Source organism: Zingiber officinale, chromosome 2A (assembly GCF_018446385.1).
Source record: "Zingiber officinale cultivar Zhangliang chromosome 2A, Zo_v1.1, whole genome shotgun sequence".
Taxonomy (NCBI): Eukaryota; Viridiplantae; Streptophyta; class Magnoliopsida; order Zingiberales; family Zingiberaceae; genus Zingiber; species Zingiber officinale.
This window is the reverse complement of record NC_055988.1, coordinates 42,876,564-43,020,742: the sequence shown is the minus strand read 5'-3', so window position 1 is coordinate 43,020,742 and position 144,179 is coordinate 42,876,564. Positions and strand designations below refer to the sequence as shown.

Sequence of the window (144,179 nt, the reverse complement as noted above, 5' to 3'; positions counted from 1 at the left end):
CGCAATGCTAGTTGATGTACTATGAATTGTTCATCTCCTACCCTCTATGTTTATGCTCTTTTAGGGATTCTAACTAAATACTGGTATAACCTCGTGTCTGTTACACCAGAGTGTTTATCCCGTTCGATTTTAATGTTATTAAGTAGAAGCGGTAATGTAGAAAATCTAATTAAAGGGATACTTGTGCCACATAAGGGTCCCCAATTATATAGTCTAAATTATACAAGTCACTTCTTAATATGAAATTGGGATAAACTTATTAAGTTCTAATTAGATAATCCCTTGTAGAGAATTATCTTCCATTTAAAGGTGATACTCTAGAAGATCTGATTAAAGGGATACCCCTTTGTGACTAAGGGATCCCCCATAATACAATCTAAAGTATCTCCCTTATGTAGTGACCAATACTTTATATCCATTAATTAAACACACAATCTATCAATCATACTTCGCACACACATTTAATCAAATAAGAATAAGACATACACATGTCATTGAAATAGAAAATTAGCAAATCCATAGTGTATACATTAACATCACATTAAAATTACTCTCTACATCTTAGAATTTGGAGGACTATCCATAGCAAAAGAAATAGAACTTAAAGACATAAAATAAAATAATCTACAACTTAAATCTAAGATAAAAAAGAAGAGAAAGCTTAGTCGGATGAATTAGAGTTTTTGAGAAGGGAATCCTAGCTAGGATCATGGGCTGATCACTAAAATTGGCCTCGGATCATCAATGAATCACCGAAATCTGCAGTGGATTTGGACCTCATGGGTTTCCTTAGAGGGGAAAACTATTTTGCTTCAAAAGGGGATATAACACCCTTTTTATACCAGGGGCACACGACCCTTGCTTCAACGCCACATGGTTGTGCCAAGGGGCATAGTCGTGACATAATTTCTACTAGAAACCTGGCAAGGACATGCCAAAAAGGCATGGTCATGGATTGATTGCTTTAGTCATAGAATGGCACGGCTGTGCCTATAGTCGTGGTATAATAGCCTTTGGTGGGGAGGATGGTCATGCTTTTAGGCACAACCTAGGCATAACCATCTTTGGAATGGTGACACGGTCATGCCCAATAAGCATAGCCCAGGCATAAAGGCTGCTGCTTCGAGGATAAAAGGCACAACCATGACTCTTGGGCACGGTCGTGGCATGAAGTTTGCTGCAAGGTCCTGTTGGTTGGTCCTAGGAAGATAGTACCGGTTCCACTATACAAAAATTTTGTACATGTGTCGAACCTTTTCTAAATAATCTATTGTGTTCTTTAGAAGTTAAATTAGGAATCACAAACGGAACTTAACATTATTGATTCCAAATTTAACTTATCTGTTCTTAATGGTTTAGATTTGGATTGCAATCAAAATTTAACACTATTGATCCAAATCAACCTATGTTATAAATTTAATTAAATATTAATTTCTAAAATTGGCTTCCAGGATTGCATGGCGAGGCACATGACCTTCTTGGGTATGGGAGCATCCACCACCGCCTAGACAAAGCCTTTTAAGGAAAGCTAATATTTAATTTCCTTATATAATTCTAGGTTTAACCAAAAGGAACAATCGAATCACAAATTCGAAAAATAAAAAAACACAAACTCGAATAACAAATTCAAAAAACTAGAATCTAATGCCTCTTGTGTTTGGAATTCATACAAAGAAAAATAACTAGCATAATACGGAAAACAATTACTAATTATACCTTTTCTTTGTATACTAATTACCTCGAGATCTTCTGTCGTATTTCTCGCCTCGCCTTGGATGTCGTGTGGGCGACGATCCTCCAAGATGAACACCACCCAAAGCCTTCTTCCTCCTTCTCTAAAATCCGGCCACCACCACCATAAAGGAACCAAAGAGAGCAAGGGGAAAGGAAAGGGAGAGAGGATCGACCACAATAGAGAGCTCCAACAAGACAATAAGAATTGATAATCCATGAGGTCTCCCCTCCCCTTCTTTTATATTACTTGCCCAAGGCAAATAAGGAAAGCCTTTTTACAAAAATTAAAATCTTCCTCTTGTTTTTATTTTTCCCCTTTTATTTTTCCTTTTCTTTCCTCTTGATTGATTCAATCATCAATCTTTGATTGGTTAATTGATTGGTCGGCCCCTGGCTTAGGCACCAAGCAAGGGTGGCCGACCACTTAAAGAGGAATAAAAACTTTGTAAAAATTTTTACAAGCTCTCTTTTAAAAGCAAAGAAGGAGAGCTCTTATAAAATTTTACAAGCTCTCTTTTAATTTCTTAATGTGGATGTTTAAAAAGGAAAGTTTTAAAAATTAAAACCAAGTTTTAAAATTTAAAACTCCTCTTCTAAAATTTCCTTTTTTAACATGGTTACAAAAATAGAAAGTTTCAAATTTAAAACTCCCTTCCTTTTTTCCAACAACCATGAGGATGGTTAAAAAGGGAAAGTTTTAAAACTTTTAAACTTTCTTTTAAACCATGTGGCCTAATTCAAATAAGAAAAGTTTTGTAAATTTAAAATCCTTCTTTTAAACTTGTAGTTATCTACAAAGAGAAGATTTTAAAAATTCAAAACACCCCTCCTAATTTGAAATATAGTGGTCGACCCCTCCTTTGCTTGGGCACCAAGTATAGGGCCGACCCTCTTGAGGAGATGGTGTTCGGCCCTTGGCTTGATCACCAAGCCTTGGGCCGGCCCCCTTCTTGGACACTAAGATGGGGTTTTATTTGGATGGACTTGAGGCTTTAATGAGGCTACGATAGGGACCTAGAGGAGAAATTGGTTTTGGCCTTCCGACGAGCTTGAGTATCCCGTGTTCGCCCCGAACACACAACTCACGTTCATCAATAATAACTCATTCCACTAGAGAGTTATTATTGCACTACCACACTAATCTCAAATTACATTATGGGCTCCTTCTTATCATGAGTGTGTTAGTCTTCCTGTGTTTAAGATATCGAATGTCCATTAATTAATTGAGTTACTGACAACTCATTTTAATTATTGTCTTAGTCCAAGAGTAGTATCACTCAACTTTATTGTCATGTCGAATTGAGTCCACCTGCAGGGTTTTACAGGACAATCCTTATGAGCTCCTCTTGGGGGCATTCTCAACCTAGATAACTAGGACACAATTTCCTTCTATAATCAACAACACACACTATAAGTAATATCATTTCCCAACTTATCGGACCTATTGATTTATCGAGCTAAATCTCACCCTTTGATAAGTCAAAGAAATAAATACTAAATATATGTGCTTGTTATTATATTAGGATTAAGAGCACACACTTCCATAATAACTAAGGTCTTGTTCTTTTATTAAGTCAGTATAAAAAGAACTTACCTTAAATGGTCCTACTCAATACACTTAGAGTGTATTAGTGTAATTTATTAGTCAAGATAAACTAATACCTAATTACACTACGATTATTCCAATGGTTTGTTCCTTTCCATCTTAGTCGTAAGCAACTGTTTATAATTTATAAAGAACTGATAACACGATCTTCTGTGTTTGACACCACATACCATGTTATCTACAATATAAATTAATTGAACGACTACACTTAACAAATAAATGTAGATATTTGACCAATATGATTCTTTTATTTAAAAAATAAATATTTACAAAAGCTAGGCTTTTAATATACACTCTAACATGTCCAGACTAAAAAATACACGGCCATGTACTTATGAGGCATGGCTATGTGTGCTGCTGAAGTCCACTTAAACATCTAATTTACTCTGTTTTTGCTCCAAAAAGTGTCTTGTTAATCAAAATATAGCGACAATAAATCTTTGAACCAGAAGAGTGGAAGTATGACATAATAATAAAATAAGAGATAATAAATATAGATTATGTTCATGAAATGCAAATAAATGTACAATAAATAATACCTAAAAATATACATAATCTATGCACATCACACCCTTATACTTAATCTTTTTCTTATCCTCAAGTAAAAACCTGCAATCTAGACTCATGTAGTGAAATAGTGTATCATAATCCCTAGTGAGCCAATATAATCCTATCATATGATTTTATTAGTGAGCAAGATATAAAAATTATTTTGAGTATGACCTAAGAAATAGTTCTCCGTGCTTGGTGCTATGAGTGGCCTACAATTTTTAGGTATCAATCTCCAAGTCTAGTCAAGTTATCATCTAACTGTATTTCTTATACCCCCAATGATAGGGATTTATTTACCACATGCATGTTCGTCCTTCTCACACTCCACAAATACTCAGAATTAAGAGAAACATAACAGTTATTTTCTTATTAATCTAACTTGGTCTCAAAGGAGTAACTTGTTAATTTCCACTCATGATAATTATTTTTTTATCCCTTATTTTGAATATACCTTTTTTGTTCTTGCAAGATGTAGCACTATAATAAATATAGGGATACTGATTTTTTTCAAATGAGTTAAATGCTCTGAATTTATCTAGTTATCAAAATGTAATTGAGATGTCACCTTAGAAGCACTAGTACTAATCCAGTTCTATGAATCATATCTATTTTTAGAGTTATCTACCATCAAAATTAGGTAAAATTTAAAGAGATCCTAAAACAAGGTCAATACTTAAACTTTTCTAATAAAAATAATACTCACTTCATGCTAACACAAATAGGAAATAATATATCACTAAACATACTAACACCATAAGTCATAACAATCATATGAAATCTAGAACCAACATGTTAGTATTTTTTACATTAAGGGAAAACAACAAAAATGTGATGACTGATGTAAATGACATGTCATAGGTGAATCAAGATGAAATCAAAATAAACTGCAAGAAAACACTAAATTAAATGAAAGTGGACTACAGTCAAGATTGAAACAAATGAAACTCACACTAAAAAAAAAATATGTACACATATACAACTCTCCAGACTTTGATATTTCATTGTCTTCAAAGAAATTAAGATCAAGAAGGCGGAAACAGACGACCAGGAGATGGAGAAGGACGATGAGAACTAGGAGGAAATATAGGTAGATGAGGCAAGGTACCAAGATACTCATGATACTAAAAACGAGTATAAACCTGCTACCTCATCATGTCCATAGAGCATCTAAACTCCTCTCTCACCCACTCCCAGTACTGATTACCTATAAAATCAGTAACTTGACCTTGAAACTCCTCCACCCTCTCAAAATGATCTCGAATTTCTTAGAATTGTTCTTGAATAAAGGAATCATGCCCCTCCAATAGGTGTTGGTGGGTGGCATGCTCCTCATGAAGAGTTCCCATAGAAGTGTGAAAATTCAAGAAATTAAATCTAGAGTGACCCATATCGCCATAAAAAAATGAATATCTAGCCATCTTGGAGCATCTAGCCAGTTCAGGGTATCTAGAGGAGGTTTCAAGGTGCTCCTTGGGGGTAGAGGCATGTTCGGGTGCTAAGTCCCTAACAACCCAATTGGTAGGGTTTCAAACTAGGTACAATCGGGGTTAGGTAGGAGAAATGGAAATCGATTTCTCCTAATAAAATCATATCCATTCTCTTCCCAAAAAATCATTTTCATTGCTAGACAAGTATCAAGATCAATCTTAGAGTTGTTGTGTAAAGTATCTAAACCAAAAAAGTTCACACTCTAAGTGTTTAACAATTTGTGTAATTAATTTTCCAAAAATAATTGTACTTGTAAAGCCTTGTTGGGTCTCGCTAGGTTTTAAAAGAAGTGGAACCCCGAATCAAATTCAAATTTATTCAATATAGCCTAAAAATAGTAAAGCTCAACTTTTCTAACCATCCCGTCACTCTCACCTCGATCAAAAATGGTCTTACTCATCATATGTTAGAGGTAGCAAAAAATTTGGTTTTGAAGAGATGAAGCTTTGGAATGAGATGGGTTATAGGGTTCATTAAGATCTATAATTTCATTCCAAAATGAATTGCTATTGAAGGAATAATCAAACCTACAAGATCCCTCAGTGGGCAGACCAAAGCAATTATTGAAATTGTAAAGAGATCATTGGTAATCACGATTCATCATGTGAAAACTAATGTTGCCATCATGATCATCATCCGAAGTAAAATACGTCTCTAAGGAGCTTAGGAATTTAAAGGCATTGCGGGGATAGATCGGATGATTAAGGTGTTGGGTTGCAATGGTTGTAAACAAAGTTTTACATTGAAAACACATGAAAATGATCATAGACTTATAAGGAAAAATATTTCCATTGGTATGAGGCTTTTTAGATAGAGTCCAAAAATAAAAACCATGAGGGTTTAGGCCCAAAGTGGATAATATCATACCATTATGGAGATATCTAAATTCTTTTGGTCTTAACATAAGGTATATCAAGTCATTTCAATCTAAGTTGCTAATCAACCAATAAACGTCATCCCTAATCTCCAAGACATCCATAGTGTGAGGGTCAAGATATCTTGTACAAACTAATTTTCTATTCATCATTTCTAAAAATAATTCTATAATAATTTTCATTACCCTTGTCATGTGATTGATGTTTACCTTTGTCGGATGTTTTCCCTTTTCCTTTGTTGGGAGCCTTCCCCTTCCCTTTGTCGGGAGCCTTCCCTTCCCCTTCCCCTTCCCCTTCCCTTTGTCAAAGTCATCACCTCAGCTAGATCCACCCAATTTCCACAATTTCTCCAATATATTGCAAGAATTCAAGTAAGGAGGGATGAGAAGATAATGAAGAAATTTTTTGCTTGAGAGAATGAAGAAAGGTGGGGGATCTTGGAACCAAAGACTTGAGAAGAGAAATTGAGGTTTGGAGAAGAAATAGTACTTTTGGTGGAAGAGGGATCTTGGATCCAAATTGGATCTAGATCAATAAAGGGAGTTCTTCTTAAAGAGAATTGAGAAGAAGAAAGGGATCTTGAGTTAAAGAAGAAGAAATTGAAGCTTTGGAGAGGAGATCTACAGAGATCGAAATGTTGAAGGAAGAAGAAACTTTGGTGGAGAGAAAGGGAGAGGGGAAGTCACACGACCATGTTTAGGGCTTTAATTGCCCTCACCATGATGCTACATGGTTGTGTCTTTTGACATGACCTAGGCATAATCTTCACTATGGCCGTGTCTAAAGACATGACCAACAAAATATTTTTTATCGTGGTCGTGTCACACAAACACGACCAATTTTTCCTTTTAATTTTTTTAGGCTGAAGAGGGGCACGACCATGTCTAAAGACTATAGGATCGAAAAGTGTTAGAGGAGGGGTGGGGGGGGGGGGGTGGAGGGAGGGTGAATAACACTCGTGGCTATTTTGTTTATTTCGTAAAACTTTAAGTAAGTACGCAACGGAAAAGTAAAGACACGGAAGCAATGCTAACACATTTGGTTACTTGGTTCGGAGACTATGTCGAGTCCTACTCCAAGGCCCATGATCGTTGATCACTTTCGGTGGGCAATCACTATAAGCTCCATAAAATTACAACTTTGAATTACAATATTAGTGCACTAATTAAAATTATGCCGACAATAAGGAAGAAGAAATGAAGGCTTTCAATTGTCGGAGTCGAGTTACGACTTTGTCGGATCGTCCTTTGAGCAGCACACGGAAGAAGGATTGCAAGTTTGTGTTGTACCTTGGCATCTACTCGGACCAGCCTTATATAGGTTGTTGAAGGCACCTTTAGCCTCCATAGAAGGCGCCTCCACCCTGCCGAATCTGCAGCGTCGATAAGCTCCTGCATCTTCGCTACTTATCCGCCCGAAGGCGCCTTCAAATTCCATGGAAGGCACCATCCAGTGTCCAAGGCGCTTTTCATCTCCTTGGAAGGCACCTTCCATCTCCTTGGAAGGCGCCTTCGCACCTTGCTGCGCGTGGCTTCGACTAACGCACTCGAGGCGCCTTCAAGCTCCATGGAGGGCGCCTCAGGTACTGTTCATCCGAGGCTTCTCTTGTGCAACTCCCTTCCTGCAAGGTATATTAGTCCACAAACAAAGTATACCCTACAAAACAAAGTTATCACAATAAAATGAGATAAATATAAATACTCGACAGTCATTAGACTATCCGGTTCTGACTTCGAACTTTCCTGAAACCCTAGGTCGAAGTGGCGCCTACTGTTCCCTCATCGGGGAACGCATCATCACCTACTCCTCTCAGGAGAGTTTACCTGTTGTCAGATCTGTCCTCCAGATCAACTGGACTTTTTGCCTAGGGTTACCACCCCTTAGGATTTTGCTCAGCCTAGGGTTACCACCCCCTAGGACCTAAGGTTATTACCCCTAGGGTTTTCCACCTGCCTAGCCTCAGCTAGGACTTCTCACAACCTAAAGTTACCGCCCCCAAGGACTTACGGTTACCATCCCCTAGGGTTTTCCACCTGCCTAGAATCCACTAGGATTTTTCCCTAAGACAACTTAGGACTTTCTTGCAAGCTCAATAAACCTTATTAGATAACAAGACAACTTAACTTTAGACCGTTTGACATAATCAAAACACAGGTTCAATCGTTGGATGCTTCCCGCACCAACAAAGACATGACCCTTGTTGGTGCAATATCCTTTAGGTCAAGGTTGACCTGGTTGACCAAGCTTGAGTCTTGGTCTGGGTTTCGATGTTTGACAATATATTAGGGTTTAGATGATATGGGCAATGCAGGTGCAGTTGTTCATGTGGGGAGATTGTTGATACAATTTCTGCTTGGTCGAGGTTGACTAGTTGAGATGTGAAGGAAAGTTAAGTAGGTCAAGGTTGACCAGATACCTGACTAGAAAGTCCTAGTGAGTGAAGCCAGGCAGAAGAAAGTCCTAGTGAGTGAAGCTAGGCAGGAGGAAAGTCCCGGTGAGTGAAGCCAGGCAGAAGAAAGTTCTGGTGAGTGAAGCTAGGCATGAGGAAAGTCTTGGTGAGTGAAGCTAGGCATGAGGAAAGTCTTGGTGAGTGAAGCCAGGCAGAAGAAAGTCCTGGTGAGTGAAGCCAGGCAAAAGAAAGTCCTAGTGAGTGAAGCTAGGCAGAAGGAAGTCCTGGTGAGTGAAGCCAGGCAAAAGGAAATCCTGGTGAGTGAAGTCAGGCAGTTGGAAAGTCCTAGTGAGTGAATGATAACCATGATTTTGGCTATATTATTTTGAATCATAATGCATGTTTTTATTGGTTTATTCATAGTTTAATCTCACATTAGCATCATATCTCAATATTGCATTTGATTTTGAACCTAATTGCAAATTAGCTAATTTTCATGGTATTTGGTGCTAATATTTGATTCTTATTTTGTAGGCATCAAAAGGGTCATGGACCCAATCAAATCAGACCACATTTGGGCTCGATTCTAGGGCTAAACGAGGTGATCAAAATATGGATCGATTTGGACCATCCGTTGAAGATCGGAGAGATCTGGGCCATCCATTGAAGATCTGGTCCACCCGACCTAAGGAAGAGTAGATATGGACCGTAGATGAAGATCAATACCCTTGGATCGGATTTTAGGCAATCTTTCACTGTTGATTTATCTCAGAAGCATCTCAGTCGTCTGATCAAAACTGAGGAGGTTTAAAAACCCGCGTGAGAAGCTACAGTAGCTCGGGCTCGGTCGCGATTTCTTCTACAGTGTCTTCGTCTTCTACATCGTGTCCCCGTAGCTCCCGTTTCTTCCATTCGAGATCCATGAGCTAGCGATCTTCACCGGCAGCAATCCCTGAGTTTCGACGTTCACCGTCCAAGGTTGCAGTGAGCGGCAAAGGGTTTCCCAATCCGCAAAGTTTGGTTCCTGGCCACTTCGCAATCCGGATGCAGGGGCGTTCTCTGATCCGCGATTTCCATCATCACCGGAGCTGGATGGGCGTTCTCTGAGGCTCCGATCACACTCACGTTCTCCATTCCATCCGCAACGCTAGAATCGATCTGATCAATCGATTGGCGTGGGCAAATTCCAGATTCCAACTCTGTCTCTTCGTGCGATGTGGATTCCAATCGGATGTGAGTTGTATGGGCGTTCTCTAAGGCTATGAACGATCGGTTGGATTAGTTGGAAGCTCGAGATCTGCGGCCGATTGCTATATGGGCGTTCTCTGAGGCAATTCTGTTGACAGCAGGGAGAAGAAAGCTTGCGTGAAGGATTTTTGTGTGTGAAACGTTTGTTTTCTTTGCTTTTCTATAAGTTAGGTTAAAATGTTCATCACTTTGCCCAAATCTATGATCTGATTCACTTCTTTGCAATTTCCATTTGATTTCTTAGCTTGCTATCAATTTTCCTTCAGATTTCTGTAATCCAAATTCAGTTTAGCATACTTCCTGTTTTTGTAATTTGATTTTGATTCCTTAGCATTTGCATTTTGAATGTGTTCAACTTTTGGCAATCCGAATCTTGTTTAGCTATGTGATTAGTTTGTAATCTAGTTTTTGTCTTGAATTCCATGTGTCGGTTTATACTAACTAGTATTTAATTTTAATCCTTGAATGTGTGATCAATCTCTTGATTTAGATATCAAATTTTAATGACTGTGATTGAGTTTGAATGTTGAATGAATCACTTAATTTCCTCATTGTTTACCTCTATTTAATATTGTTGATTGTGGGAATGAATTGAAGATTTGGTGATCAAATTAATTATTGAATTACTTGTGATTGAGAATTGGATGCTATTTCAGTTTCTAGAAGTGTATGTGGCTGAAGAGAAATGCCCAATAGACCTTGTAATAATGGAATTCAATTTGAATCAATACTAGAATTTGCACACATTTATTAGTTACCCTTTGGAAAAAATACGACTCGGGACTCGTTACTACAACATTTGTTTTAACTTTAATGAGTTCCAATCTTTATTAATTTGATGTGCCATGTGACATGAAATGACCGACACCAAATTTTGGCGCCGTTGTCGGGGAAGAACACTAGCAATGTGTGTTTATTTTAGATTGATCATTGAGTGATTTTATTTTGTTGGCATCTTGATTGATTTGATTGCTTATTTCTTTTTGTATTTTCATGTGGGCTTGTTCTTGAATTTTTAAGGGCCTTTACTGTTCATGTTTTTATGTGATTAAAACTTTATGCTCTTGAGTCTTCTAACATTTTGTTTTAGTGTTGTAGTGAAGAACAGGAGATTTCTTTAGCATGGATCCATATTTTCAGAATTTTGGAGGTGGAATGGAGAATTCTCGGTGTTTTCAACCTGAGTATCAGTTTTACCCAAGCATGGATCAACAAAATAGGTATGAATTATTTCATAATGGTTTTAATGCTAATTGGGTCGATAATTCATGTTTCAGGTATGAAATTGCACAAGGACAATTTGTTGAGCCATATCCAGCTTACCAAAATTCATATGGGGTCCAAAAAGTTTCAACATTTTCTATACCCCATTCTTTTCGACAAAACGAACCTCAGATGGATGAGTCAACATGGAAACTCAGGGAGATCATGCAACAAACGAATGAGCATCAAGAGCAGCAATTATCAAGGATACAGAACATACAAAATCAGTTAGATCAGATTGCATCATCCATCAATCAACTGCAAGCACGAAATTCCAGTGGAGAGATGGAAAGTAGCGATTCTGTCAGGCCTGACCCTACTCCCATTACTTCACATGATTTTTCTAGTAATTTTTGTGATGATTATGTGATTATGCAAATTTCTGATCCTACTGATATTGTTGTTGAAGATGTTGTTAGTGATTCAGGTTCTGAACATGTTTTTGAAGATGATTTAAGTGTAGGAGAATGCTTACTGGAAGCAGCACCTCAAGAATCACCAAGAGATGAGGATGTAAGTGTAGGGACTTGTGCTATGGAGCCAAGCACCCAAGAATCACTACATAAGGATGAACATTCACCAGAACCATAGTTTGATCCATATCTTGATGAAGAGGAGGTAACAATTACCACTCTAGGTACCTTTCTAGATGACAAAGTGAGTATTTCTTGTGATTTTTCAGAAAATTTCATTGAGGTACCAATTGTTGATTTTATTAGATGTGATTCATTCATTGATAAATTTTCTACCCACACTAATATTCTTCTATTTTCTTTTTACCTCACATGCGTGTGGGAGACGTTTTCTTTGATTGATGTTGTAGGAGAACATAAGCTTCCGGAGTGGATGCTTACACTGAAATGCCTCAGACCTCCAGAGAGAATTTACAATGGAAAAATGGTCAATAAAAAGAAGTTAATCGCAAACAAAGATACTCCACTTCCGGCATGGATTATTCTTCTCAATCTTCTTCGACCACCGGAATGAAAGGGGAGTTGGTTCCAATTTCACTTGCTTTTGTAATTTTTAATTCATGTTTTGTTAATAAATTCTTTTTGTGCAACTTTCTTTAGTTTCATACTTTGCATTTGCATTTTACTTCCACACTTTGCTTTCATATTTTACATTTTGTTTAGTATATAGCATTTAATTTGAATAAAAGTCTTCATGGAAATTTTCTAAGTAATGCTTTTAAGATGGTAAAAGCTTCTTAAATTTGATCATCAATTTAGGTCATTTAACATGATTGGATGCTTTTCTTGCATGATATTGGTTAATTTAGTGGTGAATTTCAATTTGATCAATTGAGTTTGTTTGCATGAAAATGCCTAGAGAGGACCACTTCAAGCCTAATCTCTATTATGTTTTTGTGTGACATGTACTCATAGCAATTGAAACTCTAGAACTTGCTTAATTTCTTTTTTAAGTCACAATAGCATTTGTGTGCATGGAGATAAAGGATATTTATCATTCTTGTTCCATTATTATTTTCCATTTCTTCCTTTCTCCATAATTTTCTAAGAACATTTTCATCTAGCATTCTAATTCTTAATTCTCTTTGCTTGTTATATTTATTTTATTTCATTGAGAGTTTTGGATTAATTGCTTGATGAATTAACTTGACCAAGATGTGGATGAAGATTAAGTGTGGGGGAGATGTTCATTCTTTGAGTGAGTTCTTGTGTGCTTGAATTCTGTAGAAAAGAGAAAGCAGTGGAAGTTGTTGGCTGTGTGTGTGTTTTAGCTCCAATTATTGATACATTTAAATTGGGAATAGAAGCGTTGTGAGCAGCTATGGAAATTTGCAGAACTGAAGTGTATAGAGATTTTTATAGAGCTGGAAATTGAAGTGCAAGCTGCAAAAAGTAGTGCATTTTTGTATATGATGTGTATCAAGAATTGGAATGCATTATTCAAATGAGGGAGACTTAATTGAATTTTAAAAATGTGCTGGAAACAAAAGGTATGATTACTTTTCGTAGAATATGCAGGATAAGAAAAGAAAGTTTCAAAAACTCTACCTGGATTCTGAACAAATGCTGGAAACAGGATTTAGAAACAATTGAAAACAAGAGTGTGCAACTTTTTCTTTATCAGCCCTTGAAAACTTTGGGAATGAATTGAAACTCTTGAAATTCCAGTGGTAATTGTTGTATAAATCCTGATAGCATTCTTTACAAACCTGCTGGAAGAATTCTAGTAGCTTCAAATTGCTGAAGTTATGAATTGCAGTAACTTTCTAAGTGATGTGATAAGTTGAAACTAGATGGAATCAAGTTATAAGTTGATTTATTGATTTAAAAAAAATCTATGGGGATAAATTGTTCAAGCTTAAAGTGAAAATGAGCAGAAAGTTCAGAATTCTGTGTGAATGCAGATAAGTTTTGTGTCATAGGTAATATGCTGATTTGTGCCAAACTTTCTGGTTATTCAAATTTGAAATGAGGGGAATTTAAGTCATCTTGATTCATCATTAAATGAGCTATCTTCAAAGGCTTATTAGCTAGGAAAACTTGGATGGAATGTATTGGAATAGAATCAGCAAATTAAAGGACAGAATTCCGTTTGCTGAAACAGAAATTGCTGAAAACAGAAATTTAGAGTCAAATGAAGCTCTGTTGGGTGCAGAAACAACTGGTAGACAAGTCTTTCCATGATTTATTCGAACTTTATACTTTAATAGTAAAGGATTTGAATTGTGGAAATAAGGAATAAGTGAAGAGAAGATGCAGAAACTGTGAAGTTGTGGATTGCCAGAGCTGCTGAAATGGAAAACTGTAAGCTGTTGAAACATGGATCTGTTGCTGAAAACCTGATCAAGGAGCAAGATTTGAACTTTGATTAGTGATTGTTTCTGTGATGTTTTTGAGTAATTTGATTCATCTTCTATTGGATGGGAACTCATTGGAGAGTACAATATGAAGGAGTACTGGTGTCATTTTCTATTGCATTCGCTAGCCATCAAAAGTTTGAATAAGATGTCTAATTATTTTAGTGCTAAATGAGAGGCATTGACAAGCTCAACTATTCAATCTTCAAGTAAGATTACTTCAAATTCCAAAGTTTGATACTTAATCTAGAAATTAGAATTCAGATCAGTGACATAAAGATCAAACTTAGAAGTTATGGTTGAATCAAATTGTGGTTCTTCATTGTAATACAAAAGCAAACCAGACAAGGTGAGTTCAAAGAAGGGTTAGCTGGATGTTAGCAGATTACAGAATCAGAAATTGTTTGATACTGATGTGTGCCAAGTTCTTCTTGCAAATTTCTTATCAGTGAAAAGTTTAATAGAAATTCCTATCCTCTGATGGTTACTTGTTTTTCACTGCTCTTCCATCACCTGATGATTCAAAACATGAAGTCTCATTGAATTGAAATTCTGAAACTGCGTACCTTAATCACAGTGTAGAATGAGTGCTACATTGTGTGAGCTTTGCCATTGAACGGAAATGAGATCAAGTGGAAAAGAGAATGTAAATTAAAAGGGAAAATTGAAGAGAAGAGATTGCAGTTACAAAGGGGACTCGAATTGAGATCTTTGACAGTGGAATATAAAAGAACAATAGAACACATAATTCACAAGTTACAGATTTCTGCAATATATTATCTGCTCAGCTAGTTTTGAATATGTGACTTCAAGAATTGTTGAAAGCAATATGCTGCTGAACTTGAATCCTTAGGTCTTTAAATTTGTTTGCTGCAATTTTAGAAGTAGTTCCTGGAGTTCAATTCAAGGATTTGAAATATGTTGCTGCTGAAAAAGTTTAATTACTGATTCTCAGCAGTGCCTAATTCGTGCGCCAATTGAAATAATGCTAGAGAAGGATTCAGAGCCTGGAAGTATGCAAACTTTAAATGCTGCTGAGCTAAATTCTTCAATTCCAACTCTGAAACTTAAAGCTTTAATTCTGGGAGTTCTGATTTCTGGTCTTAAATTTCATATTGTGAGACAAAGAAGAAATATGGAATATAATCAGAAACAGATATTGATATGAATTCTGAATAATTTCATGTTGTTTCTTATCAGAATATGAACTTTGATTGAGATATGAGTTCATAAGTTTCAGAGCTAGAATTTAAATTCAATAGGAGCTTCAAAAGCCAGATTTCTGAAGTTGGAAACTAAACTTCAATTCCAAAATGCTACTGGAGTTTAATTAGTGTTCTATCAATGCAATAGAAATGCAATTATCAATTGAATTGAAATAGTGTCAGCTGTTTAAGACATCAGTTCAGAAAAATATAAAGTTTCAGAAACAAGATGCTGAAATCTGCTGGAAACTGATATAATTCTGCAGTCTGGAAATTTGTAACTAAAATTACATTTATGGAAAGTCTAAATCCAAGCTAAATTCTTGTGCTATTGCAGGGAAAGTGGTTAAATATTGCTGCAAACTAAGAGTAAGAGGATATAGAAATTTTAAGAGGAAAGTATGTAGCTACAAATAGATATTGAAATCTGAATTCTATAGAATTTGCATAAATCTGAATTCTAGAATTAATGTATCAATAACTACATATTTGGTGTTTAAATCTTATGCTGATTCAGATTTGCATTGTTTTGAGTTCCAAAATGTTTCAGTGCTAAAGATAAATGTCTCTAAGCTTAGAAAGAAAACAACTTGGAAGCTTAGAGTCTGAATCTTGAAGATCAGATTTTGCTACTATAGCTGTGGGGAGCAAGGTGAATGCATCTACTGGTAATCTGATCTAATGGATGAAAATTCAGAATTTGACTGATAAGAACCTTTACACTCATGAAGTACTTGAAGATAGAATCATTTAATCTATTTTTTCTTGCTGCGTAATTGCTGAAGAACAGTTTGAGTTTCTTTAAGTAGATGTGTCAATTCTTACTTAAGCTATTTTTCAACAGCAACCTCAATTGCTCAGCATTTAATATAAATTTTGAATCTGCTGGAACTGAGGTTTGGAATCAAATGGTTTGGTTACTCGAGTTCCAAAAACCTGCAGCAGGAAGAAATACACAGAAAAAAAAATAGAATAAAAAATTCTGCAAGTTTCAAGTATTGGAAACCTATGATGAGATTCCCTTGTCCGAGACGGCCAAGATTTTAAGTGTGGGGGAGGGACATCTTCTTCATGATGTGAGTTTGTTTCAGCTTCAAGATTCTGAAATTGAAGTGTGAAAAAAAAATAGAAAAGAGAAAAATGGCAAATCAAGAGTGTATCAAGTGTAGAGATAGAGTATCAAGATTCTATGTTAGCCATCAAATTGAAGGGGAGATTAGCTTAATACTTTGAATTGGTAATGACAAATGGTATTCATCTCTTTTCACATCAAAATGGTCAACTCATCAAGTATATTCCTTCAACACTCTAATTCTCTCATTTTCTTCATTAAATACTTTTCTTTTGCCATTTTCATTCACTTTCATTGTTCTTTTTGCTTCCATTTTAATTCTTAATGATAAATCCTTTTGATTCATGTATGCTATGTTTATGGTGGTGGAGAATTAGACACTAAGCAAGCTTATGGTAGTGAAATGTTGTGAGTTGCATTGAGTGAGCTCCACTAATACATATTTTGAGTGTGAGGGCTAGAATAGGTACATACCTTGTGAGATTGCAACTTGTTTAATTTTTCAATTGGATTGAAACTACCATACCTACTGATTATTGTTTGGATTGTATTCATGAATGTTTGTGATCTTTAAAATTATCGTAATTAAATTCTTTTTACCATCTTCTAGGTATTGCTAGGGAATTTGTTTGGAGATGATTTTTAGTTTTCTTGACTTGAACGGGACGTCCAAGGCTAAGTGTGGGGGATTTGATAACCATGATTTTGGCTATATTATTTTGAATCATAATGCATGTTTTCATTGGTTTATTCATAGTTTAATCTCACATTAGCATCATATCTCAATATTGCATTTGATTTTGGACCTAATTGCAAATTAGCTAATTTTCATGGTATTTGGTGCTAATATTTGATTCTTATTTTGTAGGCATCAAAAGGGTCATGGACCCGATCAAATCAGACCACATTTGGGCTCGATTCTAGGGCTAAACGAGGTGATCAAGCTATGGATCGATTTGGACCATCCGTTGAAGATCGGAGAGATCTGGGTCATCCATTGAAGATCTGGTCCATCCAACCTAAGGGAGAGTAGATCTGGATCGTAGATGAAGATCAATACCCTTGGATTGGATTTTAGGCAATCTTTCACTGTTGATTTATCTCAGAAGCATCTCAGTCGTCTGATCAAAACTGAGGAGGTTTAAAAACCCGCGTGAGAAGCTACAATAGCTCGGGCTCGGTCGCGATTTCTTCTACAGTGTCTTCGTCTTCTACATCGCGTCGCCGCAGCTCCCATTTCTTCACCGGAAGCAAGGTCGCTCTTCACCGGAATCAGAGCAAGGTCGCTCTTCATCGGAATCATCGCCGGAGGGGCAAACGTAATAAGAAGAGCTAGAGGGTGAAGAAGTTGGAGCAAAATTATCAAAGTCAAAGAAATCAAGAAGCTCAACTTCAAGATGCAATTCCAAGATGGACTTGGATTTGACACAAGGATGGCTCAACCGTACACATCTACAAGCTTCGATCTTTGGAAATCAAGGATCGAAAACCTCTTAATGGTGGAGATAGAGCAATGGTTTGTTCTTATGGAAGGCTTCGAAGCTCCAACAAATTCAAAGGGCAAAGTGCTCAAGAGGAGCAAATGGAGCTCGGAGCAAGTCCAAAGGTATGAAGCAAATGACAAGGTAACCAAATTATTGGTTAATTTATTGCCTAGCACAATTCTATGCAAAGTCGGAGAATTAAAGGATGCCAAGGAGCTTTGGAACAAATTGGCAACAATTCATGAGATCCCCTCCACTGTACCAATCCAAGAAAAATCCAAAGAGGGTGACTCATTGGAGCAAGACTAAGAGGAGGAGAATTCCGAAGTTGAGAGATGCTCAACTTCCGAAGAAGAAGTCCAAGAAGCCTCATCTTCAAAGGAATGCAATGAAGAAGGCAAGGAGGGAGCATACTCCTTGTTCCATATACAAGATGAAGATGAAGAAGCCTCCACCTCTAGGATTGAGGGGGAGCAATCTTTGGTGACGCCGGATCAAGAAGAAGGAGAAGCTTCTACATCCGGGTCAAGAGAAGAAGTAGAGGAAGAAGCTTCCACCTCCACAAGTCAAGACAAATCTGTTGGAGGAGTATCAAGTTCGGATCAAGAGGAAGCTTTTACCTCCGGATCAAAAGGAGAAAATGCCACCCCTACTAGCAAAGGTATAATAATTTCAATAGAAAATAACAAAAATCATATCATTTGCTTTGAGTGTAGGAAAAAGGGCATTACAAAAGTAAATGCCCTAAATTGGCCAAGAAGAAGGCCAAGTGGCACAAAAGGGCAAGGAGGAGCCCAAGGAGACCGTTCCCGGAACCAAGAAGAGCAAGGAGCACATTGTGTGCTTCTCTTGCAACCAAAAGGGACATTATCGGAGTCAATGTCCCAAGGGGAAGAAGGCGGTCAAGGCTCAAGGAGGAAGCTCAACTCAAGGGGGAGCCTCCAAGGTAAAAAGAAAGGTAACATTTATTGAGCCTACCCCTTTGAATTATGGTAAAAAGCATGCTAGTTCAAGTTTATATCATTTTAATGCTATTTACCATAAGAATAGAAAGCATGATAAAGTTAAGGAAAATCATGTAGCTTATCATGCTAAATCCTCTCAACCTAGGTTTAAAAGGGTAGATAGGAATTTAGGCAAGAACCCTAAGGATTCTAGGTATTTACCTAAGAAGAAGAAAAATCAAGGTTTTAGTGAAAAATCTAAGGTTGAGGAATTATGAAAGGAAAATCAAGTCTTGAGGTCAAGACTTGATAAATTAGAGAAGACCCTTAGAAAAATCACAAATGGAACACAAGGGTCTAAGGGTAAAAACCTAGGTTTAGAACAACAAAAGTCATCCAATGGCCATAGAGGTTTGGGATACAAACCTAAGGTTAAGAAGGATGAAACTTCTTACCATAGGGTTCCATATAGTTATGGGACCAACCCTAGGTCTAAGGGTCAAGTCAAAAGTACAAGGGAAGTTATCCCTAGGAGTATTTTTGCAACTAAAGTGACTAAGACTTCTAAGAAGTCTAACAAAGTCACTAAAAAGGTCACAAGGGAAGAAATCCCTAGGTTTGACCTAGAAAATGTGACCAAGGCTTCTAAGAAGCCAAACAAGGTCACTAGGAAGGTATCTAGGGGAGTTATCCCTAGTGAATACCTAGAGCATCCAAAGAGCACCAATAGGTTTTGGGTTCCTAGGAGCATCTTCTCTACCCCATAAATGGGTTAGAGAGTGTCAACTCTAAGAAGGAGGGTAGTTAACCCAACTTTGAAGAAATTGACACTCAAGGAGCATTTTCAAGGTTATTATTAATCTTTGAAAATGAAATGGATTTATGATTTACTCTTTGAAAGAGTAAAATGTGCCAAAATTTGAGAAGTATTGATTTTATTTTTAAATGACACAATTTGAGAAAATCATAAGAACTGCCAAGTTGGGATTTTGGTATGTTCTTAAGAAGTTAAAGGCAAATTTAAGCTTTAACTCAAAATTGATTACTTTTTGAAAGAGTAAATTGTGCCAAAATTTGAAGAATATGTTTAATTTAAATTGGCACAAATTAGGAAAAACAAAAGAAATGTCAAATTTGGTTTTTGACATTTTCTTGGGAAAATTGGGCAATCTAGGGTTTAAATTTTTAAGTTAGCTACGTGCTTAAGGATACTTAGGTAGGTAATCTAGGTATTTTATCTATGCTAACTTGCCATATTTTGCTTGCCCATCAAATGCCATGACATCATATTTATTTATTTGTGTTTGTACTCATGCCTTATTATGAAAAACACAAAAATACCATGTCATATCATCCATACATCATATAGTTATAGGAAATTTTCTTTTGAAAATTATTTCTTTTCGATGTATGTCATAACATCATCATGCATCATTTTAATTCCTTGTTGATTAAGGACTAATGGCATTAATTAACAAGTAACATCCTTGGTAGATGTCTAGTATTCGAAAAATGCCCAGATAGATATGCATGATCCCCATATTAGGGCAAAACCAAACTTTACATATCACAAAGACCCATAAGGTGACTTGTATGTGTTTTAGTGCACATTAGATACAAGTGAGATGTTAGGATGATGAACAAAATTCAAGATGCTGATTTAGTGCAGTCTTTTGAGTTTTAAATGTTGGAACCCCAAGGTTATTTTGGTGTGAACAACAAGTTAAGTTAGGTCCTGTGTGTATTTAACCTTGTGTCTAAGTGTGCAGGAGCTTAGGAGCACAGGTACTCGAGCGGAAGATGCAGCTAGCGAGAAGGACGGCACGCGGTGCGTCCGAGGGATGAGGTGCTGCGGAAGAGTACACCGGCGGACGAGAAGGAAGCGCGCACGGTGGTTCCGAGGGACGAATGCCGGAGCGGAAGATTGCTCGGGGAGTAAGAGACGCAGCTAGCGCGAAGGTCGGCACGGGGTGCGACTGAGGGACGAAGACTGCGGTGAGTACGTTGGTGGACGAGAAGGAACACGCGACAATTCCGAGGGACGAGAAGCCGGAGGGAAGCACGCTCGAGAAGGCCGGAACATGGGTTCGGGTGAGCCCTATTCCGGAAGGCCGAGATCACCCAAGCAAACGGAGCCGGAGCGAACAGACCCGGACCAAGATGAGCTGGATCGAGACGAGCTGAACCGGAGTCGAAAAGTCAACTTATGTTGACCTTAGGGCTCGGGGCGCCCGGAACCATTCCGGGCGCCCGGAACCGACCGGGGCGCCCGGAACCCTTCCGAGCGCCCGGAATCGACTTTTCAACAGGATCGAGTTTTGACTCAATCCGACCGTTAGGGGATAAAATTTATCCCCCCGAGGGCGCCCGGAATCCTTCCAGGCGCCCGGACCAAGACTATAAATATAGCCTTGGTCCAGAAGCTTACACAGAACTCACTGATTGTAAATCCAGTGCTTGCACACTCTCTTTTAGTCTAAGCTTCTGTTTTCTGCACTTCAACGCTGTACGAGGCTTCTCCGCCCGAAGGAGTTTTATTGAGCTTAATCTTCCTTGGATTAACAACCACATCGGTTGTAACCAAGTAAATCTTTTGTGCCTCGCTTTTCTTTATGCTTTTAATTTATCTGCTTAACTTAATTATGCAAGTATTAGCCTAAAGAGTTCGAGGAGGGTTTGTTTTCTTTTTTTTGTGTTAGCAGGATATCCAACAACCCCCTCCTAGCCGGCCCAACGGTCCTATATTAAATTCATCAAAACACATAGTTATGTATTTTCCCATCATTGGGAAAGCTAATGTACAAGTCATGTGCATTATGCCCAAGGAACATAGTGGGATATTGGTTTTGAAAATCATTTTAAAATGCTTTTGGAAAACCTTGATGAAGACTATTTTTTGATAGTGATCATCATTGAATAGTTGAGCACAGACTAGACGAAAACACTAAAGTTTTTGCAAGTTCTCTAGTTTGTGCCAATCTTGGAAAATATGAAGTATTTTCTTATAAAATTATTTTTCCCAGATAGTATATGCCCTAAATAATGTCTACACAAATTTTCATGGTTTTTAGAATTTTGTAGAATTTTCTAAGGGTTTCTGAAGTTGACTGAAATGAAATTTCAGCAACTATCAGACCTCAATCGATCACCCGATCGATTGAAGGGTCTCAATCGATCGGGCCATCGATTGAGAGCAAGCTTCTCGTGAACAGAAGCTTCCTGGATCGATCCACCGATCGATCCAGCCCTCCTGAATCGATCAGTGGATCGATTCAGCATGGTCCGATCAATTGGGACCCAACTCCAATCGATCGAAGCTGCTGATTTTGGCTGGGAAAGCCTGATTTCAGCTTTTTGAACCATGGTTAGTCTAGGTAACCATTTCAAACCCCTAAAAATACATTTGTATACATAAAAAGGGTGTTTTCATGTTGAAAACAAGGATGGATTGGTTAAGGGAGACTAAGTAGAAGTTTAGGCTGAGGTTTGGTTTCAAATTTTGAACATTTGAACCTCTAAACTCCTAAATTTGGGTTTCCTAAAGGTTTAGAGATTCCAAGTCATTGTTGGTGCAATGACAGAAGGTACGACCATGTCTTTAGGGGGAGTTTCTCTTTAAGGACATGAAAATTTATTTTCCATACACCTTGGAAGGTGGTTAACCTTCTTTTAGAGAAAATGCTCAAGGCTGGGCATTGAAATTAATGAGGAGTGGATATCCTCATTGGTTAAGTGGAGTTTGCTCATGGATGAGCATTTGATAAAAATGAAGGGTATGGGACCTTCATTTGGGTTATTCGAGTGGTTAATGCTCAAGGGTGAGCATTGATGATAATGAAGGGTATGAGATCTTCATTATCGTGTTGATCACAACGAGTGAGGTTGTGAACAAAGATAAGCAACTCTTCAGGGGGAGAGGTTGTGGTTGATATGTGTCCAAAGATGGGGGCATGTTTATGATGTGTGCCAATACAGGGAGAATGCATGGTTAAGTTAGGCCTTCAGTACCTAAAGGGGGAGTTTGCCCTCTAGAAAAGGAGAAGAATGAAGGGAACCATCATTCAGATATTGACATGAAGGGAGTTGAGGCTATGGGATTAGCCTAATTTCCTAACTTAACATGTGATATTGTCAAACATCAAAAAGGGAGAGATTGTTGGTGCAATATCCTTTAGGTCAAGGTTGACCTGGTTGACCAAGTTTGAGTCTTGGTTTGGGTTTCGATGTTTGACAATATATTAGGGTTTAGATGATATGGACAATGCAGGTGCAGTTGTTCATGTGGGGAGATTGTTGATATAATTCTCGCTTGGTCGAGGTTGACCAGTTGAGATGTGAAGGAAAGTTAAGTAGGTCAAGGTTAACCGGATACCTTGCTAGAAAGTCCTGGTGAGTGAAGCCAGGCAGAAGAAAGTCATAGTGAGTGAAGCTAGGCAGGAGGAAAGTCCCGGTGAGTGAAGCCAGAGGCAGGAGGAAAGTCCTGGTGAGTGAAGCCAGACAGAAGAAAGTCCTAGTGAGTGAAGCCAGGCAGAAGAAAGTCCTAGTGAGTGAAGCTAGGCAGAAGGAAGTCATGGTGAGTGAAGTCAGGCAAAAGGAAATCCTGGTGAGTGAAGCCAGGCAGTTGGAAAGTCCTAGTGAGTGAAGCTAGGTGAAAGTCCTGGGGAATGAAGCCAGACAAGGGAAATCCAGATGGGACAAGGTTGACCAGACATCTGGCGAAAGTCCAAGTAGGTCAAAGAGATTGACCGGACATTTGGCAAGAGGAGAAAAGTCCAAGTGGGTCAAAGGGATTGACCAGACACTTGGTGAGAGAATCCTAGCTAGTCAAGGGTGACCAGATGCTAGGTTTTATATACCAACAAGTCATGATTGACTGGATGTTGGTTTAGGGGGCTTTGGATTTGGTTTGGGCGAAAACCAAGCTCTGGATCGATCAGCCGATCAATTGGATCATGCCCAATCGATCGACCGATCGATCGGGTGAGTCCCCATGACAAAGCTCCTCCCAATCGATCAGTGGATCGATTGGGGAGAAACATCGTGCGAACAAAACACCTATGGATCGATCAGCCGATCGATCCAGAGCTCCCAATCGATCAGTGGATCGATTGGGAGGCACGACTTCGCGCGATAAGCCCTGGATCGATCAACCGATCGATCCAGGCATTTTTCCAGAGCACAGAGGCGCTCTGGATCGATCAGCCGATCGATCCAAAGCCTCCCCGATCGATTGGGAGCAATCCAATCGAGCGGGATTCGACCGTTGGCGTCGTTTATAGCTGCAGGTGTTCGATTCCTTCGGTAGCGCTTCACCGATTCATATGAGATCCTCGACAACAACTCCATAGCTCTCTCTAAGCTCCAGATCGCCAGTTCTTGAAGGTTCTTGGAGGTTCTTCCAAGTCAAGAGGCGGATCAAAAGCAAGAAGAAAAAAGCTAGGGTTAGGGTTTCTTGTATTCATTGTAAGCCTTGCTTATACTTTTGTTCCCTTTCCTTTCTTTCTGTATTGAGAGTCTTGTAGGCTTCTCCGCCTTCGGTAGTTACCGAAAAGAAGTGTTCATTAGTGGAGGTGTGTGTGTGTGTATGTGGATCCTTGGACTAATCACCTCTTGTGAGGTGGATACCAAGTAAAATCCATTTGTTAACGTTGTATACATTTGTTTCTTTGTATTTCCGCTGCACATCCTTGAAGAAACAAGCAACGCCGACCACGAAGATCGCACCGAGCTATTCCCCCCCCCCCCCCCTCTAGCTACATTTTGGTCCCAACAACCCTAACATGAAGCATTCAGGATAGAGACACGATCATGTCTTTTGACATGGCCTTGGCATAATATGCTCAAAAATTTATGGAGAAGCTTCAAATTGGCATGGTCGTGCTAGCAAGGCACGACTTGTGCATAATTTCTTCTATGAGTCTAGAACGGTTGTATCAAAAGACATGGCCCTACCATAATATACTCTACCTTTGTCACTGTGATTGACACGACTGTGTCTTTTAAATATGACCCTGTCATAAAGCTTTTTGGCCCCTTCTTTAAAAATCAATCCTCCATGCCAGTGGTAATGACCATGGCCAGCTCGTGAAGGTTGGCAACCCTGAAAATTACAAAAATAAAACTTAATAAGAAATAAAAAATAAGAGAATAAAAATAATAGCTAAAAGAAACAATAAACTCTTAGGTTTCCTCCCAAGAAGCACTCATTTAAGGTCATGAGATTAACCCCTAATCTAGCTCAACTTAGAGCCCTTTGACTTGAAGGGGTGGTGTTCCCCTCCAACGTGGCAAGTTGCCTCTAGCCCTTCCCTCATCCAGGCTCATGCTGGGATGATATACTTGTCATTTTTTTTTCCCTTGGGTCTCCTCTCCTTACTTGTCAAATTAGGTGCTACATCCGACCATCTTTTGTTAGGATGAGGTTTTGCTTTCTTCTTGTTGGACTTCCTCCAAATTGAAACGTAGTTAAAAAGGAATTAGTGACCTTAGATAAATCAAATTTTAATTGTTTCTCACCAATTACTAATGAAATTTTATGGGTTTTAACATCAATCATAGCTCCCACTTTGACGAGGAAGGACCTTCCTAAAATGATGAGTATCTTTGGGTCTTCTTCCATCTCCAAGATTACAAAGTCTATAGGGACAATAAAGCTCCCTACTTCTATTGATACATCTTCAATGATACCCATTGAGTATCTACAAGAGTGATCCATTAATTGTAATGTCATGGTAGTTAACTTTAGGTCATTCAAACCTAGTTTCTTACAGACAAAAAATGGAATTAGACTTACACCTGCTCCTAGATTGTAAAATGACTTACCAATTGTGGTTGTGCCAATTTTACAAGGGATAGAGAAGCTCCCTGGATTTTAGAGCTTAGGAGGTAGTGTATTCAGCAACAAGGCACTATACTCCTCGGTTAGAACCACGGTCTCATATCCATCTCTTGTATGTCTGTTGGAGATATGTTCTTTCATAAACTTAGTAAATTTTGGTATTTGTTGTAGAGCATCCATAAGGGGAATCTTAATGCATAATTATTTGACTTTCTCTAAAAACTTGTCAAATTCTTTATCTTTCTTTGCATTGAAAATCCTTTGAGGGAAAGAAATTGGTGGAACATATTTTCTTGATGGAGGCTCTTCAATTGATACGACATTCTCCACCTCCTATTGAACATGACCATTGTTAGAAGAGGAAGGAGAAGGCTCTCCATTTCGTTCAATTCCTTTGTATTTAGTGGTCCCTTGAGATTCACCAAAGGTCCATCCACTTCTCAGCTTAATCATATTGTAGTGTTCAATAGGATTAGATTCTGGCTTCCTTGGAAAAGACCCTGGAGTTCTTAAAAAAGAACCAGCTACTTGCGCTATTTGATTGTCAAGCACTTTCAAGTGTTTCTCAGCGTTTTCCATCCTCACATTAAGTTGCTTGATATCATTTTTCATTTCCAACCAGGTGGCTTGTATTTCTTCAAGGATCTTTCCTATTCTCAAGGGTTGGTGGCTTTGTTGATAGTTGGATAACTATCCCACTTCGTCTTGATTATTACAATATGAAAATTTTGGATGATTCCATCATCTAGGATTATAAGTGCCTGAGTATGGGTTATTGGGCCTTGAATTAAAGTTATCGATTGCATCCACTTATTCAATCTGAGCCAAATATGTAGTTATGGATCCTAGTTGGTATCTTTTGTATGCTTTGAATTCCCGTATATTTCATAAGCTGTAATAATCGTAATTCACCGGATTTGTGTTCATCAAGTCAAATCTTTTTGTTAGGGCATCCATCCTTGCAGAAATTAGATTCAAAGCATCCACATCAAACTTCCCAAGGATCTTGATAGGGTTGCTACATTCTAAAACCCATTGGTGATGGTTTAGTACCAGACTTTTAATAATTTATTGTGCTTCATCTAGTCCTTTGTTCATGAGAGGTTCGCCTACTACGGAGTCCAAGGACACTCTCGTTTGATAATTCATTCCATTATTGAAAGTATGGATAACAAGTCATTTCTCTAATCCATGGTGGGGGCACAGTCTTAGCATTCATTTAAATATGTCCCCAGCTTCATACAAAATTCACAATCATTCTGTTGGAAGCTGAAAATTAGATTCCTCATATGAGTGGTCTTGCTTAGAGGATAGAATTTATCCAAGAATCTTTATTCACATTGCTCTCATGTGGTGATGTTATTTACTGATAATGAATTGAGCCAAGTTTTAGCTTTGTCCTTCAAGTAAAAACTAAATAAAAGTAATCTTATCACTTCGGCTGGAACGCCATTCATCTTCATTGTACTATAGATTTCGTAAAATATCTCTAAATATTGGTTAGAGTCTTCGGTAGGTCCTCCTGATAATTTTGATCAACAAGTAATAGAGTTCTTGCAGTGTTCTGTAAATATCTTATGATAGTTTTGATGTGATCAACCAAATCAAAGTTAGGTCCTATTGTCTTTTGATATCTTGTGTCTAAGTATGCAAGAACTTAGGAGTACAGGAAGTCAAGCAAAAGACGCAGCTAATGAGAATGATGGAACGGGAGAGAGTCGATGAGCTCGGTGTGTCCGAGGCACGAGACGTTGCGGAAGAGTATGCTAGCAAATGAGGAGGCACGTGATGTTTCTAAGGGACAAGAAGCCGAAGCGCAAGATTTCTTGAGAAGGCTGGAAAATGAGTTTGGGTCAGCCTTATTCTAGATGGACAAAATCACCAAAGCGAGCGGAGCCAGAGCGGAAGACCTAGATGAAAAGTCAATCTGAAGTTAGCTATGGTCCGGGCTCTCGAACCAGTCTGGTCCAGCTTGGGTGCCTTGGCGAGGTGCCCCTATGCGAAGGCGGTTCGAGGGCTCAGAGCTATTCCAAGTTCCCGGACCAGAGAAATTTATCCAGATCAAGCTGTTGTGATCCGTTGCGATGTGGATAAAGTTTTATCCATACCTAGGCATCAGGAATCCTTCCAGGCCCCCGGAGCAAGGCTATAAATACAGTCCTAATCTTAGTAGTCAATACAACACTTCTATATTCAATTTCTTTCACTCTGTTCTTCATTTTTTTGTGTGTTCAAGGTTTTATATGAGGCTTCTTCGCCTCTGACCTATGTCGAAGAAAGAGTTTATTAGTTGAGCTTCATTTGTCTTGGATTAGCAACCTCCCTATTTGCAAACCAAGTAAATCCTTTTGTCTCATACTTCTTTTATTCATTTTATATTATTTTTAGTAAAGTATTTGTCTTATTCAAAGCTGTAAAGTCGAGGAAGGTATTATTATTTTCTCAAGGCAATTCACCCCTCTTGCCGACAGCTAAGGGATCAACAAGTGGTATCAAAACCTAACCGCTTCAGAAAGACTAACTTCCAACCGAAGTACAGAAGACAATGGTCGGACCGAGCATCTACCCACCTAAGTTCGAGAGGGAGTTCACGACTTGGAGAAAGAAAATGGAGGTATTCTTCAAAATAAATTTTGAATTATTAATAATGATGAAATATGATTTTGTAGCACTGAAGGATCAGCAAGGGAACGACAAAGAAGAACATTAATGGATGAAAAAGTAGCAAGCTAACTTTGTGGCAAACGACAAGATAAAATTTCATTTGCTGAGCATTTTACTGCCATAAGAAGTCAACTGAATCAGAGCCTTCGAGTCAACCAAGGAGCTCTGGGAGAAATTCCTAAAACTACACGAAGGAACCTCGGAGGCAAAACTCACGAGATGGGATCTACTTTGGAACCAGATCAACAATCTCCAGTTAGAAGAAGGCGAAGCCATTGCACACCTCCACTTGAGATCAAAGAACTCATTATCGGACTCACAAATCTCGAATAAAAGATAACCAATCGAGATTCGCTAAGGTATGCGCTTAACGCTTTCCCTAGAACATTTGAATGGTCAACCCTATTAGATGCATATTACATCTCTAGGGATCTAGAGGTAAGTACTTTAGAGGAATTGTTTTCTATATTTGAAGTACATGAAATTAGATGTATAGATCTAAAGAAGGAGCCTAAGCACAATATTGTCTTAAAGGAAAAAATGGACGAACTGGATCCGAGACATCCCTTGACGATGATGAAACGACATTTCTGGTAAGGAAATTCAAAAAAAAAATTAAAGCTAATAATTTCAATCAAGTGCAGGCCAAGAAAAGGAGAAGAAAAGTAAGATGTGATTAATGCAATAAAAAAGGGCACGTCAAAGACAACTATCCAAAATTAAAGAACAAGGAAAAGGACAAGATGTCAACCCATACAAAGCACAAAAACCTAAAGGCGACATGAGATGAAACGTCGTCAGAATCGGAGATCGAAGTTTACGCCGGACTTGCACTGATGACAAGTCACCAAGAAGAAGAAGACGAAGCAAGCTAATCCGAAATGAGCATCGAGAGCATCGATGAAGGGGGAGCAACATCAGAAGAAAGCAACACCACAGGGGGAGCTTCAGATATTGAGATCGACAAGGTAAGTCAAGTACAATCTCTACCTCCTAACCGGTTATTTAAATTTTATCAAAAAAATCCTATCAATTAAAAAATGATAATAAAAATTTATTAAAAAATAATGAGTTAAAAGGAACTTTAATAACATCATGTTGATTAGAAGATTTCGACAAATTAAAAATGAAAAATGAAAAATTAAATGTAGAAATAGAAATTTAAAGAATGCTGCATGTTCAAATATAGCTATTATAAATTTTAAAAGACTAAACTAGCATTTTAGATATCATAAGAGCTAAATTACAAGAATGCCATAAAAATATATTTTGAGAAAAAAATTTATTAATCCAGTAGAAAGAAACCTATATTAGGTTCCAAAATCATGCTTAAATTAAATGTTTATACATGTCATACTTTTAAATTTATTTCATATTTGATGTTTGCCTAGAATTATCTAAATAGTTTTTTTGTATAGTTTCTATTCAAAATTAATTAGAAATTGATTTTTTTTCAAAGAAGAGGATTTCATTTTTTTAACTATAGAAAAAAATTTTAACATTTTTTCGTTGTATTAATTTTTATGACTTTTTTTTAACAAAAATCATAATCTTTAATTTAAAAATATTTTGGAGTGTAATTTTTTGCAAAATTTATTTTTCTATCAACATTTATCATATTCTCTATCTAAGAAAATATTTTTTAATTTTTAACCATTATTGAATTTTCTATGAATTATTTATCGAAATGCTAATTTTTGACATTAAAAATTCTTCAAGATCAAATTTTGGAAAATTTTATTTTTTTGTAAAAATACTTACTCTTTTACAGTTTTAGAAAAAATTTTATAATTTTTTCAATCTTAAAAACTATTTTTAAGTAATTTTTAAAGAAAATATATCTTTATGTAGAAAATAATTTATTACTACTTAAATTAATTTTAATTTTTAAAGAAAATATATCTTTATGTAGAAAAGAATTTATTACTACTTAAATTAATTTTAATTTTTAAAGAAAATATATCTTTATGTAGAAAAGTATTTATTACTACTTAAATTAATTTTAATTTTCATGAAAATTTTTATCTCTAGTTTATAATATGGTTGTTTAACCATTATAAAAAATTTCATACTTTTTCCATGATTAAAAAATTTTTCAAATTACTTTTCTTAAAAGAGTTTATAAATTGTAAAAATCCATATTTTCAAAATGTAAAGTTCATAATTTTTCTGGATGATTGTCACTATATTTTTTATCCCTTAGACTCTATTTTGAATTTATTTTAAGTTATTTTCACAATAAACCCCTACTTTTAATGTAATCAAAGTGGGAGACTTAGATGTTAAGTCTAGGAGGAGGGTACATTTTTATTTTTGCATTTTTTTTCAAGTTATTTGTTTTTTATTTTCCCTAATTTAATTTGGATTGCTCACATCAAAAAAGGGGAGATTGTAAGTACCCATGGTAGTTTTATGTGATCAACCAAATCAAAGTTAGGTCATGTTGTCTTTTGATGTCTTGTGTTTAATTGTGCAGAAACTTATGTGCATAGGAAGTCGAGCGAAAGACGCAACCAACGAGAAGGACGGCACGGGAGAGAGTCGACGGGCTCGGTGCGTCCGAGGCATGAGACCTTGCGGAAGAGTACACTGGTGGACGAGAGGCATGGTGTTTCCGAGGGCCGAGAAGCCGAAACAGAAGGTTGCTCAAGAAGGCCAAGAAATGGGTTCAGATGAGCCCTATTCCGAATGGCTGAAATCACCCAAACATGCGGAGCTGGAGTAGAAGATCTGAATGAAAAGTTAACCTAAAGTTGACTGTGGTTCGAGCGCTCAAAGTAGCTCAGGGCGCCTGAACTAGTTTGGTCTAGCCGTGCCGCTATGGTGAGGCGCCCTTGTGCGAAGGCGGTCCGAGGGCCTTGAGCTATTCCAAGTGCCCAAACTAGAGAAATTTATCCAGATCAATCTGTTGCGCCGTGGATAAAGTTTTATTCACACTTAGGTGCTTGGAACCCTTACAGGTGCCCGGAGTAAGGCTATAAATACAACCCTGATCTTAGTAGTCAATACAACACTTTTGTATTCAATTTCTTTCACTCTGTTCTTCATTTGTCTGTGCGTTCAAGGTTCTATACTAGACTTCTTAGCCTCCGACCTGTGTCGAAGAAGGAGTTGATTAATTGAGCTTCATTTATCTTGGATTAGCAAATTTCTTGGTTTCAAACCAAGTAAATCCTTTTGTCTCGTACTTCTTTTATTCATTTTAGATTATTTTTAGTAAAGTGTTTGTCTTATTCAAAGCTGTAAAGTTGAGGACGATATTATTATTTTCTCAGGACAATTCACCCCCTCTTGTTGATAGCCAAGGAACCAACATGTTAGACCTTCACATAAAAGAGCAAGTTCCAAATCAAAGTTATTTGCAAATTCAAAAATATAGAATTTAAAAGTAAGAAAGAAAATGCAGAATATAAGAAAGAAGATTGAATTGCAAGCTATTTGCAAAATGAGAAAAAGGAAGTTGAGCACTAGAATGCTTGGGTGAAACTCAATCCGCTCTGCAATACAGACCTGTCGTTCTGCAACACAGATCTATAGTTCAACCAACCTGCTCATTCGGTAATATAATGTAACACCCGAAAATTCTCAAAATTATTTTAAAAATATTCTATGATTTTTCTGGAATTTTAGAATATTTTTATGGAATTTTTAGAATTGCGGAAGTAGCAAAAATAAATAGAAAATGAAAATAGCCTACGCGGGAATTGAACCCGAGACCTATTGGGTCCTACGACTTATAGCGGACTTTAGTAACCAAGTGAACCCAGCAGGGCCGTGCTGAAAGGAAAGGGAAACAATTTTATTTAAGTTAAAGTTGGGGGAATTAATTCCTTAATATAAATAGGGAATTAAGTGAGTTTTATTTTTATCGTGACTTACCTCTTCTCCTCACCCTAATCCCGCTGAACCTCCCTTCTCCTCCCTCATCTCTCGGCGCCAACCACAAGCAAGTCTAGGGTTTCATCCCAAGGGCTATAGGAGCACCTTCCGGCGACGACTCCGACACGAGGACGTTTCTCTCCGCGAGAAGAACGCGTGGACGCAAGAGAACCGTCGAGAAGATCGTCTCCACCGAAAATCTAACGATTAGAATCGTAAGAAAATTAGAGCAGAAGGTAAGAAACCCCTCACCTGCAGTATAAGTAGCTTCCGTATGAATTTTTATGCTTCAGTTTAGTAGTATGTAGACTTTCGACACAAAGGATGCGAACTAGCGCATACCAAGTGTTCGATTAAATTATTAGCACAGTTAAAATGCAATTTAGGCATTTTATTAGCTTAGATAAATGCAATAGAAGCATTTTTTACATCTTATTTAGTCTTGCTACAGCTCTTATGGGACTAGATGTCCAATGGGTGGGCTCCCACAGTCGCCTCTAAGTTCAGACAACCTAGCTCTAGGTTCAGATAACCTAGAAAGAGCAAGACAAGTAATAATTAGCTATATTCAGTATTTTACTTTCTCAGTGGCACTGTACTGGATTAGATATCCATTGGGTTGGGCTCCCACAGTCGTCCCTAGGTTCAGATAACCTAGTAACCCTACTAAATTCGGGACTTGCAAACCCGGATCTAGTTAGGGATGCGCGCATAGCAAGTACAGTTGTCGGGCCCAAACAACAGCATGATTATTATTTTAATCTACTTATGAATATAGTTTTCAAACATCACAAAATAGTTATGTGAGTTCAGTACAGCTTTAGCATCAGATTAGTATTAGCTTAACTCAACTTTTGTATCAGTTTAGTTTCTGTTGATACAACATGATAGTTTATGATTAGCTCTTATTGCCATGATCAGTTTTTCTTCTATGTGTTGTATGTCATGCCATGCTTAGCATATTCAGAATGTATTTCAAATAGCATGTTTCAAAAACATAATTTGCATCGTATGCATGTTTTAGTGAGGTAGATGGTTCTTACTAAGCTCTCAACCTTACAGATACTATTTTCCTTATACTGCAGATAAAGGTAAAGGGAAGATGGACTAGCGGAGGCTGGAGGTCAATGCAATGATGAAGATGTGTGTGGATGGAACTTGGAACAAAGATCTTAGGGAATCGCAGCGAATTTTGTTTTGAACATTAGAACCGTGAAGAGATAGAACATTTATGAACTTAGCATTTCTTATTACGCTACTTTTGCTCATTTAAGTATTTACATGCATGGAGTAATAGAAACTCTGCTTAGATTGTTAGTAACCCTGTTTAGAATGCTAGTTGTTTGTTATTAAAATGTTTCCCAGTCATTTTAGAACTTGTATGTGTGATTCAGGCACGAAACAGTGCTGAAATCGGACATCTGGTACGAAATCAGAAACCCCAATCGACCGGCCGATCGATTGGAGACTTCTCAATCGATCAGCTGATCGATTGAGAAGTTCGTACCGCGAACAGTAAGCTCCTGGATCGATCAACCGATCGATCCGGATGCCTTCTGTCGCGAATAGAAAGCCCTGAGATCGATCACTAGATCGATTGGCCAATCTGGATCGATCAACCGATCGATCCAGAATATTGCCCGAGCACAGTAGCGTGCTGGATCGATCATTGGATCGATCCAACCTAAGTTCCGCATACAGTAGCATGCTGGGTCGATCACTGGATCGATTAGACCATTCCAATCGATCCATGGATCGATTGGGAGGTCTGACAACAGCCGGAAGACCCTTAGTTCAGTTTCTTGACCATGGTGGATGTAAAATATGTCATGAATAGTTTAGATTACACCCCTTAGCACATATAGAATAAAGAAATGATAAGAGCTTAACAAAGTTTTAATTAGTACAGCTTCCGCATCTAGATTTAGTGATGGTCATGGATATAGTTTAGCACAGCATAATGTGACGGTTCGGCCTTACAGCTTAGTTAGTAGAAGGCGGGTCGTTACGTACAAACCTGCTACTCGGCTGATCAGCCCGCTCAGCAACTTAGTCCGCTCTTCAGTATGTAACAGAAACCAACCCCTACTAGCAGTCTGAGGTAACAAAGCTAAGGTTTTCTATAAGTATAAAAACTATCTTATCATTCTTTCTTTCTTCTCAACCCAGTGTTGACTCGACAATCGGAGGGGTCATGGTGATGCCCACTAACTCGAGTTGACATGCAGGTACAAAAATCGTTAAAGCAAAAGAAAGTTCTAGTAGTTTAAGTTGACAAAAGGCAACTACGCTCGCCTCCAATGTTCCAATCAATCCGTACCAAGACCAACACCGAGGAGATAAATCACGGATATCTATTAGTCCTTGGAATAGTAATTGGCACATAAGACATTTACCTCAGCTATGTCGAGATTCGAGTCCTAAATCTTAAGTTGATAACACCTCATACGTTAGCCACTAGATTGTCCTAATAGAACATGATTATATATATATATATATATATATATATATATATATATATGAAAAAAAGATTAATAATAATAATTGAAAAAAAATATAAGCTTTTACAGGGCGAAGAATAACATACGAAGAAACACTTGTGATATAGAAACTCATGCATATATTATATATATATATATATGAAAAAAAGGTTAATAATAATAATTGAAAAAAAATATAAGCTTTTACAGGGCGAAGAATAACATACGAAGAAACACTTGTGATATAGAAACTCATGCATCGAGCATATCGATTTTAAAACTGATTTATTTAGAGTTTAGGATTTATTTAGAAGCAACAAACACTAATTATAATATGAAATGAATTTGAAGGAAATTGATTGATTTATCAGTGAAGTTAAAGTTAATACAAGTAGTTTTATAAAAAATGTAAGACTCAAGGAAGTAAAAGATAATTTCGGTTCAAGCATCTCCCATTGTCAGTTTTATAACAAAATGAAGGAAGATAAATCATATACCGAGTGGCCTCAGGTAGGAGAGGATTTAATTTTTGAGAGAAATGAATTTTGTGGGAATCGACTCTTATCCAATGAAACAACTCTATCATTAGAGTACTAATTTGACTACAACATGGGAAACAAAATCCACTTGTCATATAGCAATCGTAGTTCTGATAAAAAATTCAAGACCTCAATTTAACAAAAGATGATTTTATTCCCTACAAGTATTTAGTATCACCGACCCTATAATAAAATATATATAGATAAATTACAGTACATAAGAATCTCCTAAGTGAGAGGACATGACCCAAAGTAATGAAGTCTCAACCCAAGTTCAATCCGATAAATTTATTATTATTAATTGTGCTATGTCCGTGGGAGAGAAAAAATTTTAAAAAAAAAACCTAGCCTCCGAGACAAGGTAGTTTTGATATAACAAGACTCACTTACCTTATAACAATTGTATTAAAAGAAACAGAAAAGTCTAAGTTTTTATTAGACCACTCTAAAATTTAGATTCCTTATATTATTTATAGTTAAATATAATATATGAGTGAAAAAAATATAATAAAATCTATTTTAACAATATTGTTACTATTATGATTTTTTTTTTACTTTTTATCTATGATTAAATCTAAATAAAATAAATATTTGTTTTTTAAAAATATCGTCCGTATAATCCAATTTTAAAAGTTTCAGTAAAAATACTTTTAACCTTCTCTGTTTCTATCAAGTAATATTTTATCTTTTATTTAAAAAAAAATATTTAATCCCCTTATTAAAGTCAGATGTAAAAAATTTTATAAAAAATAAGTATACCTTTATTTTTTTTTATTATTTTTCAATAATAAAAGGAGAAAATATATTGAATTGGCTATTATATTTTTCGATAGAAATGTTTACAAAATTCATACATACACAAACATAAACAATGAAACAACAATAATTTTAAAATGAATAACCAACCAAAAATTCATTTCACCATCCTCATCAAATCAAAAAGAACCAAAATTCTAAATTCATAAATTGAATGGGACAAACAATGAATAAAAGATAATTGTATATTTTTTTATTATTTTTTGATAACATGAAGTGGAAAAAAAATATATTGAATTAATTATTATAATCTTCAGTAAAAACTTTTGAAAAATTCATACATATACCTACATAAACAATAGAAAATTAAAAGAAATAACTAGTCAAAAATTCATTCCACCATTTTCACCAAACCAAAAAAGAACTAAAATTTTAAATTGATAAATCAAAATCACTCGTACTTCATTATATGCTACATTTGATAATGAAGAGATTTTTAATGATAAATTTTATTCTATTTTTATTTAATTTTAATTCAAAAATATAATATTCTAGTCTTTTTTAATTTGATGAGAATGGTGAAATGAATTTTTAATTGATTATCCCTTACAGAGTTAGATGATTATCTTATACAAAATTTCTCACATCTAATTTTTGATCAAATAGGGTTAAATGTTATTTTACATATGGCGCAAAATACTTAAAAGACAAAAAAATACAAGGGTTAAAGATATTTTACCTATAAACATAAATCATATTCAATTATTCCTTCCATTTTAAGCATTTTTATTTTTGGTAAAAATATTTGTTATTTGGAATATAGACATATAAACTAGTATTAAAAGTCACTAGTATTAAAAGTTAAAAACAGAAAACCAATTGAAAACTCAAATGAAAATTTTAATAAATTTTCTAGTAAACTAAATATCATATGTTATAAAATAGTGCTGAAGAATTTTTTTTTTTTCAAAATTTAAATTATTAAAATATATAAGCTGTCTCAGAAAATAGTAAACAATTTATATTTTTTTTTAATGAAATTTGGATGTAAAGAGACTACTGATTTCTCAAGAATATTAAAGCAATTTAAGAAACAATAACAACAACAACAACAACAAATCCAACAAGGAAGAAATTATTGCCAGTGCCTTCAAATATGTGAAAGAGCCTTCTGAGGAAGCTTCAGCCTCTGCCCCCGCAAGCCGTTCCAAAAATCTCGTGCACTCATGACCTTCTTCCCAGGAGGTTGAAGCTCTAGAACCTGGCAGCCAAATACAAAAGAAACCATCAAGTATTGTCCAAATCCAAGCCTTCATAGCTTCAACAACAAAGTATTCAGTTACAATCCACCTCAAGCCAAGAATCGCCAGCGCATGGGACAAGCAATGCGCTCCGAGAGTAAATTATCTCATTTCCACCTCCATCAACGTCAGTGGCATCAGAGATCCTAGTTGTAGTGATCTTTATCTCAACCACATTGGCATTACCGTTCATGTCAATCACTTGAAACTTAGCACGAGTTCCTGGCCAATCTGCAAATGCTCGTACCTGAAAGAGTGTGTTCTAATCATTCATACCAGTGTAATATCTATTACCTGGCCAATGATGCATGAGTAGATCCAATCTCATTTAAGAAATCATGGACGCGGCATTCATGAAGTTACCTTGTTGTGTATTGTTTTAGCATCTTGGTCGAATGATAGACATGACTCATCGTTGGTCAACTACAGGAAAAAAAGGAAGAGATATGGATGAATGATTGAATGTGTAGAACAATGTTAACGCATTTAAACGGGCATATCTTGGGTAGAGATACTTTAAGAAGTTATTAATGTACTCAAGGAGCGTGCCCACAACTTATACAGGTTAATAATCTATTTTGATTTTTGGACAAAAAAAATTCTAGTGCAAACATAGCCCAAAACTTATTACCTTTGGTGCCAAAGAGGCTTTAGAGTGATCCTGTGGTTGTGCTTTCAATTTTGCAATACCATCCAAAATATGTGGAAGTTCACGAAGAAGTAATCCAGATCCTATTCATACAAATAAAAGGAATAAGTATCTTTAAAAAAGAAACTTATCATGCTCTCATGAAGTTTCCACAAAGATGTAATGTGAAACTTCATCGCCTATCTACATAAGAGTACTGCTATGAGGCACAATTTTAGGCCATTAACATAAGATAGGAATGGAAGGTCATTTTTTGAAAATGATTCATCTATAATATAGTGGTTGGTAGTTAAACTGCATCGCCTATCTACATAAGAGTACTGCTATGAGGCACAATTTTAGGCCATTAACATAAGACAGGAATGGAAGGTCATTTTTTGAAAATGATTCATCTATAATATAGTGGTTGGTAGTTAAAGTATATTGGTTTCGAGATTGTCATGGAGGTCATACATTTTTTCTTCTATTCAAAAGACATCTTTAAGGTAAGTGATAAGTGATAATTGATGTCTCCCCCAAAAAATATTAAAAGAGGAACTACTAATTCAGATCACTTTTAGCGGATCACAGCATTCAGTTCTGAAGCATATAATATAACTCAAATAAGTAAAAGTAAACGATAAAGTAAAAGCACAACAAAATGTGCACAGATTATGGGTCTTGTAAGTTTGCTATAGAGTGCAGCATTATAAGCACAAAAATAAAATACAATGAATATATATATATATATATATATATATATATATATATATATATATATAGAGAGAGAGAGAGAGAGAGAGAGAGAGAGAGAGAGAAAGAGTAATGTTATGTTGCCCAACCCGTCCACAACCCACTCAGACTTCCGAGCGCCCTGCACACTCAGTTGGCAACATAACAAATCTCTGTGTGTGGAGGGCAAATCAAATCATCCTCAGAGAAAAGAAAAAAAAAATAAAACATTTGGGAAAATATTTTTTACCATTGGCATATATATCAGTCCACCAAACAACTATTTCAAGACCAATAGATCAAGGTTATTTGAAAGTTTTTAACAGGATGAGTCCACTAAAATAACTGGCCAAGGTTCAAAACGCCCCAAAAGAATGCATTTTTAAAGGACTCCATGGCAGGACCTAAGGTACCATTTTGTAGGAAAGCTCTACTTGATCGCTCTCTGAACAGATCCCCCTTTTTCCCCTCTCGGGTTCATTCTCAGAGGCACTCATTTGATATAGTTGGCCTTTTCTGCTGACCATACTACACTTGTAAACCCAATTGATTTACAAGTTCAGCTATCTGTCATTTGTGAACAGTGAAAAGTGGGGTACGAATAGGTAAGGTTCAAACAATCATTACATGTATGAGTTTCAGTTTCAGACTAAAAATGGGTACAATTTCACCATGGCAACACTCAATTTTACTCCTATAATCATCTTCCACTCAGCTGGATAACGGATATAAGAATCTAGTACTTGGAAAGTTGATTCAATTGAAATTTTGGAGCCACAAGTTAACAAAAAAAAAGGCATTCCAACGCCCTTGCTATATCAAAATGAGAATTAAGCATTTGATAGGAACATCAGTACTTAACATCCAAGTAAACCTCATGATTTTCAGGATCTATATAAAATACTGCTTCTATGACATTTGACATTGGAATTACCGAATTAGTTTCTTCATATGTCCATCTTAATTAACCTTGAGGGTTAAACTTGGACTGGCGCAACTAAAATTGGAAGAAGAAGCACAAGTATATCAATATGAATATGAGTAGATCCTTGAAATATTATATCATCGGTATGATCAATGATACATCAAAATCAAGCTATAAGTATAATAAACCTCAATCATAATCAATCAATATTGGTGCAATCAGTCTCCAAGGTTATAATATTTGACAATATACCTGTGTTTGGTAAGTTTAACCAAGGGTTGACCCAAATAGAACCTGATGTTTGGAAGTGACAAGTCTAGTCAAGTCAAGGTTGACCAGATGACTAACAAAAGAAAAGTCTAGTTAGGTCAAGGTTGACCGGATGACTAGCAAAAGTCCAAGCAGTTCAAGAGTGACCAGATGTTTGGTAACGAAAAACCCAGGTAGGTCAAGGATGATCGAATATCGGGCAAGTGGCAAGTCCAAGCAGGTCAAGGTGAGTGGATACTTGGTAAGGGAAAATTCAGACAGGTCAAGAATGACCAGATGTTTGGCAAGTGACTAATCTAAGCAGGTCAAGATGACCAAATGCTTAATAATCGAAAAATCCTAGGGACATAGACTCTAGGTAGAAGTCTTGGAGGAGTGAACTTTAAGTAAGAAGCAAGCCTAGTAGATCAAGTAGACTTACAAGATTAGTTTTGCTTGTGGTGTTTGTTAGGTCAAGTAGACTTACAAGATTAGTTTTGCTTATCGTGTTTGTATGCATGTCTTGTAGGAACCTGAAGCTAGAAGCAAGACGAAGAGCAGACGAACACAATTGGACGCAACTGAGTGAACCGAACTTGACCCGAGTCGAACCAAACCCAAACCGGTTCGATGGATCGGTTGGGTTTGGTTGGCTAGGTTCGGGTTCGGACTCGGAATTGGTGACATGGCTTGGTTCAGTCGACCGGAAAAATTTTTTGATCGACCAATAAACCTGATAACGATGAGATCGCGTGGATTGGTCCAGATCATGATGAAGTCAACCGTGGGGATTAGATTTTATCAAGTTAGGTCGATCGAAAAAGGTTGATCGGTCTACCGATTAAGTGTTATAAAAAAAACCCTCGAGATCAGTGTTTGGAGGCATCAATCTTCCAATACTACTATGATGTTCCCTTGCTATATGCTCGAAGGAAAGGCAACCGGAGAAGTGCTAGGAGTGTGAGATGCTCAGGGCTTCCAAATCGATCAACAAGTTTGTGTGTATTTCATTACAAGCATTGTTATTACTTTTTATATACTTTATGCTTGATTAAATTTGTAAGAGATTTCTCCAACTCACGAAAGGTTCCGGAACGGAGAAGACAGTAGACAAGTGTCACCTGTGCATAGGCCTTAAATGTACTAACCATAGGGATTGGTAACTAAGTGAATCCCCTAGTTATGTCTATCGATATTCCCTCCCCCCCCCCCGGGCACGGTTTTCCTCCTCTATCGATCTCCATGATCCTTGTAAAATACCGAACCAAATAATAATTAAATAATAAGATTATTTGAGGAAATAATCTTATTGGGATTTTTAGAATTTTTAGGAATTTTATGGGATTTAATAGGAGCTCGTGTGGCGTATTTAGAGGGGATACACTTGTGGGCTCGAGAAAAGTCTGTTTGGAATACCCAAATGTGGGAGTTGATTGTGTCAATAAACCCTAAGTTTCAATCAATTCTTATTTATTTATTTATTTTCTTTTCCTTATCTCCTCCTCCCAATTCCCTTTGCGCCGAATCCCTTCTTCTCCCGAGCCTCACCTCGCGACGCCGCCTCCGCTCCTTCACCGAGCCTCTTCTCCCCAAGTCGTCGCCGGTTCTCTGCTCCGTCGATCCATAGCCGCTAAGTTCCCGCACCTGAGCTAGCCTTTCTTCCTCGCTCGAGCACCACATAGCCGCCGGCCTCTCCTCACGCGAGCGTCGCAGCCGGCGATCTTCCTCCTCTTCTCCCTCGAGCCACAGTCGCGGCTCCCTTTTTCCTCAGGCGAGCACCAGAGCCCCAACCCTTCCCTCTCCTCCCATCTCTCTTGGATCAGCCAAACAGAGCCTAGCCGCCAACACAGCCGTGCTAGCCACCAACACAGTCATGCCCTAACCGATCCAGCAGGTATAATCTCTCTAGGTATAAGTTTCAGGAATAAGGGATAAGAGTAGGTGTATAAACAGTTTCCGTTGATGTCCTTGCTTCTTCCTGTGGTTTCTTTCGGTTCTTCTTGGAGCTTTGGGGATTTTTGATTCGTTTCGGTGTGGTGTTTGATTGTTCATGATACCTCCAAATTTCTGGACAGATTTAGGAAGATTAGGGTTTTGGGTTAATGATTTCTTTATCGTGACCCGATTACTTGTTTCTTCTTGTTGTAATGGAGGATGGGATAACATATTTGAGTGGATTGGGAATTTGTCCCCGTGGTCGCTTTATTTTCATGATGGTTTCGGGCTTCTAGTAGCGGATTCGATTGTTGACAAATTGACTTTGAGGTTGTAATGGTTCTGTGTAGAAGAATTTGGTTTGACATGTGATTCTGTTTTTTTTTAGTAAATTAGGGTTTTCCCTAATCAGATTCGGTTATAGTTTAGCCACCTAATTCATGTTGGGTTTAGTTAACTGGTTCATGTTTGACATAGCTATAATATGCATCGTGTGTTTGCAGGATTTTGATTCGATACGGGTGATTTGACGTTGGGTTGGTTTGGCACAAACTACGTATAAAAGCGGGTACTTCTTACTTTGTTTCTTTTAGTACTTTGACCTTGGTGCATGAACTATTTTGGATAAGAAACTGTTTTTTTATCTTGACTCCACTCTTATTTTCTTGCGCTTGATACTTCACTCAAACCTTTGAGTTATTCGTTTCTATATCCACACAGTCTCTTATTGTCATCAATGATATTTAGCAGATACTAGATACCATGTTTGCATGTTTTGATTATTGTTTATTTATGTTCTGTATTGAGCATGCTGGCTTCATGTAGCATACATGATTTTTGTTTATATATATATATATATATATATATATATATATATATGTGTGATGACTGTTGTATTGTGCGCATCATATCATTGCATACATGTCAACGACAAATTCTCCCTTACGGTCGAGAGAGTCGTTGACCAAGGTCGCATCCTCGGCCACTCGATAGAGTGGTAACTGGAGTTGATGTCGCTTGTCTTGTCGTGCCGCACTAGGCCACTTGTGGATAGTTGTAGCTCGAGTTGCGAGCAGCAGGGACCCCCTTCGCTATGTAGCTAGTTAGCTACTTAGCACCTGTCCGCTCGGTCACTTGAGAGGAGTGACGGCCTTTAAGTGGTACAGTTGTCATCGATCCGGCCTCTCGACCATACAGGGGTCGTGGTACAGTGAGGTGGGCGGGGTGACCATCTGTGCATACGCTGTTATTATACTTACTTTGACTGCTGCTGTTTGCACATGTTGTTGTTGCTAGCTTATGCTACTGTTGCTTACTTATGCTGATATGCTTATATATGTTGAGATATATATCTGTTGTGTGCGTTTAGACTGACTTACCTATTGGTAATATGTATATACCTCACATGTTACCCTTGTAGCTATGAGTAACTTTGTAACAGAGTTGTTCTACTCCTGATTTTACTAGCCTAGGATATGGTTACAGGTACGAACATTTATTGTGATTTTATTTTAGTATCTGCTATCTTTTCATTATGAGACTGTATTCCTTTTGACATTCTCTATTGGTTTATTTTGTTCATGCACTATCTTACCTTTACCCGCTGAGTTCTAATACTCACCACCTCGCAAAACTGGTTTTCTTTCGCCAAGTGACAGGTAGATGATTGAGAAGTTTCTTAGAGAGTCTCGGCTGCCAGTCCCACGTTACACTCGAGGATAGTTTTCTTTTTGGTTTTGTTATCGTTTGGGTGGTATGTTGATTTTGTGTGTTTTGGTTTTCAATAAGTCGATGTGAATTTTGGAGTCAAGTCTGGTGATTGCAGGTATTTTTGTTAGTGTCGTTAGTCTTACGTTTGTATTATTTTGTGTTTTCCGCTGCGTTTACTTACAGCCGTGTGGGATGTTATTATACTGCGTGATTGTTGTCCAGCCGGGTAGGTTGAGTATATTAAATTGCGTGGTTATGTTGTTTCTATTGTGTGTATATTCTAGCCGTATGTGGCTGATGTATTTTGTATGTATATATGCCTCAGATTGTCACCGGTACAGGAGAGATGCTGCCGAAATTTTTCAGTAGAGACTCCTCTGGGGCATGACACAATTGTATCAAAGATAGTCGACTCTGTTGGTGCAATATCCTTTAGGTCAAGGTTGACTAAGCTTAAATTGGCTCAAACTTGAGTCATAATGTGTGAGTTTCAATGTTTAGCAATATATGAAGATTGTTTTGACAATGTATGGAAATTACAGGAGCAATCATTCGTTTGGAAGATTGGTCAAGGTTGACCAGGTTAACAAGAATAAGAGTCAGGTAAGTCAAGGTTGACTGGATACTTGACTGGGAAAGTCCTAACGGAAGGTTAGGCAAGGATACCAATGGGAAGGTTAGCAGAAGAGGGAAATCCAAGTGGGTCATTGTTGATTGGACACTTCGTGTTGAAAGTCCTGGTGAGTGAAGCCAGGCAGAAGAAAAATCTTAGTGAGTAAAGCTAGGTAAAAGCCCTGGTGAGTAAAGACAGACAAAAGGAAAGTCCTGGTGAGTGATCCTAGTGAGTGAAGCTAGGTGAAAGACCTAGTGAATGAAGCTAGGCAGATGGAAATCCTGGTGAGTGAAACCAAGTGAAAACCCTAGTGAGTGAAGCTAGGCAGTAAGAATGTCCTAGTGAGTGAAGCCAGACAATGGAAATCCAGGTGATTCAAGGATGACCGGACATCTGGTGATTAGAAGTCCAAGTAGGTCAAAGGATCGACCGGATACTTGGCACAAGAAGAAAAGTCCAAGTGGGTCAAGAGATTGACCGGACACTTGGTGAAGAAGTCCCAGCATGTCAAGGTTGATCAAATGCTAGGCATTGAGGAGTCCCAACAGGTTAAAGTTGACTGGATGTTGGGTTTGGGAACCCTAAACTTGAGTTAGGCAAGTTAGCGTTGGTCAATCGATCAGGTGATCGATTGAACCAGAGCCCAATCGATCAGTCGATCGATTGAACCAGAGCCCAATCGATCAGTCGATCGATTGGGGGGACCTTCTCGTGAGCACAGAAAGATTCCCAATCGATCAATCGATCAATTAAGCAACTCTAATCGATCGGTCAATCGATTGGGGCTGAATTTCTCGCAAGGATGTGAGAAAGGATGAATCGATCGGTCAATCGATTCAGGCATTTTTCAGCGAGAGCACAGAGACACTCTGAATCGATCGATCGATTCAAGCCTCCCCAATCGATTAGGATATGCCCGTTGCACAGGATGCAGGTTTTGGACGGCTAGGATCGTTGGGATCTGACGTGGCAATCGATTGGGAGTCCTAGATCGCGGAATATAAAAGCGACAGTGAGTTCAAATGAAGTAGCGCTTACACGAAGATCTTCCCCTATTCTTCTCCACCGAGCTCACGAGTCTTCCGCCAGTTCTTGGAGCATCTTGGGAACAAGTGTTGCTGCACTTCCAAGAGTCAAGAGGCATCTACAAGCTACACGAGATCGAACAAGGCAGGTTATTCATTGTATTGCTTACTTTTACTTCTTGTTTCGAGTTGTATGCTTGTGTGAGTTTGTACGACGTTTCTCCACCTCTGGTAGTTACCGAGAATGAGTGTTTTTCATAATGGAAAGTGCTCGTGTGTGTGGATCCTTGGATTAGTCACCTCTTCTTGAGGTGAATACCAAGTAAATCATGATGCTAGCGTTGTGAGCTTGCTATGAGGTTTTCCGCTACATCATCATCTTCTTTGAAGCAAGCAAACAAGCGCGACGAGCTATTCACCCCCCCCCCCCCCCCCCCCTCCCTCCCTCCCTCGTAGCTCCCAAAGTAACCCAACAGACTCTTATTCGAACTAACCGCCAAGGGAGCAAGGAGGCCAGAGATTGAGGGGGAACAAAGGTATGAATTAAGATTTCCATATAATATGATTTAAGTATAGGGAGAGAGGACACTAAAAAATAAGTGTTTCACTCATAAGATTCGGATGACACAACCGGTGAAAAAAGAGAATCTGATGCCAGGAGTCCGAAGGAACAAAGAGCATAACATGTGCTTCAAGTGCAAGCGAGCCGGACATTACAAAAATCAATGCTTAAAGAAGAAAACAAAGAAATCTAGGAAAAACGATCTAGGTCAGTAATTTTAGAATTTATGAAAATATATAAAATGCATGATAGTTTAACTTCAAATTATTGCAATAAATTAGAGGATAATTTGAATGATAAGTTAGAAGAGAAAAAAATCAAATTTAATTAATAACTCAAATTTAAATAATAAAGATAACTATGATTTGAAGAATTCAAAATTGATTATTAATAATTTAAAATTAGTTAATTTTAAAAACAAAATTAATCAAGATCAAGCTAGATCTAGATCAAATTAATTATAATTATGATAGGATATTTGATTTATTCAATCAAGATAATTCAAATTTGAACAATTCAAATGTAATTAAATTAAATAATTAGAAATTAAATAAAAAATTAATTAATCAAAATAAAGTTAATTTGTATACTTCTAATTTAATTAATAAGAATTTAATGAAAAATATAATTAATTAAGATAAAGTTAATTTAAATAATTCAAATTTAATTAATCCAAATTTAATTAATAAATTAATTAATCAACTAAAATTAATCTAAATAATTCTAATTCAATTAATCTAATTAATCTGAATTTAATTAATAATTCAACCCATCAAAATAAAGTTAATTTAATTAATAACCAAAATAATTCTAAAGATAAATTTAGTTTGAACAAATCAAATTTATTTAAATTAAATAATTTGAATTTAAATAATAAATTAATTAATCAAGATAAGCTAATAAATTCCAATTTTAAAAATTCTAATCTTAAAAATTCAAATATTCAAAATTCAAAATTAAATTCTAAAACTCAAGAAAATAAATCTTTTAATGTTAAAAAGTTAAATTTAAATATTAAAAATTTAATTTTAAAACTCAAATCAAATTATAATAAAGTACCTTTTAATTATGGAATAATGATTGATTCAAATATAAATTTAAGAAATGAATCTTTAACTTTTAAAAAATTTAAAATTAGAAATACAAACTTTGAAAAATAAAATTACAAACATTAAAAACATAGAATTGAATTACAAGTTTAAATCAAACACAAATCTAAAATCTAAAATCCATAAACTGAATTACTATGGAACTAATTAATAAAACTATTCTCAAGAAAATAATAAACTTAATAAAAATAAAAAATGTGTCAAAATGGATTGACACATTTGCAGATTAACACGAAATATATCAAATCGAGAATTTGATATATTATTAAAAACCAATAATTATTTTATCGACTTGTGCGACATATTGCATATTTGCTATGTGCATGCATACTTGTATCTAATTACCATGTCTATTTATGTCATGTCATACATGCTAATCTTAAATTAATTGCTTATTATAGAACAGCTAGATAGGAAAAAGGGTTGTCTAATCTTGACAACATAATATCAAGACGCGGTGGGATGATCATACATTATGGAAGATTAGTCTAAATATGTCTGGGTTGGATAAGAAGTATCCTACTTGGTGCACTCAACTAAGAGGAATTAACTGAAGTTATCTCACTATATCCTAAACTAGTTAGACTAGGATTTTGCATTAAATTAGTTAAGTGTTCAATTTCTTGAATTGGTTTTGTGTAAGTAGTTATTGATCCGATTAAGAAGGCTCTATGCCTCGCCACGACCTAGAAGACAAGTCTAGAAATGCCCATTTAATTGACTGTCGGCTAAACTTGAATATAACCCAAGGTCACACAACCTTCCCCAATTCAAATTTAACGTCAATTAAGTAAATTTGAAAAATCATCTCACAAAACTCATAAGGCAACCATGTATTCTATGTATTGAAACACATAAAATGGGTGAGAGGATAAAGACAATTACATTGAAAATATTCTAAAAGTAATTTCAAAATAGTAATTAACATAGTGATGTTTAATAAAATTCATAATTTGATTGGATGTATATATATATATATATATATATTTCAAAAATCTATATACCTTTGAAAATGATACTTGTTGACCAACACTTAAAGTCTAAATCCTGAAGTCAACTTTGAATTTCTAAAACCCTAAAACACATAGGTATGTCTTCCTTGTGATTAACAAGGACGTCCTAACGGTGTGTTAGATTAAAGGGGAGGTACTTTCTGAAAGACTAATTTTTAAGGGAATATTTCAAAATTAATCTCATCTTCAAAATATCTTGAAAAAGAAAGAAGTATTTTGAAAATTTTAAAAATAATTTTATAAATTCCTTTAACAAAGATTTCAAAATATTTTTCACATATGATTTTGAAAAATGTTTTCAACAAGGGTTTTTTTTTCGCTGAAAGATAATTTAAAAAAGAGTTTGAAAATTATTTTAAAAATTACTTTGAAATTATTTTTGAAAAAAATCTTTGAAAATATGTTTTAACATGACTTTCAAAATATTTTCAAAAACTCCTTGAAATTATTCTATAAAAAAAATATTTTGCAAATATTTTCAAAAACCATATTTGTTGAAATTTTTTGAAAGATTTTTTCAAAAATGTTAAAAGTTAAGTAACTATTTTCAAAGAAAATTTTGAAAATATAATGGTCTTTCAAAGGTATGGGTAAGAATTTTGACTAAGGAAAACATTGTGATTGTGGTGCAAAACTTAAGGAGAGCCTTAGATAATTGACCTTTTGATGTACGTCAAAAGAGGAGAGAAAGACTTAGATAAATTTATAACCTCTCAGTTTAGCATAAGATCCTTAAGACCTAAGTCTAACTTAAGAGTATTTTCAAATATCTAAAAGGAAGATATTGTTAATGCAATCAGCCTCTATAGTTTCAATATTTGATAATATATTTGTGTCTGGTCAAGTTTGACCAAGGGTTGATTCTGATATTTGTTAGTGAAAAGTCTAGTCAGATCAAGATTAACTGGATGACTAGCAAGGAGAAGTCTAGAGTTGTGCCTATTAGGAGGTAAAAATGTCATCCGACTCGGGCCCATTTTCTTGGGGGGGCCATAATTTTGAAAAAAAAAAAAAACTATTAGATAGTAGTGTAAATTTGTCCAATATAATCCCTTGCACTTTAATCCTTCTCAAAAACCGATCAAAGAACTTTTTTTTTCATCTTTCCCCTTTTAAATTCTTAAAAAGCAATGAAAGATTTGATGGTAAAATCATTTTTTAGTACCTTGAAAGTTTGATTTCTTCATCCTCTTGCTTTTTTTTGATTATTAGTTTAGAATATTTTTCTTTTAAAAGTAAGAGTAGATATTTCGACTTGTTTAATAGATGAAACAAGATTTGTGTATGTTCTTTGAGATCTAGAATTGATTGGAAAAAATATTTATGACTCCATTAATTTTGTAGATTATCCAATCAAAGAAGATAAAGTGAGCTTTTAGTTGAGTTTTTGTTGTTTTCACTACTTTATGATAATAATAGGAATTATATTAATCTATTATAAGAAATCTTCATTAAGATGAGGCATTGATTCATATGCTTAACCAAATTTTGAATAAATATCTCACAAAATTGCAATATAAGTAAAAGTATATGTGACATTCCTTCGAATTGTTTGTTGAATTCTTAGGTTAATCATACCTCCTAAGTACCTGTCCGAATCTAAAAAGAAAAAAGAAAAAGGAAACTAAAGATTGAAAAATAATTCAAAGATAAGTTGGAGTTATCAATAAGTACTTTGTTTCAAACGAAAAAGCAATTGCAAGGTTGGAACGTAGTTGATAATTCAATTAGTAAAGAACAAGATAATGAATTGGATGAGAATGAGATTGATACTGAAGAAGTTCTGTGTCAATGTGAATGAATTGAATGATAATGAGAAAGACAATAAGTATGTTCAACATGAGAACTTGAATCAGGAGACTTGCTTTGATGATCCAGGAAAGTGGAACAATATTGATCATAATTAGAGACTTTTTAGTAGAAAGAGCTCAAAGAGAGATGTCTATAATGTGTTTCATAAAGATAGTGCTAACAAACATTTCAATATGTCACATTATAAGAGAATTCTGCAAAATGGGGAGGAAAGTGATAGAAGATGGCTATTATATTCAGTTTTTTCTCGCAAGATTTTTTGTTTTTAGGGTAAGTATTCAAGAAGCAAGTATAGTTAGTTAGCCAATGAAGGATACAATGATTGACATAATTTGAGTCACTAGCTTACAAATAAAATCGATTTGCCCTGTGCTTATGTTTTGTTTTGTTGTGTATTTGATTTCCGCTGCATGTTAATCTTTTGTAGACGAGTATGAAATCAAGATGAAGCAATCGAAGTTATTCACTCTCTCTAGCTTACATGGGTCTTAACAATCAATTGAAAAAGAAATACTAACAACTTGATTATATAGACTTAATTAGTTTTTTTTTTAACTCTAAAATTGTAAAGTGGATTGTTTTTTAGCGATCATTTTAGGCATGTTTTTCTTATTATTCGATTATAATAAAAATATTTTGACTATTGTGTATTGTTTAGGTTTTTGTATTGATTTAGTTTGAAAAAGTTGTTATGAAACTAAATGAATATGAACACACATCATGATTTAGGGATTTTTTTTTTTAAGTTGAACTCAAGCCTAAGAATTATTAGGACCGGCCTTAGAGAAGTCTAGTCAGGTCTATAGATTAACCGAATGACTAGCAAAATGAAGTCCGGTCAGGTCAAGGTTGACCGTATAACTAGCAAAGGAAAAGTTTAATCAGGTCAAGTTGATTGGATGACTAGCAAAAGTCCAACTAGGTAAGGTTGATCGGATATTTGGCAAGGAAATGTCCAGGCAGGTCAAGGATGACCATATATGTAGCAAGTGACAAGTCCTAATGCTTAGCAAGGGAAAGTCCAAATATATCAAGGATGATCGGATGTCTGGCAAGTGACAAATCTAAGTAGATCAAGGTGACTGAATGCTTGGCAAGGAAAATCTTAGGGGAGTGAACTCTAGATAGAAGTCTTGGAAGAGTGACTCCGAGCAAGAGGTAAGCTAGTAGATCAGGTAGACTTACATGATTAGATTTGCTTGTTGTATTTGTATGTGTCTTGCATGAACTTGGAACTAGAAGCAAGACGGAAAGCAGACGAGCGCAATCAGACACAGCTAGACCAAGTTTGGAGTGAACCAAATTTGACCCGGGTCGAATCGGACCCATGCCAATTCGGTTAACCCATCCACTGGTTTGGTCGACCGGTTGGGTTTAGTTAACTGGGTCCAGGTTTGAACTCGGACTCGGTGATGTGGCTTGGTTCAGTCGACCAGAAAATTTTTTCGGTCAATCGATAAACCTGATAACGACGAGATTGCGTGGCTCAATCTAGATCACAATGAACTCAGTCGTGGGGGGTCAGATTTGACAACGCCCGTTCGACCGGATAAGGCTTATCGGTCTACCAATCAAGTACTATAAAAGAACCTGCAGATCATTGTTCAAAGGCATCAATCTTCCAATACTACTATTTTGTTCCCCTGCTCTATGCTCGAAGGAAAGGCAACAACACTTTGCTCATGTGACCGAGGAAGCGCACCAAGTGGAGTGCAAGATGCTCAAAGCTTCTGGATACAAGTTTGTATGTATTTCATTACAAGTATTGTTATTACTTTTCATATACTTTTTGCTTGATTAATCCGAAAAAGTTCAAAAAGGAGAAGACTTAGTGGACAGGCGTGACTTGTGCATAGGCCTTGGATGTATTAACCCTAAGGGATTGGGAACCAAGTAAATTCTCGAGTTGTGTCTATGTTTATTTATATTTCACTACTAGTACTAATCTAATAGGAACGAACACTACGAACAACGCGATTGATATTCACCCCACTCCTCTTTATCGATCCCCACAATCCTACGGTCAAAGCTAGGGTCTCCTATATATCATCATAGTTATGGACATGATTTGATTTACCACCCTTATATTGAGTTCATTGATAGTGGCTCTTAATTTTTCTAGCACCACGATTGTCATAGTTATGGACAAGCCTCTGGCTCAAGTGTTGGAATTAAAGGAACACAGGTTTCACCACATCTCCATTATCATTGCCTCCGATAAATTGCACTGCTATCAATATCACTATCATGATTTTGAACTTCACGTCGGACAGTAATATCAGAACGTGATGAAGTCTCCTTACTTTCATTATGTTCTCAATTATAAATTGCATCGATGTCTTGTATAATTGATTTCGGACAATTTTCTCTCTTTTTCAGCTATTATAGGAGTTTGTTATTTCCTTTGTTTATGGTCTTCAACTCTATTTGAGTTATGATGTATAGGAAAGTTTAGGTCAAGAGCCAAGAGCCAAATAATAGAATATGTGACCAGAAAGTTGCATCACATTTTTCTTGCTTTTGAACATCACCTCCAACTTGTACTTATTCAATCTTGTAGTGGATCTCTTCCTTAACAAATAATGTATACTCAGCCTCGACAACACTCCACTAATGGTTATCGGATCATCCTTATACTTGACAAAGCAAATAACGAATGGGTCTACAATGTAGAACCTTTGTTCTTCCTCTCTTCTATCATTAATTGCAATTGCCGACATATGATACAATAAACATAGATCATCTTCTTTTTTGAATCTTATGTCTGCAAGACAACAACCCTTCCTCTTTGACTCATAAACAATGTTAACGAGGTGTCTTCTTCTCTAGCATCTCTATTGTTGCTAGTTCTCAGATTGATGCTTCCTCTCCCTAGTATTTCTATAGTGCATCATCTCCTCCTATCATTGGCATATAGAATCTAGTGCATCATCTTCTCCCTATTATTGGTAAACAGAATCATGAGATGATGAGTCACAGGAAGATAGCATCCTTATCTTGATCTATTCCAAATGGTACCAAGATAGGTTTGGTTGCAATCAGTACCGAAATTGTTTTGACAAAGACAAGATAGTGACACTTAACCTATACCAACGTAATATCAGTAATAGTCAATGGTTGTGTCAACCCATACTTGTTGGCACTTGAAACTATCCAAGTGGATGTAAAAAGTGGAAAAAATTAAAGAAATGACAATCTTGTTGGCACCTGAGACAAAAGCAATCATTCCTTTCTATTAAATAATTCAGATTTTCTAAATCAAATCCTACTAAAAATAGGGTTATCTTGTATTTTGATAGTTGGGACAGTTTCTCTTTATCCAAGGAAGTGCATTGTGGGTTGCAGATGAATTTTTTCTATTTAACATTCACAAGATCGAACTATTGATAGTCTTAAAGACTACATGGTGATAAAGGGGTACGCCAAGATTTTTAGTGTTGACTAGCTTGAGACTCGTTTTTTTTTTGGATAAAAGTATATATATATATATATATATATATATATAAAAGAAAAGTGTACAATCGTGATTGAGCAAGCTCGATCAAGTTCATACAGCCATACATCCAGTGGGCAATATCACTTTAGACTTTGTTTGGATAAAAGTAAATATATATCTAAGAAAAGTGTACAATCGTGATTGAGCAAGCTCAATCAAGTTCATTCAGCCATACATCCAGTCTCACACAACTAATATTCCTTAACCTCTTCATACACACTCAACCACTCATCCAAAAGAAGCAAACGGAAACGCCACGTGGTGTCCATGAATTGCAACACCTACAGCTCCAATCTGGATTGGGTAGCCTAGTCTGTTATGATCCAGTTGTTAAGGCCCATCAGCATCCAAGCCCAACTTATGAAGCTAGAGAAGAGCAGCCCACTCCTTGGCAGCCCAGTCTGCTTTGGGCTATATCCACAACCCGGCCCAGCAAAACCAGTAACCAACCTGGCTTTAGATCCCAGTCACAGCCCAAATCTTCAAGCTTGAACCCAGTATGATAGGCCCAAGCCTGCAGCCCACTGGTTTTGGCTCTAAGAAGGCAATCATTTTGGAGTTCAAATTTCTAATTTGCCTCCCTTTTGCACGCTAACCTAGCCCATCTCACTATCCACGCGTGTGCTCAGTATGTGACAACCATCTTCCCAGCTCCAGCAAGCCATCAGAGCTCGGACTACCATCCGGGATGTAAGAAAGCAGCCATACCGAAATTTCCCAAATATAGAACTTTGCTTCCCCTCCGACCAACGAACTCTCAACCAGGGTTTAAAATATCCTTCTATCCCGGGCAAAACTTACCATTCCACCTGGCACAGCATCGGAACCGCGGTCGGCAAAGGCACCACGGGCCGCCACCGTGGCGAACCCAATGGGGTTGCGGGAAGCTTTGCAACCCCGAGGGTCGTGACGAAGAGGCGTGCACCTGGGACCCGCGGATTGGAGAGGCACACGCCCAAGGGCGGGTGACGATCCATTTTGTTGGTCGCGGCAGCATCCCACTCTCATTTTAATTAAAATTTTGATTAATAAATTCAATAACTCCTAACTGTAAATGAGATAATTTAAACAAACTTAAATACTTAATCAACCCCTATTAAATCTATCCCATTATATATACTATTTATTTTAATTTTAAAAACATATAATAAAATTTATATTTATATTTATTTACCATATAATAGTGCTCAAATATTTTTTCCCTTTTTTTTAAATTTTTTTTTATTTTTAAAAATATTTAAATTATTTTTATTTTAATTAATATATTTGATATTTAAAAAATACCGAAATCATATCGGCATGGTACGATACAATACTAAAATCGTATTATTCCGATTGACTGCATAGCTCGAGATTTTAAATCATACTCTCAACACCCCCAAATTAGAGTTCTCTCCGCATCCCTAGTCAAGGGCTCCGCGTAGTCTTAGAACAGCTAGAAGGGATCTCACCGTCGCCTCTTAATTAACTTGACATAAAAATGTTGATCCTGTCCGAGCACTGAGTCGACGGACGCTGGGGACGTGGCACGTTCCGCTGTCTCCGACTGGTGGTGTAGCTCTCCGACGAACCTGCAAAGAAGCCGAGCCGGGAGGGGTTTCCCGGCGACGACCCTCCGATGCTCAAGTCAGGCAACGAGAGAGGCAGCGTAATGAGACTACAGTAGAGATGTGTGCATACCTTCATCGACGTCTGGGGGTCTTTATATAGGACCCCGGGGGAGCGCGGGCACGCTTCCCGATACGTGCACGCTTCCCCAAACATACCTTAACGAGCCTGTGTCAGAAAAGTACCTCTGGCGTCATTCCGCAATTGTCCGAGCATATCCCGGATGTGACGGTGGAAGCTTCCACTGTATGATTCTGTGTACGGCTCGGCCGCCAACTCTGCTGCTTGTCGGCGACAGGTGTCTCGAGGATGATGTTATCCCCTGTCACCGTTGTCCTCTTGCGTTCCCTGTCTGTTCCAGGGCCGACCGGATCGACCGCTCGGCAGGCATATCACTTCTGCATCGGTCATATGCTCGGATGAGACTGCTCCTGCCTTTGTTGCCTTGTGCACCGGCCGAACGGACAGCCCGCTCGACCCTTGAAACCTTTTTACCTTGAGCATCAGAAACCCGACCCCTAATCGGGTTGTCTGTCATTCGGTTCGGGGGATTCACGGTCGGTCGGCCTGCGATACCCGGTCGGTAGGCCTGCTTCTTCCGGTCGGCCGGTCTCCGGGTTGACTCTTGACCTTTAACCTCCCCGTGTCGTTGACCCTCCGCCGACGAGGATCCCCCGTCCTTATCACCGGATCACATGTCTCCCCTTCAAGTCTAGTCGAAGGAGGCGCTAAGTCCGACTGACTGGACTACTGGTTGGCCTGAATGACATCGCCCTGCCACTCGGGAATGTTCCTCAAACGACCGCTCGGCCCCTTCCGAGCACTGGCTTTGCTGCCGCGTCGACGGTCCTTGCTGACGCCCTTCGGATCTCCTTGGGATTAGTGCAAATCTTCTCCATTAAGACCGAGCACGCACACTGCGCGCCGTAATAGCGCTCATTAAATGCGTCCTTATGACATGATGCCACGTGGCGCCTCTGCTGGCGTCATCGTACGGCTCGGCGGTGTGTCCGATGGGACATCAGCGGTTTGAAATGAACGGCCCGATGGGGGCCTCGGTTCCTGTGACCTGCATCGGACGGTCGAGGTCGATCGGGCCCGACCTTATAAAGTCGTCGCCTTCCCCTTCCGTCACACCTCTGCCTTCACGTGTTTCGCCGCCTCCCTTTGGTGCTTCAGCGTTCCGGCGACTCCGCCACACTATTTCCCGACGATTTCCCGCCGTCTTCCTTCGATTCCCCGGCCTCTTCGTAAGGTTTCTCTGCCTTTCCTCTCTGTTTTCTTCGTCTTTCTTGTCGAGTTCTCGTCTTCTGGTCGTTGTCCTTCTCATCGTATCCTTGCCTTCTGTCATTTTCTATTCTCTTGGCTTTTGCTCTCTTGCCCGATCGGATAATGGCCAGTTCATCTCGCCCCGTAGATCCGGCTTTAGGTCCTTGGTATACTACCATGGAGTCTCGCTTCGACCGGCGTGACGCCGAGGCTCTGCTCGATGGTTTTGACATTCCGTCTGACTTCGAACTTATTCTACCCTCACCAACCGCTCGGCCTCACAAACCGCCGAACGGAGCCATCTGTTTTTTCCGCGACCAATTTACAGCCTGTCTGCGGTTTCCTCTTCACCCCTTCTTCGCCGATGTTTGCAACTTCTTTGGTCTTCCGCTCGCCCAACTAGTTCCTAACACTTTCCGCCTTTTGTGTGGAGTGGTTGTACTGTTCAAGATACACCGTATCCCTCTCCGACCGGAAATTTTTTACTATTTTTATTATCCCAAACAGTCCGAGCTGGGCACCTATTTATTCCAGGCTCGGCCCGGTCTAGTCTTCTTCGATAAACTTCCTTCCTCCAATAAACACTGGAAGGAGTATTACTTCTATCTTCGTCTTCCCGAGCGGGCTCCCTTTCGAACCAAATGGCAAATCGGACCGCTTACCTCTCCCGAGCTAAAAAGATTTAAGACCCGACCGGACTATCTCGAGGCCACGAATCTGCTTGCCGGTCTGAAGCTTGATATCAACAAGCTTCTGCCTGAAGGCGTGCTGTATATCTTCGGCCTGAGTCCGAGCCGAGCAGCTTCGGTAAGCATTTCACTTGCATAAATACTTTGAGTGCTAACTGATTTTGAAGAGGAAAGCTGCAGATCGAGGCGGCAGCGGCCAAAGAGATGGAGCGATGGGCATCACTCCGGTCGGCTCTCGTGAGGGTGAGAGCGAGACGATGTTGAAGAGTCGGCCGCTCAGGCCTCCCCGTGGAGGTGGCGGGCGAAGCAACCTCAGACAAAAGAGGCGCCGGACGGATACACCGTTTCGATCGGCTACTTCTGCTGTTCGCGTGTCCGAGCAGGCGGGGTCCAATTCTCGTGGGAAAACTCCAATGGTGGAGGCATTATCCTCCGATCGGACTCCGTCTCAACTAAACTTACCCGCCAACCCTATTGAGGCTGTGCCGGTTAGCGCTCTTCCACCTGCCCCCAGCCAGGTCCAGCGCTCGGTTATTTTGTCCAAATTCTCCGCCCCGGCCTCTCCTCCTTCTGCATCTGCTCATACGTCTCCCAATCGGAGCCGCACAATCAGGGCCACCTTGCATCTTCCCACCGAAGAACTTTTGCCAGAGTCTGAACTGCGCCCGAGCATATGATCACCATGAAAGGACCCCTCGCCGAGATGTGGGTCGATGCTCGGGCTCGAGTCGCTATGATTCCGCTCGGCAAACTGGCGAACAGCCATATGCAGCAGGTCACCGGGGTAAGTGTGTTTTCTTCCGAAGTCCTTTACGCCCTCTTTCCGATCAACTATTAATACTCTTGTTTATGTCAGAGATTGGTGGAGGAGATCGCTGTCGCCAATCGCCTGGTCATGGTGGACGAAGAGCTGAAGAAGCTAAAGAGTTCAGGTGGTCCGTCCTCCCAGAGCCCCTCATATGTCGAGCTGCAGAAAGAGCTCAAGAAGACCAAAGACTCGTTGGAGGCGGAGCGAAAGAAGACGGCCGACCAAGCCCATACTCTGGCCGAACTCGAACGACAGGTCAAGTCATTTGACCGGAAAATAAGCCTAGCCACCGATCGGAAGAAAACGGCCATCGCCGATCTGGAGAAGAAAAATGTCGAGGCGAGGGGCCTGGAGCAACGGGTCAAAGAGTTGATGGAGCAGCTGAACGGCGAGAAGGCGAGCCGCTCGGGTGAAGCGATCAAACATAAAGACGAGCTGAAAAACTTGCAGGAAGGTCTTGAAGCCTCCCAAGCTGCCTTCAAGGAATATCAAGAGGCCGGGTCGCCGCCCTGAAGCAGCAGCACATCCGCTCGAACGAATTTTCCGAGAAGGTCTACGAGCGGATGTATACCGCCTTTGAGCTGGCCATTTCTGCCACGACGGACTATCTGAAGTCCAAGGGTCAGCTTCCCGACTCCACAACCATCCGGGTCAAAGACTATGTGGCGCTTCTTTCCTCCATCCCGAAGACCGTTTATGATTTTCTTGAATAGTGCTCCTTGTAACCCTTCCGATCGACCCTAAGGGCCTAAATTGCAATGAAGATGTGCCGTATTTTTAGTAACTTACTCTTTTTTTCTTTTTGTCAATGTTTGGGTATTCCGATTGGATCGCGAATTACTGTCGTTCGTGTCTCCCCTTTCTTTCTTCTTCGTTAGTTGTTTCTCGTCCCGCATTGCTTTCCTAAGAAATTTTTCACGAAGTATTCTACATATCCAGGCCGCTCGTCTGAACACCCCCCACTTCTTTAAATGGGATTCCCGATAGATGTTTACGAAGTACCTTTGGTAACTTGGCCGATCGGCCTATCGATTCACAAGTCGACCTCTTTATTGTCTTTTTCCGACCGGAGGGTTTATAGTCGCCGGTCCGACTCTAAGGTTTAACGTCGCCGCTCGACGGTCTTCAAGCCGGGGGGGGTTTATAGTCGCCGGTCCGACTCTAGAGTTTAACGTCGCCGCTCGACGGTCTTCAAGCCGAGGGGTTTATAGTCGCCGGTCCGACTCTAGAGTTTAACGTCGCCGCTCGACGGTCTTCATGATGAGCTTATAGCTCGGATAATATACTCCCGGCCGAATGGCACGGGGTCTTCGCCATCGAGCATTTGGCTCGGAAAATATACTCCCGGCCGAACGGCACGGGGTCTTCGCCATCGAGCACTTGGCTCGGATAATATACTCCCGGTCGAATGGCACGGGGTCTTCGCCATCGAGCATTTGGCTCAGATAATATACTCCCGGCCGAATGGCACGGGGTCTTCGTCATTCCTTTATACAACTATCCGATGGGCGCACAGTGCTCATGCCTTTGCTTTGTTCTTATAGCTTTCATGCCTGCAGCCAAAGGATACATTCGAACGGCATATTCATGAAATACATTACATCGGCGCACCTTTCATCCGGCCCGATAGGGCTGGAGGTGGTTTGCGCTCCATGGCCTATCCTGCCGCCGTCCATCCTCATCCTCCAAGTAGTAGGCTCCCGATCGGAGCTTCTCGACAACCTTGAAGGGTCCCGCCCAGGGAGCCTCCAGCTTGCCTACGTCACCAATCGGCTTCACTTTCTTCCAGACCAAGTCGCCCACCTGGAATGCTCGAGGAATCACGCGGCGGTTGTAGTTCTGCTTCATTCTTTGCCTGTAGGTCATCAGCCGAACGGACGCTTTGGATCGTTCCTCGTCGATCAAGTCCAATTCTAGCTGCCTCCGCTCGGAATTCGTCTCGTCGTAGTTCTGGATCCGGACGGACTCTATGCCGACTTCGACTGGGACGACCGCCTCACCTTCGTACACCAGATGGAAAGGTGTTACTCCCGTTCCCTCTTTAGGGGTCGTGCGAATGGCCCATAAGACTCCTAGCAGCTCGTCCACCCAGCTTCCTCCCATGTGGTCGAACCGAGCCCGAAGAATTCGGAGTATCTCCCGGTTGGCCACTTCGGCTTGACCATTGCTTTGGGGATACGCCACAGACGTGAAGTGCTGTTCAATGCCATATCCCTTGCACCATTCCTCGAGCTGATTTCCGACGAACTGTCGCCCGTTGTCCGACACGAGCAGACGTAGAATGCCGAACCGACAAATGATGTTTTGCCAGATGAATTTCTTGACCATGTGCTCGGTTATCTTGGCCAATAGCTCAGCCTCCACCCAATTGGAGAAGTAATCTACCCCACCAATAGAAACTTCCTTTGTCCGGACGCCATAAGGAAGGGTCCTACGATGTCCATGCCCCACTGGTTGAACGGGCAAGACACTGTGGACGCTTTCATTTCCTCCGTCGGCTTATGCGAGAAATTATGGTACTTCTGACAGGAAAGACACGTTGCGACGGTCCGAGCGGCGTCCTCATGTAGCGTTGGCCAGAAGTATCCAGCCAGCAGGATCTTCCTAACCAAAGATCGGCCGCCCGGATGACCTCCGCAAGATCCTTGGTGTACCTCCTGGAGAATGTACTCTGCGTCTTCTGAGCTGACGCATTTTAGCAGCGGTCGGGAGAAAGCCTTTTTGTAAAGCTGATCTCCGATGAGAGTGAACCGGCCGACCCTCCTCCTTAGTAGCTGAGCTTCATCCCGATCGGACGGTGAGGCCCATGAGCGCAGAAACTCCATGATGGTTGTTCTCCAATCGCTCGGGAATGTGAGGCCTTCCATCCGGTCTATATGCGCTACCAAGGATACCTGCTCGATTGGTTGCTGGATGACGACCGACGATATCGAGCTTGGCTAATTCATCTGCCGCCTGGTTCTCCGCTCGAGGTATCTTCTGGACCACTACCTCGGTGAAGCCGATCTTGAGTTTCTCAAAGGCCTCCGCGTACCATCTGAGTCTTGCATTGTTTATCTCAAAAGAGCCCATGAGTTGCTGAGCGGCAAGCTGGGAATCCGAGTGGATCACGACCCGACTGGCTCCAACATGCCGTGTGGCTTGCAATCCGTCTATGAGGGCTTCGTATTCCGCCTCATTATTGGTTGCCCGATAGTCTAGCCGGACGGATAAATGCATCCGCTCTCCCTGAGGCGAAAGTAGCATGATCCCAATTCCGCTTCCGAGCCAAGTGGACGATCCGTCCACATATATTTTCCATGTAGCTTCGGGCTCGGGCTTTTGTACTTCGGTCACGAAATCTGCCAAGGACTGCGCTTTGATCGCCGAGCGGGGTTGGTATTGGATGTCAAATTCGCTTAGCTCCGTCATCCACTTGATGAGTCGTCCAGATGCCTCAGGGTTCAAGAGTACCCTCGCTAGCGGGCTATTCGTCATCACAATAATAGTGTGCGCCAAAAAATAAGGACGCAACCTCCGAGCAGCCAGAACCAAGGCGAAAGCCAACTTCTCGAGACCAGTGTAGCGAGACTCAGCATCCTTTAAGATATGGCTTAAAAAGTACACTGGCTGCTCCTCGCCGCTCGACCTTACTAATGCTGAGCCCACAGCATGCTCAGTTAAAGATAAGTAAATGCGAAGCGGCTCACTTACGGTTGGTTTCGCCAACACGGGTAAGGAATTCAGGTAAGTCTTCAATTCCTCGAACGCCCGATCGCACTCCTCGTCCCATTGAAACTTGGTGGCTTTACGGAGAATCTTGAAAAATGGCAAGCTCCGGTCGGCGGTCTTAGAGATGAATCTTGACAGCGCTGTTATCCGACCGGTGAGACGTTGTACCTCTCGGAGATTTCGAGGAGGCGGCATGTCCTGCAATGCCTTTATCTTGCTGGGGTTCGCCTCTATGCCCCGCTCGATCACAATGTAACCCAGGAAGTGCCCTCCTTTTGCTCCGAACAGACACTTCTGAGGGTTAAGTTTGACGCCATACCTTCTCAATGTTTGGAAGGTCTCCTCCATGTTCGTGTAGAGATCGGCCGCCCGGAAGGACTTAATAAGTATGTCGTCCACGTACACTTCCAATTTGTGTCCGATCTGCTCCCTGAAGACCTTGTTCATCAGCCGCTGGTAGGTGGCTCCTGCGTTCTTCAGCCCGAACGGCATTACATTGTAGTAGTAGGTGTCGTTCGCCGTGACGAAGCTGACCTTCTCTTGGTCTTCTCGGGTGAGCGGCACTTGATGGTAGCCTTGGTATGCATCCAACATGCATATCAGCTCGCACCCGGCCGTGGAGTCCACCAGTTGATCGATCCGGGGCAGGGGGTAGAAGTCCTTCGGGCATGCCTTGTTCAAATCTCGGAAGTCGATGCAAACTCACCACTTGTTGCCCGGCTTGGAGACCAGAACCACATTGGCAAGCCAACTTGGGAATTGCACTTCCCTTATGTGGCCGGCCTCTAAAAGTTTTTCGACCTCCGCCCGGATGATTACATTCTGCTCCACGCTGAAGTCCCTCTTTCTTTGCTTCACCGACCGAGCGTCCGGCCGGACGTGAAGTTCATGCTGCGCCACGCTTGGCGAGACCCCTGGCAACTCATGGGTCGACCAAGCGAAGACGTCGCAGTTTCGCCGTAGGCATTTTATCAGCTTCTCCTTCTGCTTCTCCTCCAGTTCGGATGCTATGAAGGTGGTGGCCTCCGGTCGGGAAGAGTCAATCTGCACCTCTTCCTTTTCTTCATAAACCAAGGAAGGAGGTTTCTCGGTTACAGTATTTACCTCGACTCTCGGCACTTTCCAAGCGGACTTGGATTCGGCTCGGACCATCTCCACATAGCATTTCCGAGCCGCCAATTGGTCTCCCCGTACTTCCCCTACTTGATCTTCCACCGGGAACTTGATCTTCTGGCAGAAGGTAGAGACGACCGCCCGGAACTCGTTGAGCGCCGGTCGTCCCAAGATAACGTTGTATGCAGAAGGAGCATCAACCACGATGAAGGTGGTGGTCCTTGTCCTTCTGAGCGGCTCCTTACCCAACGAGATGGCTAGCCGGACTTGGCCGACCGGCAAGACTTCGTTCCCCGTGAATCCGTAGAGAGGGGTCGTCATCGATAGTAGTTCAGCTCGGTCAATTTGCAGTTGGTCGAAGGCCTTCTTGAATATTATGTTGACCGAGCTGCCTGTGTCAATGAAAATGCGGTGAATAGTATAATTGACTATTACCGCTCGAATGATTAGGGCGTCATCGTGAGGGACTTCAACTCCTTGGAGGTCCCTGGGCCCGAAGCTGATCTCGGGTCCGCTCGCCCTTTCCTGGCTGCAGCCGACCGCGTGGATCCTCAGCTGCCGTGTGTGTGCCTTTCTGGCTCTATTGGAATCTCCGTCAGCCGGGCCTCCGGCGATGATGTTGATCTCTCCCCGAGATGCGTTGCCCCTATTTTCCTCCTCCCGATCGGATGGTTGAGGTCGTTCATGCGACGCTCGATGGTGGGCTCCGTGTTGCTGACGATGATGCCGCTCGGGGATCGTCTTTCTATCCTTTGCACGGGGCTCCGTTGTCGATGTCGTTGGTTTGGTGAAGGCAATCGGCAGCGGTAGCTCCTTGGCACAGGATGAGCGATGGGGGGTAGGCTCCGACAGTCGCGGGTATTGTGAGTGGCCGACTGATAGAGTGAACAAAACATCGGGGTCCATACCTTCCCCTTGGGCTTGGGCCGATCAGCCACGACTTGCTGGACGGCGTGCGGCCGAGTGTGCTGATGAGGACGGGCAGCTTCGGCTCTCAGTCCTCTGGGTGGCTGGTGACTGACTGGTTGCTTCCGCTCGGCGGGAATTGGGTGATCGCTCTGGGCTTCTTTTCTTCTCGCCGCCTGGGCTTCCTCCACATTGATGTATTCGTTGGCTTTGTGCAGCATGTGGTCGTAGTCCCGAGGCGGCTTCCGGATGAGCGATCGGAAGAAGTCACCGTCCACGAGCCCTTGCGTGAACGCGTTCATCATCGTCTCCGAGGTGACCGTTGGAATGTCCATGACCACCTGGTTGAAGCACTGGATGTACACTCGGAGCGACTCCCTCGCGCCTTGCTTGATGGCAAACAGGTTGACGCTTGTCTTCTGGTGGCGCAAAATGATGGAGGAACGCCGTTCGGAATTCCTTGAAACTTGTGATGGATCCATCCGGCAATCTCCGAAACCACCGATGCGCCGATCCCGAAAGCGTAGTGAGGGACACTCGGCACTTCACACCATCTGTGTATTGATGCAGAGTGGCGGTGCTGTCGAACTTACCCAGATGGTCGTCTGGGTCGGTTGTTCCATTGTACTCCCCAATTGCGGGGGGCGCATAGTGCTTCGGCAGTGGATCGCGAAGAATGGCGTCTGAAAACTGCCAGTTGATCCGCTCGGGTGACGAGTCCGTTCGAGGCGCCTTTCCTTTTCTGACGTCCCGGACGGGTACTTCGTTCGATGAAGATCCCTTCTCTTGATTAGCTTGCGCCACCTCCGAGGGCGTCTGGAACAAAGCCCGATGAAAAGGTATCGGGGCGGGCGGCGCCCCCATCTGTGTGCCGGTCGGCCCCTTGTTTTGCCCCCATATTGAGAGCTGCTCCTGCCTGTCTTCGGGTGGCGCTCGGCCCCCCGAGGCTGATGTCGCCTGCTGCGCTGCCCGCTCAGCTTGAGCTTTCTGTTGCTGCTCCACGATTTTTACGGCTCGCGCTTGGACGAGTACTTCGAGCTCCTCAGGAGAGAGCGTTACCAAAAGTTGACGTCCAGTTTCTTCCATCTTCTTGGCTCGGATTCAGGTGTGTTCCCACAGACGGCGTCAATTTGATCCTGTCCGAGCGCTGAGTCGACGGACGCTGGGGACGTGGCACGCTCCGCTGTCTCCGACTGGTGGTGTAGCTCTCCGACGAACCTGCAAAGAAGCCGAGCCGGGAGGGGTTTCCAGGCAACGAGAGAGGCAGCGTAATGTGGCTACAGTAAAGATTTGCGCATACCTTCGTCGACGTCTGGGGGTCCTTATATAGGACCCCGGGGAAGCACGGACACGCTTCTCGATGCGTGCACGCTTCCCCAAACATACCTTAACGAGCTTGTGTCAGAAAAGTACCCCTGACGCCATTCCGCAATCGTCCGAGCATATCCCGGATGTGACGGTGGAAGCTTCCACCGTATGATTCTGTGTACGGCTCGGCCGCCAACTCTGCTGCTTGTCGGCGGAAGGTGTCTCGAGGATGATATTATCCCCTGTCTCCGTTGTCCTCTTGCGTTCCCTGTCTGTTCCAGGGCCGAGCGGATCGGCCGCTCGGCAGGCATATCACTTCTGCATCGGTCATATGCTCGGATGAGACTGCTCCTGCCTGTGTTGCCTTGTGCACCGGCCGAACAGACAGCCCGCTCGACCCTTGAAACCTTTTTACCTTGAGCATCGGAAACCCGACCCCTAATCGGGTTGTCTGTCATTCGGTTCGGGGGATTCATGGTCGGTCGGCCTGCGGTACCCGGTCGGTAGGCCTGCTTCTTCCGGTCGGCCGGTCTCCGGGTTGACTCTTGACCTTTGACCTCCCCGTGCCGTTGACCCTCCGCCGACGAGGATCCCCCGTCCTTATCACCGGATCAAATGTCATCTTGCTTTTTGACAAATCTATAAAAAGCAACCTCATACCGATTTATGTAAGCTAAAGAAATCTCTATACTGATTGAAGAAATCTCCAAAAGATCCGTTTGGAAAATTTAGTTTAGCTCTTCGACAATATGGAATAACATGAGTATTATGGATCATTCTATGTTCTACTTTATTCCACAACTTAAAAGACAAATTGATCCAAAACACAGAAGGCTAGTAAGAAAATTATATTATTTAACAATCACTACAATCACCAGACTTGGCATTTTTTTGTTAATGTGATGAGACACTTTCAAAAGAATCCATGTCATGATCAGATTGCAAATATAAAAATTCTACATTACATAAGAGGGTGCTCCAAGAAAATCTTATCTTTAGATCACCCTACATTGTGCACATTATACTATATAGATAGATGATGGATTAAGCATCGGATAAAGCTAGGATATTCCACTAAAATTGTTGAAGCTATACAATAAAAATCAAACAAAAATTAATACAATCTTAAATCTCATGTCTTCTAAGAGCACAAAGCATCTAAAGATCGAGTCACTTTATCTTAGAGTTCAATCTAACTAGAGCATGTGTAAAAGGCTCATCTGTAAATATGTAAGAAATAAAGAACCTACTTATAATATACCTTTATCAATTAACTTATATATAGGTAGAGGGGCTAATTCCTAATAGACACTTTGCAACTAACATTTACATCCCTCGCATTTGTCAAAATAATAGTGGTATTTTCTCACATCATATCAGTCTAAGATTATTAATAATCATGTTTAAAAAGTATAATTGCATGGTATAATGAAGAAAACAATTTGTTTTGTTTTTAATTTAAATGATGGATTATGATTAAACTTAGAGCCGTCAATTTGAGTTAGGTCCGTCAGTACGGCTCGCCCCACTAAATAATTTAAGTAGGTTGGATTGAAATTTTATCAACTCATTTAAAAGTGAGTCTAGCTAGGCCGACCAAACTAGGCCCGTGACTATGCAGGTATGCCCGCGGGGGCTTGGGTTGGCCCGCGGGTTGAGAAAAAAAATTCTCTAAAGAAAATTTTCTCACATAAATAGAAGAAGCAAGAATGAGAGATTAAGAGGTGCTCCTTTTGTGCAATTAAATTTTAGAAAAATAAATATGAATTCTACTCTTAGTCAAGGAAAAAATTAATAAACTATAACCAAATCAATAATCCTTCCACAATTCTTTGTAGACAGGAATCTTCAAAGATAATAAACACACAAAAACATGCTTGATTAAGGTTCCATGAAAGTCATAAGCCCTAAACTCGCCTAACTCGTAACCCAAATTTAAAAATATTAATCTTTGCTACATATTATTTTATTTTATTTTTTTGATGGGCTCGTGGGTTGGCACATATAACCCACAATTCACTATGGGTTGGGTTGGAGATTTCCCAATATGCTAAGATGATTGGATCAGACCACCCTGCCAACCAAATGATGGGCCCGCCACACTACGTGTCGATCCGTCTGACAGCTCTAATTAAATCAAATATAGAGAAAAACACTATAAATCTTTTTATAAATGATAAATTTATTTTATGAACTAAAATATGGATGATGATTAACTAGGTCAAAAGTAGAGAAATTAAATATATGCTATTTTTCTCTTTCATATGAATTGGTATGATAATGGTATGCATCCATTATGTAAAAAAACTAATTAAATATAGAACTTATGAAGAAACCAATATATTAAAAAAAAGTAATTTGCAAAAGTGAGTTGCAAATGTACGCACAAATCTCTATCAATCTACAAGATAGTTCCACCAAATCTGCTCTTGCAATTTTAAATTGCAAGGATTCTTAGATCATATCTAAAGCCAACCTTACATTAGATCAAGTGAATTGGCTCCCCACTTAAACTTTCTTATTTCTTTAATGAGCAAGGCCCACTTGTTAATTAAAGAGACTTATTATTTAAAGAGAGAATAGAGATTCTAGCATCATTGTTGTTGTAACTCAAGGTCATATTACACCAATTCTATCCACATAATGACCGGAAGAGATGGCTGGGCTAAGTCTCAAGTGGTTGAGGCGACACTAGTGTGCAAGGTTCACTTCAAGTAAGGGTGCAAGGAGTTCTTATTCTACTGCCAGTTGACAGATTGGAAGGCAGCCGGAGTGTGACTACTGGTTCAGGCTCTAGCAATTGGTGTGTAGGAGCTCGAACTTGAACACAACTATTGATGCACTAGGCCATCACAATGATGATCACAAGATCATATACGGCAATAAGGGGCCTGGAACCATTGTTTAAAATTTTGGAAGGTGTCGGAGGTTCGATTTATGACAGGAACAATACAATTTTGATATTATATCACGTCGTGCCGATATAGTTTTGGTACTTTTTTAAATATAAAATATATTAATTAAAAAATAACTATAAATGCTTACTATTATATTAAACTAATACCAATAACAACTAAGCATTATCACACTAGGTGGGATTGGCTATATGGATGCTTCTACACCATTGGGCTCTATCCCCTACTATATCATCATCTATACTTAAATAAATTTTATTTTATTTTATTATTGCTAACCAAGTCTTTTTAGGTCTTCCTCTTCCTCGTTTGATGTGCGTATTTATCATAGTTTCACATTATCTAACTGGAGCATTTATTGACCGCCTAACATCTTAAATGTCTCACTCAAAGTTCCCTCAATAGATGCAATTCCGACTTTTTCTCTAATACTCACATTTCTTATTATGTCCATCGTTGTATATCCACACATCCACCTTAACATCCTCATCTCTGCAACTTTCATTTTCTTCTCATGTGCTCAAGTCATAGCCCAACATTCAGCACCATATAACATAGCTAGTCTAACCGTTGTTTTGTAGAACTTCCCTTTAAGTTTTAGAGGTACTTTATAATCACAGAAAACACTCGACGCTCTCCTTCATTTCAACTATCTTGCTTATATTCTATGTAAGACATCTTTCTCAATCCCTTCATCATTTTGCAAAAATGATCCTAAATGCTTGGTGTTCTTGATTCTGGACAACTTGTCATCTCCTATCTTAACAATTGTCTTATTATGTCTAATATTGCTAAATTTAAATTTCATATATTTTATTTTTACTCTATTGAACCTAAAAGCTTACTTTTAGTGTTTACAGCCAAGATTCTAGTTTAGCATTACTTTTTCACATGTCTTATTTACCAAAACAAAATCATCTACAAATAACATACATCACGGTATTGTGTCTTGAATATGTCCAGTGAGTTCGTCATGATTACTGTAAAAGATAGAGACTTAGAGCTAATCTTTGATGTAATCCTATCTTTATGGGAAATGTTTCAATCATTACTTCCTCATATAGATATTTAATCAGTTTAATATATATTATGCTAACACCTCACTTTTCTAGAATTCTCCATATAATTTCTCTTGGACTCTATCATAAGTTTTTTCTAAGTCAATAAATATCATGTGTAGATCTTACTTTTGCTCCCGATATTTTTAAATAGTTGCTTAAAAAGATGTAATACTTTTTAATATTAAACTAATATTTTAAAAATTAGAATTGAGTACAATTTAATTTAGGATTAATTAAAGTCTAGATATAATGATTAGGATCAAGTAAGTTTAAACTAAATTCTTATTTAATTTATTTTAGTCATTTTATGGAGGATATTTTTTTAGAAAAGAAATAATAAAAAAAATCTTATAAATAAAAAATAACATATAAGGAAGAAGGAGAAAGAATTAATCATTAAAATATAAAAAATTAGAAAAAATTTTAAAAAAATTCACCTCGCACGAGCCCCGCGGCTCATGCGAGGCCTCCGCAACAACCATAGGGACTCATGCGGACACCTTGTGCGAGGCCCTGCGTGCAAAGGCGCGAGACATTCCAATGTCATTGTCATGTCGATCGGTGGGCAAAAGGAGATGTTTTGCCCGTGCCTCTCGGTCCGATATGAAATTTTAAAATATGCCTAGATCTACTTGTGGAGGAAGCACACACAGAATGCAGAATTAGGGAAGTTGTAGCTTGGGCATTAGCATTGAGGCCTAGGAGGACAGTGGTTCTCATCAAAAGTGAAGATGGAAAAGAGTCAGTTATGATGTGAATGGAGCCCGAAGGTGTTAATTATTGTGATTGATAGAACTAAGTTGTCTTAGGGATTAACAAGGAAGATGGTTGGCAGCAACCTTCAGAGCCTAGTATGGCTCTACTGTGAGGTGGGGAGATTGGTCATTCTTAAGGATTGACAGGGATGATGATTGGCAGCGACGTTCAACTATGACTTAATTGTGACTCAATCTCTAACTTAACATTACAATTCTTAAACAAATAACCAATTTCTATATAACTTTTCCTACTATCTTAACAACTCTAAAATCTACAACTTTTAGAAAACTTGTAAAAATATAATTTACATTTCTAACTTAATTGTTTTTTCTAATTTTAAACCTAAATTTGTACTACATCACAAATTTTGCCATCATGCCATATAGTTGATTTTTTACTCTTATTAAGTTTAGTTACAGTGGAAGGAAAGAGCAAGAAACTTCATCCAAGTTGCTAAGGTTTACTGAACTGAACATATCTTCTACAGTGAAATGTGGAAACAAGCTTGCGAAGGAAACTGCATGAAATTGAATCACTCATCAACTTTGACAAACTATGTTTCACTGGGTTACAAGTTTGGCATGTGAATCAATTGGCTTGATGGAAGTTATTGAAACATCTCAGAAAATAGATGTCATTTGGTAAAAATTGATTTAAAAAACATAAATAAAGTGATGGCTGTCAAAAACAAGTCATCTTGGAAGTCAGAGATGATCCATTGTCTGTGATTTTGTGCTCGGAATGAACTAAAGATTATATGAGCCTTATTGCAATATATTTTTCTTAGAGCTGAAGGATTAATGTACATATCTCAAAGCAGTAGCACTTCGGCCTCACAGATAATGCAGTTAACTACAATGCAAGCATTCCCAAAATAAGAGAATAGTAGCATGAGAAGGACAAAAGTGAAGAGTTTTTACCTATCTTAAACAACATTGTCAGCAAATCTGGTGCCTGCAAGTGGGACGCAATAAGATTGAGCATAAAAAATTGAAACAAACTCAATTAGAACATGGTCCCCATTCAAAATCAGCATATTTTGAACATGTATTTAGTGACTAACAGTTTCATTGTACAAAAATCAGTTTAAAAAATGATATGTAGTGTTGGGATTTACGTGAAAAATTACATATGTTTTACGATAAAACACGCAGCGAAAACGAAAACAAATTTCTTAAAAAGATTACATGCATTCCAAAATGATAAGACCATACATGTGGAAGACATAATCATAGATCAAGACAAGTTTACCAGTAATACCTTTCTTATGACGTTTAGAGGAAAAGACATCAACTAGCAAGCCTCACAAGACTTACCTCTATTAGCATCCACGCCGAGTTGTCTTCAAGATGACTTCGCAAGTCACAAGTTGCGTCTCTGCTTGGTAATAGCCAAATCAAAGAAACGGCACAAGAGAAGAGAGGGAGTTGGCGGCACCAACCAAGAGGAACCGGCAGCACAAGAGGGGAGTCGGCCAACGGTTTGGACGACACACGGAGGAAGCCTTCACAAGGGGAGCCTTGGCCGGCCAACAATTGGACCTAGCAGCACAAGGTAGGAGGCGGCACCAAATGGGGGTGGCGACTTTGGGTTGGGCAGCGACACAAGCAAGAGGAAAACAACAACTAAAACTCTTAACCTCTTGCTCCATAGTGAGGTCTTTTATACCTCTTCATTAAGGCTTGAGGTTCAAGCCCAAGCTCACATCACATGTGTTATTCCAATTTGCCTACAAGAAGCGTGAACATAAAACTCAAACTCATGTTACATGAATAGACTCAACTTGCCTACAAGAGACATGCCCATTAGCGCTTCCGTCACGACAAATACTTTTCATATTTGCTCTTTGTCTAGTCCAACCAGACTTAATTTCTCTCCCTTTGAGAATCTTATTCTTTAACTTGTTTTTAAGTCTTCAAGACATACTCGTAGTGTGTGTGGCCCAATGGTTCCAGTTATGTTGATCGTTCATAATTAACTATTAATTATGAATCGATCATGTGACACCTAGTAGTAAATCATGATCCCCAATTGATCGGAAAATCACAGTTGACTTCAGAATATATTTTCAACTCTTCAGCAGCTATAGTTATCAATGCGTCGGTTCCTTTCGCTCATTTTACACTCACTTGGTTCAAGATATGGTCTATATGTCAGCCTCCACTAGGCTAACTACGTCACACCTAGCCCAAGTTGTAGTTCCTTATCTTGTGGATTCAAATTACTCAAAAACATGTGTCCAAGAAAAAGATCTTCTTAACATGTTTGCTTTAGTTAAAGACTTATGAGTAACAATCCTAACAAGAGGCTATAAGGTATAAGTTTCCTTATAGAAGGAGTGGTGAATTCTCTTTTGGCTATTCAAACACCTTCAGGCATATTGACTTATACCCAATCATCTCAGACCAACACCTCATAGGAGATGTTATGCTAAGATGTCAAAAGTCTCCGTGACTAACATGACTTGAATACCTCTAGTCTAAGGAAACTTGCACTCGCGCTGCAATAAAATCTTCATCGACATGTAAAGAACCACATGAAGTCTCATAGTAGGTCACATTCAATAAACTAGTGACCCACATATTAACTCAACATCCGTATAGTTCCGATCACCGAGGATCGACTACTTGGATAAACCAAGGAGTATAACATGTGATACTCTCACAAAATTGATAATGCCCAATTTCATCAATTCATCGATTAGGGAAGATTTCAATACGTGATGAGATACCCACTAATTGTGATTCAATCATAATTTCTCTAATGCATTGTATTGTGGACTTCATTAATTCAGTTTAAGATCGAATCACATACATATAGAATGCACACTCAAATGGTGAATTTTATTTATTAAATAAATAAGACAACGTTTAAGGTAATTGCCTTTAGGACATCTCAAATATAACATGTATGTCTCACATGCAGGTTCACTAGTTCTAGATTTTCTTCCAAGATTGTCTCATTGAAATGTAACGCTAAGATGGTCTGACTTTAATAATGCTAAAACGGTTTTACTCAAACAAATTTCCCTTTAACTCACACTGCAATGAACAAGATTAACCTATATTCGCTTAAACCCCTTTAATCATTTGTTCAGTTGAAAGGATGGATAAGTTAAGGGATGAATGAAGATGGATGGATGGACGAATGAGTGGTTGAATGGAGATTGTTTCATCCTTCTGTCTGATCGTTTGGACGGATGGATAGAATAATGCATAAATACATTCACCCTTAAACTTGTTCAGTTGAAAGGACAAGTCAAATGATGGATAATTAAGTTGAAAGGACAAGTCAAATGATGGATAATTAAATTTGATAAAAAGACAACAAACCACCTTATCTATAACTTGTACACTCTTTTCTCTTCCATTCCATCCAACTATCTTCCACAGTCCACACAATAATTTACAATTTCATAAATGAAAATTAATTATTTTGTTGATGCTTCTTTTCTTTTTTTTATTGGCAACAGGTATCCAACTTACATCGACTAATCCTGGGTGACCGGCCCGGCCCCACGGCAACCATAATAAATCGAGAAGTGCTCACAGTGGACGCAACCGCCCATTGAGGGAAATTCATTCATTAATTCGCCGAAGCTAGGACTCGATACTTAGATGTCTTATAAACTGAGAATGCACTCTGTCATTGCCCCGGGTTGTTGATGTTTCTTTTTGATAAAATGAATAATTTCATATTTTTAATGAATATTATATATGAATCAAATTTCAATTATAAAATAATTTTGAAATAAATAAAATTTTCAAACTACACATCACACTATTTTGTAATATAATTTTGTATGAATTAACATAATGAAAAAGAATAAATCAATGATATGTCTCAGTAAATATAGATGGTGATATGATACAATGATGATAAAAATTAAAAAGTTTAATTAATCATTTTTTTCCTTTGAAAAGTAGACATTAGAAGAAATAAACGACAAAATTGGTGTTCAAACAGTTGTCGATGTTAATGTTGTGGTCATGTAGATGATGTAAGTATGTAGGCAATAGTACGCAACAAAACTCTTTGTGATTGTGGTGGTAGAGCATAAGGGAATCCATGACAAATAATCACCATATGGATAATATGTTTATAAGGACAAAAGGAGTAATTTTATAATTAAATAATTATTCTCATCTATCCTTCCCTTGATCCTCATGATTTAGGAGGGCCAAAAATGAGGAATAATCTGAATCTTCAAGTTATCCCTCCAAAATGATCCATCCTTCCAACCAATCCGGATCTTCTAGATGGCAACCCTTGTCCGCTCCTGGACCAGGGGTGGTTCATAGGTGAGATTTTATGGACCCTACATGTATAGCAGGTGGGGTCCATAGAAGCCCACCTATGAGTGAGCTGGTCCATCCTCTGGACCACACTTTGTGGTCCAGAGGATCCGTGCTCCCTTCCAACATAAGGACTTAAGGAATGCATATATAGATAGATCCATTGTCCACATCCATCTATCCTTCGACTTGTCGGTCAAAATGAACATGCCCTAAGGGATTGAAATAGCAAGTTAATAATGTTACAATCTATGGGACAATTACATATATAGTATGTAAACACATGAGAGAACATCAAGGACTAACATGTCAATGATCTGCCTACAAAGGTACAAGAGCATAGTGGATCATAGCATAAGCAGAGCTTCTATGATCACAAGTTCTGTTTGAGATTGACAATACCTGGATTCAATTAGAAGACTATATGCTTATACTTTATTATATAATATCTCATCATGCAATATCTATACTCTATCAGCCTCTCTCTTAAAGTCCCGCCGCCATGATTATCATAACAAAATGTGTTGGGCGTGCATGGTATCCTAACTGACCACCCCAATAACTTTTCCTTAATCAATGAATTCACCCTAGACAACTAAAAAGGCACTCCTCTCATAAATGATCTCATGTAACTAAAATTTTAGTATTGATGACTTTGTATCATCCATTCAATTACATTTCAGCAGGCAAGCACCATGAATGATTAACCAGCACCATAGAGCAAGTCCATGATGAGGTTTAGCATAAACTTAACATCACATCCATGGCATTTTCATCCATGATACAGTCAGCATAAAATCAAAACCCATAACCCTCCATCATAAAGCCAGAATAAAATCAAAGTAAATCATTCATCTAAATAAGGTACTAATGGATATAAGGTTATCAATCAGTCCATTTTTGGTTCATATGAAACAACATTGGTTCAATGCAAGTTTTCACGAAATTGTGGACATCTCCAATTGAGAAGATGCCTTCTTCATTTTATTATTTTTTTTTTTTTTTGCCTTTTTTGCACACAATAAAAACAAAGGATTTATACACAGACAACATTGAACTTGTTGGAGGAGAAACAACTTGTGCTTTATGAATGGGAACATATTGTTTTAATATGTTGAGGATATGGTTAAAATTAGTTGTGTTATTTGATTTAATATGTGCATCAAGTGTTCCAATACTAGGTTATGCATATAGTAATCGTGCAAATCATGGGCTCAAGGCCTAGAGGCTAGAGGCCTAAATCAAGTAGAGCTTATAGACATAAGGATCATGGAGATCGTGTATTTGAGTATGGAGATTGTGTATTCAAGTATGTATTTGAGTATGGAGATCGTGTATGAGTATGGAGATTGTGTTCGTAGGGGTTGGAGGCTTGGATAGACTCAATAGTATCAAATTGTGGATGTGGAGATTATGTGCTCAAGAGTTTAGCTTGGATCAAATTGGTGCATGGAAGCTCGGGGAAGAGCTCATGGCTCAAAAATTGGATCTGATCAAGATGCTGCTTGGATCCAATTGTTGCACTGAAGTTGGGGAAGAGCTTGATGGAGTTAGGGAGCTAAAGACACAAAGGTATGAGAGTCATGAGATAATAATGTTGAATGATTGCAATCTTTGATTTTTGTCTTTGGGCATGTAGCATTATTGTAATAATGTTGTGATTACCTTGGTAGTGGGTGAGATACCTAGGGCTAAATGGTTGTGAAGTTTCGACTTTGAGATATACTCCGTGATATTTTGTGGACCGGATGAATGTCAACTTTTGCGTAGGCTCATGATGGTGTGCTAGCTAAGTATAGAGGAATTGCTCAGTTCGACTAGAGGTGATTTTCAATCCACACAATATGTCAATTGACTGATCAGTTGGCTAGGCATAGGATTTGAGTAAATAAAATGGTTCTATTTGAGCAATAGCCAACTGGAAGGATTGTCCAATCAACTAGAGGCTTAAGGAGTCAACTAAAGATCCATCCCAACCGAGTGGCAATATAGTAGTTGTTATCCAACGGTCACTTGGTTGTATCTGATTGACTAGAGGCTTTTTCAAGTTGTCTAGAGATAACAAGAGGTGATACATTAGAGGGCCTTGTATATAAGTATAACCTCTTGGAAAGCTTTTGGGCACAAAGAATTTATTGTAAACATCTAAAAAAAAGTGTGTGATACAAGTGGCCAAAAGAATTTAAGAGCTAGTAGAATATGATTACAAGGCTTCAATTGTCAAGCTCTTATTAATTAATCTATTCCCAAGTCTCTCTTTCATTTTTAAGAAGAGGTGAGGATTTATTTGAGTGAAATCCCTGTTAAAATTCAAGCTTGTGATATATTGTGTACTCCTAAAGGTTGGGTAAGGTGTTATCGTTGTTTGTAAAAGTTTATCTCATTACCTCCTAATGAAGGGGTGGCTTATTGAAATATATTAAGGAATGACACACCAAATGCATCATATCCCATGGAGATCTAAGAACCATGTTATATCATGTGTTTTTCTTCTTTTTGTATTCATTCTATTTCCACTGAGCACATACTCTGGACTCGATCAACCGAAAACACACAGCAACAGTTACACTATTGATCATTGTCTTTGTTTGTGTTTTGTATGAGAACCAAAGAATTTGAGTATGTCGTCTATTCAACCCTCCCTCCTTTCAAAAAGTCACACTAAAACCTACAGAACTCTCATGTCTCACACATTTCAGCATTTTATGAAAAGAAAGAGTTGAGAACTTGGTCCTTTGTTGTTCCATGTTCAGGGAGTTAAGAAGCTTCGGCTTGTTAAGCCAACTGTTATTTCTGCCTTTATGTTTTAGTATTTTTGAGAGATAAGGATATGGATAAAATATATATTTATATAGAATACAAATAAAAAAAGGACCAAATTGAAATGTTAACCAAGAAAGTGTATGTGCACCTTTCCAGAATATTAAATAATATTAATCATCAAGAGTCAAATGCAAATCATTCATATTAATGACTTCAAAAGCTTCTGCTTAACTAGCATGCCTAATAATGAAAGATATTGCAACTGCTAAAGGCATGAATAAAATAGCAGCATTAAGTTTTTGTGCAACTCAAAGGACCAGTGACAAAAGAATACCTTAATAATATCATCAACAGGCACTTTTTCACTAGCAATAATTGGCCCAGAATCCAGAGCTCGGACAGTATATGCAAGTGAAACTCCTGTTTCAGTGACACCATCCTATTAACAAACAAACAATATATTGGTACTCGCACGTAGAAAGTGACAACAACACAGATGGGATAAGCTAACCTGCAAAGCTCTTTGAACAGGAGCAGCACCACGGTAGAGGGGCAACAGACTTGGGTGTATATTAACAGTACCTACACAATCAAAACAGAATATTAAACATGTAAGCCAAAGTAATACACTTCACAAACCTGCTCAAGGGAAACATCAAGAGCATGTAGCAAAAAGTCCAGGGAAGTGCACTCTAGATATTGCTTTCCTTGAAACTGAATTAACTCAAAACTATCAATTTACAAAGACATATACTTATCTATATCTACCGTACTGTGAAGATAGATTAAAATAGAACAGGCAGGTAACTAAATCAAATCAGCCAAAATATCTAATGAAAGAAATGCACAGAACCTGACTAATATATGTCTATTGCATTATCTTCTCACAGTTGTGCATGGACTCACGCATCATTAACCTGACCATTGAATCAGAGGACTCATGATGAAGATGGGTGTTTTCTTGCTTATTTTCTCTCTAGAATAAATCATGGAACATAAGGTTATTATGGATTTAAAGCTGCTGTTCTATTTTTAGAAGGAGAACAAAAGGATGTTTTAAAGGTTGAAATGAGTGAACTGAAGTGTAGGAAATAATGGGTGAATAATAATTGGTGAATCTCCTTTATCTTGATATTGATCTGCTACATTGTTGATTGAAGAAGCAGGATATTAGGACGGATTTATTCTGAAATGGTCCAAATATCTCTCATCTTTAGTAACTTGTCCAATTAGTTGCTTTATCTTTCATGTAGAATCTTGGATGGAAATTCCTAAGGATACTTGTATACTTGTTGAATGGAACTAGAATAAATTAGTTAAAACTAACTGTAAATGGTAAAGTTTACACATTGGTGATTTTACAAGAATAAATATACAACAATAAATGAATGGGAATGATGAAAACTTTAGGCAAGCTATGTGATCTGGCACTTTGACTCTTGCGCTTGCGATTTGGCCCATAGACACATTAGTGGGAGCTTCATCTCATTTCTATATTTTGTAAGGGCTTCATCTGACATGCCCGTGGTTGGTACTTCAGCCTATTAGCACATTAGTTGAGGACGCCAACCCATTTATAGATATGTTCCAACTTAGAAGCATCAACTAATGCATTAGATGATACCTTTGAGGTCAGTGAATATGCTTATAGTGTTTCACCTTAATAAAGAGAGATAAATTGTAAACAAAGGTTGTTAAATGGGAGATAACTTATTGGTTGCTAAATGATGATGTCTTAAATATGGATAATTGATGATAATTGAAGGTTGGTAAATTATTCATAAAGCTTGTTAATCTTAATTGACATTCTTATCTAAGCATTCTAATTCGTGCAGCTATCCTTGACCTATTGTTCACTTAATTGTTATTATTTCTTGATTTCTAATTGCAGGCCAGCTATCAAGTTGGCCAAACCTTTGGATATGATTTCTCATTTGAGGTTGAGGTAATGTGGTTTAGTTAAGTCTCTTTTTCCTGACATTACTCTAAATCATGCACATTGAGTAAAGTGAACTGAACCCAAGTGGCATGTGACAATAAAAATGTGGACAAAACTTGGTTGTATGTGGCATCAAACTGATGGCTATAAGTTAACGAGAATTGTGATCGAGTAGAATTTAAATATCCCAACTGACTGGATTGTGAAACTCCACCCAGAACCTTATTATTTGGGAGTTATATTCAAAATGTAGATTTGTAATGTTCCCATGGATCCCCTAATAACTGGATGGATTCCCTAATAATTAGAATTATAAAATTTTGTAAACCAAACAGTATCAGAATTGTTATGATTTATGAAATAGTACATTAGGAAAAATCAAAGAAAACAGACTCAAAACAATCCAGTAACTAAAATTATTTACTTACCACATGGTGGGATTTCCAGAAACTTTTTAGGTAATATATTTCCATATGCTGCAGTAACACAAAGTTCAGGACTTATAGACCTTAAATCAGCCAAGAAATTATCCTACATGAAACAAGAAATGCAGAGCATTTATAAAATGCCCACTTATATAAATGCAAAACAATCAAGAATGTGTAAAATTGGTGTAAATACCTGTGTATAAGAGAAGTTTTACTACCAAAGCTAAAGCAATAATGGAATGGAAATTTTACTCAATAAGAAAGTGAGAAAGCAAGCATGATTTGCTTGACATATATATTCTGAGTAAACATTCTATCCACGTTGAAGCTTATGCAAAATCTGGGGTAACCAAAACTTCCAAATTCATGATTGAGTAAAAAGAATGGTCAAATTATCTCAATTTAGAACCAGTGTTTTAAATGCCACATTGTTTGCAAGTCCAAAAAATCCCCCAATTGCCAATTATAACCAACATAGGCACAAATAACATGAGCGATTTTAAGCTTGTCATCATCTTCCTTTCCTTGATCTAAACAGTTTCCTCTCAGCTTCCCCCCTTATCATTCTCTTGATCTAAACAGTTTTTCTCTGTTCTCCTCATGATTGATGTTGATCAGCACCACCTCGTACTGGCATATGCCCATTAACATTTGAGCCATCCTATTCAAATTGGACATCAAAACATTGGCACAATTGAAACTACAAACTTGTGCTAGGTAAAAAAATATTAGATATTATTCTAGGCAAGACATATCTGACCTTATGCCTATGTTTTAAATAGTATTAGTCAGATTTAAGAACTATAGAGTTGCAACTCTATTTCAATGCAACATCATAATACAGCATGCTTTCCAAAATTCTATACAATATCATGGTGCTTTTCTAGGATTAGAACTTACTAGTCCCTTAGAAGGAGATTAGTGACTACCACCATTATTAGAGGCCTCCCATCATCCAAGTCATCCTTTTTTCTCTATATATTCCCTTGTCTCTTACATGGAACCCTGCCGCAAATGTATTTTGCGCCTATTGCCTCCTCCATGAACATGAGCACATGATGCTTCCAAGCAACCAGATTTTCTTTCCTTCACAGCAACTACTTGACTATGAGTCTTCATGGAACTCAATGATCCACAAGGCTTTTCCGCTACCTACACACCAGCATTGCCTTCGCTCGTGCACATGTTGCCTTCATCCATAGACATGTGTGGAAGGGAGGACTCACTTGATCCTAATCACCATATCTATATATAAATTTCATTTAACCCTAAACTTATTATTAAACACAAAAATACTACTTTCATTTAGCTTAAATTTTTTTAAAAAAAATTCAAACATAAAAATTTAAATAAAATTTATCTCAGTAGTGATTCTTTTGTGTTCTATGTTTTGTAACATTTTATTTTAAGAACTATTTTCAAATTTAAATGTGATTTTATCAAAAAAAATCTTAAATATAAAATCTTCAAATTTAATTCAATAGAGTAATCATATTTCATATAAAGGGCAGCCCAGTGCACGAAGCTCCCGCCATGCGGGGTCCCGGAGAAGGATTCATTATACGCAGCCTTATCCTACTTTTTGCAAGAGACTGTTTCCAGGATTCGAACCCGTGACCTTTTGGTTACATGACAACAACTTTACCATTGCGCCAAGGCTCCCCTTTAGTAATCATATTTCATATATTTTTTTTAAATCATAATTATAAATTAAGAAAATTATTTTATAAAAATTGAAATATAATTTAGACCTAAATATAATATTCTAGGTTTCAAATTTAAAAAAAAAATGAACCTTTTTATTCTGCACTACTCTAATAATTATAATTACGTACAATAATAACATGCTCTTATTCCACTAAGTAAGGTCGACTATATAGGTCCTCCTATACTATTGGGATTTGCGATTGATACCTTCTTATATCATCATTTATATTTAAATAAATTTTATCCTATTTTAGCTAAATAAATCTTCTTTGGTTTCTATCTTCCTCGATTAATGTGCATATTTATCATGATCTCACATCACCTAATTGGGGCATTTATTCGTCATTTAAGTACATCTCCATACCATCTTAAATGCATCTTGAAATTTTCCTTCAATAGGTACAACCCCAAGTTTCTCTCTAATATTTCATTTCTTATATGTCCAACCTCGCATGTCCGCATATTCACCTTAACATCCACATCTCTAGGACTCCTATCTTATTCTTGTGTGCTTCGTTTATAACCCAAGATTCAACTTCAATAAAATAAAAGTTCTAACTTAGTTATTTTGTAAAATTTTCGTTTAAGGTTTAATGATACCTTAGGATCGCAAGAACACTTCCTTCATTTCAACCATCTTACTTGTATCCTATGTATCCTTTTATAAAAACATCCTTTATTGACCTCTGTATCCTTTTATAAAAAGGATCCTAGATACTTAAAGTTTTCAGTTATAAGTAACTTGTCATCTTCTATCTTAACAATTGTCTTAATACACTTACTACTACTAAACTTAAATTCATTCTATCTTTATTCAATTAACCCTAAAACTCTAGTATTTTCCTCTAAGATTTGAGTTTAGTATTTACTCATTCACGTATTTCATTGATCAAAACAATATTCGTAAACATCATGCAGCATGGTAATTTTGTTAGATGTGTTCAACGAATTCATCATGACTAATATGACTAATGTAAAAAGGTATGGACCCCGTCTTTATAGGAAACACTTCAATTAATTTGTTTGGAGTCTTCACTCTTATCATTATATCCTTGTATGTATCCTTTATTGTTTCAAAATTTCTCAAGAATTGTCATAATCATTTCTAGGTTATACTATGTGCAAGTTCTAATAATTGTATGAGAAGATACATAGCTTCTATCGTCAATCTTTTAGGCATGAATCTAACTTTTTATTATCACTCTTTTCTAGAGTTTCAAAGCATGGCTCATTAGCTTAATGCCCTTATTATTAGCACAATTATGTGCATCTCCTTTGTCTTTATACAAAGGAAGTAGAGAACTTAACCTCCACTAATCAAGAATTTGCATACCCTGGGCATTTATATATCTCTATTAGAATATCATCCAATCCAACTGCCTTTTATTGTGTATCCCATTCAACACTTGTTCTACTTCTAAAATTTAAATTATATGTAAAAATTTTAGATTTTTATACTACTCTGACCTACTTAAATTTCCTAAATTAAGTTGATCGCCTAAAAAATTAATAAAAAAAATATCTTCTCCATCGCTCCTTTATTTCCTCATCCTTCATTAGTACCCTATTAAATTGATTTTTAATGAATCTTATTTGGATAAGATACCTTATTTTTCTCTATCTCGCTTTAGTTATTCTATAAATGTCTCTTTCCCCTTTTTTGTATCATGCTATCATTATAAATGTTCAAAAGTTTATCCTTTGTTTCTCTTTCTTGGCCTTTTTCTTTATTACTGCATACTTTTTTAAATTGTCTTCATTCTTATAAGTGATCAGTCACTTTCTCCTATACTTCCTTATTCCACTAACAAGATTTTTTATTTGGTGGTGTCATTCTCTTGACTTACCAAGCACCCTCTTGGCCAGCATTTTCAAATTTGATGTCATCTTTTTTCATGTCGTATTCGAGTCACCACGTATATCTCCTAATACTTGTGCTCTTCTCTCTCCTTAAAAATATTTAATTTCCCATTCTTTAACTTTCACCTTTTAATCCTATGAGTTGTGCATATTTTTCCTCATACTAGACTTGGAACACATATTTAACACTACTAACCTATGTTGAATAGCCAAGTTTTCATCAAGGATAACCTCACAATCTTTAAAAAAAAGTTGCCCCTCTTTCTAACCATAAGAAAGTCAATTTACGATTTATTATTCTCACTTTTGAACATAACCTAGTGCTCTCTCTTTTTGAAAAATGTATTAGCTATTATAAATTCACATGTGTGAAATCTAATATAACTTTTCCTTCTTAATTTCTCGTTCTAAAATAATAGTCCAATACACCCTATCATATTCCTTATTTTTTGATATGCATGTTCATCTAGATCTCCTATTAAAATCATCTAATTTGTCGACAAATTTATACTAGATCACCTACCAAAACTTATGTTTGGTGTGTTCATCTAATTCTACTTGAAGTGCATATATGTTATTTATATTAACAGTTTCTTTGCAACCACTATCTAGAGAGCTATAATCCTATCTCCCTTCCTAACTATTCATACCACTTTGTCTCTTAACGAACTATCTATAACAATACTCACATCATTTCTCGTTTTACTCTTTTCTATATACTATAACTTAAAAGTTGAGTTCACTATCAGCTTTACCTTCTCCCCTACCCATATTGTCTCATATAAATATATATTAGTTCTTCTCATATTCATCGTATCCATTGTTTTGCTAGTGATATTCCTATGTTGCATGTTCCAAAACTCAGATAATTAGTATTCTTATAATGTAAATTCTTATCCAACCTAGGGTGTTAGAACTCTTATATAGTACCTTGTTAAGGCATTGTAGTTGGATCCTACAACGCTTTCCTTCTAGGGAAGACCTCACATTAATTCAATAGTTCAATAGATTTACACTAGCTGTAATCTAACACAACCTTCCTTTATTTGTACTTTGGATTACCTATGGCAAGATTTATAATTACGCAAAACAATTAAAATTACATAATAGAATTTTAAATTATTTTGCCTAATATAATTTCTTTTTTTCTTTAGGGTGTTACTATACCAATATAAAAAATGATATTTAATGCTCAAATTCTTACTAAATAATTATAAATAAATTTCATAAAATTACATAAAAATACCCACCCAAAATATAAAATTAATAGTGGGCGTCTACAGCAATAAAGTATTAACAAAAATATTTTTTTAATTAATATACTTTTATATTTTAAAATATAAAAAAAGTACGGTATAATATTGAAATTGTATTGTTTTGGTCTGAGATAGAAATTGCAACTTGATTGGAAATTTTAAATCTTGTCTTTGGCCATTCCTGCTCCGACCCACTGCCCTCATCTTCCTTATGACATAGTTTTTGTGAGTCACCTTTGCTCATGACAAAGTTGAAGGCACTTATTAAGTGTTGTTGCTTTGTTGATCTTCTATCAAGCCCTTCCTAGATCCATATCTTGTCATTGAAATCTCTAATCCAACATTTTCACCACTAATTATATCCTAGTTGATGTCTTGTCATTTTCTCCTGACATCTTTTCATAGACCCACTCATCTTCAACCTAATAACCCATGTTTTTTATAATGAGATTGTGTTCTTCCCTTCTACTTTTAGGATCACCCTGATGAACCTTGTGTACAGGAACCTTATGGAGGAGAAATTATTTTCCGTAATACCCTTCTACCTTCTCTCAACTAACCTGCTTAGTGGGATAAGACTTAGTTATTGTTGTTGTACCCTTCTTCCTTCTCTCACCTAGATTTGTAGTTCTTACAAATACTTGAAATAATTAAATACATTGGAGCATTGTCTTATCTCTTGGTCACACCATGCCTCCTTCAAACTCATCTTCTTCAAGTAATTTCGCCAAGGGGAGTTTATGTGCATTTATTTATATTAATTTTCCTTAAGTCCCAACCCATCTTTGTTCATCTTTTTTTAATATTTCTTATTTATTCTATTTTATGAGTTGCAATGCGCTAGCTAAAAGTAAAGACTTGAATTGAGAAAATAACCTATTCTCATATTCTTAAGTCTAACAAAGTGTTGAACTTCCTATCTTTAGTAAAATATGAAGAGAGAAAACATTATATTTTCATTTTGCTACATCCAACAAAGCATCAAGTTATGTTATCCATCTCCAGTGAAAATAGAGAAAATATTTCTTTCTCATTTTACTACATCCAGCAAAGAGTAAGTTGTATAATTTTTTCCTCCAAGATCCTAGTATTTTTCTTCTCCTTCAAGAGTGTTGATGCAATCATCACTTCTAAGCAAGGTTTAAAATTTCGACCTGTGCCGAGGTTTCGGTCTTGGACCGGAACAATACGATTTCGGTACCATATTGTGCCGTGCCGATAAAGTTTCGATATTTTTTAAATAAAAAATATATTAATTAAAAACTAAAATATTTAACATAAATATTTAAAAAATAAACAATATAAAAAATAATCTTTAAAAAAAGGAAAACATATGAAAATAGATAAATAAATAAATAAAAATTTTATTATAATTTTTAAATTAAGAAAGGATCCATTGTACGCAGTCTTGACGCAACGGTAAAGTTGTTGCCTTGTGACCAAAAGGTCACGGATTTGAATCCTGGAAACAGCCTCTTGCAAAAAGCAGGGTAAGGCTGCGTACAATGGATCCTTCCCCAGGACCCCGCATAGCGAGAGCTTCGTGCACCAGGCAGCCCTTTTTTAAAAAATTAAAATAAATAAAATATAAAATTAATTAGATAATTTTATTAGGATTTAATAAAGTCTCTTTAGATTATCTCCATCATAGGTAGGAGTTGATTAAAATAATTAACCTAAGTTTAATTAAAAAAATATGAAATCCAACACCACTCGCGAGCCCGCACGACTTCAGCGCTATCACGGGGTTGCGTGACCAGCCATGGCCACGAGGATTACCTGACTCGTTCGGCGCGACCACGTTGGCCATGCGACTCCTCTACAGCGACCATAGGGCCGCATGATGCCTCCACGGCGGTAGCGGAAGGGTTATGCGACCCCTCCGCTGCTGTTACAAGGTCGAGCGACCCCTCCGCTGTGACCACGGAATCGCGCAACATGTCGCATCTGTCGCGGGTCTAGTGTCGGGGTCGTGTCGGTGCTGGTCGCCGAGCGGAACGAGATGTTTCGCTCGTTTCGACCGTCTCAGCACGACACTTTAAACCATGTTTCTAAGAGCATAGAGATTAGTTATGTCTCTTCATCATTTCTCTCTTTCATCCTCTCTTTTTAATGTGTTAATTTGAAATCAAAGGAATAGTTGACTATATATATATGTTGATCTAATCTTAAAAGGATTGAGGTAACATGCTCTATTAACTTCTTCAGTTTCGCATTGTGTATGAATGATTTGATCTCAATTCATTATTGTCAAGTCTAGTGCATGTTTTGTTTATGGGAGCTTTTCTAGCTTAAGTAATAAATTGGACAGACATAAGATCTACGTTTTAACTTGAGGGGAAGTGTCAATAAAAAATATTAGATATCACGTAGGAGACATTCCTAATCACCTGTCTTAGAATTAGTAATGTTTAAGGACTACAAAGACAAAATGCAACTCTATTTCAATACGATAATATCAAATTACAATATTTTCCCAAATTCTGAATCTTATTTGCTGCATTTGTTCCCTCTTCATGTTTACCATAATTTTAGCTACCAATGCATAGGTAAGATCTTAGAAGAAATTTGACTTAATTCCAAAATAGGTAATAGATTTTCTAAAAGCCATGATAACCAATGAAACCATACTATTGAAAACATCAGTTTAGCATGACCATCTTCTTAGAAGAAATTTGACTTAATTCCAAAATAAGTAATAGAGTTTCTAAAAGCCTTAATAATCAATGAAATCATACTATTGAAAACAACAATTTAGCATGACCACCTTCATATTAGGTTGCATATGTCTCCTCGAGACGGACAATTGGCTAACACATGGTGGTGTTGCCACCATAATAAGGTTTGGGGATCAAATCCCGACTAGTAGCTGGATGTCTGCCCTCCCCCATACACTATTCCACTGCCCAAGGGTGGTAGCCAACCGTAATTTACCTCTTTCGTGTTAGCTAGGGATGAGCCGACGGAGGCGCTGGGGGCGAGCGAATCACCTTTTACCACCAATATTAGGTTGCATACATGCAAACACAGTAATCATGACATGGATCACAAATGAAGAGAAATCAAGTCATTATTGCATATAGCCAATACCTCTCCAGCTTTGTTTGGTGTGAGTATGAGGTCTTGAGGGAATCCTTTGTCCAAGGCATGCTGAGCAATAGGAGATGGCATCAGCTTCCTCCCTCTGCCCCTTCCAGAAGGTGGTTGGGTGACTATTGCTGCAAGCTAAAAGAAATGGTTAATCATTGGCCATACAACAGATCAACTATCTTCACCAATAATAGCAGCAATAGAACTCATGAAACAAAGTAATGAATTAGCAATCGATAGATCAACTTGTGAAAATAATAGAACTTCGTAGCCATAGTTTTGAAATTATGAGCTTACTTCTTCTCCAAGACAAGTGTGATCAAATAATTAACTTACAAAGTAACTACAGATTACAAGAGAAACTCAAAGCAAGAATGCTCCATTTTGATGCAGATGCAATCTTCCTGCACCGGAAGGCACTATTATTTACATTAAGCTTAGATCCATCTTGGTGGGAGCCTCATGCATTATTTGGCCCTTTACAATTCTACATAATGCCTAAGCATTGAACTTAATGGCAGGATAACATTCATGTAGCCAACCTCATATAGATGACCCAGGGCTTGTAGTTTTTCTTTGAATCAAATAGAACTAACCTCAACTAAACAAATAAATAGATATTACGCCTATATCAACCAGTGCTTGGAGGTTGAGAATTACAAACAAAAGAAAATCTAAATGGTATATCTCAAAAGTTGATCGATCTTATCAAATATGATAGGATAACAACAAAAACAACAAAGCCTTTATTACACTAAGTGGGATTTGCTATATAGATCCTCCTATAAATGTGAAAAGATATGGAGTTGATTTATGATGTAAGTCTATTTTTATAAGAAACACTTCAATTAATTCACTTGTAATGTTCACTCTTGTCAACATTATCATACGTATCCTTCATTATTTTAATATTCGCTATACTGACACCTTTCTTTTTTATAATTCTCTATATAATTTCCCTCGAGACTCTGTCATAAGCTTTTTCTAGGTGAATAAATATCATGTGTAAGTCTAGCAACCTCTTCTGCTCTTTTATTTCCTAATCCTTCACTAGTATCCTATTGAATTCATCTTTAATATATCTTATTTGGGTAAGATCCTTTGTTTTCCTATCTCAAACTTTAGATATTCTATAGATGTCTTTTTCCCATTGTTTTTATATCAAGCTGTCAATACAAGTGTTTAAAAGTTTTATTCTTGACTTTAATTACTCCTTTCTTTACCTCTTTAAAGTTTTTTTGTTCTTATAAGTGTATAGTAACCATTGGGGAGTTCTTTTTCCTTTAATTTCTCTTATACTTCCATATTCCACCACAAAGATGTTGATCTAGTGTGGTCGGTAAGAGGAGGGTGAATTGCCTAAAATAAGAAAAATATCTTTCTCAAAAACTTGCAACTTTGATTAATAAACACTTGCTAGTAAGATAGAAATAAATTGCATAAAAATTAAATGAGACTACCAAATTTACTTAGTTTGCAACTGAGGAGGTTGTTAATCCAAAACAAATGACGCGCACTATCAGAACTCCTTCTTCGAGCAAATTCTCGGAGGCAGAGAAGCCTCGTGAAATGACCTACGACTCAGAAAATGAAAACAGTAAACAAAATATTTGAATAAAAGTTATTGCTTTCAACTAAGTGATCTAGGGCTCTATTTATAGTGCTTTGGTCAAGTTTATCCGTTGCTGATGTGGCGGACTCCGGGCGCCTGGATGATGATCCAGGCGCCTCCAACGAGGCAAACCCTATCTCCACGTAACGACTGAAAGATAGAATTTTTCACGTTTGGATGCCTGGACCATGTTCGGGCGCATGGATCGTTGCTGACATGGACCCAAAAATGATACACTGCGACAAGGCGCCTGTTCAACACCCTAATGGTCTGGGCGCCCAGACCAATCAGCCAAGTGTTGACTGCTCAGCACCTTCTCCAGTCGCTTGGGTAATGCCCCGGCTTTCCAGAGTTGAGCTCACCCGAACCCAGCTTCGGCCTTCTCTCCTCGAGAAGTCTTCCGCTCCGGCTTTTCGTCTCTCAGAAGCGCCGCGTGTGTCCTTCTCGTTCCATCGGTGTACTCTACTGCAACTTCTTATCCCTCAGATGCACCAAGTCCGTCGACTCGATTCTCGTGTCATCCTTCTCGTCCACCGTGTCTTCTGCTCGACTTCTTGCGTTCCTAAATCCTTGCACACACAAAGCATCAAATACGAGCGAGCACGGATACTCTGGTCCGCAATTTGCAGACCAAAGGATGGTCCATTTTGTGGATTGGTTCATTTTGATGGATCCCATCACTTAAATGATGGGTCCATCATAATCCATCAATCACAAATAGTGGACCATCCTCTGGTCCGCAAATTGCAGACCAAAGGATCCCGCCTGATCAAATATGCAGAGCTTAACTTGACTTGGTTGATCATATCAAAACCCCGGGTACTTACAATCTCCCCCTTTTTTATATGGATAACCCCAAGTTAAGTTAAGGTTAAACTAAAACTGTAAAATAAGAGTAAAATACATAATTATGCAAAATTAAATGAAATGCAATTAATAAATATGTATCATTAAATGCAATGCAATAAATTGGAAAAAATTATTCCTTCCCTAGACTTAATTTTGTTTTTCCCCCTTGATCACATTAAAAATAAGGGTAATCATCGAAAACATTGTGGAAAATTTCTAAGGGCTATATAAAAGTGACTAACATTTAGAAAATTTGTAGAAATTAATTTTTGAAAATCTAAATGTTTACGATTTAAAAACTAGTTTTTGAAGAAATAATTTTTTAAATTATTTTTAATCTTTGAAAAATTTGAAAATTTTTGTCACTTAAACATGCTTATCCAATGTCGAGATAAAGTTTGCTTAAAAAAATAATATTAATATTAGCGAAAATTAATTATTTATGCAGAAAGATGTAATTGTAAAGGAAAATACTTAAAAAATAGATTTTGAGCTCGAAAAATCTGGTAACTTTTTTAAGTATGTAAAACAAAAAGTATATTTGTAGAAAAATTAAATTTTCAAAAATTGATTTTTTGAGAAGTTTTAATATTAAAAATTAATATTTTGACAAAATATTCATAGAAAATTAATTAATGATCAGAAAATTTTGAAATTACTTATTCTAGCTGAGAATTTGTTATTTTGTGACTATACAAATTTTGAAGAAAAAATACTTACAGTAAGTTTGCAAAACAAATTTTTCTAAATAATTCAATTCCAATCTAGTAAATCAATTGAAAAATTTTAACTAGACATAATTTTGGAACCCAAGTTAGGTTCCTACCTATTGGATTAACAAGATATTTTTTAGGAATAAATTTTTGTGATACCTTTACAAGTCGACCCTTATGGTATATAAAATATCAATTAAGCCTACCATAATTTCTAAAATTTAAATTTTGAAAAGAACTTGAATTTAAGCATGCATCATTCTTTTTCAATAATTCTATTTGTTCTTTTAATTTTTCATTTTCCTTTTTGACTTTATCCAATTCTTCTAGTGGACATGATTTTGCTAAAATGATTTTTAATTCTAAATTTTCCTTTTCTAGTTGTGCATTCCTTCTTTCTATGTTACAAGAATTTCTAGAGAGTAATTTGGCAAATTTATACAACTAATCGGGGGGTAGAGTGAGTACCTTACTAACCGTATCGGTTTTGTTGTTCAACTCTCCCCTACGTCGTTGCTTTCTTCTGAAGTAGCTCCCCCTTCATCGATGCTCTCTCATTTCGGATGAACTTGCTTCATCGTTTACTTCTTGGTGAATTGCCATAAGTGCAAGTCTGATCTTGGCTTCAATTTCTGACTCTGATGACGACGATTCGTCTCACGTTGTCTTTAGATTTTTGTGCTTTGTTCGCGTTGGCCTTTTGTTCTTATCTTTCTCCTTTAGTTTTGGGCAGGTCCTTAATGTGCTCTTCTTCTTGACTGTTATAGCACCACCCCTTTCGTTTGTTTCGTGAAAGTTTCTTAGCCTACAACTTGTTAAAATTGTTAAACTTAAGGAATTTACCAAACTTTCTTACCATAAATACAGCTTCATCTTCGTTGAGTGATGTGTCTGAATCTGGTTGGTTCTCAGTGCTAGGTTTTGAGCTATCTTTTCTTCTTTATTTTTTAAGTCTGCACATCTCGATTCATGAAGTTCAAAAGTAGATAATAGATTTTCTAATGTACTCGGCTCAAGGTTCTTAGAGATGTAAAAGGAGTCAACTATGAATGTCCACTCAGATGTTCTCGGAAATGCATTTAAAGTGTACCTTAATGAATCTTAGTTTGTTACCATTTTTCCGAGATTTGTGAGTCTGGTAATCAGCTCCTTGATCCTTGAGTGTAGATGGGTGACTGTTTCACCTTCTTCCATTTTGAAGTTGCTGAGTTGGTTCCGGAGCAGATCTCCCCTTGCAAGTTTGGCCTCCGAGGTCCCTTCGTGCAACTCCAGGAATTTCTCCTAGAGTTCTTTGGCTGACTTGTAAGCTCTAATCCGATTGACTTCTTATGGTGGTAGAACGCTTAGCAGATGGAATTCTACATTGTCGTTTGCCACGAAGTCGGCTTGCTATTTTTTTGTCCACAGGTATTCTTCTTTATCGGCTCCTTGCTAATATTTATGTGCTACAAAACCATATTTCATTATTAATAATAAATCAAAATCTGTTTTGAAAAATATCTCAATTTTCTTTTTCCATGTCACAAACTCCTCCCTCGAAGTTAAGCAGGTAGACACTTGGTCCGGCCATTTCTCGTGTGCTTCGGTTGCAGTTAGTCCTTCTGAAGTGTTCTCGGTCTAATACCAATTGTTGGTCTCGTGCGACAACAAGAGGGGGTGAATTGCTTGAAATAACAAAAATACCCTTCTCAAAAACTTTCAACTTTGATTAATAAACACTTGCTAGTAAGATAGAAATAAATTGCATAAAAATTAAACGGGGCTACCGGATTTACTTAATTTGCAACCAGGGATGTTGCTAATCTAAGATAAATGACGCACACTATTAGAACTCCTTCTTCGAGCAAATTCTTGAAAACGAAGAATCCCCGTACGATGACTTACAACTCAGAAAATGAAATAAGTAAACAAAAGATTCGAATACAAGTGTTGTTTTCCAACTAAGTGATCCAGGGCTCTATTTATAGTGCTCTGGTCAAGTTTATTCATTGTTGATGTGGCAGACTCCGGGCGCCTGGATGGTGATCCAGGTGCCTCCAACGAGGCAAACCCTATCTCCACGCAAGGGTTTCGCAGCGACTGGAAGATAGAATTTTTTCATGTCCGAGCGCTTGGACCATGTCCGCGCCCCTGGACTGTTGCTGACGTGAACCAGAAAAGTGATTCGCTGCAACAAGGTGCCTGTTCGGTACCCTGATGGTCCGAGCGCCCGGACCAGTTAACCCAGTGTTGACTATCTAGCGCCTTCTCAAGTCGCTGGCTTCTTCTCCGTGTGTGCGCCACCGGCATACACTTCCACAGCTTCTCGTCTCTCAAATGCATCGAGCTCGTCGACTCGATTCTCGTGTCATCCTTCTCGTCCGTCGTGTCTTCTGCTCCACTTCTTGCTTTCCTAAATCCCTGCACACTCAGATGCAAGGCATTAAATACACAAAGCCTAACTTGACTTAGTTGATCACATCAAAACCCCAGGTACTTACATCCTCTTGACTCACTGAGTACCCTCTTAGCCACCGCTTTTAAATTTGACATCATCTTATCTTACATTATATTCGAGTCTTCATATAATTCTTCTAATACTTGTGCTCCTACCCTTTACTTAAAGATATTTTATTTTTCACCATTTAATCCTAAGATTCATGCACATTTTCATTCTACTAATATTATGTTGTGCATATCTAACATTATTAACCTATGTTGGTTGGTTAAGTTTTCTCTAGCTATGACCTTACAATCTTTATAAATTTTTTATACCTCTTTCTAAGCATAATAAGTCAATTTACGTCTAATTATTCTCACTTTTAAAAGTAACTAGGTGTTCTTCTCTCTTTTTGAAAATCATAACTATTATAAGTTCATAAGTTATAGCGAAATCCAAAATAGCTTTCCTTTCTTCATTTTTTTCCAAAACCATAGCCCTCATGCACCATATCCTATTTCTTTTTCTTATTTATTACTCTTACGTGTCCATTTAGATCTCCTATTAAAATCATTTTATTTATCAGAATATTTTATAGCACCACATCCAGGTCTTCCTAAAACATATATTTGATGTCTTTTTCTAATCTTAATTAATGTACATATATACTATTAATTGTTTCTTTTACTACCACTATATTTAAAGCTATAATCTATCTCTCTTCCTAATTACACGTACTGCTTCGTTCGTTAATGACTTATCTACAACAATACCTATTTCATTTCTCGTTTTATTCTTTCTTATGTACTATAACTTAAATTATAAGTTCTCTATCATCTTTTGACTTCTCCCTTATCCATTTTATCTCTTGTAAATATAAAATATTATTTATTCTCTTAATCATCATATCTACTATCTTCATTGTTTTGTCAATGACTGCTCCTACACTCCACATTCCAAATATAAGACAATGGATATTCATATAATATATATTCTTATCCAACTTAGGATGTGCTTTCATATTTAACATTGCTCTCGAGTTCTCATAAAATGTAGCAATCCTTACCAAAACATTACATTGGACCTTGCATTCCTTCCGTAAACAACCTAGTATTAGTACAATATTTTGATGAATCCATACATAATATTTGCCTATGTTTTAACGTTCGCTAGCATCGTAACACAACCCCTCCTCTTTTATCTAGGCTTGAGACCGTCCATAACGGAGTTTATTCGCCATGAGCAAAGTTTATGATAAAATACCACAAAGTAAAATAACATGTTGTCCTTCAAATCAAAACTTCTTTCGCATAAAATTTAAAAGGATGGAAATAATGACAGAATCACAAGCAATCACAGATACAAGCTGATACTTTCCCGGGTTGTTCAATTACCTGAAAGTTTGAGCTCGGATCTTTAGAGGCATCAAGTAATGCATCTAGAACAGAAACACACACCTGCATTAGAGACTGTTTTCAAACCAGAAGAGGTGAACTAAATAACCCCAAAATGACATTTTTTTTTATTTAGAAGAAAAAAATAGGAAAGCAGGGGCCACCTGAGGAGAGCCCAAGAAGACAAGGTTCTTCTTCGGGGCGGTGAAAGCAGTGGCTTCGAAAGAAGCGCGGCAACAGAAGAAGCGGCGAAGAGTGAAGTAAGAAGTTAGCATATTGTCTTTTTCTCTTTCTCTCGGTTACTTGTTGCTCGCCTTCTTCGGAGATACGCTAGAGTTTCTAAATGTCTGGAAAGACATGGTCTTGCGGTGGTAGCCCGCCGCCTCTGCCCTGCTCAGGTAGCGACGCAGCGAGCGGCGGTGGGCAGTCTGCCCGATGAGGTTTCGCGAGGATGTCTGAAGGGCTGTAGGTGATGGAGACGGCGTTGAGGTGGTGGTCGCTGTCGCCGGTGAGACTGAGAACAAAGAGGAACAGGCTGGGTTGAATCGGCGGCTATGTGGAAGAAATCCGGACTGGAGCGAGGAAGATGGAAATGCAACGAATACAGAAGCGGCAGCTCATGCGTGGAGGATCTAGGGTCAGAATTTTATCATCGTGAGAGGATTTGCTTGTTAATTTCAACTGCAATTTCCCAAATTATCCATTTAACTTTAAAGAAGGGTACCGCTTTTTTAAAAACGGATTCAAATTTATTTAATAAAATAATCAAGTAAAAAGTCGTAAAACTATTAAATGGTTCAACTTTATGTTAGTTTTTTTTTTCTTTTTTTTTTTTTTTGCTTTTTGATGAGTTTGTGTTTGATTGTCCTTAGTTTAGATGTTGAGTTTGATTATCCTCAGATTAATGGTATCATTGTAAGATATTTATATGGAAAAATTTGTATGTAGTTTCTATTGGCAAATAAATCTTTGTATGCAGTCTTCATCCATAAAAATCTTTGTTTCCACTCCTTACTCAAACATATTTACCTAATTGTCCATGATACTTTTAGGTATAAAAAGTTCTAAAATCAGTATAATGTCTCTTAAATTCAGTACATTAAATTAGAATCTAGTATATTTTCTATCAAATTGAGTACGATTCTTTTTTCATCTCAATTGAATGAAAAATATATTATATTTTTTTTAAATGATTGTCACGCCCCAGAGGAATCCCTGTCCGAAGAAATTTTGGGAGCATCTCCCCTGTACAGGTGACAATCTGAAGCATTACTACATACAAAATATACCTCAACCACACTCGGCTGGAATATATATACAAAATATACACAACATAACACGCAGTTTAATATACTCAGCCTACCCCGTTGGACAAAAATGAAATAAACACAACCACGCAGTTTATATCATCAGCCCACTCGGCTGGAACAAAATAAATACAACCACATAATTTAATAAGCCTACACGGCTGAACGTAAACACACAGCAGCGGAAGACATAAAATGATACGAACGTAAAACCAACAACGACACTAATAAGATACATGTCATCACAGACTTGACCCAAAATTCACATCGACTTGTTGAAAAATAAAATACACAAAATCAATATACCACCCCAAATGATAGCAAAATCAAAACGAAAACTATCCTCGAGTGTGACGTAGGACCCAGGACTGGCAGCCGACATCTCTCCAAGCATCCATGACTCATCTACCTGTTACCTTGCGAAAGAAAACCACTTTGTGGGGTGGTGAGTATTGGAACTCAGCGGGTAAGGAAAGAGATAGTGCATGAACATAACATATAAGTAGAGAGTGTCAACAGTATACATCCTCATAAGAAGAATAGCAGATACTATAATAGAACCAAAATAAATACTCATACCTGAAACCATATCCTATGCTAGGTATAGTAGGTCAGAACTGGTACTAATCTGCTACAGTACTGCTCATACTACAGAGGTAATAAGCAAAGTATATACAAATTTCCAATGACTAAACATCTACAAGGAGAATATATCTCAACCTAAGTAAGCATATCAGCATATGTGAACACCAACAGTAAGCAATAACAGCATATATAGACAGCAACAGCCAAAGCAAATATAATAACAGCGTATGCACGGATGGTCACTCCCGCCCACCTCTCTGCACCATGACCCCTGTATGGTCGAGAGGCCGGGGTCAGTGACAAACTGTACACCACTCCAGCTACCACTCACACGAGTGGCCGAGGGGACAGTTGCATAGTAGCTAACTAGCTACATCTGCGACGGGATCCCTGCTGCTCGTAACTCCAGCTACCACTCTCCATGAGTGGCCAAGTGTGGCACGACAGGACAAGCGGCATCAACTCCAGCTACCACTCTCTTGAGTGGTCGAGGATGCGACCCCTTTTTAATGACTCTCTCGACCGCAAGGGAGAATTGGTCGTTGACATGCATGCCATGACAAGATGCGAACAATGCAATAGTCATCATATATATATAAGCAGAAACAGGTATGCTACATGAAGCCAGCATGCTCAATATCGTACATAAATAAGCAACAGTCAAAGCATACAAACATGGTATCTAGTATCTGCTACTGATCATGGACAACAACAAAAGACTGTATAGATATTGAATGAATTTCTCAAAGATTGCGTAGAAGTATCAAACACAGGAAAGTAAGAGTGGAGTCAAGGTAAACAGTCCTTATCCAAAATAATTCATGCACTAAGATCAAAGTACTAAAAGAAAACAAAGTAAGAAGTACTTGCCTTTATACGTAGATTGTGTCAAGTAGTCTCACGTCGAGATGCTCGTCCCGAACCAGTATCCTGCAACATAGAATACTTAATATAGCTAAATTCTATTATGAACCAAATAGTTAGACCTAATCCAAATATGAGTCTCGTTTCACCCAAATCCAATCGCCAATTCCATTTGAAGATCTAGAAGCATCACAGAGACGATGAACTATTCCAAATTCAAACAAAAATCCATCTATCAAAAGATCTGGAGAACCACATAGATGAAGGAATCATCCTCGGAATCAACCTCAAATCTTTAAGCTGTAATATGAGTATCCCATCGCGACTTCTCAAAGAACAGTAAATCCCAAATGATCAAAATCCCTGGTATCGCAAGAAACTTCAAGAAGATACACAGAACTCCAAACCGACGATCATCTTAAACGTAGAGACATAGACGACTAAACCCCAATTAACATCACGTTACCACCTCCCAACCAATCCACACAGTTCTAAAATTTGGAAACCCCTGGAGAAACCAAAACCACCATGGAACGCAACAAATCTACATAACAAACCAAGCAATTCACAACTGTATGAAAACAGAACACCACGGAATTGAATCCAAACTAAATACTCCATTGAACCCAACGAAGAACATCAGCAAAACTAGGGCTACTAATTAAGAGAATAATAAGTAATGTAAATCAATCTCCATAGAAAATCCAAGCAGAAACCGTCAAATTATCTTCCAGAATCATTGAATCGTTCACACGATCTCAGATCTAGAACACCAAAACCTCCAAAAAAAAAACATCTTCGATTCACAAGTTAAACCGAAACCAACATACCTAGAGCTCTATCTGTATCTACCGAGGAAGAAACTTACTGGATAACTTTTGTTGTGGCCGGAGGTGGCAGTGGATCGGGCGGCCAACGCTAGGGCAGAGGTGGCGTCTGAGGTGCTCGTGCGAGGAGGAGAAGAATCTTGCCGGCTGTTAGTGCGGGAATTCGCGAGGGAGAGTGAAGGAGGGCTCGGCGATGCAACTCAGGAGAGAAAAAGGAGACCGGGCGGCGTGCGACTCAGGGAGGAAGAGGAGGAGAGGCTGTCGGCGTCCGGATGCTCGCGGGAGGAGGAGAGCCGACGACGTCTTGGCGTTCGCGTGAGGAGGGCCGACGGCTGGGTTGCGGGCGATCACGAGAGGGGAAGGGAAGAGAGGATCGTCGGTGGATTTGGGGAGAAAATCGCAAGAGAGGGAGAGATGGCGTGCGGCTCGGGAAGCACAAGTTCGGTGGTGGGTTTGGGGGAGAAGGGTTAGGCAATTATAGATTTATAACTTAGGGATTTTTTAATTAAATCTTAGATCAATTTCTCAATTAACTCCCACTCCCGGGTATTTCAAACAGACTTTTTCTCTGGCCCATTAGTGCATCCCCTCTAAGTACGTCATCTGAACTCCGATTAAATCCCAGAAAAATTCTGAAAATTTCTAAAAATTACAATAAAATTATTCGCCCATTAATCTTATTATTTAATTATTATCTGGTTCGATATTTTATAATGATACTCAATTGGATGAAAAATATACTAGATTTTCATCCTTAGTCAAACATATTTACCTAATTACCCATGATACTTTTAGGTATAAAAAGTCTAAAAATCAGTATAATTTCTCTTAAATTCAGTACATTAAATTAGAATCTAGTATATTTTATATCAAATTGAGTACGATTCTTTTTTCACCTCAATTGGATGAAAAATATACTAGATTTTCTTTAAATGGTACTCAATTAGATGAAAAATATACTAGATTTTTTTAAATAGTAAATAATGTTGAATTTATAAGGAATTATATTAAGCAGGAAAAAAAGTCATGCTCAATTTAATAGAAAATATACTCAATTCTAGTTTAATATGCTGAATTTAATAGGAATTATACTTATTTTTAGATTATTTGTACCGAAAAATATGAGGGTTAATTTTGATAGAAAGTATACTCAATTCTAGCATAAAGTACTAGATTCTAGTGTAAAGTACTGAATTTAACCGGAAATATACTCATTTTTAGACTTTTTATACCTAAAAAATTTGAGGGACAATTTAGGTAACAATATTTGCATGTAGGGAATGGAAACAAAATTTTTATGATTGGGGACTGCATGCAAAGTTGTGATTATGATTAGAGATTTTTCTCTAATTTATCGTATTTATACTGTCATCCAAGTATTTATAGTTCGATTCCTAGTTATTACATATTTGTAGGAATTTTTCCTTCAAATGAGGAGTGTAACTAAAGGATGCTGGATTTATGGGTTGACCGTCGCGTGCGCTTCCCGATTTATCTTGGTGATTGGTGGAAAATTTTCGTGAGCCCGGATTGATCATCCCAGGGATAATCAATGAGGCTAACTGGGATTATCATTTTTTTTATCCCCGAGGCTATGGGTAGGACATCCAGGTTGTCACCCAATCACTCACGGTTCGATCTCTAGATATAGCGTATTTGTAGGATTTTTTCTTCCAAATGGGGGGAGGGGTGCAACTGGGCTTTCCATGCTGACCGCCGTGTGTACTTCCTGATTTATCCTGATGGTCGGTGAGAAACTTTTATAAGGTCGGACCGATCATCCCTAAGGATAGTCAACGAGGCTAACTGAGATTATAATTTTGAATTTTGAATTTAAATTTTATGATTATTTAAATTTTTTAGAAATTTATATTTATTTTATTCATTAAGGTGCTTGATATGGCAAACTTATTTATTTAGTTTAATAGTTTATTTATTTATTTATTTATTAGGTTAATAAGATCGTGATGAGCATTAAATATTATTAATGAACATCATTGACAAATAATTTATAATTTTTATTAATAAATATTAATAAATTGAATATATATATATATATATATATATATATATATATATATATATATATATATATATATATATATATATATATATATATATATATATATATATATATATATAAAAGTTTATTCATTTAATTTCATAAATTATTTATTTATTTTATTTGATTGATTATGTGTATATTGATAAACTCTTATCTCTCATATTATGGTGTGTTCATATATTTTTTCTAAATATTTATAGTTTGATTTTCAATTATAGTCTATTTTAGAGTATTTTTCATTAGTAGGATGATAAATTTAGAATATTAATATGTTAGGTTACTTGTTATGAAAACTTTTAAATTTATTTTTTACAACTGAATCACTCATCTTTAAAATTACTTAGTATAGAGAATTAGATATTTGATGTTATCTAAAAAAAATTAAACCAAACTAAATGTGAAACTTTTTTCAGGTTTGATCCATTAACAATCCTAACTATCTCAACCGTCTGCCCAAATTAAAAGGCTAAATCGGCCTTCACATGTTTGAATTGAACCGAATAATGATATAAAGCAAATGTCTTGGTTATTTTGTCAACCATCCCTTAAAAGTGATTAATGGTTAAGTCCAATTTATATAAAATTGATATTGTTACATTGTTAGTATCCAAGCATGCAGCCTAATAAATCCTAGGAGTGTAATCCAATGCATGAAAGTTTTATATGGATATCAGGACGTAGCACAGACAATAGGCGCATGATATCTTTAATATAATGATCAAGGATTAATTTTTAAAAATTGACGACTTGGGGTTTACCCTACTATGCGCTTAATGTTTATGTACCTACATGTACCTTCCTCTATATTCGTGGGACCGACACTAGTGGGACGTTAATATAATTGATCTATATTTTTTTTCTACATGCCACCAAAGTAAATACATAAGCTTACATCGAGGTTCATCCTGACAGTCAACGTTCTCGAATCTGCTACCTATTGAGAAAAAAAATCTCCCATAATACACTACAGATGAGTCACAAACTCTAAATATTTAACATGTCGTTTAAGTTTTATTTTATGAATTGATATATGTGATTTGAGTGTTTAGAGACTTGCAAGAACACAAAGTTTATAGAGAACTTTGACTTGACTTCGAGGTCATCTCAAGAGGTCCTAGGTAAAAAAACAAAAATATTTTAGGTTTTTAATATTTTTTAAAAATAAAATAAAATTTTCTCTCGTCCTTTTCCATTCCGATATGACATCGACAATGATGAGTTAAAAAAAATAAAAATAAAATATTAATTTTAAAATATTTTTTTATAAAATTTAGTTTTTTAACTATTAAGATGTAAAATCATTAATTAAATTTTTATATTGATAATAATTTTTTTCAATTGATAATATTATTAAATTATTTAATTTTGTTGAGACATTGCTCAATTTTATTAATTCTAATTTTAATCTTTCTTCTCCATCCATAATACAAAAATTGAAAAGATTATAAAAGAAAAGGCAAAGAGCACTAAGATATTTAATATGTTACATACGATCGACCAATCAAAAAAAAATTATGCCAAGCACAAAATAGACTTTGAAATAAAAAAGCGGCAATAGGCATACACCTAAACGATTAATCGATGCAAATTATAACTGACATCAGCAATAGAGCTTTGCCTATCATGCAACAACCAATAATGGCGGGCTAAATATAGTGTCATAAAATTGTGTGGAAAATATATCCCTTCATACACATGATTTTTATTCTTTCTTTGGTTGAATCCAGCACTATTTTTACATGACAAAATTGTTATTTTATTTAAACACTATGCAAGAAATCACTTAGGTTTTTCCTAACGATGTTTGGGTCCATCCATGGTTTATCCTTTACACAGAACATCTCGTCTTGTAATTATCCTTTATCCCAAGAAAATATCAATGTTTCTAATATACCAATAAACAATCAATAAGTATCAAAGTTTATTATGAATCATTCTAAATTAGATACTATGATTAATAAAAATCTAGAGTTCTTAATAGGAACAAGCAAATGTTTATCATCATACAAAAATTGAAAAAATGATATTTCAAAACACTAGAATTCTACTGTATTTGTATGCGTAAATAAATTTCTAATTTATATTTTTATTGAGTAAGAAGAAAAGAATGAGAAAGAAATATTATCCATCATGGAGGAGGACATCATATGAGAGAATCATCAGCAAACTAAAGGAGGAGAAATGCAGAGCACTAATAAGAGAACGAGTTCACGATGACTCAGATTTTTGAGATATATTAAAAAGAAACAGTTGATTATATCTTATAAATAAGACCTATAATTAAATGGATTAGCGTTGTCTAATTGGCAATTGCAAAATGCGGTGGAAAAATAAAATAAAATTAGGTCTTATAAAATGCGGTAGATAGAATTTCATATAAAATTGGGAATGAAATTAATAAGGAAATACATTTATTAATGTGAGCGTGCATGACAACGTTAAAAATGGTGGCTCACCAATTAGAAATTTTGTAAAAATAATGATGGATCTTCAATTTCAAAGATTTTGTAAACATAATGAGCCTTAATTTTATTGGGATCTTAGATATAGACCTTAATAGCTTATACCTTAAGCTAGATATGCATGGCATGGCCAAGATGGTACGTTGATGACTTAAAGATTTGTGGAGATTGAAAAGGGATAATATAAGATATTTGAGACTGCAAAACAAGAAGCACTAAGGTGGCTCTTGAGTGTTGACTTGGTGTGACCATAAGTTAAAGGTTCTGTGGCTGAAGGTATGTGATGTGTGTGATTGATGTATATATTTTTTGTGTTATTTAATATTCATCCATTGCATCACATGAGCATACTTTTCATAGTTTCCTAGCTTTTGTGATTCTTTTTATCTTTTTGGTTTGGAAAATTGATCTTTATGTATTTGATTGATAGGATGCGAAGTTGGAGCTCATTAGATACAGAAAGCCTTGGAAGCGCAAGTTGTAGCATGCATGATGCATGATCAGACCGTGGTGGCTACCATAACAGTGCATCACCTAAGAGACAAAACCAAGAATAGAGTGACAACCGGGGGAGTCCAATAAGAAGCATAGGTAGGTTGTGGTAGCTACCACAACCATGCCCCATTTGGTTGCATTGATTCATTCCAATACGCGCCATGGCACTTGCTATGGTTGTGAGGCCTCAAAATAGGTTGGTAGCACCCCTAATTGTTAAGGAAAGTCAATTAATTTTGATATCTTTTGAGGTTATAAAAGGATCAAGGGAACACGTGAGGCATCAAGGATTTTCTGTGATAAGGAACCTTAGGAGAGAGTTATTTTCCAAGGGATACGAGGATATTGTCCACCAAAGAGATAAGGAGATCTTCCGAATATGACATCCACATCTACAATGGAGTTCCTTCTAAACTTCACTCTTTCATTGAGGTGTAGAATGCTTTCCTCCGTGTCTTTAGTTTGTATCTTTATCTCTATGGAGTATTTTTCTTAATTCTAAGATTATGGAGTAACATGATGTAGAGTTGACACTTGTGTTTAATTAATCTCCTCTTTTTATCGCATGATGTGTTTTGATACTTGATTCAGTTTTAATATGCTTACAACTTAATTAGTGCTAGTGTGCGTTAACATATCACAGGGAAAAGGGGAAGGGCCAAAAGGTCAACCTAATTCTCTGACCTATAAATTCCAAACTTGAGGATTTATTCGTGAAAGTAGTCCAAAATTTCTCAAGAGTACCATTGACTATCATAGAGTGTAAAGTGTTTACCCCTAATTCAACCTCATGAAGTAAGGAATATCGGTCTAGATGATCATAAGATATCGTGATAGAAGTCTCCCTAAGAAAGTGATTGCCTTAGTAGGGCTACCACAAAAGTAAGAGTTGTGTTTGTATAGATTCACCAATGTTGTCCAAGAGAAAATATCAGTTACCTTAGGATAAGCCACCTTAAAACATATCAAACACTGAGATAAAACATGGAATTATAACTACAGTGTCACTGATCATCACAATGAAACTGAAGTCCTAGAATTTTCTTTAAAATCAAATTTCTCACACTTGTCACTTCACTCTCATTTTGTTTTCTTTCACAACAAGTCTCTTGATTTAGACTTTTCAAGATAACCTACTTTGCTCGTCAATCGATACTCAACTAATTAATCCCAAAGGATAATATTTTATTACTTAATGATAACTATTCACTCAATGAAGGTCACATTACATTCTATTTATTTAACACCAAGCAATACCTAGACCTTGAATAGTTTAATGCAATTTTTGAATCCCCTTGTAGCGGGAATCAAAGATATCCCACTGATTTCAGACCTAATTATTTTTGGGTCAAGATCACAAACCAATTTTATGCTTCTAGAGCGAAGGTCACTTCTCTTCAGAACCCTTACTTTTGATATCTACATCATGTTATAGCATATACCATTTTTGGTCATGGAGTGATGGTAGTTCATCTGAGTGAGTTGACATATTTGTAAGCGATGCAAGAAAATGTTCAATTAGATTATGGTTTACACTTCGGATGGTACCCCCTAGTAATAATATAAGAAATAATTGATATCAAACTAATTCAAGTCATCACAAATACCAATGCGATATAATATCACTAAGTTACGAATGATAATGCGTGCATGTATGCATATACATGTGAATGTACTCAACTGAACAAGATCAAAGTCATACAATTCTAACAACACTCAAAATTGATGTGGAAGGAAAAGCATAAATTTAAACAGCGAAAAATAAACCAAGCAATTTAACAAGGGAATCCAATGAGTGGGACATGCAACTAGGACCTCTGAGCGACATGATACAACATATCTTCTACCTATTAACCTGGAGTCAAAGAAAAATAAGGGGTCATGAGTATAAAATACTCAGTGGGTATAAGATAGATAGTGCATGATATTATATATAAGAAGATCAAAAGAAATGACCGTAAATAAAATACTTACTATAAAAATAAGAGTGCCAATATAATCAATTGCTAACAAAAAAACATAAACAACTACATAGCCCTCCATTAACTCGCTTAACCAGGTATAACCAATAAATTAGGAATACATACAGTATATCCAAAACATGCATGAATAAATACATAACTAGCATATTGCAAGCATATAACAAGTCTTGATTATGTGCAATAACATGTTATCACGAATGGGTCTCATGGGCAATCAGGGTATATAACTAGTCACTATTTGTGGTAAAATGCTCTCCCACGGATGGTCTCGTAGGTGGACATAATGAGGTAGTTATCTAACTCCCTTGCCATTGACTGTGAAGAACACTATATCACAGATAGTCCCGAGGACAATCATGATATGTAAGCAGTCATTGTTTGTGGGAGAATACTCTACCAGGGATGGTCCCATGGACAGATAAAATGTATAAGTGACCATTATCTACAGGAGAATACTCTACCATAGATGGTCCTGTGGACAAACAGGGTATATACATATACCAAGTCATAATAGTAAAATAAGCAGTAACAATCCATCCAAGGATAATACTATTCAAGCTACCCTACGGTTTAACCTCACTAACGTATATGTATGAGCCTAAATAACAACCAAAGCTCTAGTAGGGTACTCGATATCATACACTATGGTATGATCTTATTAATGTATAAGTATGAGCTTAAATAACAAACAAAGGTATAGTAGAATACTCAATATCCTACAGTATGGTATGATCGTACTAATATATAGGCATAAGCGTACATAATAAGCAAAGGTCTAGTAGGATACTTGATATCCTACACTAGAATATTACTACCTAAAGGCACAAGTATAAATAGCAATAAATAGTATGGATAGCAAATGAGACTGCATGGATAGCAAATAGATCAAACTAAGTACAAGCAACTAAGTATCAACTCAAGAAGTAAATAGAGTGGAGTCAAGATAAACAGTAATTGCTATCTAATCAATATATGATAATAAATAATCATTCACTAAGATCAAAGAAAATATAGAAGTCAAGTAAGAACTACCCACTTATCAACTTAGAAAGTCCCTTGACGCCCTCAAATCAAAGAGCATGTTTCTAGCTCAAATCTACATATAAGGTATACCAAGAATTAACCCATTAATCAACCTATTTATTAATTAATCATCTTCTAATTAATTAATAAATATATAAGTAGCACCAGGATTAATTTGGAATCTTGTGTCGCTATCTATATGACTGTGTTAGATGGGAGCTGTTATTTCCTTGTTCTTAAAAATCAATTGTCACACCCCCTCCCTAACCCTAAGCATATCATAGTCCAAGTTTGTGTTAACTAGTCATTTCCCTCTATTCCAGCTCCTAAGCTGATCGACATGGACAACCCCCCTCACCAAGCTCGATAAACTGGCTCCTTTGAGAGCCATTCCTTTTCTTTTTCTAGTTCTTCAACAATGCATTCTGCTTATAATTTTTCAGAAATCATCACTACCCTTTCCACCATCAAAGACGAATAGGCTGAGTGAAAATGCATATCAGATGAGTGCGATCTTAGAGTAGAGGAATACTATCATAGGATTGATGAGCACTTTCAAAGGGTGGAGGAGAATTACCACAAGATGGATGGGTTCCGCCAACAGATGTATGATTGGCACGCTCACAAAGTCCCTTCCCTCCTTTTCCACCTCCCCCTCAGTAGACTCTATTTTCATTGAGAGCAATGTTTGTTTTAAGTCTTGAGGGTTTAGATAATTTAGTTAGACTAGTCATCACACACATGCATTACATGTGTAATATAATGCATCAATATGCATAACTTTGTGTCCTAGGCCCATAAATTGAACTTGGTAAGGGTACGCCAAACCCATGCAGTAGTGCAATGTAAGGGCAACACTTGAGAACCCCAGTAGCAAGTTACTGTAACAAGCTCACCCTCATAAAAAATTAATTTATTTTTTTTATATCAAATATTAAATTGATAAGAATGGATACTACATTTGATCTTAGCCAAAAGACCGAGAAAGGTATGCTTTCTAATGTCGCCGACCCAATCTATTTATAGAAGCTTCTTTACTCACGGTATTGTCAATCCTAAGATGTGACACTAAAGAAAATCATGACAGCGTATATTTTTTGTATATAAAATAATCAGAGACAATTACTAATAAATCTTAAAATTATTTTTAGTGTGAACAAAAGGATATTAACATAACTTTATTTTGGGCTTCACCAAAATTACTTAGTAAAAAGTTCATATTCTTAATAAAATAGTAAGATTAGTTATATTTGTTCATTTCCTTAGTTTTAGTTTAGATTTGATCATCATGTCTTTTTGTTTGTTTGCTTTCTTGCATTATTATGTTTACCATGCCATCATGTATTTATTTGTTTGGTTCTTATAGCACAATAATTTCATTTAGAACTTAATATTTTTGTGGAAGTATGATCATATTTCTAGGGTTTCTATTTCTCCTATTTGTAGCAATAGGACATGAGTGTTGTTAAGTTAAAAAAAAAAATCATTGTTAGCATGCTTGATTTAGTACCTATATTTCCAATTAAACTTGATTTTAAGAGTTGATATATTTGAAAATAATTACTATTTATTTTATTGGACTAGTATCTTGGTTTCCTAGGAGACCCCATTGCATTTTGGTTACTTAAGAAACACTTGAGTTGAGGATCTCATAAAAAAAGAAGCGGTAGAAAATTTTTGTTTACAAAATTTTTAAAAAATGTTTTGGCAATGATTTGAAGCAATATGATATCCCATTGAGACATAGTGATTATTGGACAAATACCAAATATGTACCCTGTAAAATATCAAAAAAATGGCGAATAATGATAAGAGAATTTTTCAAAATTTTTAGAAATTCTTCTGAAATTTTTCGGAGCTCGTATGCCTCAGGTTACGAGGATAAAAATGGGGTCCGGGAAAGCCCATTTAGGCTACCCCATTTAAGCGAGGAAAAGTTTGATTTTTCATTTGTTTTTCTTTTTCTTTATTTTCTTTTTCCTTCGTGTGCCCGTGCCCTAGCCCTTACCCATGCCTATTCCCTTTCGGCACCCATCCCCTTCTTCTTCCGGCCGTACCCGATCATCTCCCCCAACTGGCGCCGCTTCGCGCTTCCTCTCCCACGCAAACAAAACCTCGACAAAGGAAGAAATTGGGCAAATCTCCTTCCCCCTCACTCTTCTTCAACGCCGACGCTCCTCTTTTCCTTGATCCGTTGCCGTCACCCTTTGTCGCCTCCTGATTCATCACCGTCGATCATCTACTCCTCTATGTCAGTCATCGCAGCCTGTCGCCTGTCGCTGATGCCACCACAGCCGTCATCCCAACAGCCGTGAGCCCTTCTGCCGGCATCGCGTGGCCTTCTTTCCCCTCCCCAGCCATGGATTCGACCCGGACTTGACCTTGTTGTTGAGTGTCCAATTCTTCTTCCCTGATTTGATCAGAACATCGCTTGACCTTTTCTGATCAGCGCCACTCAGGTTCATCCGATTGTCATCTGATCTGTCAGAGTCCTCTCTGATTTAGGGTTGTTGTCGTCTCCAGCTGAGCACCGCCGTCCGCAGTGAGATTTCCACCAGAGAAGAGGTGGTTGATTAGGGTAAACCCTAACTAAATTTGATTGTTGTGATTGATCTAGGATTGTTGCTAATTGAGGGATATTTGATTTGGTGGATAACAGTTTTGATCAGGGCAGAGAAGTAGATTCCAGTAGCAAATGACCCTTCGCCAGCAGCAATTAACGGCTGTGAACGACTGTGGAACTTGAGGTAAGGGTAGGGATTTGATATATGTGTTGAATTAGGGCTAAATCGGGTAAGATGCTATGACTGATTATGCTTATTGCAAGTCCTAGTTGGAATGGATTAGTTAGAATCGATTGAGGAGTTGAATGATCCAATTAGGGTTTATAATTGGATCTGGATTTATGTTAGCTTCTCGAGGATTTGATTTAGCTAATTTATTTATATGTAATTAGCTAAATATGAATACCATGTATTACAGGACTCTGATTCGAGACGAGCATCTCGACGTTGGATTTAACTAGATTGGACTTGCTATTTGAGGCGAGTACCTTGACTTATCTTTGATAATGTCATGTTGATATGTTTAGTAGGTTATAACCTTTAGTAATGATTATGTTCGTCTTTGCTTCGGTTGGTCACTACCCGATACCTGTTACATGCTTGTTTTGTTTACCTATTATGCACTTCATATTAGTACCTACCTGATTATACATGCTTAGAGGGGTAGTGACACAACCATGTGTTTATTATGTTCTGGATCTAGGTTTTTGATACCTTATCTGACCTATGTACCTTAGATCTTCAGATTGATCCATTGATGCTAGGGTACACATTTTATATCTATGGATAGGTTCAGGATATTTTCATGCTTAGTGACATGCACCATCTTGCATGATTGCATGCTGTGTGATAGTCGACTCCATTATTATTGAGCACATCACCAATTACATAGATCTGCACACACCACCACTCATGGGTTAGTGGTATATCAGGCAGGTATGTGGCAGTTCTGCTGTTAGGCTCCGCTGGTCCAATGACTCAGCGTGGTAGCCGGTAGACAGTTCTGCTTTGTTAGGCTCCGCTGGTTTAGTGTAGCAGCGTGGTAGCCGACAGATAGTCGAACTTTGTTAGGCTCCGTTGGTCCGCTCATGGGTAGAGCGATGCAACGTGGTAGCCGACAGAGATTCCTCCCCGTCATCGTGTACCGGGAGATGAGAGCATTGTGCTCCCCCACTTATGATTTGGGGTAGGAGGATAGGTGTACTCCGACAGTATCCCGTCCACTCTGTCACTTATCAGGAGCATTGATGGTAGAGTGCACGGTTGTCACAGCCCCATTCACTCGGTCTCACCATCGTGTGTGAGATGGCTAACTGCGTCAGGGGTGACCATGTCATTGGCATCATATGCATTGATGCATTTACTGATTGTGTTTGTTGCACTTATATGCTGCATTTGGATGGATGCATATGTTTGATATACATACAGGATTTATGATACTCTCGGTCTGACGACCTGACTATTCTGATAGGAGGCCCTGGTGAGTACAGTTCTCTTGAACCCTTTTCTATTGTGTATTTCCAGCTTTTGTCTAGGAGACTGTACTCCATAGTTATTACTATTTGTTATAGTTTACTATACATGTCAACTAGGTATCTGCTGAGTTGTTGAACTCACCCCCGTGGACACTATCTTTTTCAGGTACCAGGTTGTTTATGGAGTCGCTTGGAATATCCTGCCTGCCGGTACTCACATCACATCAGGAGACCTGTCTCCGCTTTTGTTTATTTTTATTTTGGTATATGAATTTGTGTATTTAGCTTTGTGTTCCGGCTTTGTTCCTGGAGTGTTGTTTTGTTGTGTGGTGTAAGCCTAGACGGCTAGCAGTTTTCGTTTTTAATTTGTATGTGTTGTCCATTGTATTTCCGTTGTGTTTGGTTTTAGTATAGCCGAGTGGGCTGTTAGATTTACATATAATTGCGTGATTGTGTTTTTATTGTATCAGCGGAGTAGGCTGCATATAAACTGCGTGGTTGTGTATATATTCCAGCCGCTTGTGGCTGAGGTATATTATGTCTGTAGAAATGGTTCAGATTGTCAGCCGTACAGGGGAGATGCTGTCGAAATTTCTTCGGACAGGGACTCCCCAGTCACTTGGCTACTAAGATTCATAAACTCTAATACTTAGCCTGGAGGTCTAGAGTTCGAATTCTGTGGAAGGCAAAAATCCACTGGCCAGGGGTGGGAAGACCTAGTGAGTAACGGCACGACTGAGGGTCGTCGATCGATGAGATAAGGGGTCGCCAGTTGGGCCGCTAGTGGGGCCGCCCAAGGGACCGCCAAGGGGCCGCCAAATGGGCCGCCAGTTGGGTCGCCCAAGGGGCCGAGGGGTCGGGTCGTTACATACCCTTTTGAGATCTTGAGGTTATAGGTGAAGGCGTTGAAATTTCGTTCTGTTTCGATTTTCCCTGTACAAAAATTTTATAAGTACAAAATTTTTCCTAGCAACCACATGTTCGATTAGACATGTGTTTGATCAATCAAGCAAGTTCTTGATGGATCAAAGCACACCTTAATCGAAGTACAAGATCGCTGGCCTCTTGTGTTGGTATTCAGGATCGATACAAAGAAAACTAAACTAATTACACAACGGAATCAAAGAACTAGTCGTACCTTTCCTTTGTAGCCAAAGACCTCTAGATCTTATATTGTATTCCTCTCCTCTTCTTAGACGTCGTGTGGGTGACGATCTACCAAGACAACAAACACCCTTCCCTTCTTTGGTTCCAAACCGCCGGCCACCAAGAGAAGCTCTAGGATGGGGCGCCTTCTCCTCTTCTTCCTCTTCTCCTCTTCTAAGGAAGTGGCGCCAGCCCTAGCAAGGTTGGAAGACAATTGTGTGTAAAAACTAGGTTTTAGGGGGCGCCACCTACTCCCTTATATAACCCTTGCCGCCGGCCCTAGGAAGGTGAGATTAACCAATTGTGGATGGGTGGATGCGAGACTTTATATAGAAGCTACAAAAGAGACCTAGAGGAGGAATTGGTTTAGGCCTCCTGATGGGCTTGGGCTTCCTGTGTTCGGCCCGAACACTCAACTCAAGTCTATCAATAATAACTCATACCACTAAAGGATTATTATTGAACTATCGCACCAATCCCATATTACAATATGGGCTCCTTCTTATCATGAGTGCGTTAATCTCCATGTGTTTAAGATATCGTATGTCCGTTAATTAAATGAGTTACTGACAACTCAATTAATTAACATTCGATTCTAAGAGTAGTACCACTCAACTTTATTATCATGCAGGACTAAGTCCACCCGCAGGGTTTACATGATAATCCTTATGAGCTCCTCAAGGGGACATCATCAGCCTAAATAATTAAGAGACAGATTCCTTCTATAATCAACAATACATTATATAAACAGTACCATCTCCCAACTCATCGAGCATATTGATTTAACGAATAAATCTCACCTATTGATAAGTTAAAGAAATAAATACTAAGTATACGTGTTTGTTATTATATAGGGATTTAGAAGACGCACATTCATAATAACAGAGGTTTTGTTCTTTTATGTAGTCAGTACAAATCGAACAACCTCAAACAGTCTTGCTCAATACACACATAGTGTACTAGTATAATTTTATAGTTAGGACAGACTAATACCAAATCACACTACAACCGTTCCAATGGTTTATCTCAATCCATCTTGATTGTGAGCTACTATTTATAATTTATAAGGAACCGATAACATGATCTTCTGTGTGGCACCACACACCATGTTATCTACAATATAAATTAAATGGACAACTGCATTGATATATATATAAATATAAAATACAAACATTTAACCAAAGCGATTCTCATTTCAAAATATTTCAAAATAGATGTTCATACAAAAGCTAGACTTATAGTATACATTCTAACAATCTCCCACTTATACTAAATGTAACGACCCAAATTTTCTCATTTTGAGCCCCAAAAATAATTCAAAAATATTTAGAAATGCTATAGAAAAATTCTAGAGATTTTTAGAAATTTTTAGAGTATTTTTATGCAATTTTTGGAGTTCGTTTGATATTTTTACCAAGGAGAATAAGTTTTAAAAAATAAACTAAAATAAAAAAAAAAGGGTTGTAGAAGTTGGGTTTCGAACCCAGCACCCCGGACCCAAGCAAAACCGGCCGAACCAACCGAGCTGCGCTCGATTTGTTAATCATATATGGAGCGATATATATTTAAGTAGTAGATAGGAACAGTAAAATAAATTGGAAATAAAAGTGCGCGGCTGAGGAATTGAAGCCGTGATCTCTGGCTTCGGTTAAAACCGGCTAACCAGCTATTCCGTGGCTGTTTTGTGAACAAATAGAGAACAAAATAAATTTAAGTAGTAGTTATAGATAATAGAAATAAAAGGGTGCAGGAAAAAAGGGCCGAGCCGAGGCTCGACCCGAAGACCTCCGACCGCAGCAAAGTTTTAAGCGGAACACAGCCAACCAACTCTGCTAGCGATCATTTGTTATTAAAGAAGGAGAAAAATTCCACTTAAGCTATAGTTGGAAACGAAAATAACCTTGAGTATAAGTTTTAAATCCTTTTCCCTAAACCTAAAATTTCTCCCGAAATTCCCTTTCTTCTCTCACGCTCACGACGCCGCGCGACGGCTCTCTCTCGGGTGGAAACGAAGACGACTTAGGGCACGTCTCCGGCGGCCGACGAGCATCGTTTTCCGACCGGTTTTATCCGCGCGTGACCACCTCGACGAGAGGAGCTTGGAAACGCAAAGAAGCCGCCGGGATTCTCATCTATCCGAAACCCTAGATCTCCCTTTTCGGCTGTGAGTTCAAGGATACAAGGAGTGAGTTGCTACTCACCTACAGTAGGATAGCTCCGAGATTTGTTTCTTGTTATTTTCTTTGTTTTCGAAGCTTTTCTTGAATTTTCTTGCGTTTCAGCTTTTGGATCTGTTTGTTGCCGTGTGCTTCAAAGAAAAGGGAATAGGGTTTTTGTTGTTTAGCTTGTGCCTAATTTCTTTGGACCTTGTTGCTTAATTCAGGGATTTTGTTTGCTACCATGTTGTTGCCGAGAGTTTCATAGGTCAAGAGAGGAATTTTAATAGGTTTTGCTTCTTCGCAATTATTACTCTGGAAGGATTTTCAATCTATTGATGTTCTGGTTCTCTGATTAGTAATGGTTCTTAGTGGGTTTCAAAGAAGGATTATGAATGGTAAAGTTCAAGTTTGATAGGCATATGGTTGTAGCAGAATTCAGAATTTATGCTTATATTTTCCCTTTCGTTTCCTTTGCTGCTGTACAAACCCGAATTGCCTTTTTATTCCAAGCAGATAGTTGGATTTCTCATTTATCCTCTAGCTTCTTAGTGTTGTGGTAGGCGTGAGCAACAATTGAAACAATGCAAATTTTCTTAAAGCTTCTAGTATTCTTTTGTGTCTACAATAGGCAGGGGATGGTTTGTATGTTTTGCATGGGAAAAGACAGCCAAAGGTGTTAGAGGTGATTGGTAAATCCCTAATATGAGGAATGATATGCTTATGTTGAGGTTGAGATGTGTTTCAAAACAGCACAAGTATGGTTAGAAACTGTGAATGAACTGTCAAGCTACTGTTAATGAGATTAGTTTTATGAATATTTTAGTGTTGGATTTTATTACAGTAGAAGATTTCATTTAATATCAAGCTGCAATGTTATGTTAGCTTCGGGTAATGGAGTTTTAGTTCCTTAGAATGGTATTTCTTTCAGTGTCAATTGCCATGCTATATTAGCTTGTATCTGTTTATGAATTGTTGTTCATATTAGAAGGAATTCCATAAATATTATCAGCCACGCTCTGTTAATTTTTACCTTAGTATTGAAGTGTTAGAAGTTTAAGAGAAATTCCAAGCTTTACATAGGTTTGAAAATCTCAGCAGGTTTTAGCTTGAGTTGGTTTTTGGAAAGTTGAAAACCGCCAAGGAAATTGAGTTGTCTACTTTTTGGTTGATGACTGTTATGTGAATTGATTCCTTATCCTGTAAGCATACGGTCTTGTATTACAAGTTCTAGATGCTAATCATGCACCGAATCCTTTGAATTGAGACTAAAGATGATTTGAATTGAGGTTCTGCCATTATAAAGTTAGTAGACTGAGTTTCATATCAGATTCGGTTTTATGTATTAGGTTTCAGATTTAGTTTGGGTGCATGTGCTATGAACAATTAGTCTCAATCTTTAGGTTCCTAAAGTATGAAATAGTTTCAGTTTTTAGGTTGTTTGTGACCTTAACTAGCTTTAGTTTTGTGTTGAATTACTAAGTGTGAACAACCTTTGGAGCTACTATACACTTTAGCTCACTGTTTAATTGCCGAGGCAATTTTAGAGCTTATAGAGCAGAATTCTGTTAGCTTAGCGTGCAGAATTTTAAGTGCAGATTTCTTTCATTAAATGCAAATTTCATCAAGTGCAGATTTTATAAGTTTAATATGCTGATTTTTGTCAAGTCTAGTATAGTGCAGATTTTTGATATTAGATGAGTGGGGAAACTGAGATAATTGAAATCAATTTGGAAGTTTAGATCTCCTCGTAGTGCAGTTTTAAAAGATTATAGTAAAGTTTGATTAAGTCTTTAGAGTATACAGATTTGAGGTTCTTTAATCTGAACATGAGGTTTAGATAATTTGCTTACATTAAATCTGAGCATGAGGTTTAGATAAATTGCTTATGTTGAATCTGAGCTTGAGGTTTAGTTATGCTACTTCCATTCAAGTATATGGATAACATCTGTGTTTGGCTGATTCTGGAATTTTAAATGGAATACGAGTTATAATATCTTTATTAAGTGAATTCCAGATAAGTTGTGTATTAGTCATATTATGAAAAGGAAGTTTGAGAGACGATGAAAATCTGTACTAGCCAGAATATGTTTTCTTTTGTTAAGTTTCTTTGCAGAATTTCTGTTAAGCAAGTGCAGAATTTTATTAAGCTTACAAGTGCAGATGCAGATTTTGTTAAGCTTAGTATGCAGATTTTAGTTAAGCTTAATATGCAGATTTCTGTTTAAACTTGTATGCAGATTTTGTTTAAGCATTGTAGTATTAGAATTTGTTTAAACATTTCAGTTTTGTAAGAAGCATTCTTTTATAAGGAAAGTATAAGAAAGATTAAGAAAAGAAAGAAAAGGCCAAGGCCTTAAGTAAATCCCAAAGTCAAGATTTTAGGGATTTTAGCACACAAGGTGCTTATTAATATGCCAAGGCATTTAAAGAAGAAGTAGATAAGATAATAAGTATTTTACTTTTAAAGGGCATGTACCGGACACAAGGTCCAAGGGATGGGCTCCAAGTTGCCCCTAGGCACAAGGCCTAGAAGTATCTTAGTAGTTTCGGGATTAGCTACCTCGATTCTTATTAAGAATGCGCGCAAAGTGGTACAATGCCGGGCCCAAGAGAAGTTGATTATTATTTTCAAGTATTAAAGTATAAGTTTTAAACAAGTGAAATAAAAGAATAAGATTAGAGTAAAAGAAGTAAGTTTCACTTTATTTTAAAGATCAGCAAGTTTAGCTTTCTTTTATGCTAGCAGCTTTTACATGTTTAGTTTCTTACATGTTATTTATTTGCTAGTTGATGAGCATGTTTTGCTTTATATGTTAGCATTCCAGTTAGTTTGCTTTCTTTATTAGTTTATGAGCATGAATAGTTATACATGTTATCTTTTCTGTTAGTTGATTTCTTTGCTATTTATGAGCATGAGTAGCTTTACATATTAGCATTCAGTTTTAGCATGTTTTTATTTGTATACATGCATATCGAGTTTTTGTGAGTTAGATAGCGCTCACTAAGCTTTATGCTTATAGACTGCACTTTCTCCTACTGCAGATAAAGAAAAAGGAAAGCTAATATGAAGGAAGGCGACAAGGAGATGCAAGAGGGGTGTGTGATGTCTGCATTATGGAAGTCCTAGGGATCCTTGCGAATAAAATAAATTATGATTTGTTCTTTGAGTTAATTAAGTCTTTATGTGTTAAGGAAATTTGATAACTGTTTATAAGGACACTTGATACTGTGTTTGCTATTCAGTTGTGAGTATGGATTAGTTTTCCTTTATTGTTGCTGAGTTAGAATTTTTATGCTGCGTGGTTGATTGTTATGTATTCCAGCCGCTTGTGGCTGAGTATATATACTGCATGTATTGTTGAATATGGTCACCGGTACAAGGGAGACTCTGCCGAAATTTTTCAGTAGGGTTTCCATGTGGTTTTTAATCACACCGGTTAAGTAGAGTTAGTAGTTAAGTAACAGTCATCCTTAGAGAGTAGTAGTAGTGTAGAAGGTTGGGTCGTTACACTAAAAGACTATGCTGTCATAAATGTTGCCATACATCTGATTCTCATCCCCTCAACATGCTTATCAAAAGCTCTCGCCAGAAGGGCCTTAGTGAAAGGATCTGCCAGGTTATCTGCTGATATAATCTTGGCGACAACAATCTCTCCTCGATTTACGATGTCTCGTATTAGGTGGTACTTACGCTCAATGTGTTTACTTGCCTTATGGGCTCGTGGTACCTTCGAGTTTGCTACTGCACCACTGTTATCACAATAAATTGTGATAACTTTGGGCAAACCAGGAATCACATGTAAGTCCATCAAGAAGTTTTTGAGTCGTACAACTTCTTTAGCTGCCTCAGAGGCTGCCACATACTCAGCTTCCATGGTAAAATCTGAAACGTATTTCTGCTTAACACTCCTTCATGCTATGACTCCACCTCCCAAAGTAAACACATACCTCGAGGTTGATTTACTATTATCCTTGTCTGATTGGAAGTCAGAATCCGTGTAACCCACAGGGAGCAAATCATCTACTTAGTAAACCAGTATATAATCTCTATTCCTTTTCAGGTACTTTAATATATGCTTTACGGCAGTCCAATGTCCTTGTCCTGGGTTACTTTGATATATGCTAACCATGCCCACGGCAAAACAGATATCCGGTCTCGTACATAGCATTACATACATTAGGCTTCCTACAACCGAAGCATAAGGAACTGCCTTCATCTCCTCTATCTCCTTTGGTGTCTTAGGACACATATCTTTAGATAAAGGTACTCCATGCTAAAAAGGTATAAAACCTTTCTTGGAGTTTTGCATGCTAAACAAGTTAGGATAATATCGATGTATGAAGCTGGGGATAAGCACAACATCCTTTTCTTGCGATTCCTTATTACTTTGATCCCAAGAATATGTCCACATTCTCCCAAGTCCTTCATATCAAATTTCTTGGACATCCATACCCTTACGTCTGACAACACTTTGGCATTGTTGCTAATGAGTAAAATGTCATCTACGTATAGTACAAGAAATACCACAACGTTTTTGTCATCTTTTTTGTATACACAAGACTCATCCAGACACCGAATGAATCCATGAGATTGGATCACTTCATCAAACCAGATGTTCCAAGATCTCGAAGCATGCTTCAGTCCATAAATGGACTAATTGAGCTTACATACAAGATGCTCTTTACCTTTCGCAATGAATCCCTCTAGTTGCTTCATATAGATATTTTTTTCAAGACTTTCGTTAAGGAAAGCTGTCTTGACATCCATTTGCCAAACCTCATAATACATATGAGCAGCAATAGATAAAAGAATCCGGATAGACTTAAGCATGACTACCGGCGAAAAGTTTCATGATAATCGATTCCCTCTTTCTGAGTATACCCCTTCGCAACAAACCTTGTTTTAAAGGTTTCCACCTTACCATCTATTCCCCTTTTCCTTTTATAGACCCATTTACATCCAATGACTTTTACACCATTTGGTGGTTCTACAAGATCCCTGACCTGATTAGAATGCATAGATTTTATTTCAGAGTTCATTGCACTTTGCCAAGGTGTTGCATCTTTATCTTGAAATGCTTCATCATATATCCAGGGATCAGCTTCATGTTCACAGAGGATTAAGTCCAAAAACTCTCCCAAAAACATGAATCTATCAGGTTGTCTAACAACCCTCCCACTATGACGAGGCGCTACCTGTAATTGTGCATCATTTATGACATGTGTTGCAGTTACTTGTGGTATCTCATCTTGTACTGTTGATACTAAAGCAAAAGTGTCCTCTCTTATATCCTCAAGAATAATTTTACTCATGGGCTTGTGGTTCATTACATGTCCTCTTCTAAAAATCGGGCATTGGTGCTAACAATGACCTTCAGATCTTTAGGACTATAAAACAAACCACCTTTCGTTCCTCTAGGATAACCCACGAACATGCGAACTTCTGTACGTGATTCCAACTTATCAGCGTCTCCTTTCAGCACATGTGTTGGACTACCCCAAATCCGAATCTGTTTCAGACTGGGCTTACTCCCATTCCACAATTTCGTGGGAGTAGTGTTGGTGCGGGAAGCATCTAACGATCGAACCTGAGTTTTGATAATGGCAAAGGATTCAAAGTTAAGGTGTGTTGTGAACTAACATGTTGAATGAGTATTTCAGGAAAAGTCCTAACTGTGGTTAGGCAGGTGAAAAACCCTAGGGGGTGGTAACCCTAGGTCCTAGGGGGTGGTAACCCTAGGTGGAGAAAAGTCCTAGCTGCGGTTAGGCAAAGAGAAAAACCCTAGGGGGTGGTAACCCTAGGTCATAGGGGGTGGTAACCCTATGCGGAAAGTCTTGGCAGGTCGATGGCTTCAGGCAAAAGTCCTAGGGGGTGGTAACCCTAGGTGGAAAGTCCTGGTGTCACGAACCAGGTGAAAGACTGGACTAGCCGGGAAGCGGATGTCCAGCAGAAAGTCCGGAAGTATCGAGTGCTGAGCAAAAGTCCAGTCGATCTGGAGGATCGCACTGGCAGCAGGTAAATCTCCTGAGTGGAGTAGGTGAGGACGCGTTTCCCGTAGAGGGAACAGTAGGCGTCGGGTCGACCTAGGGTTTCCAGTCGAAAATCCGAAGTCAGACCCGGACAGTCCGGAGACTGTCATAATTTCATATTCACACTATTATTTTGTGTTAACTTTGTGTTGCAGGTATTTTTGGATTAACATACTTGCAGGTACCAAAAACACAAAGAAGAACTCGGATGAACAGTGTCCGAGGCGCCTCCATAAGGCTTGGAGGCGCCTCGGGTGCAAAACCTGAACCTGGCTGCGAAGTGGAGCTGGAGGCGCCTTCATAGGGATTGAAGGCGCCTTGGACCATTAAAGGCACCTTGGAGCTTGATGAAGGCGCCTTCAGGTTGGGATAAGCAACAGTCAGCGGAGGTTATCACAGCGCAGGAACAGGGATAAGTTTTGGGGTTCAAGGCGCCTTGACTGGCACTGGAGGCGCCTTGAACGCCCAATAAAAGGACATCTCGACCAGCAGCTTGCATATTCGTCTTCCAAGTGAACTGTCTGCTACAAGCTGCCTACGAGACGATCCCGAAGTGCTGTAACGACACCCCGACAACCCGGAGCTTCAGATTTAGTCTCTTGTTGTCGGTATAATCTTTTTACTGCTTTGAATTGTAATTAGTTTGTAATAGTTTTTACGAGCTTATAGTTGTTGCCCACCGGAAGCGATCAAGGATCGCGGGCCTTCGAGTAGGAGTCGCCTTAGGCTCCGAACGAAGTAAAATCGACTTGTGTCTTTGTGTTGTTTGTTATTATTCTGCTGCGTTTTAATTACTCGAGTGTTTTACGAATCGAACGATTTAGCCACGAGTGCTATTCACCCCCCCCTCTAGCACGTCTCGATCCAACAATTGGTATCAGAGCGGGGTCGCTTTGAATTGGTGCAACCACCATTCAAGCATTTTTCGTGGCTTTGTCGTTTATATAGGTTAAAAATATAACCTTACGCCTTTCGTCTTTTTTCCCTCCAAAACTGTTTTTGAAAAATTAATTTTCATCTTTTCACCATTGGTTGGAATTATCGAAATATTGCATTTTCAAAAATTTGTAGTAATATTTTTTTAAATATTATTTTAATAATATTTTAATAATATTATATTATTTTTTCTCAAAATTCCTGAATTACTATTTTTATTTCTCTCCCGCACTACTAATCCAGGATTAAGTCCTGGGACAAGTTTTTTTGCTCATTTTTTCGTGCAAGATTCAATGGCTCTCCAAGAAGACTATAGCACCACTCGACCACCGCTCTTCTCCGGCGAGGACTTCGGCTACTGGAAAGGCTGAATGGAGTCGTACCTACAAACCGAGTTCGATGTCTGGATGATCACCAAGACCGGGCTCGAAATACCAACAGACGGTGCCGGCATGCCACTACCGTTCGAGAACTGGGACGCAAACCTTATCAAAAGGGTAGAAGCAAACGCAAAAGCAACGTATACACTTCAGTGCGGCTTAACGAATAAGGAGCTGAATCGCGCCGGCCCATTCTCAAGCGCCAAGGAGCTGTGGGAAAATCTAATTCAGTTACACGAAGGTACCCAAGTAAGTAAGCATGTTTTAATTAATGAATTATTTGAGCAGACTAATACTACTCAGGCCGAGAAAGGTGTTGCGTCATTTGCAGGTACAAGCAAAATGAAGAAAGTGTTAAAGGCAACATGGTCCGAGTCATCAGACGAATCTGAATCCGATGAAGAAGAACAAGCAAGCCTCCTCGCTCTACCAGTATTAGCACATGTTGTTGAAACAGAGTCCGAGTTCGAGTCCGATTCAGAAATCGAGAGCGAATCAGACACCGAGTCCGAGCGAAGCCACGGATCCGTATCTGTTTCAGAAGGACCCAAAACCACTGTAAGTGCTTTAATGTCTAGTATTAACTTAGATGACTCGCAAAATTTAATTCCATACTTGCTTAAGAAGTTGGCTAAATCCAACGTCCGAGTTAAGTCGCTCCAAAAGGAGGTAACAACCCTTAAGGAAGCGACTGACTCGAGTTCTTTAACTGAGTCAGTTCAAATTGGAAGTTCAACTCAAGTCCAACAACTTGAGGAAGAAAATTCCAATCTGAAAGCTCAAATTAAAGAACTCAAGAACACATTGGAACGGTTCACCTTGGGTTCCAAGAATCTGGATCTGATTCTTGGAAAACAACGAGCCGTTTACAACAAAGCCGGACTTGGATTTAAGACCAAAACGAAATATAAATCGTATTTATCATTAGTTAATAGAAATAATATAAAGGTAGTCCAAGCATGGGTACCTAAGTCCAACTTGGTCAATCAAGTTGGACTTGGCCAATACTGGGTTCCGAAGGATCAAATACACTACCTCAATAGACCATATCGAGGCCATGATCCAGGGGGAGCAAAAAGAAAAACGATATTAATCAAACCAACTTAATTCAAAATTCAAATTAAAAAATTCAAATTTAAAAATTCGAAATTAAATTCAAAAATTCAAATTATAAATTCAAAATTAAAAATTAAAATAAAATTCAAAAATGAAATTACAAATTCTAAATTTGAAATTAAATTAAAAAATTCAAAATTCAAAATTCAAAATTCAAATTACAAATTCAAAATTTAAAATTAAATTAAAATTCAAAAATTCAAATATAGAAGGAGGATCCAGAATAGCTGGCACCCCCAACTAAATTACCCGACTGGGTAACCGAACTTAATCTACCCGGAATGGGTAAACAAGAGTAGACTACCCGGCAGGGTAATTAAGGTTAGATAAATGGGCGAGGTTTAACTTGACCCATGGTACTGGTGAAGTTTTTGGATGATAGTACGTTAGGGAAGCTTGGGCATCGCATGTCTAGGAAGATATGACTTCGACCTGGTGCATTTGGCCAAGTGGAACTGACCGAAGCTACCCTTAAATGGATCCTAACTAGTTAGACCAAGGATTAGTATTAAGTTCAATGGGTAGGACTATTTGGAAAACCTCGAAGGCATGGTTACTTTAATGAGCTCCGTGTGACTCACCATAGCCCAGAAGTTTATCCAAAGAATGCTTATTTGTTGAAACCAAAGCTAAACCTGAATCTAACACAAAGTTAAACCAGACCCTTAAATTGAACCTCAATTCATCTCACAAAAATTATAGGATTACCTGGTTGAAAACTTAGATCGGGTGAGATGACTAAGGAATTTAAAATTCAAATTAAACTCATAACTATAATTCTATAATCAATTAATCTTTGAAAAATCATTTCAAAATCATTTTAAACTTCATTTCAAAATTATTTGAAAAATCTTTCAAAATCATTTTAAAATCTTTTCAAAACTTATTTTAAAAATCTTTTCAAAACTTAATTTCAAAATCATTAAAAAAATCTTTTAAAATTTTATTTCAAAATTATTTGAAAAATATTTCAAAATCATTTTAAAAATCTTTTAAAATTTTATTTCAAAATTATTTGAAAAATATTTCAAAATCATTTTAAAAATGTTTTAAAATTTTATTTCAAAATTATTTGAAAAATACTTCAAAATCATTTTAAAAATCTTTTAAAATTTTATTTCAAAATTATTTGAAAAATCTTTCAAAATCATTTTAAAATCTTTTCAAAACTTATTTTAAAAATCTTTTCAAAAATTAATTTCAAAATCATTTTAAAAATCTTTTAAAATTTTATTTCAAAATTATTTGAAAAATCTTTCAAAATCATTTTAAAAATCTTTTCAAAACTTATTTTAAAAATCTTTTCAAAAATTAATTTCAAAATCATTTTAAAAATCTTTTAAAATTTTATTTCAAAATTATTTGAAAAATCTTTCAAAATCATTTTAAAATCTTTTTAAAACTTATTTTAAAAATCTTTTCAAAATCAATTTCAAAATTATTTGAAAAATCTTTCAAATTTTCATTTCAAAATTATTCAAAACTTATGTTTTATATCAACTGTAAAGACAACTCCATCTCACGCTCACTCAAATGTTAAACATGCTTGTTAATCTAGATTGAGTGAGATGGAAAATTAGGAAAATAATTTTTTAACCTCTCATGCTTGAATTTCTGAACTCAAAAATTTATTTAGGCATTAATTAAGGGGGAGTGATTTTGAGTTGGTTTTAAAATTAGTTTTCCTTTAAAATAAAATTTTGACTTGACCTCAAAATTAAAAACTATTTTTTACTTATCTTCAAAAATTCAGGTTATTTTTAACTTAACTTTAAAATTAAAATTATTTATAACCGGGCTTTTAAATTACAACTCTTTTAGAATGTTTTCAAAACTAAGCCTTTATGTAAAACCTCTTTAAGCTAAGTACTTAATCAAGTCTTCTTTAACTAAGCTTAATTTAGACTATACTCTAAATTTTTTTTTTTTAAAAAAAAAAGGACAAAAAGGAAGTATTTTCCAAAGCATTCTCAAAATTTCATCAAAATAATTTTTTTTTGAAAAACTAAGTCCTTTCAAAGTTAAATACTTAACAAAGCTATTATCTTCATAAGTTTAGCTAAGTCTTTGATAAAAGTATTTTAAAAGTAAGAATCTTAGCTAAAACGAGTCTTGATCAATTTTTTTCTAAACTCCCTCCTTAAAAACTAAGAATTTAAAGTGTTGTGATATCACAAAAATTTGTTTAGTTACTTGTTAAAGACAAAAATAATCTTATCTCAGCTAAAAGTCTCTCTCAAACTAAAGGAAATGGAAATATTAAGATTAAGCATGTTTGTACTTTAGGGCTCTGATACCTGATCAACACCAATTAGATAATTTGAAATCTATTGAACTTGACTCATGCTTGGACTTAAGAACCAACTAAATAACCTAAACCAAATTATTAGCTACTTCACTCCCTCCTTGTCCTAAAATTTAATATTGTTTAAAATTATGCTAAGTTTTTTTAAACTAAGCTATAGTTTTCAAAATACAATACTTACAAAGAGCTTAGCTAAGGTTCAATCTTTATTTTCAAAATTTTAAAACTTAGCCCACAAAAATGTCTTCTTAAAAATCACTTAGGCTCCAAATCTTTCACTAACAAAATCTATACATATAGTGTAACTAGCTTTTTCAACTTAGTTAAAGACTATCAAAAGGTTCCACCGTCTAGTGGTTTCCAAAGAGCTAACATCATCCATTCACTTAGCTAAAAGTAAGAAATGAAAAACTGTTAAGTGTTTTCAAAATCTTGTTATCCATCTTTAAAAATCAACTGCCTATTTTTGCTTATTTTTTGATATATGGCAAAGGGGGAGAGTAGGAAATTCAAAATCAAAAGTAAAACGTGTTTTATTAAGGGGGAGAAACTTTATTTTAAAAAGGAAACCTTGTATTAAGGGGGAGCTTCACAAAGAGTTTAAGAGTTAGCTTAAGTTAGGCATTGATTTGATTTTATATACTTAAGCTTGCTCACTTAAAACCTTTTTATGCATTCGTTTTTACTTAACTTTGAATTTGGGTTGCCATAATCAAAAAGGGGGAGATTGTTGGTGCGGGAAGCATCTAACGATCGAACCTGAGTTTTGATAATGGCAAAGGATTCAAAGTTAAGGTGTGTTGTGAACTAATATGTTGAATGAGTATTTCAGGAAAAGTCCTAACTGCGGTTAGGCAGGTGAAAAACCCTAGGGGGTGGTAACCCTAGGTGGAGAAAAGTCCTAACTGCGGTTAGGCAGGTGAAAAACCCTAGGGGGTGGTAACCCTAGGTCCTAGGGGGTGGTAACCCTAGGTGGAGAAAAGTCCTAGCTGCGGTTAGGTAAAGAGAAAAACCCTAGGGGGTGGTAACCCTAGGTCATAGGGGGTGGTAACCCTATGCAGAAAGTCTTGGCAGGTCGATGGCTTCAGGCAAAAGTCCTAGGGGGTGGTAACCCTAGGTGGAAAGTCCTGGTGTCGCGAACCAGGTAAAAGACTGGACTAGCCGGGAAGCGGATGTCCAGCAGAAAGTCCGGAAGTATCGAGTGCTGAGCAAAAGTCCAGTCGATCTGGAGGATCGCACTGGCAGCAGGTAAATCTCCTGAGTGGAGTAGGTGAGGACGCGTTTCCCGTAGAGGGAACAGTAGGCGTTGGGTCGACCTAGGGTTTCCGGTCGGAAATCCGGAGACTGTCATAATTTCATATTCACACTATTATTTTGTGTTAACTTTGTGTTGCAGGTATTTTTGGATTAACATACTTGCAGGTACCAAAAACACAAAGAAGAACTCTGATGAACAGTGTCCGAGGCGCCTCCATGAGGCTTGGAGGCGCCTCGGGTGCAAAACCTGAAGCTGGCTGCGAAGTGGAGCTGGAGGCGCCTTCATAGGGATTGAAGGCGCCTTGGACCATTGAAGGCGCCTTGGAGCTTGATGAAGGCGCCTTCAGGTTGGGATAAGCAACAGTCAGCGGAGGTTATCACAGCGCAGGAACAGGGATAAGTTTTGGGGTTCAAGGCGCCTTGACTGGCACTGGAGGCGCCTTGAACGCCCAATAAAAGGACATCTCGACCAGCAGCTTGCATATTCGTCTTCCAAGTGAACTGTCTGCTACAAGCTGCCTACGAGACGATCCCGAAGTGCTGTAACGACACCCCGACAACCCGGAGCTTCAGATTTAGTCTCTTGTTGTCGGTATAATCTTTTTACTGCTTTGAATTGTAATTAGTTTGTAATAGTTTTTACGAGCTTATAGTTGTTGCCCACCGAAAGCGATCAAGGATCGCGGGCCTTCGAGTAGGAGTCGCCTTAGGCTCCGAACGAAGTAAAATCGACTTGTGTCTTTGTGTTGTTTGTTATTATTCAGCTGCATTTTAATTACTCGAGTGTTTTACGAATCGAACGATTTAGCCACGAGTGCTATTCACCCCCCCCCCTCTAGCACGTCTCGATCCAACAAGTAGAGGGTACTGATTTAGAAGGTACCAAGTTCAGAATGTACACTTCTGTTTCTAAAGCATATCCCCAGAATGAATTTGGTAATTCTGAATTACTCATCATTGATCTAACTATTTCCATAAAAGTCCTATTCCTTCATTTTGCCACACCATTCTGTTGGGGTGTACCAGGTGCAGACAATTGAGATTGAATCCCGGCCTCTGATAAGTATCTCCTAAACTCTCCTAAGAGGTACTCCCCACCACGATCAGACCATAGTGTCTTGATACTTTTACCATGACGTTTCTCTACATCAGCCTTGTACTCTTTGAACTTATCAAAGCACCCAGACTTACGACGTATCAAGTAAATGTACTCATATCTCGAATAGTCATCTATAAAAGAGACAAAATATTTGAAACCACCTCTTGCCTGGATAGTCATAGGCCCACACAAATCAGAATGAACCACTTTCAACACTTCTTTGGCTCTATACCCCTTTGCCTTAAAAGGTCTTTTGGTCATTTTTCCTTCCAAGCAAGACTCGCAGGTTGAAAAGTTTTCCACCACCAATGAACCTAAAGGTCCATCGGCTATTAACCTTTGAATCCTACTCAAGTTAATATGACCCAACGTTAGATGCCAAAGATATGTTTGGTTCATTTTCGAATGTTGCTTTTTCTTATTAGAATTAGAAGACGTGTTATTAATTTCCATTTGTTGCATCGTGGGAGTTATTCGATTAAGAGTATACAAATTGCCAACTAACACACCAGAACAGATAACCACCCTATTTTTCTTAACAAGCACTTTATTATCAAAAGAAATAGAATATCCATCCATAAATAATTTAGAAACTGAAATCAAGTTCTTCTTAAAACATGGTACGTAAAGACAATTATTCAAAATCAAAGTTTTATTTCTATCAAAAGATAAATAAACATCTTCCACTGCAACAACCGCCACTCTCGTAGCATTGCCCATGTAGACGGTGATCTCCCCTTCATATAGTCGTCTGGTTTCTTGGAACCCCTGCAATGAATTGCATAAATGATCAGTGACTCCCGTATCTACACACCAGGTACTGGTAGATAACATTGCTAAACATGTTTCAATAACTAATGAATAAGATATACCTTTATTGTTCTCCTTTTTGCGAGGATAGTCCACCTTCCAATGTCAAGACTGCTTGCATGTGAAGCACTTGCCCTTCGGCTTCTTCACACCTGCCTGCGACCCAGTCCCTTGAGGTCAAATCACTTTCTTTGTTGAACCAACTTGTTTCTTCTTCTTCTTTCCGCCTTTTGGCTTAGAGGCAGAAACACTTTTAGCAATGTGAACTTGAGAATTTTGACGAAATAGCCCTTCTGCTACTTGGAGTTCTGTCAGAAGTTCCGCTAATGAATAAACCCTTTTGTTCATGTTGTCGTTCAGGCGGAATTGGTTAAAACTCTTGGGCAGCATTTGCAGAATGATATCGACCTGGGTTTCCCCATCGATTTCAGCTCCAAGGACTTCCATCTCATTCAAATGAGCCATCATCTTGAGGATATGATCCCTCACGGGTGTCCCCTCAATCATGGTGGTCGTCATTAAGTTTCTCATGGCCTCTTGCCTGACAACCCGATTCTGGTGTTCAAAGAGTTCCTTAAGATTGAGCATCATGTCATAGGCAGTGGGTATGACTTGATGTTGATGTTGTAGCACATTTGACATAGAAGGTAAAATGTAACACCGCGCCATCTCATCTGCCTTGACCCATTTCCTATGTCTCTCTATCTCCTCTTCACTAGAATCATTATCATGCATGCTAGGACAGACCTCAAAAAGTATGAACTTGTATTCTTCAGCAGTTAAGACAATATCTAAATTCTGTTTCTAATCAATATAATTTGGACCAGTAAGTTTGTTTTCTTTCAAAATAATAGCAAGAGGATTGAAAGCCATTTTGAAATCCTGAGAATCACAAAATAAAATATTTGGTCAAAACTTTAGAATTTTAAATAATATTGATTCCTCAAATAATATAATTTAAATTCACCAACACCTCAAAACACCATGAATTTCGTATGCCATGATAGTGTGGACATATACTAATTCAAATATTTGTAAGAGGAGGTTTTATCCATTAATTTTATTATCTTGTCAAGCTAACTTTATGACAAATAAAATTAATAGTTGGTTCATCTTCGGTCACACAAATAATAGCAGTGACTCCGATGGGGAGGATACTATTAAATGCGCCTAAGTATATACCATTACTTGATACTTAGTCCATTAATTATGATTGTGCCCCTTCAAATGGAGAAGATCACACATACCTAAATAATTTCCTATAATCATCCATAGAGGAACTTTGATCTAGTGATATACAAATAAACTCATCCGATATGGAGGAAGGCACTTAAAGCCAACGCACAAGTTTGAATGCATCACTTATAAACTAGTAATGGAGACCGTGAAATTTATTTAAATAATCCCTCTGCTACTTAGTTATTTAAATTAAGAAATTTTAACATGCACACACATCACAACACATAAAAACAGCATACAAAGGCAATAAATATGAAAAATATAGTTTTCAACTATTATGGTATCATCTATCGCTGTCCTCTAATGTGCCGCTAGTGGATCAAACTGTCACGTCTATCTTGCTTCTTTCTTCGCCGCGCCTCCGATCCTCAAAATTACACCACGCATAGCAAGGATACAAGCCGCAAAAAAAAAATTTATATTTATCGATCCTATATTCCACAAAGAAATTTATATGTAATTTAGATCGAACAAAATGTAAAAAAAAACTAATACAACAACCGGCTGTATTTAATTATTACAATCATGCACAACACAAAACAACCTCGACATGCCCGAGGGTTCAAATTTTACATAAACACAAAAATCCATAATAGTTGGACCTAGGACGCCTGCAACCACAGAGTTAATCTTTCTTGCACATCCTACTATTATCCTGCCTAAACTTATATATGAGCAGTGTATAATTTAACCGAGAACCAATCACACAGAGCCAGAAACCTTGCTCTGATACCACTTGAAGGCGCTGGAATTCCGTTCTATTTAGATAATAACGAAAGTAACTTAACCTATTTTGTCATTCATTAAAACTTGAGTTAGACCGTTAGTGCTAACCGGACCAATAATCTCCCCATTTTTGATGCAATGACAACCTGGTTAAGTTAGTGAAAAAAAATATGCAAGTGAAAACAAACATTTATAAGGTTTGTTAAGTTAGCTTTAGCTTTCTTTTTGGTAGTTTCAAACTAACTTAACTTAACCACCTAACCCTCCCCCTTTGGCATTCATCAAAAGATTAACATAGAACAACTTGTAATTGAAAAATATAAAGTAAAAAACAATCTAGAAATGTAAATCAGATTATCTTGGGGGAGTATAACATAGAAAAATAATTTAAGCTTTTAACTTTATCTTTTTCAAAAAGTACTTACGTTTAAATTTAGAAAGATAATTATAATTTTAACTTAGTATTGCAATTTGAAAACATAATTTGCAAATATAGTAAACAAATATTAGGGTTAAGTTCAATTTACAAGTCAAGATTTTGAAACAAAGTAAAATCAAGTTTTAGTTTGTAAAACTTTAACGAATTAATATTTATTTTTAAATTTGACTTTGTATTCTTTTAAATAAATTTCCAAAAATACGTTTTGAAACTCAAGTATAATTTTCAAAACGAAGAGTCCAATTTTCAAAACAAGCTTTTTAAAATTAAGTTTGGAAAGTCAAAATTTCAAAACTAAGTTTAGAAGGTATAATTAAATTTGAAAAGTTTAAAATTTGAAAATAAAACTAATTTTCAAATCTAAGTGTAAAAAATTTTGACTTTCAAAACTAATTTTGAAAAATCCAAAGAAATTTTTAAAACACTTAGTTTTGACTTGATTTAAAGAGATATTAAAAATAAGTATAACAATAATTAATCAACCCCTGAACTTGACATAATTTTTTTTAAGTAAATATATTCGAACCTCCCCCTGAATTTATTACTCCCCCTTAATTGAACATTAAGGTTTGGATATGTTAAATTTAACACATTTTTGTGCCTAGTGTTTTAGGGGATTTAGTAATACTTATATTTTTTATATAATTATTTCTAATAAAAAGATTTAAGTTAAATTTTAATTTTTAATTTTAAAAAAGTTTAATTTTAAGTTATAATTTAGGTATATATTTAAAGTTTCTAAGTTATAATTTAAGTTTTAAATTCTAATTTAATATTTAAATTTAAGTTTTAATTAACTTAAGTGTCTTAGTTTTAAAATGATCTTTAAAGTTTTTTTTTAATTTTAAGAATATTTTAAAAAATATTATTTTTTTTAAATAAAAGAATTCTGAAAAGGATTTTTAAAAGGATTTTAAAATAATTTTTAAAAGAATTTTCAAAATGTTTTTTAAATAATTTCTAAAAGAATTTTAAAAGAAAATTTTGAAAATAATTTTAAACAATTTTTAAAGTGATTTTTAAAAGAATTTTTAAGATGATTTTTTTAAAGGATTTTTTTAAAAAGTGATTTTAAAAGTCTTTAAAAGAATTTTTAAAATTATTTTTTAAAAGTCTTAAAAGAGTTTTTAAATAATTTTTTTAAAAAAATTAAAATGATTTTAAAACCATTTTAAAAAGCTGTTTAAATATTTTTTAAATACTTTTTAAAATGATTTTTTAAAGATTTTTAAAGAATTCTTAAATACTTTTTTGAAGTTTTTAAAATAATTTTTTAAAATGTTTTTTAAAGAATTTTTAAAATAATTTTTAACGTTACTGAAAATAATTTTTTAAAGTTTTTGAAAGAATTTTTAAAATAATTTTTAACGTTTTAATTTTTAAAATAATTTTTAAAGAGTGTTTAAAATAATTTTAAAAATAAATTTTAAAATAATTTTAAAGAATTTTTAAAATGTTTTTTTAAAATAATTTCTAAAAGAATTTTTAAAGAATTTTTTGAAAATAAGTTTAAATAATTTTTAAAATGATTTTTATAAATTTTTTAAGATGATTATTAAAAGGATTTTTTTAAAAAGTGTTTTTAAATGTTTTTAAAAGTTTTAAAAGAGTTTTTAAAATAATTTTTAAAATAATTTTTAAAATAATTTTAAAAACATTTTTAAAATAATTTTAAAAAATGATTTTTAAATATTTTTTAATGATTTTTAAAGAATTTTTAAATACTTTTTAAAGTTTTTAAAAGAATTTTTAAGTTAATATTTTTTAAAGTTTTTAAAAGAATTTTTAAAATAATTTTTAAAGTTTTTGAAAGAATTTTTAAAATAGTTTTTAAAGAATTTTTAAAATTATTTTAAATAATTTTTAAAGAATTTTTATAATAATTTTAAAAATAATATTTAAAGAATTTTTAAAATCATTTTAAAAAATTTTTAAAATTGTTTTAAAATAGTTTTTAAAGAATTTTAAAAATAATTTTAAAAGAAATCTTAAAATAGTTTTAAAATAATTTTTAAAATAATTTTTAATTAATTTTTAAAAGAATTTTTAAAGAGTTTTTAAAATAGTTTTTAAAGAATTTTTATAATAGTTTTTATATAAATTTTAAAATAATTTTTATAATAATTTCAAAGAATTTTTAAAATAATTTTTAAAATAATTTTTAAAGAATTTTTAAATAATTTAAAATCATTTTAAAATGATTTGTAAAAATTTTTTAAAATTGTTTTAAAATAAATTTTAAGATAATTTTTAAAATAATTTTATAAGAATTTTAAAATAATTTTTAAAGACTTTTTAAAATAGTTTTTAAAATAATTTTAAAAGAATTTTTAAAAGAATTTTTAAAATAATTTTTAAAGAATTTTTAAAATCATTTTAAGAATTTTTTAAATAATTTTTAAAATTTTTAAAAATAATTTTTAAAATCATTTTAATATAATTTTTAAAGATTTTTTAAAATTATTTTTAAATAATTTTTAAAAGAATTTTTAAAAGAATTTTTAAAGAGTTTTTAACATAGTTTTTAAAGAATTTTTAAAATTATTTTAAAATAATTTTTAAAGATTTTTTTAATTTTAAATTTAATTTAATCCTTAGTTATCTCGCCCGATCTAAATTTTCAATTAGGGAATGTTATAAATTTGTATGATGAATTTGGTTCAGTTTAGGGTTTGGTTTAACTTTGTGTTAGATTCGGGTTTTACTTTGGGCTCAACAAACAGATATTTTTTGGATAAACTTCTAGGCTATTGTGAGTCACCTAGACAGCATTAGAGTAACCATGCCTTCGAGGTTTTCCTAATAGTTCTATCCACTAAACTTAATACAAAACCTTGGTCTAACTAATTAGGATCCGTAAAGGGTAGTTTCGGTTAGGTCCACTTAGCCAAATGCAGCAGGTCGAAGCCATATCTTTTTAGACATACATAGACTAAGCTTCCCTAACGTACTATCATCCAAAACTTCACTAGTACCATAGGTCAAGTTAAACTGTTGTCCCTTTTTAACTAATCCTAATTAACCTACCGGGTAGGTTAATTTTGGTTACCCTATCGGGTAGGTTATTTTTGGAGGTGCCAGCTAATCTGGAGTCTCTCCCTAGATTATTGATTTTCCTTTTAAGATTTTTGTATACTTAAAGCTAATTTTATTTAGGATTTAATGTTTAATTTGTCATTTAGATTTAAGTTTTTAATTTTGAATTAATTAAATTGGTTAAATTGTCCTTTTTTAAAAGAATGTATTCATTATTTAAATGTTTTTTCAACTTTAATTTTATTAAGTTAATTGAATTATCTTTCTTTAATAACATATTTTTAAAGTTTAAGTTTTTATTAATTTTTAAATTTGAATTAATTAAATTGTTTGAATTATATTTCTTTAAAGGTCTATCTTTTAACCTTTTATTAATTGTTAATTTTGAATTTTCTAGATTATCTTTGTTTAATATGTTATCTTTAACATTTAATTTTAAGTTTGTTAAATTTAGTTTTGATTTTATTAAAGTGTTTGAATTTATACTTGTATTTTCTTCGCCTTTTAAGTTGATATGATTAGTGAAATTTATTAGATAAGTCTTATCTTTAAAATTTAATTTTTTGTTAATTAAATTATCTTGGTTTTGGATAGCATTCTCTAGACTGATTTTATCTAGATTATTAAATACTTTATTAAGGTATTTATTAGTTTTATCCATTTTCTCATTTTTAATTTTTAAATTCGAATTTATTTTAATGTTTGACTTACTTATGTCTAAATGTTGACTTAATTTTAAATTTTCTGAATTAACTAAATTATTTGAATTGATTTGGTCATTGTTCTGTTTGACCAAGTCAAGGTTGATGTCAAATTGATCAGAGTCTTGATTGACTTGATCAGAATCTAGATTATTTTGTGATATTGAATTTAAATCATATAGATCTAGATTATCATGCACCATACTTGGGATAATTTCATACTTATCTGAATCATCATGCAAATTATTTAACCTACTACTGATAGGGGTATTTTGTAAATTATACTAACCTTAAGCGCATCCTCTAATTCAGTAGGCTCTTTCGTTGGATCTGACTCGAGTCTGGATTCGATTTCGACTTGATCGTATAACTCCAACAGCTCCTCGTAAAGCTTGGTCAGGTAGGTCCAAAACTCGTGGGCATCCTTGACCTTTCCTATCCTGCAAGTAACTTCGTTAGGTAATAAATCTGAAACTAACTTTATTATCTTTTGGTTTGCTTCTGGGTTTTGTATTGGTCTTCTCAGTGTCATGCTACCATCGAGGTCGTTCATAAGAATAAAGGTTTCCACCTGCATCCTCCACAGATTGAATTCATGTCTCTCGTACATCTCATATGGAGGTGGTTCGTGGATGTTCCGTCCTTCTAGAAGAGACATTGGTCCTGCACACAAGGAAATAAACAAAAAATTCCAAGACTTGGTCTTGGATTAGTAGTGCTGGAGAAACAATATAATATTTCACTAATTAAAAAAATAATAAAATATTAATAAAAAAATATTATTTCAAATTTTGGTAAATGCGATATTTTATTAATATTAACCAACAGTGAAAAAATAAAAATGAATTTTTCAAAAATATTTTTGGAGGGAAAAAATGAAAGGCGTAAGAATATATTTTAAGAACAAACGATGTCTAAATTTTCCTTTAAAAAACCCCCTTTTGCCTGATTGGTGATTGCACCAAATCAGAGCGGTACCTGCTCTGATACCACTTGTTGGATCGTAGACGTTCGATAGAGGGGGGGGGGGGGGGAATATCGATTAAAAAAATTCGAGAGTAAGTACGCAGCGGAAAGAATAAACAAAAAAGATGACATAAGTAATTTTTTACTTGGTTCGGAGCCTGTGTCGACTCCTACTCCAAGGCTCGCACACAAGGGTGCTTTCGATGGGTAATTCACTAGCAATTCGAAAATGTTTACAATTTAAAGTACACGAACGCTAATTAAAAAAATAAAACTGACAAGAAAAAGATGAATGAAAAAGCAGAGTGTTGTCAGCAGCGTTGCAGGAGCACCAGAGATCGAATCGTGAGTTGTTGTTGGAGCTTCAGCCTTGACCCTCCTTATATAGGAGGTTCGGGGCGTCTGGAACCTCTAGGGCGCCCTGAATATGACGTAGCCGAGCCAACCAGGGCGCTTCGCGTGGTGAGATGACGTTGTGGATAAAAGTTCACCTCCGAGCGCCCAGACCCTCATTTTCCAACAGATTCCTTCCTACAAGAAAATGTTAGTCCGGAGGCAAATATAAGATATATCTTGCAACACAGAGTATTAGCACAGTTTAAAATTAAGCAGAATATTAATTAGATTCTGTCTCTCCAAGACTGGAATCTAGTCAGGATCTCGACTTAGAGTTCCGAAATAGTTTTAAGTCGGATCGGTGCCTAAGTTTCCTTCCCGAGAATGCGTCCTCACAGTCACTCCCCTCCAGTGACTTACCTTCACTTACCTGCCAGATGTCCGGTCAGCCCTTCGACCCATCTAGGCTTCGTGTTGTAACGACCACCCTTCTTACTACTACTCTCTAAGGGCGACCGTTACTTATCTATTACTCTACTTACTAGTGTCACTTATGCTATTATTAGCAACACTTAGATTTATCACGACCCTAGAGGAATTCCTACCGAAAAATTTCGGCAGAGTATCCCTTGTACCGGTGACAAAAATCAACAATACATGCAAAATAAAATCATCAGCCACATGCGGCTGGTATATATATCTCACAACCACGCAGTAATAAGACACAACAACTAAAAATAAAACTATTCTAGCAATAGCAAGCGAATAAAGCTCCGAGAATAGAAAACAACCAAACTAACAATGCAGAATACTCTCAGCTAGCAACATAAGGAAAGGAAATAACTCTTTAACAATCTCGACTTCTCTAATAATATTAAAGGACTCTAAACAGCTTCTTAGCCAGGTCCCGAGGCTTCCATAGTTCAACATCACACACCATCCATCACGCATCCTCCTTGTCGCCTTCCTCTTTATACTTTAGCTTTTCCTTTATCTGCAGTAGGAGAAAAAATAAATCTATAAGTGAAACGCTTAGTAAGTACTAATCTATCTCACAAAAGCTCATAAGTGCATAAGATGCAAAAGATGCTGAGACTGAAATGCTAAACAGAAAAGGTTAAACATGTTCATCTCATAGCAAAGCACTAAAATAAACTGCATACTCATGATATAAGAATAAATCTGCATGCTAGAAATAAAGCTAATCATGCTCAATAAACTCATAAGGAAAGCAAATGAAAACTAATACGATATGCTTAGAATTAAAAGAGCTAATCTTGGCTAGTTCTAAACATAGGTGATACTTGTTTCAATTACTTATAGCTTTATACTTGAAATTAATTCTTAAGTTTCTTCTTCTTCTCTTTCTTGGGCCCAGACTTAGTACCATCTTATGCGCGCTCTCTAATAGTGACTGAGGTAGCGAACCTCCAGTTCTATGAGGATAAAGACCTTGGTCTTACCAGGGCCAAGACCTCGGAATTGGTCACCTGGATTTGTTTAACGACAACCTTGGTGTTGGTGCGGGTAGCACTAACGGTCTAACCCAGGTTTTGATGAATGACAAATAGGTTAAGTTAGTTGTGTTGTTGTCTGACACTTTGATCAAGTGTGCAGGAAAAGTCCAGCTAGGTCGACGGGCTGACCGGATAGCTGGCGAGAAGTCCAAGCGGGTCGACGGGCTGACCGGACGCTTGGCAAGAAGTCCAGCTAGTTCGACGGGCTGACCGGATAGCTGGCGAGAAGTCCAAGCGGGTCGACAGGCTGACCGTACGCTTGGCGAGAAGTTCAGCTAGGTCGACGGGCTGACCGGATAGCTGGCGAGAAGTCCAAGCGGGTCGACGGGCTGACCGGACGCTTGGCGAGAAGTCCAGACGGGTCGACGGGCTGAGTGAGGTAAGTCACTGGAGGGGAGTGACTGTGAGGACGCGTTCGGGAAGGGGACATTAGGCGTCGATCCGGCTTAGATCCATTTCGGATGTCTAAGTCGAGATCGTGACTAGATTCCGGCCTCAAAGACGGAATCTAAGTCATACTCTCTTTATCTATCTGCTGAACTTTGCTAACCATTTGTTTTACAGGATATATATTTGCCTCGGACTAACCTTGTTTTGCGGGAAAAGGGGCAAATTTGGGAAGGGATCCGGGCGCCGGAAGGCTAATTTTATCCAGCCCCTCGCCGCCACGTGGAGCATCTTGATTTGAGCGATTCGTCACACTCCGTGCGCCGGAAGGGATCCAGCGCCGGAACAAGATATAAAGAAGCCCCGCAGGAGCTTCGAATCAATTTTGACCGAGAACTCTTCGCTGATCTTGCCGCCGACGCGTTCAAGTGTGACGTCAACGACGCCCGACAAAAGTGCTCTTCCGGTTTTGTTTAATTTTTCTTTGTCGGTATTGCTTTATTATTACTAGCATCTCCTGTACTTTTTCTGTAATCATATTTCGATCTGCTAGTGATTGCCCAACGAAAGTGGTCAAGGACCACGGCCTTCGAGTAGGAGTCGTCACAGCTCGAACGAAGTAAAAATATTTGTGTCTACTTTATCTTTTTCCGCTGCTTAAACTCTTGTTTTTCGAATCGATATTCACCCCCTCTATCGAATCTAACGGTCCTACAAGTGGTATCGAGTAGGTCGCCTCGATTTGGTGCAACCACCAATCGAGTAGGTGAATTTTTTAATTAATTTTAAAACTGGTGTTTCGATAACTTAATATTTAACTAATCAATTTAAATTAGTGCAACACGAATCTATTTTTTTTACTTTCTTTTCTCCTGATTACTAATCCAAGACCAAGTCTTGGGATATTTTCTTCGGTTATTTATGTGCACAGAATGTCCCAACAAGAAGGATTCAAGACACGGTCGACCTCCACTCTTCAACGGGACGACTTCCCTCCTGGAAGAAGCGCATGGAGGTCTACCTCAAGACAGACTTCGACCAGTGGATGAGCATTACGAAACCTTACAAAATTCCAATGGACAACGCCGGGAATCTAGTGGATCCTGAAGACTGGACAGCAGATCTCAAGAAAAAAGCATCAACAGAAAATAAAGCGATCAACACTCTACAGTGCGGATTGACAAGAGAAGAACTGAACCGAGTCGGTCCACACAAAAACGCTAAAGAACTATGGGACAAGTTGATCGAACTGCACGAGGGAACAAGCGACGCTAAGGTAACAAAACGAGACCCGCTTCTAAATAAAATTTTTAATATAAAAATGCAGGAAGGAGAAACAGCGAATCAACTACACGCGAGGATCAAGGACATCCTCAACGGGCTTCATGCAATAGGCCATCAAATGGAGAACAGAGACTTAATAAGGTACGCTCTAAACGCTTTTCCACGTAATAGTTTGTGGGCATCAATAGTGGATGCCTACAAAATTTCTAAGAATCTCTCTAACTTAAAATTAGACGAGCTGTTTTGTGAATTAGAATTACACGAACAAACTAATGCTGGAGCCGAGAAAGGTATAGCACTATTTGCAGGTTCCTCCAAAGAAAAGAAAGACAAGCCTGAACTTGAAGAAGACTCCGACCAAGACTCCGAAAACGAAGAATACCTGGTGAACTTGGTAAGAAAAATGTTCACTAGGAAAAAGAGGAGCTTCAGCAAAAAGGATCTTCAAAAGATCAGCTCTCCTTCAGAACAAAAGAACGTGACTTGCTACGGTTGCAACAAAAAGGGACATTACAAGAACGAATGTCCAAAACTAAAGTTTGACAAACCAAAGCCAACCAAAAAGAAGGCACTCAAAGCAACATGGGACGACTCCTCGGATGAATCGGAGGAAGAAGAGCAGAAACATCAAAGCCACCTCGCACTGATGGCCCGCGAAGCCGAAACAGATAACGAGTCGGAAGATGACGACGGGTCTGAACCCGAAACAAGCCACGAGTCCGTACTCGTTTCCGAAGGCCCGAATGAGGTATACTTAAATTTAAACAAAAATTTTTTTAGAATTATTTCCTGTCTAAATAGTAAATTAACTAAATTAGAAAATGAAAACAAATCACTTCTTGAGGAAAATCAAAACCTCAAGGAACAATTAAAGAATTCAAATCCAACTCAAAATCTAACACTTGAGGAGGAGAATTTATCATTAAAAAATGAAATAAACAACTTAAAAGAGATGTTAGAAAAATTTACAACAAGATCAAAAAATTTAGATTTAATCCTAAATAATCAAAAAGCATGTTATAATAAAACCGGACTAGGATATAAGTCGAATTCAAATAAAACCTTCAAATCATTAATAACCCAATACAAGTCAACCAATCTAGCTTGGGTTCCGAAAGCGTGTCTGACCACGCAAGTAGGACTTAATCAATATTATATACCTAAAGAAAAAATACATTATATAAAATTAAATAAACCAAACCAAAATCCAAAATACAAACCTAAATCAAATTCAAAATCTAAATAGAATTATCACCAAGTTAACTATAACTATAAAAAGAATCGACACAAGCCTAAAATCAAAACTTAAATTAATGGCCAATAATTCAGGGGGAGGCTCCAGAATAGCTGGCACCTCCAAAACTAACTTACCCGATAGGGTAACCAAAAATTTACCAACCCGGCAGGGTAATTAGGATTAGTTAAAAAGAGACCAAGTTTAACTTGAAACATGGTACTGGTGAAATTTTTGGATGATAGTACGTTAGGGAAACTTGGGCATCGCATGTCTAGAAAGATATGGTTTCGATCTGGTGCATTTGGCCAAGTGGAACTGACCGAAGCTACCCTTAAACGAATCCTAACCAGTTAGACCAAGATGTAGTACTAAGTTCCGTGGATAGGACTATTCGGAAAATCTCGAAAGGTTGGTTACTTCTAATGATGTCCTTGTGACTCACCAAGCTTAGAAGTTTATTCGAAGAATGCCTATTTGTGGAAACCAAAGCTAAGTCTGAATCTAACACAAGTTAAACCAAAACTCTGTAATCAAACCAATTTCATCTCACAAAATCATAGGATTCCTTGATTGATAATATAGATCGGGTGAGATGAATAAGGCTTAAAAATTAATTTCAAAATTTTTAATTTTAAACTTAAATTAATTTTAAACTTAAATTTCAATTTTAAAACTTAAATTAATTTCAAAATTTCAATTTTAAACTTAAAAATTAATTTCAAAATTTCAATTTTAAACTTAAAAATTAATTTCAAAATTTCAATTTTAAACTTAAAAATTAATTTCTAAATTTCAATTGTTAACTTAAAAATTAATTTCAAAATTTTAATTTTAAAACTTAAATTTTAATTTTAAACTTAAATTAATTTTAAAACTTAAAAGTTAATTTCAATTTTAAAACTTAAATTAATTTCAAAATTTTAATTTTAAAACTTAAATTAATTTCAAAATTTTAATTTTAAAACTTAATTTCAAAATTTTAATTTTAAAACTTAATTTCAAAATTTTAATTTTAAAACTTAAATTTTAATTTTAAACTTAAATTAATTTTAAAACTTAAAAATTAATTTCAAAATTTTAATTTTAAAACTTAAATTAATTTCAAAATTTTAATTTTAAAACTTAATTTCAAAATTTTAATTTTAAACTTAATTTCAAAATTTTAAATTCAAAATTTTAAATTTTAAAACTTAATTTTTAAAATTTTAATCTCAAAATTTTATTCAAACTTAAAACTTAACACATAATTTCAAAAAAAAAAAAAAAATTCTTCCCCTCTCTAAAATTGTTTTTTTTGTCTTCTCAATTTTTTAGAATATTTTTTTATATATACAGTAGGAAACGAACAAATACTGGTGCTGTACCCTCCAATGCTAGTACAGACCCTAGGTTTCCCACAGACGAACTTAGGATTAAATTTGAGTCCACCATTTATAAGGCCATTAGGACTACCTGCATAGATAGATCGTTCTTCCTAAGGTCATGTCCCTCTGCTTTAGAGGTTATAGGACACTATAATTTAAGGAACCTTGTCGAATGTACCAGTCCAATAAACATAAGTCTGTGTGCAGAATTTTGCAATAACCTAGTAAAAGTAGACGATTTCACCTATACCACTAGGGCAGCAGGCACTGATATCGTATTTTCCCCTACGACTATCCGAGAGTTTTTAGAGTTGCGTCCATCTACTTGCTCCTTTTTGTGCTATCCTCCGAGGGATCTACCGTTCGACGATCCCTACTCACATATTACTCTCGATACGATTTATTCGTATTTTTTTGGGGGAGAGAGAGATCCCACTGTGACACAGTTTAGGTCAGTAGAACTTCGAGTCCAGGACTACGCTCTTTATAGGGTTGTAGTCCTTTGCATTTTACCACTGACTACTCGGGACATCGCTGTGATGCGCCCATTCCATTCGTTCTTACTTTATGCCCTGATTCATAGGTTAGACATTGACATTAGCCTACACATCTTCTCCACTATCATCTATTCAGCTGGATTCGTGACTGACAGTCGAGTCCATATACCATTTGGTCACATTCTGACAGCCTACATGTCCTCGTTGCACATTGATGTCACTAGAGGAGACGTTGCCCATATGACCGAGTTCGATGTCATATCCTCTCGGAACTTTTCCCTAGCCGGCATCCAGATAGATAGAGATGACGGGACTATGTCTTGGCGGAGGGGGGCACAGCACCAGCCCGATCCAGACGCACAGGTGGACGAGTTCATGCTCGCACTATTTCCGGAGGAAGCCGCACCGGCTCCGCCACCACCCCCAGCTCGAGCACCACGACACGGTCCCCGCACTCTAGCCGACCGTATGACCGGACTAGAGAGAGCTATGGCGAGTCTCCAGCAGGAGAACTCTGATTTTCATCGGGACATACGACGAGAGGTTGCCGATTTACGAGCTGCCGGGGACACCCGACACACTGAGCTGATGACACTTCTTCGATCCTTGGTGTAAGATATCGCAAAATTTAATAATAAATATTATTGGATGAAAAATCTTATTGGATTTTTCAGAAATTTTTAGAAATTTTTCGGGATTTAAACGGAGTTCGTATGACTGGTTTCAAGAGGATGGATTCGGGGTACAGTGGAGACCCTAAGTATTATTTTAAGTGGGAGTTGATTAAGGAGTGAACTTAGAGTTTGATTAAGTTAACCCTAAGTATTAAATTATCCTTAAATCCCTAATTTCTTTCCTTTCTTTCCCGATCCGCTTCATTTTCCCCTTCGCACGCGACTCCCTTCCTCCCGAGCTCTCTCCGGCGATTCCTCCGTGCCCGATCGCCGACCACCGCGAGTTCACCGTCGGCAGTAGTCCTCCCCTCGTCCTTCCCTCTACGTGTTCCACCAACGCCCTCTCCTCCTTTCTTCTCTCTTGTGCTTCTGCCCTGGATCGCCGACAGAGGGGGTCTCTTCCATCGCGATCTCGCCTTCACGTGCTGTCGGAGAGAAATTGGCGCTGGATCTCGAGGGTATCGCCTATCTTTGATGGAGCGATCGCCCCGGTTGTGCTTACGCGCATGGCAGCGACTCAACGGCTAAGGCACGGCGGAGCTAGGGCACGGCAGGGGGAGGGGGAGTCGGTTCGTATCTCTCTCGGCGGATTGAGCTCTCTCAGTTCCCCTCCTTGATCTGTTCACTGGAGGGTATTGCGGATTGTCTCCAGTTGAGGTGGATCGCACGGGTCGATTGAGGTAAGGCTCGTCGGGAGATTCTGAGAATTCATAGACCTTGCTTCATTGGGTTTGTTTGTGATGATCTTCCTGTTCTGGATTAGAGGAAACAGAGCATCAGCGTGCTATGGGTCTTTCCTTGTTGCCGGTCATTGCTCTCTCCACTTCTTGAAGCTGTGGAGGTCTCAACTAAGAGTGAGTGATCTATTGAGGTTTGTAGAGCTCGGTTTGATAAGGAATTTAGTAAACTAATTGTTCCACGGCTAGGTTCTGTGTTGATTTAGGATTGAAATGGTGTAGGGAATCTCTTGGTGGCTGTTGGCAGGGGATTATGGTGCTGTGAGCTGTTGAATATGCTGCCAAACCTCAAGGTAAATGACTTCCATTTAGGTTTTTCTGTTGGATTTAGTAGTGTGTTGCTAAATCTGGTTCGTACAGGATGATAGGGTTTGTTTTGCTGAGATATGTTAGCAAGTATTGTTGCATCCATGGGGATATTAGATTAGGGATGTGAGGTTGGAAACTATGGATATGAGTGAGAATCTAGAGGTGAATCATGTTGGAGTTTGTGATTGATTGAGGTTTGTATTGGGTGGAAATTTGTGGATATGATGATCGGTTGATGTAGATTGTTATGTGATCATTCTTAGGATCATTGGATTGGTTGTTGGTTGGATTATCAGATGTGGTGGTTTGGTTAGTTGGAGATGATGATGTTAGGTTGTTGTGGATTTATGATGAGTTTGGATTAGTGAGTTTTGGATTGATTAATAGATTGTGGACTATGTTTGGATCTAGAAGGTGTTGAATTAAGGAATTAGATAAGTTACTTCGATTAGGGTTTTCCCTAATTAGATTGGGAAGTTTATTTAGCTATTTGCTACCTATGTAATTAGCTAAATATATATTATGTGATCACAGGACTTGGATTCGGGATGAGTGCCTCGACGCGGGATTATTTGGCACGATCGACAGATAAAGGCGGGTATTTCTTCCTTGGCCTCTATGTAGACTTTCTTGTACTCAGTGCATGGTTATTATTTGACGGATTAGGTTACTTTACCCTATATCGTGTTCAGTTGCTATTTTTCCTGCTTGTTTCTTTTGCTTGAGCTTAGAGATGATCTATTTAATTCATATACAGTCTCTACTCTTGATATCTACTCTGTTGTGATTACACGTGTAGAGTATGCCTTGTAGGGATTGTCGGGTTGTTGGTATTACCATGCTGATTGAGTATATGATGTTGACTGTACATAGGTGGTGATGTGTTATAGGAGTCATCTTGTTGACCATGCATTTACATGGGGTGTGTACATACGTATTTGTCATGTACTTTTGGAGGAGTTGTGTTGATTGTATGTTTGGGGTATATACACATGTCTGTTGTGTTTTTATTGGAGGATACATGTTGATTGTACTTATATTTTTGTGTACATGTGTCTGGTGGGATTATTGAAGATTTTTGGTTGATTATACATGTGTAGTGTGTACATATGTTTGGTGGGATACGTGGAGGTATCATGACGATTATACTCTTGTTGGAGGTATTTATGAGGTTTGGGGTTGTTGCATGGATGATGATTATATATATATATATATCATGTTCATCATTCATTGCATCTGATGACCATTATCTCCCTTGTGGTGAGAGAGTCATCAGTTGGTTTGGTTTAGCGCCGCACACTCGGCCACTCATGGGTAGTGGTAGCTAGAGCAGTTGTCGCTCGTCCTGTCGTGCCACCCGGTCACGAGGTTTAGTGAGATCCGGCGTTGTGAGCAGTCAGGGACCCTGATGCTATGTAGCTAGATAGCTATTAGCGGACTGTCCGCCTCGACTACTATATAGTGGGCTGGAGGGTAGTACAGTCAGCCTCTCGGCCATACAGGGGTCGTGGTGTTCGGAGAGGTGGCGGGGGTGACCATGGAGCATGCATGCACTTTTGCATATGATGCACGGTGCATCTGGGGGTTATATTTGCATACATGCCTAGTAGATACTAGTTGCATGTGATTGTCGTTGTTGCATTTGTTTGAGATATGACTGTTGCATTTGGTTGTCATGCTGCATACATGTCATTTATTTTACATGTATATGCAGTCGTATCTATATTGCACAGGTGTCACGGGTATATCTGTTGCAGATCCGGTGAGTTTACTGATCATTGTACCATGTGTCGATTCCAGATTGGGTATGTATCTGTCATTATGTTAGTTGTAGTTTGTACAGTTTATGTCAAGTTAGTATGTCAGGTATGTTCAGATGCATTGATTATGATCGTATGATCATGTTCTTATTCCCTACTGAGACTGTATACTTGTGATCTCCATGTTGTTTATGGACCATGCACTATCTTGTCTATTACCCGCTGAGTTACCTATACTCACCACCGCATTTGTACATTTATGTTTTCAGGTAGCAGGTAGATGGTTGGTGTGTCGCTTGGAGTATCCTGTCTGCCGGGTCCTACGTCACATCCGAAGACTGTGTTCATTTTCTATTGTATATTCTTTTCTTATTCATGTCATTGTATTTGTGTTTAGCCATGTGGCTATCTTATTCTTTTGGTGTTGTATTTGTGTTTAAGCCGTGCCGGCATGCATTGTATCTATTTGTCTTGTGTGGGCTTTCCGTTTTCGTTTTTCCGCTGTGTTGGTTTTTGGTACAGCCGTGTAGGCTGTTTTATATATAACTGCGTGGTTGTGATTGTTTCATTCCAGCCGTGTGGGCTGTTATTATAACTGCGTGGTTGTGTATATAAATATTCCAGCCGCATGTGGCTGATGTATTTTGCTTGTAGT

The 144,179-nt window shown here is 37.2% G+C and overlaps 1 protein-coding gene and 1 pseudogene across 3 annotated transcripts; both read right to left on the bottom strand.

The window, feature by feature from the left end:
* Positions 1-36,906: 36,906 nt before the first annotated feature.
* On the bottom strand, positions 36,907-94,096 carry LOC122041071 (methionyl-tRNA formyltransferase-like). 3 transcript variants are annotated; one of them, XM_042600617.1, is made up of 11 exons: positions 93,593-94,096; positions 93,429-93,472; positions 86,442-86,569; positions 78,529-78,576; positions 76,673-76,743; positions 76,496-76,600; positions 70,024-70,057; positions 37,779-37,879; positions 37,511-37,570; positions 37,197-37,394; positions 36,907-37,107 (listed from the first exon to the last, which is right to left on the bottom strand). In XM_042600617.1, exons 1-11 carry the CDS (start codon positions 93,701-93,703, stop codon positions 36,997-36,999), a joined length of 1,011 nt encoding a protein of 336 aa, XP_042456551.1. In that variant the 5' UTR covers positions 93,704-94,096; the 3' UTR covers positions 36,907-36,996. The 3 variants fall into 3 exon arrangements, with proteins under 3 accessions (XP_042456551.1, XP_042456549.1, XP_042456550.1); XM_042600615.1 differs by having other exon boundaries at positions 78,529-78,631; positions 86,442-86,576; positions 93,429-93,503; positions 93,593-94,095; XM_042600616.1 differs by having other exon boundaries at positions 78,529-78,631; positions 86,442-86,576; positions 93,429-93,491; positions 93,593-94,093.
* Positions 94,097-105,850: 11,754 nt separating this feature from the next.
* Positions 105,851-106,030, bottom strand: LOC122044478 (annotated as a pseudogene).
* Positions 106,031-144,179: the final 38,149 nt, after the last annotated feature.

Excerpts from the sequence above, each read along its gene's own strand:
- LOC122041071 (XM_042600615.1), bottom strand. The coding sequence starts at position 93,703 with ATGCTAACTTCTTACTTCACTCTTCGCCGCTTCTTCTGTTGCCGCGCT. Across the intron at positions 76,744-78,528 it reads TCTGGAAATCCCACCATGTG|GTACTGTTAATATACACCCA; the intron begins GTAAGTAAATAA and ends TTGATTGTGTAG. Across the intron at positions 37,571-37,778 it reads AAGCCTCTTTGGCACCAAAG|TTGACCAACGATGAGTCATG; the intron begins GTAATAAGTTTT and ends TTTTTCCTGTAG.